Source organism: Pseudophryne corroboree, chromosome 4 (assembly GCF_028390025.1).
Source record: "Pseudophryne corroboree isolate aPseCor3 chromosome 4, aPseCor3.hap2, whole genome shotgun sequence".
In the NCBI taxonomy this organism is placed as follows: Eukaryota; Metazoa; Chordata; class Amphibia; order Anura; family Myobatrachidae; genus Pseudophryne; species Pseudophryne corroboree.
Genome location: NC_086447.1, coordinates 656,233,748 through 656,377,926, shown reverse-complemented (window position 1 = coordinate 656,377,926; position 144,179 = coordinate 656,233,748). Strand labels below are relative to the sequence as shown.

The following is a 144,179-nucleotide window of genomic DNA, read 5'->3' as shown; positions in this document are numbered from 1 at the left end:
TGTAAACCGCCAGGGCGGCACAAGGAGCAGAGTGGCAAGAAGCCACCAGGATTCTTCGCTGGTCTAAAATCATGTAAGCGCACTGTCAGCAGTGTTCATTCCAGGAGTGGACAACTAAGAAGCAGACTTCCTCAGCAGACACAACCTGCATCCAGGAGTGGGGACTTCATCAGGAAGTCTTCACACAGATTGCAAGTCAGTAGGGACTGCCCCAAATAGACATGAGGACGTCCCGCCTCAACAAAAAGCTGAAAAGATATTGTGCCAGGTCAATAGACCCTCAGACGGTAGCTGTGGACGCCCTAGTGACACCGTCGGTGTTCCAGTCGGTCTATGTGTTTCCTCCTCTTCCTCTCAGAGGGTTTTTTGGATGATTCTTCAGATGAGGATGGGGAATATACTGATCCATCAGACACTGATACAGCTGCTTCTGATGAGGAATCTACAACACAGGTGGATGTTCCTGACCTAGTAGAGGCTATCAAGCGGATTCTTCAGATTGATGCTGAAATTGATCCTCCTGATAAGTTCAAACGTCAGAAGGTTACTAAATTAGTCTTGCCACATTCTGACCATTTAATTGACATGCGTCAGGAATCCTGGGCTTCTCCAGGAAATACATTTCTGCAGCGGGGTATACTGGGGTTCCACAGGGAATAACATTGGGGTGTAGAGTTGGATCTTGATCCGAGGCACCAACAGGCTAAAAGCTTTGACTGTTCCCAGGATGCATAGCGCCGCCTCCTCTATAACCCTGCCATTGTGCAACAGGAGCTCGGTTTGTAATTTGGTGCCTGCAGTGCAGGCAGCTAACAGGGAGAGTCTTTACTGTGCATTGTTATATCTATATTTATACATAGCTTTACATAGTAGTGCAGTTACTTAGTATTGCTAGTCCAGTGCAGTTTTCTTGTTATTTGTGATAAGTTCTGTATTGTACATGTGACTGTGTGTGTGCCAATAGCTGCTGTGTGATTTTCATTCCGTGTATCTCACATATACTGCTATCCTTATATTCTGTACCGAGGGGGATAAGTGCATCAGGGTTTTCATGTAATATAGTGTTTCACAGGATATATTCCTTTGGTATTTTTCTTTGTCCTTTTTGGTTTTCACAAACGTGGTTGGCCTGCTAATAAGCAGACCTTGGCCAGATAGATTAGAATGGTGATTGCACATGCTTATGTACAAGCTGGCCTTCCAGCTCCTGCTACCATCAAAGCCCATTCTACTCGGTCTGTTGGACCTTCTTGGGCGGCCCGCCGTGGGGCGACCCTTGAACAATTGTGCAAGGCAGCTACATGGTCCTCAGTGAACACGTTCATAAGGTTCTATGCCTTCGATACTTCTGCCTCCCAGGATGCCTCCTTTGGACGCCGGGTTCTTGTGCCCGCTACAGTGCGTCCCCTCCCATGAGGAACTACTTTAGGACATCCCCGATTCCCTGTGGAATACCAGTGTACTTCGCTGCAGAAAAGGAGATTTTTGTTAAGACTTACCATTGTTAAATCTCTTTCTGCGAGGTACACTGGTTTCCACAGGGCGCCCACCCTGACGTACTTATCTTCTTTGGGTTTGTATGGCATTAGCCGCTAGTCCCTTCTCCTTTCGTGAGAATGTGGGTCTATGTGACTAACATTTACCGTCTCTCTTACCTGCTACTGCATTGGACTGTTTAAGAAAACTGAGCTCCAGTGCCTGGAGGCGGGGCTATAGAGGAGGCGGTGCAGTGCATCCTGGGAACAGTCAAAGTTTTAGCCTGTTGGTGCCTCGGATCAAGATCCAACTCTACACCCGATGTTATTCCCTGTGGAACCCATTGTACCTCGCAGAAAGATTTAACAATGGTAAGTCTTACCATTAATCTCTTTTTTTTCCACTGATCCAGTGTTCAATACCAGTGTACTTTGGCCCATCAAAGACATTTTTACTTTATTTACAAACCTCAAAATGGTTTTCTGCAAGTTATGCAACCATTTAGAGCTATATTACGCAGACGTCTTTTAACTGTATCAACTGATACTAGAGTTTGTTTAATTTATTGAGTTCTTTTATTGCTGTTCCTGGGAGTTTACGGTTTTGCTTACTTATTACTATAATGTATTTATCTTCCCTTTTTTATGTCCATCTCCTACGTCCAGAACGTTTTTAAAGCACGTTTGTACCAGCTTCTTTGTATCTAACTAATTTGTATGTTACACTAGACCGTGGAATTTGTAATGTTCTAGCAATTTGTCGAGTACTGATATAGCCTTCTTCAGAAACGGGTTGAATATTGCCATGCAATTCAAGTGAATATTTGGTTTTTTTTTTACATTTTTATGGTTTTTATTATTTTTAACACTGTAAAAAAAAAATTAAAACACACACTTGGGAGCTCATAATATACTAAGCAATCAAAAACTTGTGTTAAACAAAAAAAAAATCCAAGTATATTCACATTTAATACACACGAATAAAACTTTAAAATTGTCCAGTATCATACTCATTTGAAAACCTCTGGCAAACTATAGTTAAATCTATGTAGATTTGTCTAAGTGCATGATACTAGTTGGTATGTGTACAGTGCCATAACAAGGCAGCGGTGTGCCTTGTGTTGACTCCTAAACCTGTGATGTTCTTACGTCACACCCAGGAAACAGGGCCACCGGCTTTGGGTAGTAGAACACTGGCTGAAGCACCCTAAGGACGCTCTGCCCGTTTTCACAGGTCACAGGGTTTCTTTGTAGTAGTGCTACAGGTTGTACTGCTTGTGCAAACTATAGAAAAAACAAAAAAAATCAGGCGCCTCTGTTAATGGGTTAAATAGACCTGCGGCAGCGCCTTTCAGAAAGAGGGTTGCTGTTACCCAGTTGTTACAAATGTAGAAAAAGAAAAGAGCGCAAAAGAGATATAACCACAATGTTTAATCCTATAACCTTTTTAAAATAATTGCATATGCATAAAAAACAAAAAGGGCCCATAAAAAAATTACAATAAAATAGATATGAATAATCAGATATCCGGTGACGAGAATTTGCTTGATATCAAATAAATGTATATGTCAAAAGACCACTTTTGAACAGTCCTTCCGAACAGGAAATTGAACGAATAGAACAGTACAGGACCAGAGTCATTACAATGTGGTTAATGTGTTTCCAAGAAAATGTTGTATTGAAAACATTGTCTCTTATCTTTAGAAGAATAAAGGTAATAACCAATGACCTGATATGACGGCAACACAGTATCGTTTTCTGCATGGGCTCCGGAAGCCTAAAATTACTCGCAGTACTGTGGACAAAGCGTTGGTCTCTTAATGGTGGTGCAGGGGGTCAGTCTTAATCCTGATTGTCCCGTCTGTGTTCAAGAGTGCTGAATATTCTACCGGCCGCCTGATGACTCTCTATCCGGATATCGATCTGTGTAGTATGTGGCAGTTTGGGATCCTTGCGGCAATAGAGTCAGCGGTGAGATGGATATTATCCGCTGGTAATCAGGGTGGCTGCCCGGTTGTAGATGCCGCAGGCATGGAAATTATCACTATTCTCTGACGCGTTTCTCGGCTCTGTAAGTGCAGCCGTTTCCTCAGAGGGTATATTGAAAAGTGAAAGGGAAACCATGCTGCTGTTAGATGTAAATACCTTCCCACATTGGGTTGATTAGCTCAATCAGAAAAATGTTTTCCAAGGTGTTCCGTTCAATACATCACCCAAACAGTTGTCTACTCAGACATGTCCTTTCTACAGTATGTAATCAACACAGGTGTATCATTACTCATATCTTCAAGATAGGGCATCGTATGATTATTATAGCCCTCATAAAAAGCTGACAATTAAAATAGATGGTAAATCTTTAGACACAAAAAAATATATGAGTACAGGTTGAGTATCCCATATCCAAATATTCCGAAATACAGAATTTTTTTGAGTGAGATAGTGAAACCTTTGTTTTCTGATGGCTCAATGTACACAAACTTTGTTTAATACACAAAGTTATTAAAAATATTGTATTAAATGACCTTCAGGCTGTGTGTATAAAGGTGTGTACACACAGTGAGATCCCTGCTATGTTCGATTTTGACTATGAGATTTCCCTTGAACTCCCCCAGAGCCCAGATAGCACAGATAGTACAGATTTTGACACTAGATAGTCAAGATTTCACTTGCGATTTCCCTTGAACTCCCCAGAGCCCAGATAGTACAGATTTTGACTAAAGGGGGGTACTCACAGAGCGATCTCTGCTTAAAATCTAAGCAATCTGACTAGATTGCTTAGATTTTAAGCAGGATCGCTCCGTGTGTAGCCCCCACAGCAATAGCGATGCGCAGCCCCGCGCATCGCTATCGCTGGTGCTAGATTGGCCTGCCGTGCAGGCCAATCTAGCAGGTCGCTCATTTCACCCGCTCCCACATCGGCCAGTGAGTACTGGCCTTAACTTTTCTTGAGATATGGACTATGTGTGCTTACGATTTTGGCTTATGTGAGATTTTGGCTTATGTGAGATGTCATTGACATGTGAGATGAACTAGATAGTACACCGATCTAGCAAGGATTGACTTGCCTGCACAGTCTATCTTTTCTTGCGATGCCGATCTGGCGGGACCGCGCATCGGGATCGCAAGGTGACATTCACCTTGCGATCTGCACTAACTTTTCTTGCGATTTTGACTGTATAGTCAAAATCGAAAGAAAATATCTCACCGTGTGTACACACCCTAACACCTTGAGATATGTACTAACTTTTCATAAGACTTTGACTAGTCAAAATCTTACAGATTTATCTCACAGTATGTACACACCTTAAGGTGTATATGAAAATAGGATTTTAATACCTACCGGTAAATCCTTTTCTCTTAGTCCGTAAAGGATGCTGGGGTTGCTTCAAGAACCATGAGGTATAGACGGGATCCGCAGGAGACATGGGCACTTTAAGACTTTAAAAGGGGTGTGAACTGGCTCCTCTCTCTATGCCCCTCCTCCAGACTCCAGTTATAGGAACTGTGCCCAGAGAGACGGACATTTCGAGGAAAAGGATTTATTTAATTTTTTTAAACTAAGGTGAGATACATACCAGCTCACACCTCAAGCACGCCGTACAACATGGCATTCAACAACAGCGCATGCAACGGCATGACCAACATCAGCCACAGACTGACTGTACTTAACTCAACATGAGTGTAACCAAAACCAAACTGCAGATACAGTACGCACTGGGACAGGCGCCCAGCATCCTCTACGGACTAAGAGAAAAGGATTTACAGGTAGGTATTAAAATCCTATTTTCTCAAACGTCCTAGAGGATGCTGGGGATGCTTCAAGAACCATGGGGTTTATACCAAAGCTCTAGAACGGGCGGGAGAGTGCGGATGACTCTGCAGCACCGATTGACCAAACAAGAGGTCCTCCTCAGCCAGGGTATCAAACTTGTAAAACTTCGCAAAGGTGTTTGAACCCGACCAAGTAGCAGCTCGGCAAAGCTGTAATGCCGAGACCCCTCGGGCAGCCGCCCAGGAAGAGCCCACCTTTCTGGTAGAATGGACTTTCACCGATTCCGGTAACGGCAATCCTGCCGTAGAATGAGCCTGCTGAATTGTATTACAGATCCAGCGCGCAATAGTCTGCTTAGAAGCAGGAGCCCCAATCTTGTTGGGAGACCACAGGACAAACAGAGCCTCTGTTTTCCTAATCTGTGCCGTTCTGGCGACATAGATTCTCAAATCTCTAACCACATGGAGAGACTTCGATTCCGCCAAGGCGTCAGTAGCCACTGGCACCACAATAGGCTGGTTTACGTGAAATGATGAAACCTCTTTTGGCAGAAATTGCTGACGAGTTCTCAACTCCGCTCTATCAGCATGGAAGATTAAATAGGGGCTTTTGTGAGACAAAGCCGCCAACTCAGATACCCGCCTTGCGGATGCCAAGGCCAACAACATGACTACTTTCCAAGTAAGGAATTTTAACTCAACCTTACGTAAAGGGTCAAACCACTGAGATTGCAGGAACTGCAATACCACATTAAGATCCCACGGTGCCACAGGAGGCACAAATGGAGGTTGGATGTGCAGCACACCTTTCACGAAAGTCTGAACTTCTGGAAGCGAGGCCAATTCTTTCTGAAAGTAAATTGATAAGGCCGTAATTTGTACTTTAATAGAGCCTAACTTTAGGCCCGCATCCACACCTGCTTGCAAAAAATGGAGCAAACGCCCCAGCTGAAATTCTTCCGTAGGAGACTTCTTGGATTCACACCAAGACACATATTTCCTCCAAATAAGGTGGTAATGCTTTGCCGTTACTTCCTTTCTTGCCTGAAGAAGTGTGGGAATGACTTCACTGGGAATACCCTTTCGGGCTAGGATTTGGCGTTCAACCGCCATGCCGTCAAACGCAGCCGCGGTAAGTCTTGATACACGCATGGTCCTTGTTGTAACAGGTCCTCCCGTAGAGGAAGAGGCCAGGGATCTTCTATGAGCAACTCCTGGAGATCTGGATACCAGGCCCTCTTTGGCCAGTCTGGAACAATGAGTATCGCCTGAACCCTTGTTCTTCTTATAATCTTTATCACCTTTGGAATGAGTGGAAGTGGAGGGAACACATAGACCGACGGAAACACCCACAGTGTCACTAAGGCGTCCACCGCTATTGCTTGAGGGTCCCTCGACCTGGAACAATATCTCTGAAGTTTCTTGTTGAGGCGGGACTCCATCATCTCTATTTGAGGAATTCCCCAACGACTTGTCACTTCTGCAAAGACCTCTTGATGAAGACCCCACTCTCCTGGATGGAGATCATGTCTGCTGAGGAAGTCTGCTTCCCAGTTGTCCACTCCTGGAATGAAGACTGCTGACAGAGCGCTTGCATGTCTCTCCGCCCAGCGAAGAAATTTCGTGGCCTCGGTCATCGCCGCTCTGCTCTTTGTTCCGCCCTGGCGGTTTATGTACGCCACTGCTGTTATGTTGTCTGACTGAATCAAGACGGGAAGACCGCGAAGAAGATGTTCCGCTTGCAGAATGCCGTTGTAAATGGCCCTTAATTCCAGAATGTTTATGTGCAGACAAGCTTTCTGGCTTGACCATTTTCCCTGAAAGTTTCTCCCCTGTGTGACTGATCCCCAGCCTCGGAGACTTGCATCTGTGGTCACCAGGATCCAATCCTGAATCCCAAACCTGCGTCCCTCCAGAAGGTGAGAACTGTGCAGCCACCACAGAAGGGAGATCCTGGTCCTGGAAGATAGGATTATTTTCTGGTGCATGTCCAGGTGAGACCCGGACCACTTGTCCAACGGGTCCCACTGAAACACCCTGGCATGGAACCTGCCATACTGAATGGCCTCGTAGGCCGCCACCATCTTCACCAGCAACCGAGTGCATTGAAGAATCAACACTCTTGCTGGTTTCAGAATCTGTTTTACCATGTTCTGTATTTCCAGAACTCTCTGTAACTCTGTATCCAGAATCATACCCAGGAACGATAGCCTTGTCGTTGGAACTAACTGTGATTTTGGCAAGTTTAGGAGCCAACCATGTTGTTGCAGAATCGTCTTTGAGAGCGCAACATTTTTCAGCAATTGCTCCTTGGATCTCGCCTTTATGAGGAGATCGTCCAAGTACGGAATAATTGTGATTCCCTGCTTGCGCAGGAGAACCATCATTTCCGCCATAACCTTGGTGAAAATCCTCGGAGCCGTGGACAGACCAAACGGCAACGTCTGAAATTGGTAATGACAATCCTGAACAGCAAACCTCAGGTATGCCTGATGTGGAGGATATATGGGAACGTGCAAGTAGGCATCCTTTATGTCGACCGACACCATAAAATCCCCCTACTCCAGACTGGAGATCACTGCTCGGAGAGATTCCATCTTGAATTTGAATTTTTTTTAGAAAGAAATTGAGGGATTTTAGGTTCAGAATTGGTCTGACTGAGCCACCCGGCTTCGGGACCACGAACAGACTCGAATAAAAGCCCTCCCCCTGTTGTGACGGGGGTACCGTGACAATGATTTTGACACAGCTTTAGTATTGCAGCGCATACTACCTCCCTTTCTGGAAGAGAAGCTGCCGACGCAACGGCAGGTCTGAGTAGCGAACCTGTAGTGACATAAATGGATTTCAGTGTATTTTCCTGCTTACGATCCGCAGGATCCTTTAGGGCTGCCGTGTCAGGAGACGGAAGCGCTACCATTTTGGACAGACGCGATAGAGCTTTGTCCACCGTGGGGGTTGACTCCCACTTTTCCCTGTCCCCAGAGGGAAACGGATATGCCACTGGAATTCTTTTGGGAACCTGTACCTTCTTGTCAGGATTATCCCAAGCCTTTTCAAAAAGAGCGTTCAGTTCATGAGAGGGAGGAAACGTTACCTCAGGTTTCTTTCCTTTAAACATACAGACCCTTGTATCAGGAACAACAGGGTCCTCAGTGATATTTAATACTTCTTTTATCGCCACAATCATGTACTGAATGCTCTTAGCCAGTTTAGGATTCAATCTGGCATCACTATAGTCGACACTGGAATCAGAGTCCGTGTCGGTATCTGTATCTGCTATCTGGGTAAATGCACGTTTCTGTGACCCCGAAGGGGTCTGAGCTTGTGACAATGCATCCTCCATGGATTTCCTCCATGTCTGGTTCTTTTTTTTTTTTTTAAAGATTTATTTATTCAGGTTTTGTAATAAACAAGTAAAATCGTAAATTTTAAATTTTACAAGTCAGAAAGATTAACAGACTTATCTTGCAGTAGATTGTATAACATATCAATCACAAGGCTAATAAAGTTATTCTTAACCTTGAACAATCTGACTCTGTATTATTACTAATAATGGTAGTTTAAAGAAAAGATAAAGAGATAGAGTAGTAGAAACACACACAAGAGGAAAGTAAAATACGGGGAGGAGTCATATAATAGCAGCGTTAGCAAGTAATAATATATCAAAGATCAGCCTATAAATCTACTCAAAAAATCCACATAAAGCAAAGGTATATATTAGGCATTACAAGTATTGATTTGAATCGAGCATTCTATGTACATAAGTTATATGTCTCCTTTTTACAATCTATCATTTTTAAAACTTGAGATTTATAATAGGGATCTAAAATATTGATAAAGTAATTCCATTTTACACAAAATTTGTAGAGACCAAAGAAAGGGTAAGTGGTCAAAAATGTTTTCCAATCGTAGTGCATTAGTTGTAAAAGCTTTTGTTTAACCTCCGTAATGGTAGGAGCCGAATTTTTGACCCATCGGATTAATATACATTTCTTAGCAAGAGTGAGTATAACACTTAACAAAGGGCAAGTCTTCGGTTTTATATTCCAATTCTTAAAGTTCAAACATAAGCATGCTAACGGATCTAGGTATGCATTCATGTCAAACATTTGGTTGATAAATACTAAGAGTTTATTCCAGAAAAATTTTACTTTTCTGCACTCCCACATGCAATGTAAAAAGGATGCTGAGGAGATTCCACATTTAATACAATTTCCTTTATCATTAGGGATCATATACTTGCGCTGTAACGGAGCAATATATGCCCTGTGGATCGTTCTCAGGTGCACCTCTTGAAGGTAGGATGATCCCAAAAATTTAAGGGATCTTAAGCAGGGGTCAGTAATTTCAGTAATCACCGTCAGGGTCGGAATATCTTTTTTCCATTTCAAAAGCAAGTTTTCCCATTGAACTGTGGGGGAGCATTTTAGCAAAATAACATACAAAGACTGCACTTTATAAGGTTTTGAGCAAGTAAACTTTAGTAAAGAATCAATATCATTGGGATGTGATTTTGAAGGTGTTTTTAAATCACTGATCATTTTAGGGATAGTAGGATGACTGGTAGAATACACATAATGACGCACTTGGAAATACATGAACATGTGATGTTTAGGAATATCAAATTTATGTCTTAGTTCTGAAAACGAATAAATAGAGCCTCCAGGGTCAAATATTTTGCTAAATGAGTCTAGCCCTTTCAATTTCCATTGTAAGAAGGCTGAGTTCTGTAATGACGGCTGAAAAGCTGGGTTTCCCCAGAAGGGGATAAATTGCGAAAAATAAGGATTTCTGTGGAGCATTTTGTTAACAGATTTCCAAGCTAAGAAAGTATCTTTAAATAAAATGTGGTCTTTAAACTTAGATGGTATTTGGGAAGGGTGTAGATGGATTAGGGCAGCTGGAGAATATGGGGAAAAAATAGCATGTTCTAACTCAAGGTCAGTATAAAGTGATGTATTGTGAAACCAATCTATTATATACCGGAAGTGCACTGCTAAAGAATAAGACTTTAAATCTGGGAAACTAAAGCCTCCGTCAGTTTTTGTCGATTTCAATTTCAATTTAGCAATCCTTGGGCGTTTACCACGCCATATGAATTTTAAAAACAGAGCTTCAAGTTTGAGTATGTCAGAACGTGTAAGAGAAATCGGGAGCATCTGTATGAAATAAAATATTTTGGGGAACAATATACTCTTGATTACTTCTATTCTACCTAATAATGATAACGGGAGATCTTTCCATGCTTCGAGTTTCAGGAGTAAGTTACTCATTGCTTGAGAGAAGTTTATTTTATATAAGTTGTTCAAATTAGAGCAAATATTGATACCTAGGTATTTAAAATGGGTTTTAGAAATTTTAAAAGGAGGAATGTCCGGGTTTAAAAAAATGGCCGTTGAGGTATTACCTAACAATAAAATTTCCGATTTTGTGATATTAATCTTATAACCTGCAACTTTTCCGAATGAAGAGATTAAATGTAGGAGAGATGGTAAAGACTGTTCTGGGTTAGTTAAAAATAAAAGTGTATCATCAGCAAATAAAGCTATTTTTAGTGTTTCTGTTCCTAATTTGATTCCTTGAATACCGTTAGATTGACGCACCGCCACTGCCAGTGGTTCGATCGATAAATCAAAAAGGAGAGGGGAAAGGGGGCATCCTTGCCTCGTTCCTCGTTGTAATAGGAAGGGGGGGGACATTACTCCGTTACAAAACACATACGATGAAGGGGAAGAGTACAATGTTTTTATAATTGAAATAAAAGAATCTGGGAAGCCAAAATTTTTCAATGTTTGGAATAAGTGAGGCCACAGTAAAAGGTCAAAGGCCTTTTCTGCGTCTAAAGTGAGAATCAAACTATGGGATGAGTTTAGGGATGAATGATTGTTTTCCTGTTGTATGACTGAGAGAACTCTTCGTATATTCACCACTGAGTGTCTTCCGGTTATAAAGCCTGTTTGATCTTTATGGATCAGTAGAGGTAAAATATCTTTAAGTCTTTGTGCTAAAATAGATGTAAAAATTTTAAAATCAACGTTGAGCAAAGAAATCGGTCTATACGAACCCGGCAGGGAGAGATCTCTACCTTCTTTTGGCAACACTTTGATCACAGCATCCGTAAAATATAATGGAAGAGTCCTCCCAGTCATAATATGATTAAATACAGCTTGTAGTGTAGAACACAATTGTGTGGCCATTTGTTTATAAAATTCATTTGAATACCCGTCTGGGCCAGGGGCTTTACATGATTTAAGTCTTTTAATGGTATCAAAAATTTCAGTAGTCGAAATAGGCAATGTTAAAGAAGAGGCAAGGGCTGAAGGAACTTGGGGTAAAAGTAAATTGTCCCAGAATTGTTGAGGGTATGTTTCAATCGAATTAGGCAAAATGGGGGGGGAATCATTTAAAATTTGTTTAGGGGGGGAATATAAGTCTGCATAGAAATCTCTCATAACTTTGGAGATATGAGCATTGGAAGATGTGAAAGAGCCATCAGCTAATTTTAGGGGATGAATAGTCATAGGTTTTCTAGATCCTTTTAATAACGTGGTAAGAAGTTTTCCTGATTTGTTTCCGAAGCGATGAAACTTATAACTGATCGTAAAGTAATATTTCTCACCAGAAGAGTGTAAAAGTTCATTAAAATTAGTTTTAGCTAATAGATAGGAATTCTTGGTTTGTGCTGTAGGATTTATTTTGTACGCTTGATAAGCCTGTGATAGATTTTGTTGACTTTCTAAATATAGGGAGTTGCGTTTTCTTTTAACATAAGATTCATAGGAAATTATCTCACCCCTTAAAACAGATTTCGCCGTAAGCCAAAAAAGAAAGGGATTTTCCGCTTCATGTATTGCATTATTCTTTTTATATGTTTCCCATACAGATGAAATTTTATTTTTAAAGCCCTCTGAATTACCCAAATATGAGGGAAATTTCCAGGAAGGATGACCCGTTTGCTCCTTCTTGTAGCCCAACTCTATCCACACTAAGCCATGGTCCGAAATAGAAATCGTCTCTATCACTGCCTGTCGTATATGCGGAAAAAGTACTGAGGCGATTAGTATGTAATCAATCCGAGACCAAGTATTATGGGCCATTGATAAACATGTGAATTCCTTCTCAGTTGGATTCACAGCTCTCCATGTGTCAATAAGGTTAAGTCTTTTAGCCATCCAGGGGACACCCATTTTAGGTAATGGTCTAGAGGTCTTACTAAAATGGGACTTATCTAAGTATAGGGATGATATAAGGTTTAAATCTCCACATACAATTAGAGAGGATAAATCGCATTTGTATAGCAACGTCATAAGAGAAACAAAAAATGATTTCTTATATATGTTGGGTGCATAAACATTGCAAATAAAATATTTCTTATTTTCTAATTGAGCTTCTATGAGAACATATCTGCCTTCAGGGTCAGCTGTAATAGATAACACTTCAATTGCTAAAGATTTTTTTGCAAGAATTATTACCCCGCACGACTTTGAATTAAGAGAGGCCGCTCCCAAAACTACCCAATTAAGCATCTGTAATTTTTTTGTTTCATGTAATACCAAGTGCGTCTCCTGTAGACAGGCTATATCAATAGACTGCTTAGAAAGGTACATCAGTATTTTACGTCTTTTTGCCGGAGTATTAATTCCTCCAACATTTAAAGTGCCTATTTTGATAGTAGACATAATTTGTTATACGTGTGTACTTTGCTTAAGACTGATAAGAAAACAACAAAAAAGCTGCTAATAACTCCAAAAGCATTAGGTAAGGAAGGAGGAGGGAAGGAAAAAACAAAAGGAAGATAGACAAAGACATATGGGAGGACAGACAAGACAGAAGAAAAAGAAATCATTGACAGATTAAACAGCGTTTCAACATATGCTGATGCTAGCATCAGGATAACTTCTTTGAAGATATTTGGACTTCAGGTAAACATTGGTAAACTTTAACGTTAAATATATAAATCACCGGCAAGGCGACTCGCCCGTTCCCAGCATTTATAAGTATGAAGTAAAACATAGCATCACAAGCCTAATTTCAAATGACAGAATAACCAAACGTATAAATACGTATTGTATCAAGAAGATCAGTCAACTCCGGATTTATCCGCGACATCCATATTGGAAACAGAAAGTTCTTTAAAGTATGCTGCCGCATCCTGTGGATTGGTGAAATCCTTGAAAGAAGACCCTTGGAATACTCTCAAACGTGCCGGGTATATCAGCGCAAATTTATATTTCTGCTGTATTAATAGGGTACAGATGGGTGAAAATGACTTGCGCAGACGAGAAAGTTCCACGGAGTAGTCTTGGAATATACGAAGTGTAGCTCCCTCCCATTTAAGACCTTCCATTTTACGATAAGCTCTCCATATAGCTGTTTTATGCAGAAAGTTCATGGTCTTAAAGATCACTACACGAGGTTTATTTTTTGAGGCCCGTGAAAGATCTCCCATTCTGTGCACTCTCTCTATCACTAAATCAGTGCATTCCGCCTCAATATGCAGAAGCTTTGGCAAAGTAATACGCACAAAATTCTCCAGCCCTGAGCCTGTTAGTGATTCCGGCAAGCCCACTATACGAAGGTTGCATCTCCGTGTACGATTTTCTATATTATCAATTTTTTCTAATAAACGCCTATTGTCCCTTTCCAGAGATACAACAGCCTTCTGTAATCCTGAGACATCATCTATTGTGGTACCTAAACGGGTCTCCGTGTCCGTAACTCTGCTTGTAAGCAGCTGGATCTGCGCTGTAATTTCACTTACTGCTTTCTGCAGCAAAGGCGCCATTGTATCCTGTATTGCAGCTACTATTTCTGTGTATGTTGGAGAGGCCCCTATATTATCATCATTACGCACCTTGGATTCTCCCATGGCCGTGAGGATCGCCTTCTTTGCTGCTGGCTTCTCTGGGCTGGAGTCCGTGGAGGCAGGGGTGTTTTGCTCAACACGTCGCTTCTCCTGTCTTGGAGGGAGCGCCGGCGGCTGTAATTTTGGTGGCGCCAGCGGGCCCAGGAACTTATCCATAATCGCGGGGACAGGTACCGAAAGGTCTCCTGGACTTACTGTTGTCAGCGGGGATTATGGGTTGAGGCTGTGTGCTGGTAAATCGCTCGGTATTGCTGGCGGGACGGAGGAGCGCACGAGAGCTGCTGCTCACTCCTTCATGCCGGAACCGGAAGTCTCCATGTCTGGTTCTTAAACTCAGATTTATCTAATCTCTTAGTCAACCGAACCACATTTGCATTCAAAACACTCAACATATTTACCCAATCAGCCAGCGGTGGTGCCAACACGGTCACTCCCACAGCCTTTTCTGTCCCCACTCCAGCCTCCTCCTGGGAAGAACACTCAGCCTCAGACATGTCGACACACGCGTACCGACACCCACAACCACACTGGGGCTATAGGAGATAGACCCACAGCAAAGCCTGTTAGAGAAACACAGAGTGAGTTCTGCCAGCTCACAACCCAGCGCCTATGCCGGTTCTGAAGCGAGTAATATACTGCCCAGACCTGTTAGCGCTTTTATTTTATTAAATTAGCACCAAATCACTTGTGCCGCCCCCCCCCCCCCCCCCGTTTTGCACCCTGTTACTTGTACAGTAGTGTGAGAGGCCAGGCTCAGCGTCTTTGCAGCTTCTGTGAAGAGAAAATGGCGCTGGTCAGAGCTGTGAGGGCTAAGCCACGCCCCCTCAATGGTGCGCTTAATTTTACATATTTATACTGGCGGGGGTCTGTAATTAGTGCCCAGGCACTGTATACACTTGTGCCAGTCGCTTTTGAGGATTTATGCTGCCCAGGGCGCCCCCCCTGCACCCTGCAGTGCCGTTTGGAATGTGGGTGCATGGTGCGCAGCGCGGTACCTCAAAAGCCGTCTTCTGCCGTCACTGAAGTCTTCTGGTTTTCTTCTACTCACCCGGCTTCTGACTTCTGGCTCTGCAAGGGGGTTGACGGCGCGGCTTCGGGAATGAGCATACCTAGCGATCAGACCCTCTGGAGCTAATGGTGTCCAGTAGCCTAAGAAGCAGAGCTCTGAAACTCACAGAAGTAGGTCTGCTTCGCTCCCCTCAGTCCCACGATGCAGGGAGCCTGTTGACAGCAGGTCTCCCTGAAAATAATAAACCTAACAAAAGTATTTTTTCTGAGAAACTCTGGAGAGCTCCTCAGTGTGCATCCAGTCTCACTGGGCACAGAATCTAACTGGAGTCTGGAGGAGGGGCATATAGGGAGGAGCCAGTTCACACCCCTTTTAAAGTATTAAAGTGCCCATGTCTCCTGCGGATCCCGTCTATACCCCATGGTTCTTGAAGCATCCCCAGCATCCTCTAGGACGTATGAGAAACATAAATGAATTGCGTGAATGTACACACACATTGTTTAATGCACAAAGTTATTAAACATATTGGGTAAAATTACCTTCAGGCTGTGTGTATAAGGTGTATATGAAACATAAATCCATTCTGTGCTTAGACTTGCGTCCCATCGCCATGATATCTCAGCATGGTATGTAATTATTCCAAAATACGGAAAAATACGATATCCAAAATACTTCTGGTCCCAAACATTTTGGAGAAAGGATAATCAACCTGTACATAAAAATAAATATAAACAAACAAATAAAAAAATGTAATAAATGGACGAGAAAAATAAAATAAAAAAATATCTCCTATATATTTGTCTAAATCTGTGACTCTGTGCCCGTAACGCTGGGTGGAGTCACAGCGGTGGGCGGAGTCAGCAAGTCTCTGCTCCTGCTGCCTGTCCATCTCTCTCTCTCCCCTCCCCCCACCCATCAGCAGCTCTGATTCGGCTGATGCCGCCCCCGGCATACACATTAGGAGGGACGGGTGGCGCAGGAGAAGGCTCTCATAGCCCTCCCTGCGCCGTGTACACAGACCCGCCGCCTCCTCCGCACAAATCCCGCTGTCAGCTCTCCTGCTGTGACAGGAGGCGAGTGCTGCAGTGACGTCATCTCCTGCAGCACTCTCCTCCTGTCACACAGCCGGCACACACTCTCCAGTCTCCGGGGGCTGCCAGCATCTACAGGCAAGCTGGAAACACCCCCGGAGCGAGAGAGAACAGACCCGCGAGGCCACGCCACTTTCACAGCAGGCCACGCCCCCTTTTCGGCCGGGGGGGGGGAGAGATGTGTGTAACAGTAATGCTGAAATGCTGACCCAGTGACGCCTCTGGACACTGTACTGTTTACCAGCCTGCAGCAGCCGCCCACAGCCCCAACGGTGAGTCCCTCCGGCCATCCTACCCACTGTTTCTATGTCTGCTCGCCACTTTACACAAGTCTCCTCTTCTGGTGCCCTCCCCCTCCACTACTTTCCCCCCTCTCTTCATCAGCTTCCTCACTGGGGACCCTCCCTGCCGACCCGCGTCTCTCTATCCCCTCCCTACCACCCCGCGTCTCTATATCCCCTCCCTACCGCCCCGCGTCTCTCTATCCCCTCCCTACCGCCTCGCGTCTCTCTATCCCCTCCCTACCGCCCCGCGTCTCTATATCCCCTCCCAGCCGCCCCGCGTCTCTCTATCCCCTCCCTACCGCCCCGCGTCTCTATATCCCCTCCCTACCGCCCCGCCTCTCTCTATCTCCTCCTCCCTATGCCTCTGTATCCCCTCCCTACCGCCCGCGTCTCAGTATCCCCTCCCTACCGCTCTGCATCACCTCCCTACCGCCCCGTGTCTCTGTATCCCCTCCTACCGCCCCGCGTCTCTGTATCCCCTCCCTACCGCCCCGCGTCTCTCTATCCCCTCCCAGCCGCCCCGCCTCTCTGTATCCCCTCCCTATCGCCCCGGGTCTCTCTATCCCCTCCCTACCGCCCCGCGTCTCTCTATCCCCTCCCTGCCGACCCGCGTCTCTCTATCCCCTCCATACTGCCCCGCGTCTTTCTATCCCCTCCCTACCGCCCCGCATCTCTATATATTCCCTCCCTACCGCCCTGCGTCTCTCTATCCCCTCCCTACGGCCCTGCGTCTCTCTATCCCCCCCCTGCCGCCCTGCGTCTCTCTATCCCCTCCCTACCGCCCCCCTTCTATCTATCCCCTCCCTACCGGCCCGCGTCTCTCTATCTCCTCTATCCACTCATACAAATATTGAACCGCAGCAAGGCGTGCAGGGGTTAAGGGGGCGTAGCCCCTTTCGACGGTGTGAAGAGCGCCCGTAGGGCGCGATGAAGCACCTAGTATATATATATATATATATAAATAACACCAACAAATATGAAAAATGTATACAGTGAAAATTATATACGTTTACGAATTGATATACAATGTTCATATAAAATTCAGAATAAAAGGGAAGATGAAAAAGACAGAAGAGAAAAAAAGGGGAGGGGCAAGGTAGAGAAATAGAAATAATAGTAAAAATAATAATAATAATAGTATTGAAACCGCAAAGGGAAGAATCGATCCAACACCGACAATTCCAGACCTATTGATCTATATACCTAAACGGATAGACACACCAGCATAAATTTAAGTGTATGTATATGTGTGTGTATATGTGTATATGTGTGTATGTGTATGTACAGTATGTGTGTGTATATATATATATATATATATATATATAACATATACAGATTGTTCCTGTATTGTTAGACCATAACTTTGAAAGAAAAAATTCAGGAGAGGAAGAGGATCAAGGGGTTGATTATCTAGAACTTCCAATAGTGTTATAGAATCTATTATCTGTTGCAAAACTCAGAATAAAAAATAATTGGATTATGTCGACCTATATAGACCTACAGTGCATCCCTATGAATAAGTCTTCACAGTGAGAATATCAAAGCACCTTACTATTCCGGTCTGGACACACGTCCCAGTCAGTCAACCCATATGGGCCTATGGTGCCGATTGACCGGCGTGCTTCCCAGCGGGAACAGCGTATAGACGGCATAGTGTGCCCAAATGACACTACTTTAATGTTTCTTGCTTTTAAAACTTGGAGATCATCACCATTAGAGATGGTCAGTACTTGAGATATATTTAGACTCAGAGTCCAGACCCTCTCCAGGGACGTCCCCACCAATTCAATCTCTAGATGTTATTTAGTTCAACTGTGTCATTTAAATCATGGGGAATGAGGGTATTCAACTGGAATATCCAGAATGCTACTCGTCTGCATCAAAGATGAAGTAACCACCTCTGTTGGTTACTTCAATTTCTTCAATTGCTTTAACTGTAAGGTTATTGATGTTACCTACTTGACACCTATTAAAATGTTGTGATAGACTATGGGTCCTAATGCCCTTCATAATATTCCTCCGGTGTTCTAAAACTCTAACATGTAAAGAATGTGTTGTCCTACCGACATACATTTTTCCACGTTTACATTTAATGACATAGATTACATATGTCTTCAAACAGTTGAGAAATTTATTAATCTCAATTGACTCTCTATTATCAGTGGAACAACATTTTGAACATTTATTGTCTGCAAACATACATGTCATACATTTGTCGATCCCACACTTGAAAAAGCCTTTGGGTTTTGGTGGTAACCAATTAGTTTGGGACTGTGCTGTGGTGGTGGTTAATATTTGATTCGGTTTATAGAGACTGGGAGCTAAATTTTGTTTTAATGATACTGCTTTTCTAAAAACTACATGGCCTTTTTCTGGAATAGTTGATTCCAGATACCTTTCCGATCTAAGGATGGAGACATTTCTCACAATGATCTTACTCTCTTTTGCTGCTGTATTATATTGCGTGACGAACGCACATGACCTTTCGGCTCTCTTGGATGAACCAGGTACTTGCTCATTCTCCTTATATTTTTTCCTTTTGAGTAGGTGTGCCCTTTGACACACTATTGCACTTTTAAGAGTCTGATCTAGAAGGGTTTGAGGATGCCCTTGACTGTCAAAGGCGGAGTATAGAGTACTGGCCTGTGTATTAAATACTTGTTCAGTATAACAGTTCCTTCTTAGTTGGAGGAACTGTCCTTTCGGAATATTTCTCTTCCACGGTTTGTAATGATTACTCCTATAATGCAAATAATTATTATAATCAACTGCTTTAATGTGAGTGGACGAATTAACCTTATTTCCCTCTGTGTACAGTGATATCCAAACAAATTAATTACATTTCTACTAAAAGTGAATTTCAAACTATAAGTATTTTTACTTAAATGACTTGTGAAATTGAGAAGTGAAGTCTCATCCCCATCCCAAACAATGAATGTCATCTATGTCTCAAGATCATGTTACATACATCTAAGAAACATATCCAAAATACCCCCTTATCTTACACAAGACACAGCAAAAACTCTAATCCATGCTCTCATTATCTCCCGCATTGATTATTGTAATAGTCTCCTGACCGGTCTTCCCAAACATAGGCTCTCACCACTACAATCCATTTTGAATGCAGCTGCGAGGCTAATCTTCCTTGCCAGACGTTCATCGTCTGCAGATCCGCTCTGTCAGTCCATCCATTGGTTACCGGTATTCTACCGTATTAAATATAAAATACTTTTACTCACATACAAGGCTATTAACCAAACTGCACCAACATACATCTCTTCACTCATCTCAAAATATCTCCCTACCCGACCTCTCCGCTCTGCACAAGATCTACGTCTCTCATCCAAACGCATTACTTGTTCACACTCAAAATTACAGGACTTTATCCGGGCTTCACCCACTCTGTGGAATGCCCTCGCACGCACAGTAAGACTCGCCTCTAGTCTCCAAACCTTTAAATGTTCCCTGAAAACTCACCTCTTCAGACAAGCCTATCAAATTCCAGACCCACCCACATAACCTTCAGTGCTTCCCTATCTAATTACATCCTCTGTAGAGTATTCATAACATCACATATCTTGTCTTTCTTTAGTCTCACACCCTCCTGACACTTGGATAACTTTGTGGGGTATCATCATACTACCCATTAAGAACCTAGCAATCTGGTGGACCATTATGCAATAGGTAGCATCTATCCTTGTGTATCTATGCCTATTTCCCTATAGATTGTAAGCTTGCGAGCAGGGCCTTCCTACCTCTATGTCTGTCTGTTTTTACCCAGTTTTGTTCTATTACTGTTGTTCTAATTGTAAAGCGCAACGGAATATGCTGCGCTATATAAGAAACTGTTAATAAATAATAAATAAATAAATAAATAAATAATCTATGCACCTGCCATAGAGGACCAGACTCGCCGCGAGCGTGTGACCCCAAACCCGCCGCAGCTCGAAATGGCTAAGGTATAGGTTAGCAAAGCTCGGATCGTATCTAGTCCCCATGGCAGTACCATATGTCTGAAGGCTAAAATTGTGAATTAAATGAAAAATAAAATGAATAGAAGAAAGAATAAAACTTTGTGACGTCTCTTCTACTGACATATCTTGGCAAAGATAATGATTCACCGCTGAGATACCTAATTTGTGAGGAATGATAGTATAAAGTGATTAGACATCACATGTGACCAATATATATGATTCCTTCCACTTTAATGATTGTAATTCTCTCAAAAAATGAGTAATATCTTTGATATAAGAAGGGAGAGACGTCACGTAGTTTTGTAGTTGTGCATCAATATATGCAGATAAATTTGTAATTAATGATTCCACACCAGAAATTATGGGTCGCCCTGGAGGGGTAGTTATAGATTTATGAATCTTTGGCAAATGGTAGTAAATTGGGGTAACTGGATGTAAGATTAATAAAAATTGTCCAATTTCTCTAGATATGGCATTTGATTCAACTTCTGAGTCTATAAGCTGTTTCAATTCTTCACTGAAAATAGTTATAGGATTAGAAGCAAGTTTCTTATAGAATAATTTATTATCTAATTGTCTATTGGCTTCTAAAAGATAATCTTCAGTGTTCTGTACCACTAGACCTCTGCCCTTGTCAGCTTGTTTGATGATAATACGTTTGTCCTTAGTCAGATTGCTAATGGCTTTTCTTTCTTGTTTGGATAGATTGTCTTTAGTTTTATTTTTGGGTTTGTTTCAAAGCACTCTAAAATCATTCAGAGTAGTTGTATAGAACTCCTCAATGAAAGGACCCCTCTGTTTAACTGGATAAAAATCAGAAGTTTTTTTGAAAGAGGGCAACTCAGATCTGCCTAGATCAAAGATTTCTCTTACGTCCTAGAGGATGCTGGGGTCCATATTAGTACCATGGGGTATAGATGGGTCCACCAGGAGCCATTGGCACTTTAAGAGTTTAATAGAGTGGGCTGGCTCCTCCCTCTATGCCCCTCCTACCAGACTCAGTTTAGAAAATGTGCACGGAGGAGCCGGTCACAGCTAGGGGAGCTCTACAGAGTTCTTCTGGTAAAGAGTAATTTTTTCTTTCAGGTTTTTTTGTTTTACAGGGAGGCTGTTGGCGACAGCCTCCCTGCAGCGTGGGACTGGGGGGGAGCAGTGTCCGCTCCGCGGGGTCTTGAGCCACTGCTCCCGCTGACTGGACGGTGGCTCCAGAGGGGTCTGATCGCGCCCCGCCGCAGGGGAACGCTCGCCCCGGCAGCAGGCCGCCACCCCCTCAGAAGCTGAAGTGTGGCGAGTCAGTCACTGTCCCCGCCTTGCAAGCGGGGGGACAGTGTGAAGAGGGCAGCTACGGGTCAGGAGCGCGGTTGTTCCCGCGCTCCTGGAAGGTTCAGCGGTACCTTGGTGCGGCGCTTGGGAGGGAGCGCCCTTGGCCAGCTCCAGACCCTACACTTGTTTTCTTCAGCGAGTCGGGGTCTGCGGACCCAGGTCAGCATATTCCTCCGGCCAGTATAATCATCTTGTGAGCGGGAAGACATCGCTATTGAAGGGGGCGGAGCTTCTCCTCAGAGTGGACCCAGCAGCGTTCAGCACCATTTTTCCTGCCTGCAGCCATGGTTCGCTGGATCCAGGTCCCTCCAGAGCTTTCTCCAGCAGTCTGTACGGTACCAGGGGGCTGTAGAAGGGGGGGTGGGGAGGCTGCTTAAAGGCTGTGTCACCTATTAAGGGACACAGTCAGCGCTGGGAAGGGACTCCCTTTACCTGAAAAGTGCTGTGTGTGGGTTGGCTCCAATCTCTGTGTCTCTCTGCCATTCTTGGGGGGAAAACTCTGTCCTCAAAATACCCTGTGTTTGTGGGGTGTTTGTGTGTGTGCAACATGTCTAGGGACACTGTTTCATATGCTGCGGAGGATTTGTCTTCCCAGGAAGACTCCATTCCATGTAATCAGGATTGCACTGTTTTAGCCCAGATCCCAGCTAGAGATCCAGAATGGTTAGTCTCCCTGAGGGGGACTATTTCTCAGATTTCTGATAGGGTGGCTAGGACTGAGCATGCCACTCAGGTCCTCCAGTCTATGGTGGTATGTTCTGATCCTGCCTCCTCGGGGTCCTCTGCGGTACTTTCTAATAAGCGTCGTTTGCAATTATGCAGGATGACACGGACACCGACTCTGACACTGCAGACGGTGATGGGGAGGTGTTGCGGGGGACGGCATCGCTTGCCAGGGTGGTGCAGTTGATGATTGAGGCTGTTAGGGATGTTTTACACATTTCAGACACAACTCCGGAACAGGTGTAGGAGGCCTTCTTCACAGATAATTAGAAGCCCCCCCCCCCCTCACTTTCCCGGCATCCAAGGAATTGAATGCTCTCTTTGAAAAGGCATGGGAAACTCCGGAAACGAAATTCCAGATTCCCAAGAGAGTCTTGTTGGCTTTTCCCTTCCCAGAGGAAGATAGGAAGAGGTGGGCGTCCCCGCCGATAGTCGACGCCTCTGTATCCAGGCTGTCCAAACAGGTAGTTTTACCGGTCCCGGGATCTACCGCGTTAAAGGACGCGGCAGATCGCAAGGTGGATGCTACGCTGAAATCCATTTACACGGCTTCGTGGGCTATATTGCGGCCTACTATAGCCTGTGCTTTAATTGCTAAAGCTATTGCCAGGTGGTCGAGCACTCTGCAGGAGGAATCGTCTACGCTGGACAAAGGTGACGTTGATTTGTTTTTACGTAATATTCAGGATTCTGCAGGGTTCCTGGGGGATTCCATGAAGGACCTGGGTTCCATGCGGGGATCTACTCCATGTCAGTCTTGGCTCGAAGGGGTCTCTGGCTGCGCAACTGGTCTGCGGACGCGGAATCCAGGTAGTGTGTGGAGGGCCTTCCGTACAAAGGTCATGCTCTATTTGGGGAGGCGCTGGATGCGTGGATTGCTACGGCTACCGCAGGTAAGTCTCCTTTTCTCCCCTCAGCTGCACCGGCTTCGAAAAAGCCCTTTTCATCTAACACGACACAGTCCTTTCGGGCCGCGCGGCCTAGGAAGAATAAGCATTCGAACACCTTCTTCAGAGGTGGTCGTGCCAAAGGAAATAAACCCGCTCCCGCAGGTTCCCAGACCCAGAAGCCCGCTTCTGATACCTCTAAGTCCTCCGCATGACGGTAGACAGCTAGGCCTGGAGGAAGGTCAGGTGGGGGCGAGACTCCGGCAGTTCAGCCACGTCTGGGTGTCGTCGGGTCTGGACCCCTGGTTTCTGGCTATAGTGTCCAGGGGTACAGACTGGAATTTCAAGAGCCCCCGCCTCACCGTTTCTTCAAGTCAGGCTTACCAGCGCTGCTGGTGGACAGGACCATTCTTCTGGAGGCCATCTGGAAATTGGTGGTGTCAGAGGTCATTGTTCAGGTCCCTCTTCAGCAACGGAACAAGGGTTATTATTCGAACCTTTTTGTGGTACCGAAACCGGATGGTTCGGTACGGCCTAGTCTAAATTGAAAATCTTTGAACCCTTTTCTCAAGGAGTTCAAATTCAAGATGGAATCTCTGAGAGCTGTCATTTCAGGGCTGTTGGAGGGGGAGTTCCTGGTGTCCCTAGACATCAAGGATGCCTACCTCCACATTCCCATTTGGGCGCCGCATCAAGCTTATCTCAGGTTTGCGCTGATGGCGATCACTATCAGTTCCAGGCGCTGCCGTTTGGCCTCTAAACTGCACCAAGGATCTTCACCAAGGTGATGGCGGAGATGATGGTTCTCCTCTGCAAACAGGGGGTGAACATAATTCCATATCTGGACGATCTCCTGATCAAGGCGTCATCCAGGGAGAGGTTGTTGCGGTCCATCGCGCTCACGACACAGCTGCTCAGGAAGCACGGTTGGATCCTGAACCTTCCGAAGTCTCATCTGGAGCCGACAAGGTGGCTGTCTTTCCTGGGAATGATACTCGACACGGAAGTGCAGAGGGTATTTCTCCCGGCAGATAAAGCGTTGGTGATTCAAACAATGGTCCGGGATGTCCTACGGCCTACCCGGTTATCGGTTCATCAATTCATACGCCTTCTGGAGAAGATGGTTGCCGCCTACGAGGCTCTGCAGTACGGCAAGTTTCATGCTCAACCTTTTCAACTGGACCTCTTGGACCAGTGGTCGGGCTCTCACCTACACATGCACAAGAGGATACGCCTGTCTCCAAAAGCCAGGATTTCACTCATCTGGTGGCTGCAACTTCCACACCTTCTGGAAGGGCAAAGGTTCGGAATTCAAGACTGGATCCTTCTGACCACAGATGCAAGTCTAGGAGGTCGGGGAGCGGTCGCTCTGGGGGAAACTTTTCAAGGACGATGGTCGGATCAAGAGTCACTTCTCTCAATAAACATCCTGGAACTCAGGGCCGTTTACAACGCCCTTCTGCAAGCAGCACACCTTCTACAGGATCGGGCTGTTCAGGTGCAGTCAGACAATGTGACCACAGTAGCCTACATAAACCGACAAGGCAGAACGAAGAGCAGAGCTACCATGGCAGAGGTGTCAAAAATCCTCATCTGGGCAGAAAGGCACGTGGTGGTGATGTCGGCGATCTTCATTCCGGGCATAGACAACTGGGAAGCAGACTTCCTCAGCTGACACGATCTCCATCCAGGGGAGTGGGGCCTCCATCCGGAGGTGTTCGAGGAGGTAACCGGTTGGTGGGGGGTTCCTCACATAGACATGATGGCCTCTTGCCTCAACAAGAAGCTACGGAGGTACTGTTCCAGGTCAAGAGACCCACAGGCGATGGCGGTGGACGCACTGGTAACACCTTAGGTGTTCAAGTCAGTGTATGTGTTCCCTCCACTTCCCCTGATACCAAAGGTTCTTCAGCTCGTGAGAAGAACAAAGTTTCTGGCAATCCTCATTGCTCCGGACTGGCCAAGGAGGGCTTGGTACGCGGATCTGCTGGATCTTCTACTGGAAGATCCACGGCCTTTGCCTCTTCGGGAGGATCTGATTCTGCAGGGGCCGTTCGCTTATCAAGACTTACCGCGGCTTCGTTTGACGGCATGGCGGTTGAACGCCAGATCTTAGCTCGGAAGGGTATCCTGAGTGAGGTTATTCCTACCCTGATACAGGCAAGGAAGGGGGTAACGTCTAAGCATTACCATCGCATTTGGAAGAAATAAGTCTCTTGGTGTGAGGCCAAGATGTTCCCGGCGGTGGAGTTTCAACTGGGACGTTTTCTCCTTTTCCTGCAAGCAGGTCCAGATCTCTCCTTTGTCCATCGTCTTCCAAAAACAATTGGCTGTTCTTCCTGAGGTTCAGACCTTTTTGAAAGGGGTTCTGCACATCAAGCCTCCCTTTGTGGCGCCTACGGCTCCATGGGATCTTGATGTGGTGCTGCAGTTCCTACAATCTGCTTGGTTTGAGCCTCTACAGGAGGCTGATCTCAAGTTTCTCACGTGGAAGGCGGTCACCTTGTTGGCCTTGGCTTCTGCACGATGCGTGTCAGAATTGGGGGCTTTATCTTGTAAAAGCCCTATCTGATCTTCCATGAGGACAGGGCGGAACTTAGGACTCGTCCACAGTTCCTACCCAAGATTGTGTCGGCTTTCCACATCAACCAACCAATTGTGGTGCCAGTGGCTACTGACTCCTCAATTACTTCAAAGGCCTTGGATATAGTGAGGACTTTGAAGATTTACGTGAAGAGGACGGCTCGTCACAGGAAAAGTGACTCCCTGTTTGTCCTCTATGATCCAAAGAAAATTGGATGTCCTGCTTCTAAGCAGTCGATTTCACACTGGATCAGTTTCACTATCCAGCATGCTTATTCCACGGCAGGATTGCCGTGTCCGAAATCCGTACAGGCCCACTCTACTCGTAAGGTGGGCTCTTCCTGGGCGGATGCCCGGGGTGTCTCGGCGATACAATTCTGCCGAGCAGCTACTTGGTCTGGGTCGAACACGTTTGCCAACTTTTACAAGTTCGATACTTTGGCCTCTGCTGACCTCCAGTTTGGTCAAGCAGTGTTGCAGGAGCATCCGCGCTCTCCCTCCCGTACTGGTAGTTTTGGTACATCCCCATGGTACTAATATGGACCCCAGCATCCTTTAGGATGTAAGAGAAAATAGGATTTTAATTACCTGAAACTGTAAATCCTTTTCTCGTAGTCCGTAGAGGATGCTGGGCGCCCGCCCAGCGCTTCGTTTTCCTGCATTGGTTATGGTTCAGTGTTACCTGGTTCCTAGGTAAGTTCTGCGTTATTTACTATTTCAGCAGTTGCTGAGTTGTTCCGGCATGCTGGCCGGATTTTCATCTTTGTGTGAGCTGGTATGAATCTCGCCACTATCTGTAATTCCTTCTCTCGAAGTATGTCATCTCCTCGGGCACAGTTTCTAGACTGAGTCTGGTAGGAGGGGCATAGAGGGAGGAGCCAGCCCACACTATTAAACTCTTAAAGTGCCAATGGCTCCTGGTGGACCCGTCTATACCCCATGGTACTAATATGGACCCCAGCATCCTCTACGGACTACGAGAAAAGGATTTACCGTTTCAGGTAATTAAAATCCTATTTTTTGGTTCTTTCATTAGGGTGGAGCCGGTCACAGCTAGGGGAGCTCCTAGGAGTTCTTTTAATTTTATTATTTTATTAAAAAGTAAAGGGGGGTACTAACGGAGCGATCGCTGCTTAAAATCTAAGCAATCTGACTAGATTGCTTAGATTTTAAGCACGATCGTTCCGTGTGTACCCCTCACAGCGATAGCGATGCGCAACCCCGCGCATCGCTATCGCTGGTGCTAGATTGCCCTGCATGCAGGCCAATCTAGCAGGTTGCTCACTTCACCCGCTGGGTGAAGTGAGCGGCCCCCCTGTCTTCCCCCGCACGCTCAGCACACATCTCTCCCACATCGGCCAGTGAGTACTGGCCTTTAGGCACAGGGAGGCTGCTGGCAGCAGTCTCCCTGCTTCGTGGGACTTAGGGCGGGGAGTAGGATCCTACCCTCCGTGGTTAATGGTCCCTATCTCCGCTGACAGGACACTGAGCTCCTGAGGGTGTCGATCGCAAGCCCCCGAGGCGATCGCTCGCTCCCGCAGCACTGCCGACACTCTCTAACAGAGCCAGAAGACGTCGGTGGTGAGTAGGACGTCGGCGCCCCGACAAGCGGGGAGCCGGTGAGAATGGCGGCATCAGGGTAGGAGCGCAGCACTGATGCTGCACTCCGGAGGGATCAGCGGTACTGTTGTGCGCCGCTGTGAGGGGTGCCCTTGGCCAGCGCAATACCCTTACACTGGTCACGGAAGCTATCAGGGATGCTGTACCATTTCCTCAGGCCAGTATAATCTCTAGAAGTGCGGGAAGATGCGCCATTTTAGGGGGCGGAGCTTTTCCTCAGAGCGTATCCAGCACTCACCAGTGCCATTTCTCCCTGCAGTTCCTACCACAGAGACGCTGACAGGGAGTGCTGACCCTCCACATAACTCCAGCTATCCTGTGCGGTACCAGTGGGTTATAGAAGGGGGGGGGGGGAGTGTTTAATCACATGAATGTACTGTGTAGTCTATTAAGGCTACTCAGTCAACGCCAGGCTTTTATTCTATAACTGCCTACTAGGGCGCTGTGTGTGCTGGCTCCTTAAGTCTGTGTCTCTCTGAAGGTACTTGGGGGAAACTGTGTCTGAAATTTTCCTGTGTGTTGTCAAAGTCAGAAAAATATCATGCTGCACACTGCCATATATGCACCTCATGCGTGTGCCCGCTGCACGTGCATGAGCCCTCCCGTGCGTGCGTATACTCGCGGTCGCGTGCACTCGCGGACGCGCGGTATGCGCATTTACGGTAGAGTTTGTGTTCGTCTAGCGGGCGACTCAATCGTAACATATTTTATTCATATAATGTATTTTGTAGATTATGGTCCCTTTGATAGAATCTGAAAGTTTAGTTAATGTAGTATGTTCAGGGACAAAGAGATCCCTCTTTGTTTGATACGAAGGGTCAGACAGGGGTTACACAGTGGTGTTTAGTATCCATCGGAAGAGAATATAATTAGCAATATTCCGGTGTTGGTTTGAAGCGGATTAATCGCTCGTGCGTATAGTTATGGACATAAGAAGTTTATGGACATTTACTATATTTGCACTTTATTACCCATGCGGCGGGAAACCCAGTTTCCCACCCACCTGAGCAGTTAGGAATAGTCACAGCCCACCTGTATGAACCAACCTATGACCTTTTGTTATAATGCGAAGACGAATTCCTGTGTCCAATGAACAATAAGAATGTAGGGACCATTGTACTGTATTGTGTGTAGTGTATAAAAGGACAAGCCGATCTGGGCCAGCTCTCTTCTCTCTTCAACGGTTCTCATTGCTGATAATCGGGAGCTGGATATCCAGAAAGGCGCTTGCGATTGTTTCCCCTGGTGCGTAAGTTCTCTGCAACCATATTGTCTCTTATTTAATGTTATAAGCCATTCTCTCTCTCCTTCCCCCTTTAAATGTAATTGTATCTTTATTGTATTTTATGTGTAGTGATTCGGTTAGGTATTTTATGTTATCTTGGTAGTGTATAACTTGTATTGTATTATTCTTTTGCAATTGAACGTTCATTCATTTCCTTAAAAGGCGTTAGACCCTTAGACCGGTATTTGAGTGTTTATTATATTGCTAAGGGGTTCTCAGAGCGTCACATATGCTCATACAGCTTTTAAACTAACAAGGTTACACTGTGTTGCATTTACACCTTATCACTGCACAAGGGTTTACAGTATAAGTACATTGTTTATGGTATAGTTATAAAGGTTTAACACTGTGAGCGTCAGCGCCGCTTGTGATCTCCTCGTGGTCCCGAGCGTCCGCTACGCTGATAGCGTATCATTACGTTAGTCGGCAGCCTATAGCGTGCTTGCCTTTACGCTCTAAGCCTTGAGCGAACGTGCCGCTCGTGCATCTCGTCCACGGCTAAGCGTTCGTTACGCTACGTGCGTACTCTTACGGTATTCCATACGCCAATTGCGTACTGTGTTCTTTAACCTTTTAGAGTGTTTTATACAAGGTATAGAATAGGCATTGTCAATTGGGCACTCGTCCGCTCTTCACATATCTGCACTAGGTAATTTTAGCAGACATTATCGGTCAGCAAAAGGCGGGAGGTAATATTCCTCGTAGTGCTGACCAGATAAGCGTCTGCTTCGCTTAGTAAGGAGTGCTGAAGGAATCCGGAACCAAAAGGTAGGAACAGTACGTTATTGTCTTTTAAAACCTGTTTAGTTTCTGTTTTGCGAACGTAAGCAATAAGCATACACATCTGTATTTCTTGTTTAGTATTGTTTTCGTGCCTCATTCTCCTGATTGCCACATACTAGTGATAAACGTGTTGAGACATTTGTTGTTATTAATAGTTAAAAGTAATATTTAAGGGAATAATTGTAAAAGGCACGCACACAATCTCGCCTAGAATACAAGGGAGATTTGAGTGGTGGTCAGTGAAGGATTACTGTTAAAGATCATTCACATTGATAAACGTGTAGTGTGTAACTGTGGACGTACTTGGTCTGTGTACACGTGTCCTTACAAGGGCAGGGCGTACGCAGCAAGGGTCGACGCACGGAGCGTGTATTACGCAACGGAGCGTACGGATACGCCCACATGATACAAACCGCACAATAGTATTGTTTAGTAAGCGATAAGGAAATAACGCGAAAAATAACACAAATCTATCTCAAATCCAAAAGTTTAAAAGTTAAAAGAAAAAGACTTTCTCTGTTGCAATTCTTCTGGGTTAGGCTAATACCGAATGAAAGGATTTCTGCGCAGAAATAAAAATTAAAGTGTACATGTTGTAAGAGTGTGTGTATATATAAGATTTCTCTTTTATTACGGAAGTGGGAACCATAGGCCAGTAGAAAGAGATACACCAGCGAGAGTGATATCGTGGGGTGGCTTGGGAGGCGTCCCTTGTTAGACTCGACACATTAATGAGCAGTAGAGTCTGCTGTACATAACAGACCAGGAGGTCACAGACCAGGAGGTCACAGAACAAGAGGTTCAGGTACAGCAGACTAGAAGTAGAGAGCACAACCGAAGAGGGGTTGGTGCGAGACCCATATAGGCCAAAGAAGCTCATCGCTGAAGGAATTTGCAGCAGAAATGTTCAATTCCACTGATCGTTCCGCACATAAGATTAGTTGCTTGTGTGCAGATACGATTGTACCGCATGTGATTATGTGCATTAGCGTGTCTTGAATTCAGAAGAACGCTACTTGCACATTGTTAACGTGATTTGTGTAATTTTTTTTATTTTAAGGGAAGTAGCCTGATCACTCGGGGACATTCCAACAACCGATACTTGCTGGGGACTGGAAGGTCCAACACGCCCCAGTAAATAAAGGTTCATAGGGGCCCTAGGTTGGGTACAGCAGCTCTGGGAACAGTGATTGCAGTACTGGCCAACGTGGGCGGAGTTAAGTGGGCGGACCTCGAGGCAAAACCCCCACCGCAGCCTTACCTCGGACATTTTGGTTTTCTGTGAGGGTTGCCGGAGACCCTGATTGGAAGTCAGAGGTAGTGAAAGCAACGCCTGCAGAGATGGGGGCCACTTGTTCAGGTAAGGGGCGATCAACCCTGGTTCAGGTTGATTTGAAACCGATCAATCAGGTCGGCAAGGTCATGTGTGAGAAATCAGACCAAGATGGTCATCACACAGAAATATTATGCAATGAATGGGAAAGGATGACTGTGCATGACGGGGAAAAGTTTTCCCGGGTAGGTACTTTTAACCCAGAAGTGTTACAGAATTTAAGGAGAAGAGTGTGCCTGATTAAGTCTTCAAAAAGGCGTATTAGACATTATGATGATTTAAAATTGTGGCAACAGGAAAGTGAAATGCAAAGAAATTTTACTTACATATCTGACTCTCATCTTGGGAAGAGAGACATGGCAATGGAGAGGAGTATGGTTGCAGAGAATGGCACAATGGTGTACGATAAAAAGGCACTTAGCAACTGTATTATAGATGATAAGACTAATTGTAATAAACGTAACGATAATAATTGTAATACTGTTAAAAGTACAACTATTAACCCATGCAAGTTGCACCCCATGTTAAACTTCCCTCAGGATTACAAACAAGAAAGTGAGCCCAGCACGATGTCGGTACCTCTTCCAGAAGCCATCCTACAAGACATCCAGGTGGACGCGACCAAATCGGTAAAGGCAGTAATCAAACCCCCTAACGGAGGGTCAGGTGAGGTCGTGTCCACAGGTACGTACGTGTTATATATCACGCACAAACAAATGTACCCCATATTGTAGAACCAACACAAGGTGATGTAATTGAATTTAGTCCTGTCAGGGTGATCACAGTCCCCAATGGGAAGACTGACGATCAGGGAATCATTCCCGCCAAGGACAGTGCAATGCGCCGTCCCTGGTCCCGGATGGAATTGAGAGCAATTATGTCTGAATTCCCTGATCCTAGGAAAGATCTAGTTGCATGTCAGAGATTTATTAAAGAACTAGGAAACTCCACAGAACCCACCAACAAAGATTGGCGGACAGTGCTGAGGGCATGTTTGCCCTCCAGTGTTGACCCTGCGAAATTTATTGCTGATTGTAAATTAAACACAGAGGTACCTCGTACGGAGGAAAACAATCAGGAATGTATTAAGCAGATCAACCAGCAGTTAGGAGTATATTTCCCAGCCATTGCCAAGTGAAGTGGAACAAAATCCTCTCCATAAGACAAGGAGAAAGGGAAAGTACTTCTGACTACTTCAATCGAGCACTGCAAGTAATGGCTAGAGACACTGGGATCACAGACATCAAAACAAATGCACAGCATAATGAAGTAGCGGTTAAGTTATTAATGAATGGTTTAAAGGAGGTGTTGAGAACAAGGGTACAGACCACCAACCCAAACTGGAGAAATATCTCGGTGGCTACATTAAGAGAGGCCGTTATTGATCATGATCAGAACATCACCAGACACAGGGAGTCACGGAGTAATAAGCTGATGGCTGTAAGTATACAGGCTCTAACCAAAAAGCCACACCAGCTTAAGACCCAAAATCCTGTGAGAAATTCAAATGTGGTAGTTTGTTACCATTGTCACAAAGAGGGACATTTTGCAAGAGATTGTAGATCAAGAAGTAGACAAAAGTCATATCAACCCCCTAGACAACAACATAACCATGGTATCCAAGGAGTCAGGGAAGTACAGGGAAAGCGGTTGATGGTGATGAGCATCCAAGCGTTTGAGGAGGCATCAAATCAACCAAGACCTCAGGTCACTGGCACTTGGAAGAAGCCCAGGGCTTGTTATCTTTGTAAAAGAGAAGGGCATTATGCCAGCAACTGCAACAGCCCACATAAAGTCAGACCCCATAGACATGAATATGAGCAAAGTTATGACACACCAAATTATAATCAGGGATCACATAGGAAGAATTTTGGGCCACACCCATGATATGTAGTCAGGAAAAGGTGATAATTAGGACAGATGGTAAGCCTGAGGTAACGGTTAATAAATTGGGAGGTCATTCCCTGAAGACACAGGAATGACCGGGTAAAATTTGTAATGTATCTGTGAAATGTTTTCTTTTTCCCCCATCTCTGACGGTCATCAGCAGGACTCAAACATTGCATAGCTACTTGGTCTTTGCAGAAGTCTACCAAACCCCAGCATGACCTACCCGCATCAATGTATCCTGGCCAGATACAAAGGGTGGAGTATGGAGGTGCTGGTGGGAGGGACTGCGCAAGGATACCATTGGACATGTAGAGATGACAGCCTGATGATGAACGGCAGATCTGACAATGTTTTAAAAATGTTTGAAAAATGTTTTTTTTCCTGTTGTTGTTTATTGTTGGTTTATGTAATATATATGTATATGAATTGTTCTCTCTCTCTTTTGTTTTTTTTGTTTTCTCTCTTCTCACTCATGTTTTCATGTTTTAAAGATGGTATGTCACACATCAGTTAGACAAATGGTGATGCAAGATTTTTGCTCCTTACAGAAAGATCGCTGGTTTGGAAGAAATATTGTATCACTGGAGTGTTCGGTTGGAAGACTGAGAGACAGCACCTTTGAGATGACAGCAGAACAAGAAGAACAACAAGACTAGAGAACTAATTATCGTAACAAGTTTCTCTCCCCCTCAAACTGTTTTTTTGTACCCCCATTACAAATTTCTCCTTTTCTCCTCCTGTAAGATGGACTTGCCCCAAGAGACTGTGATATGGATTTTCCTGTTGAGCATGATGTTGACCAGAGCAGTCTGTTTCGGTGAGAGTACCAGTGAGGTCGAGAAAGGATCCAGAAGGGTTTCTGATGACTAAGACGGAGGTGTAAATTTCCAATAGCAACACAATCACCGAGCAAAGGCGAGTACCGGAAACGATCTAGCAGCCATGTTATTTGTAAACATTGTGAAGGAATGTTAACTGAAAAGAACTGTATCTGTAGACACTGTGATAGTTGAGGATGGGTGCATCAAGAAATGCCAATCCAGTTTTAATATCCACATGGACCGGCATCCATTGAGTGACTATCACTCCTTAGTGGGTAAAGTGTTAAATCAGACAGATTGTTGGGTATGCTCTCAAGTACCTCAAGGCCATAGCAAATCAGGATTAGTGCCCTTCCCTTTAACTATAGGGGAGGTACTTGAGCTAAGTGGTGGGAGGCCGGTGGACAGGAGGTTTAATATCTCCAGTCCTCCTAGTTTGAAGCTCCACCAATATCATGTGGATAGATCCCTAGTATGTTTTAACATTTCCAATCCCCGAAAGCCGGGAAATTGGGAAGTGTCATGGAATAACCAAACCATGACCTTTTCATACAGAGCCGATAGAATGCCTACAGATACAGAACTTATACGCCACATAGCCGGTAGTGGGAAATATTTCCGATATAGGTATACCCTAGGAAGTAGGATCATGAGAGTTGGAGAAGTATCACTAGGATACTGTGCACATATCGTACAAACTGATACGTGTACTAAACAGATGGGAGAATTAGGGTTAGGAGATTTCATATGGAAAATGTGTAATATGGTAATGTCCTACTCCGTCCCATATGTTCTCCCCGATGATGCATATTTCATATGCGGGAGGAAGGCGTATAAGTGGCTTGCCCCAAACTCAGAAGGGTTATGTTATATTGGAAAAGTACTGCCTGAGGTAATGACCGTATCCCACACTAAAATGAAGGATATTCACCGCAGTGCCCAAGCTCCTTATACTCACACTCATTGCGAGCACATCGTTAAACGGCACCTGATAGAAAGAACAGAGCATCCGGCCTCTGACCTGATCCATGAATCCACCGGGATTCAATTCCTAATCGCGTTAGATATCACTCGTACCGCCAGAGGAGTGATAAATTATAAATATATATCTGCGCTTGCAAATTTATTAGACAATATCACTGAAATGTATGATGACACATTCAGGTATACCGGAAGGGAGCTCCAAGCTTATAAAACCGAACTGGTTCAGCATAGGATGATTCTCAATTATCTCACAGCTGTGACAGGCGGGTATTGTGTTACCCTAGCGACTCAGTATGGAATAAAGTGCTGCACATATATTACAAACAGCACCGAGGACCCGGCCGAGGTCATAGACCAAAAGATGGATGACATTTCCGAAGGAAACACAATCTCACCCTTGCCGCTGTGGGTAATGAGCTGACCAGTTGGGTGTCATGGTTGAACCCACGAAATTGGTTCTCTGGTTTAGGAGAATGGACTCAAGGAATTATCATGGATGTAGGGAAATTTCTTTTGTGTACTCTGGGTGTCATCATATTGGTCGGTCTGATATTTAGATGCGTTCGGGTTTTAACAAAGTGTAAACGTAGCGCCCGAGTGATGAGTTTAAGAAGTGAAGATACTGTAATAACAACAACTGATTTGGTTTATGACCCAACGATAGAGACAATGTTGTGATGAAAATGTGATTCCACAGTCCGTTTCTTTCACCCGTTTCTCCTTTGTTTTCCTCCAAGGTACAAAGACATCCGCTTGGAAGAAGAATTTGACAATCTTTTACACAGACAACTGATGGACTATGCCATAGACCCCCCATATCCCTAGTACTTTAAATTTTACGCTAGCCCAACATTTTTTTTTGTAAGTCTATGGACATTGAAAAAGCTTTTTGCACACCGTTTATAGCAAAAGCATCGGGAGACTACAGTCAACATGTACATCGAGACAAGACAAGACAAGACACAAGACAAGACCTCAATCGGCAAATGTATATTAAACTCACATAGTTTATCACTGCATTTACCATAATTGTTCTTTATCTTCATCTCTACAACCTTCAGGTAATAACACACATAGTCGATAGGGAATATAGGCACAGATATCAGCACTCACATATTCCCCCATTCATGTATCATCAACTAAAATGTGCTCCCCCATTTTGTCGCAACCAAAAGCCGAAAAGAGCTCGGTAAAGTTTGACAGCCCATCCACAGACCCGTACCACGGGATAAGAAGGAATTCAAATGTATACTTCGCAATACCTCGAAGCTTGATTTAAAACACGTACGGCACGATGATACATGACCCCCCAAACATGGATTCATACACACATGCTTCTGCTATCTCACTAGGTCATACCCTTTTCCTACCTTCTCCTCTCCTCCCCTACCCAATCATAGAAATGTATTATACATGACATATATTTTTCTCTTTTTGAACTGTTTTAGGAAGTGGCAGTTATTGGTGACTGCCAAAGGGTGGACTGTCAAAGTCAGAAAAATATCACGCTGCACACTGCCATATATGCACCTCATGCGTGTGCCCGCTACACGTGCATGAGCCCTCCCGTGCGTGCGTATACTCGCGGTCGCGTGCACTCGCGGACGCGCGGTATGCGCATTTACGGTAGAGTTTGTGTTCGTCTAGCGGGCGACTCAATCGTAACATATTTTATTCATATAATGTATTTTGTAGATTATGGTCCCTTTGATAGAATCTGAAAGTTTAGTTAATGTAGTATGTTCAGGGACAAAGAGATCCCTCTTTGTTTGATACGAAGGGTCAGACAGGGGTTACACAGTGGTGTTTAGTATCCATCGGAAGAGAATATAATTAGCAATATTCCGGTGTTGGTTTGAAGCGGATTAATCGCTCGTGCGTATAGTTATGGACATAAGAAGTTTATGGACATTTACTATATTTGCACTTTATTACCCATGCGGCGGGAAACCCAGTTTCCCACCCACCTGAGCAGTTAGGAATAGTCACAGCCACCTGTATGAACCAACCTATGACCTTTTGTTATAATGCGAAGACGAATTCCTGTGTCCAATGAACAATAAGAATGTAGGGACCATTGTACTGTATTGTGTGTAGTGTATAAAAGGACAAGCCGATCTGGGCCAGCTCTCTTCTCTCTTCAACGGTTCTCATTGCTGATAATCGGGAGCTGGATATCCAGAAAGGCGCTTGCGATTGTTTCCCCTGGTGCGTAAGTTCTCTGCAACCATATTGTCTCTTATTTAATGTTATAAGCCATTCTCTCTCTCCTTCCCCCTTTAAATGTAATTGTATCTTTATTGTATTTTATGTGTAGTGATTCGGTTAGGTATTTTATGTTATCTTGGTAGTGTATAACTTGTATTGTATTATTCTTTTGCAATTGAACGTTCATTCATTTCCTTAAAAGGCGTTAGACCCTTAGACCGGTATTTGAGTGTTTATTATATTGCTAAGGGGTTCTCAGAGCGTCACATACGCTCATACAGCTTTTAAACTAACAAGGTTACACTGTGTTGCATTTACACCTTATCACTGCACAAGGGTTTACAGTATAAGTACATTGTTTATGGTATAGTTATAAAGGTTTAACACTGTGAGCGTCAGCGCCGCTTGTGATCTCCTCGTGGTCCCGAGCGTCCGCTACGCTGATAGCGTATCATTACGTTAGTCGGCAGCCTATAGCGTGCTTGCCTTTACGCTCTAAGCCGTGAGCGAACGTGCCGCTCGTGCGTCTCGTCCACGGCTAAGCGTTCGTTACGCTACGTGCGTACTCTTACGGTATTCCATACGCCAATTGCGTACTGTGTTCGTTAACCTTTTAGAGTGTTTTATACAAGGTATAGAATAGGCATTGTCAGTGTGTATGTTATATATCTCTCATTACCATGTCTAGGGACTCTGTATCTTGTGCTGCAGAGTGTGTGTCCTCTCCAGTAGAGTCTGTTCCATGTACACAGGAATATACTGTCTCAGCCTTCTGAATCGAACCCCAGTGGGTGTCTTCTATTAAGGGAATGATATCCCAGATTTCATCTAGGATTGCTCATTATGAGACTGAAACACAGGTTTTAAAAAAAATCTGTGGAGGTTTTGTCGTATTCTGCTCCCACTACTTCCTCAAAATCCCCTGGTATATGCCCAAGAAAGCATGCTCTTGCCCAGATAATATTGGGAGGGGAGGCATCCCTTGCTAAGGGGGTGCAACTCATGATTGAGGCCATTCGGGATGTTTTACACATTACTGACAAGGTACCTGAACAGGTCGAGGAGGCTTACTTTACAGACCATAAGAAAGCCTCCCTTACCTTCCCTGCGTCAAAGGAATTAACGCATTATTTGAAAAATCCAGAGAAAAAATTCCAGTTCCCAAAGAGAGTTCTTGTTGCTTTTCCTTTCCCTGAAGAGGATAGGAAAAAGTGGGAAAACCCCCCTATGGTATACGCTTCTGTATCTAGATTGTCTAAAAAGGTGGTTTTAACTGTACCTGGGTCTACCGCTTTAAAAGAGCCGGCAGGCCGCAAGATTGAGACTACGCTCAAATCCATATACACTGCTTCAGGCGTGGCGCTAAGGCCCACTATTGCTTGTGCATGGGTTTCTAAAGCCATAGTAAAGTGGTCAGGCACATTACTAGAGGATTTAGATACTATGGATAGCAGTGACATTGAAATGTTCTTACATCACATACAGGATTCTGCAGGTTTGGTCATCTGAATGCACGGACATCTTCCATGGCTGTCTCGGCACACAGGGGACTCTGGCTGCGCCAATGGTCTGTGCATGCGGAATCCAAGAAGAGTGTGGCGAACCTACCCTTCACAGGTCAGGCTCTGTTTGGGGAAGCTCTGGATGCGTGGATTTCCACGGCAACCGCAGGCAAGTCACCCTTTCTTCCCTCAGCCACTCCACCGATGAGGAAATCTTATCCTACATCTACAATGCAGTCCTTTCGGACCGCAGAGGTTAAAAAGTCCAAGCCCCCTTCCACTTTCTTCAGAGGTGGTCGGGGAAAATCCAGGAAACCTGCACCAACAGGTTCGCAGAAACTGATGCCTGGTTCTGTTTCCTCACAATCCTCAGCATGACGGTGGACCTCCCAGCCTGGAGATCGGGCAGGTGGGAGCACGTCTAAGACATTATCAGTCATGTCTGGACGTCATCAGGCCTGGACCCCTGGGTTCAAACTGTTGTGTCCCAGGGGTACAGACTGGAGTTTCAAGAACTCCCACCTCACAGATTTTTCAAAACAGGCTTACCAGCTTTGCTGACAGAAAGGGCTATACTACAGGAAGCCATTCACAAATTGGAATAGGCAAATGTCATTGTTCCAGTTCCACCTCATCTGGAAAACAAGGGTTACTACTCAAACCTCTTTGTGGTACCGAAACCGGATGGTTCGGTCGGACCAATATTGAACCTGTAATCTTTAAACCCCTATTTGAGGGATTTCAGGTACAAGATGGAGTCTCTGAGGGCGGTGATCTCAGGTCTGGAGGAGGGGGAATTTCTGGTATCTCTGGATATCAAGGATGCGTACCTCCACATTCCGATTTGGCCGCCTCACCAGGCTTATCTCAGATTTGCTCTGTTGAACTGTCACTAACAGTTCCAGGCACCTCCATTTGGCCTATCCACGGCACTGAGGGTGTTCACCAAGGCAATGGCAAAGAGGATGCTAACCATACCCAAGCAGGGAGTGAACATAATTCCATATCTGGACGATCTGCTGATAATAATGGATGGATTCTGAATCTTCCAAAGTCGAATTTGGAGCCGACAAGGAGATTGTCTTTCCTAGGGATGGTCCTCGACACGGAAGTGCAGAAAGTGTTTCTACCGGTGGAAAAAGCGTTGGTGATACAATCAATGGTCCAGGATGTCTTGAAGCCTACCCGGGTATTGGCATCATCAGTGCATTCGCCTTCTGGGGAAGATGGTTGCCTCCTACGAGGCTCTACAGTACGGAAGATTTCATGCACGGTCCTTCCAACTGGATCTCCTAGACGAGTGGTCGGGATCTCACCTGCACATGCACCAGAGGATACGTCTGTCGCTGAAAACCAGGATTTCACTCCTATGGCGGCCACAAATACCTCACCTTCTCGAGGGCCGCAGGTTTGGGATTCAGAACTGGATCCTTCTAACCACGGATGCAAGTCTCAGAGGTTGGAGCGCGGTCACCAAAGGGGAAAACTTCCAAGGAAAGTGGTCAAGTCTGGAATCCATTCTTCCGATTAAACATTCTGGAACTAAGAGCCGTGTACAATGGACTTTGACAGGCACATCTTCTACAACAGGAGAGTGGGGCCTCCACCCCGAGGTGTTAGCAGAGGTGACATGTTTTGGGGCGTACCTCAAATTGACATGATGGCCTCCCACCTCAACAAGAAGCTTCGCGGGTACTGTTCCAGGTTGAGAGACCCACAGGCAGTGGTGACTCCGTGGTTTTTCCAGTCGGTGTATCTGTTCCCTCTATTTCCACTCATCCCAAGGATTTTCAAACGTATAAAAAGAAGAAGAGTTCAGCCGATCCTCATTGCTCCGGACTGGCCAAGAAGAGCTTGGTACGTGGATCTTCTGGAATTACTGCTGGAAGATCTGAGGCATTATCCTCTTCGAGAGGACCTTCTGCAGCGGGGTCCGTTCGCTTACCACGGCTACGCTTGATGGCATGGAGGTTGAACACCAGATCTTAGCTCGGAAAGACATTCTGAACAAGGTTGTTCCTGATTAAGGCTAGGAAAGCAGTAACGTCTAAACATTACCATTGTATTTGGAAAAAGTATGTGTCTTGGTGTGAATCCAAGAAGTTTCCTACGGTGGAGTTTAAACTTGGGCGGTCTCTCCTCTTCCTGCAAGCAGGTGGGGATGTGGGCCTACATTTGGACTCCATAATGGTCCAGATTTCGGCCTTATTCATTTTCTTCCAGAAACAGTTGGCTTTCCTCCCTGAGGTTCAGACATTTTTGAAAGGGGTCCTGCACATCCAGCCTCCCTTTGTGCCTCCTACGGCACCATGGGATCTTAACGTGGTGTTGCAGTTCCTGCAATCGGATTGGTTCGAGCCTTTACAGGAGGTTGAGGTCAAGTTTCTCACTTGGAAGGCAGTCACACTGTTGGCATTAGCATCTGCTAGACGTGTGTCTGAATTGGGGGCTTTGTACTGAAAAAGCCCCTAGTTGATTTTCCATGGAGATGGAGCTGAGCTCAGGACGCGTCAGCAGTTTCTTCCAAAGGTTGTGTTGGCTTTTCATAGCAACCAACCTATCTTGGTGCCAGTGGCTACTGACTTCTCACTTATCTCAAAGTCCTTGGATGTTGTGAGGGCTTTGAGGATTTATGTGAAGAGAACTTCTTGGCACAGAAAGTCGGTCTCTCTTTGTCCTTTATGATCCCAACAAGATTGGGTGTCCTGCTTCTAAGCAGACGTTTTCTCGCTGGATCGGGTTCACTATCCAGCATGCTTATTCTACGGCAGGATTGCCGTGTTCAAAATCTGTTAAGGCCCATTCTACTCGTAAGGTGGGTTCTTCCTGGGCGGCTGCCCGGGGTGTCTCTGCTTTACAGATTTGCCGAGCGGCCACTTGGTCAAGGTCGAACACGTTTGCTAACTTTTACAAGTTCGATACTTTGGCCTCTGAGGACCTAAAGTTTTGTCTATCGGTTCTGCAGGAGCCTCCGTGCTCTCCCTCCCGTACTGGGAGCTTTGGTACATCCCTAATGTGGACCCCAGTATCCTCTAGGACAGGGATGGGGAACCTTCGGCCCTCCAGCTGTTGTTGAACTACACATACCAGCATGCCTTGCTACAGTTTTGCTATTTGGCTATGCAAAAACTGTTGCAGGGCATGCTGGGATGTGTAGTTCAACAACAGCTGGAGGGCCGAAGGTTCCCCATTCCTGCTCTAGGACGTAAGAGAAAATAGGATTTTAATTACCTACCGGTAAATCCTTTTCTCATAGTCCGTAGAGGATGCTGGGCGCCCGCCCAGCACTTCGTTCTCCTGCAGTTGTTACTTGGTTCAGTACTACCTGGTTACTTGGTTAAGTACTGCATTGTTACTTGGTTAAGTACCGTTGTTCAGCTGTTGCTGAATTGTTCCAGCTAGTTAGCTTGGTTTGCCTTGTTATGTGTGAGCTGGTGTGAATCTGACTACTATCTGTGTATTTCCTTCTCTCAAAGTATGTCCGTCTCCTCGGGCACAGTTTCTAGACTGAGTCTAGTAGGAGGGGCATAGAGGGAGGAGCCAACCCACACTATTAAACTCTTAAAGTGCCCATGGCTCCCAAGGACCCTGTCTATACCCCATGGTACTAATGTGGACCCCAGCATCCTCTACGGACTACGAGAAAAGGATTTACCGGTAGGTAATTAAAATCCTATTTAACGGCTTAGAGTCCGGCCAAATTTGTTCAAATCGACAAATAAATTAAATAAATTAGGTTCTGCATCTGGAGCAAATTTAAGTCCTTTATTTAAAAGTGTGATTTTGGCACTTGTTAGGGTTTTGTCAGATAAATGAAATGCTCCTTTTGCATTTTTTGTAGGATTTGGAGTGTCCTCCTCTGCTGCCCCTGAATCTTACTTTTGATCAAGGTCATTTGGGTAGTTTCTGTTGTCATTATGATTTAAAAAGAGTAAACACAGTTGTTTGACAATAAATGGCTTCACCTAACCACTAACCATGAGTGAAAGAAAAGTTTGTGAGTTATCATTCATATTCTCTGACAAATGGCCAGAAAATCACAAATTCTGCTAGGGTATGTAAACTTCTGAGCACAACTGTACTTAAATTTATGCTGGTGTGTCTATCCGTTTAGGGATATAGATCAATAGGTCTGGAATTGTCGGTGTTGTATCGATTCTTCCCTTTGCGGTTTCAATACCATTATTATTATTACTTCTTTACCTTGCCCCTCCCCTTTTTTTTTCTCTCTTCTGTCATTTTCATCTTCCCTTTTATTCTGAATTTTATATGAACATCGTAAATCAATTATACGTATATAATTTTTGCTGTATACATTTTTCATATTTGTTGGTGTTATTTTTATATATAGGTTGAGTATGCCTTATCCAAAATGTATATATTCATCCATTTTTTTATTCATTTTTTTTTATTTATATTTTTATGCACTGTACTTATATATTTTTTTGTGTCTGAAGATTTGCCTATCTATTTTAATTGTCAGCTTTTTATGAGGGCTATAATAATCATACGATGCCCTATCTTGAAGCTATGAGTAATGATACACCTGTGTTGAATATATAGAACGGACATGTCTGAGTAGACAACTGTGTGGGTGATGTATTGAACGGAACACCTTGGAACACATTTTTCTTATTGAGCTAATTACCCCAATGTGGGAAGGTAACAGCAGCATGGTCTTCCTTTCACTTTTCAATATACCCTCTGAGGTAACGGCTGCACTTATAGAGCCGAGAAACGCGTCAGAGAATAGTGATAATTTCCTGGCCTGCGGCATCTACAACCGGGCAGCCACCCTGATTACCAGTGGATGATATCTGTTTGTCGATTTCAGCTCGGCCTTCAATACAATCGTCCCCAGCATCCTCCACCCCAAATTACTTCGCCTAGGGGTCCCAGAAGCTACCTGTTCCTGGATAATAGACTTCCTGACAGATAGGACACAGGTGGTGAAAGCGGGGGAATTCACCTCTCAAGCGCGGTCCATCAGTACAGGGGCCCCTCAGGGCTGTGTCCTCTCACCCCTGCTCTTCTCCCTGTACACAAATGACTGTTCCTCAGAGGCGCAATCAGTAAGGATCATCAAATTCGCCGATGACACCACCGTCATCGGCCTCATCAAGGATGGGGACGAATCGGCCTATAGACGGGAAGTAGACCGGCTGGTCCAGTGGTGCATCCACAACAACCTTGACCTCAACCCCCTCAAAACTGTCGAGATGATAGTGGACTTCAGGAAGAAGTCATCTAGTGCACCTCCGCTAACGATTGCTGACAGTGTGGTATCGCTAGTGGACTCCTTCAAGTTTCTAGGGACCACAATCTCCAGGGACCTTAAATGGGGGTCCAACACTGATGCCACTGTTGGGAAAGCGCAGCAGAGGTTGTTCTTCCTCAGGCAACTAAGGAAGTTCAACATCCCACAGAAGCTCCTGCTCCTCTTCTACTCCGCGATTGTGGAGTCGGTACTGTGCTCCTCGATACTCGTATGGTACAGCTCCGCCAGCGCGAGGGACATATGCAGGCTCCAAAAGGTGGTCAGAACCGCAGAGAAGATCATCGGGGCCGACCTTCCCTCAGTCCAGGACCTGTACTTGTCCAGAGCTAAAAAGCGGGCAATGAAGATAGTAAAAGACCAGCTACACCCCGGCCACAGCATGTTTAACTTGCTTCCTTCAGGCAGGCGTTACAGGGCTGTCCCTGCCAGATCCACCAGAAGCCTCAAAACTTTCTTTCCCCAAGCTGTCCGCCTGCTGAACTCCTGAACATTGACTGACTAGACGTACATGTAACTCACTTGTGTCCCTACGGTATACCTATCTGTGTAACTTTACTTGCCCCCCCCCCACACACACACACACACACACACACACACACCTGCTTACCTGTTACCTACTTGGCTGTTGTATAGCAAACCGAAGACAAATTCCTAGTATACGTAAGTATACCTGGCCAATAAAGCTGATTCTGATTCTGATTCTTCAATGCTGAGGCAAATACGGGGCAGCAGAATCCAGAAAACAACACAATAGCCTTGCCTGTCTAACTTGTTTCCTTACATACGGACAATTGAATATCAGTGCATTTATAACTCGCTGAGACCAATAAGAATAGATTGAACCTGTGTACATTTTTAATTATGTCTTGTCTTTATATGTTATGACTCAATATTTCGCCCTTTTAGAAAGTTTTGGAGAATTTGGCACTCCAGTTTTATAATGTATCAAACTAGTAAAAGTTACGTTTTAAATAACATCTGTTTCTATCCTAAGTATCCAGAACCTTGATTGAGGGTATATCTGCGTGCCCCATCCCAAGAGATTCCATTCGGACGCATCTCAGCGTCCTCCTTGTCTTTACCCCTGGATCACGGGTGGATTCTGAATCTACCAAAATCTCACCTAGAACCAACACAGGGGCTTCCTTTCCTGGGAATGAAACTGGACGCAGAATCTCAGAAAGTATTCCTTCCCTTGGAAAAGGCAATAATAATCCAGTCGATGATTCGGGCTGTCCTGAAACCAACCCGGATCTCGGTGCATCTCTGCATACGCCTTCTGGGGAAAATGGTGGCCTCTTACGAGGCGATTCAGTATGGAAAGTTTCATGCAAGGCCCTTCCAGCTGGATCTGTTGGACAAGTGGTCCGAATCACATCTTCACATGCACCAGAGGATTCGTCTGTCTCCAAAATCCAGGATCTCCCTCCTGTGGTGGTAACACACTTCTCACCTCGAGGGTCGGAGGTTCGGGATTCAGAATTGGATTCTGCTAACCACAGACGCAAGCCTCAGAGGTTGGGGCGCAGTTTCCCAGGGGGTGCAGTTTCAGGGAAGATGGTCAAGTCAGGAAGTCGTCCTTCCAATAAACAACCTGGAACTCAGGGCTATCTACAACGCCCTTCAGCAGGCCGCATTTCTTCTTCAGAATCAGGCTATTCAGGTCCAGTTTGATAATGTGACGGCGGTGATGTACATAAACCGACAGGGCGGAACGAAAAGCAGAGCCGCAATGTCAGAGGTGTCAAGAATTCTCCTCTGTGCGGAAAAACACAAAGTGGCGTTGTGGGCGGTCTTCATCCTGGGAGTAGAAAACTGGGAAGCAGACTTCCTCAGCAGACACGACCTGCATCTGGGGGAATGGGGCCTTCACCCGGAGGTGTTCCGGTGGTTGACACATCGGTTGGGATATCCACAATTTGACATGATGGCCTTTCAACTCAACAAGAAGCTCAGCGGTATTGTTCCAGGTCGAGAGACCCACAAGCAGTGGCGGTAGATGCTCTGACAAATCCGTGGGCCTACCAGCTGGTGTACGTGTTTCCTCCGCCTCCTCTGATCCCCAGAATTCTAAAAAGATTAAAAAGGGAATAGGTTCAACCAATCCTCATTGCTTCGGATTGGCCATGAAGGGCTTGGTATGCGGATCTTCTCAAGATGCTGCTCGAAGATCCGTGACCTCTACCTTTTCGCGAGGACCTGTTCGTCTATCAAGACTTACCGCGGCTACGTTTAACGGCATGGAAGTTGAACGGCTGATTCTAGCCAGGAGACGGATTCCTGACAAGGTCAACCCGACTATGATCCAAGCCAGGAAGGGGGTAACGTCTAAACATTACCACCATATCTGGAGGAAATATGTCTCTTGGTGGGAGAGCAGACAATACTCTATGGTGGAATTTCATCTGGGACGTTTCCTGCTTTTTCTGCAGATATGAGTGGATGTGGGCCTATGTCTAGGCTCCATAAAAGTACAGATTTCGGCCTTGGCTATTTTCTTTCTGAAACAATTGACTTCTCTCCCTGAGGTCCAGACGTTCTTGAAAGGTGTTCTGCACTGTTGGTCTTGGCTTCAGCAAGACGTTTGTCGGAGTTGGGTGCGTTATCTTACAAGAGCCCCTACCTAATTTTCCAATTTTCCATGAGGACAGAGGTGAACTCATGACTCATCAGCAATTTCTAAGGTGGTGTCCGCGTTTCAGAGAAACCAGCCTATTGTGGTTCCGGTTGTTACGGACACCTCTGCTACTTCAAAGTCTTTGGATGATGTGAGGGCTTTGATGGTTTATGTAAAAAGAACAGCTCGTCACAGAAAATTGGACTCGCTGTTCGTTCTCTATGTTCACAATAAAATTGGGTGTCCTGCTTCAAATTAGTCAGTTGCACACTGGATCAGGCTCACTATTCCACGGCAGGCTTGCCGGTTTCAAAATCTGTACAGGCCCACACTACTAGGTCGGTGGGTTCTTCTTGGGCGGCTGCCTGGGGTGTCTTGGCTTTACAGCTCTGCCGAGCAGCTACTTGGTCAGGTTCGAACACGTTTGCTAAGTTTTACAAGTTCGATACTTTGGCCTCTGAGGATCTTCAGTTTGGTCAATCAGTTCTGTAGGAACCTCAGCACTCTCCCACCCGGTTTGGGAGCTTTGGTACTTCCCCATGGTACTAAATGTATTCCCAGTATCCCCTAAGACATGAGAAAATAGGATTTTAATTGCCTACCGGTAAATCCTTTTCTCGTAGTCCGTAGGGGATACTGAGTGGCCGCCCGGTGCATAGTTCTTCCTGCACTGTTTCTTGCTTAAGTATTCTTTTTTGGTTCAGCTGTTGCTGTTCCTGTTTACATGTTTGGTTAGCATGGCTTTCCTCTTGTTATGGTTGTGCTGCTTCGAAATCTCCCCACTTTCGAATTTCCTTAATACTTCTCTCAAAGTATGTCCGTCTCTCGGGCATAGTTTCTAAACGGAGTCTGGTAGGAGGGGCATAGGGGGAAGAGCCAGCACACCTAATCAAACTTCTATAGTGCCCATGGCTCCTAGTGGATCCGTCTATACCCATGGTACTAAATGAATTCACAGTAACCCCTATGGACTACGAGAAAAGGATTTACTGGTAGGTAATTAAAATCCAATTTTTATGTAGCTGTGAAATTGTACTAATGTAGTTCTTATCATAGGCATCCATGCTTAGGTTTCACAGCTACACAGATCACTGTGAGAACAAGACGTTCCTCAGCTTGGACATCGAAGCTGGCGCAGGTAATGTCTCAGTTAATAGATAGCCTCCCCACGTGGGAACAAGGCTATGTGACTGTTTAGAACCATGAGGGTTCTAAGCTTCAGTCAGAATCCACCCTAAGCGCTACAAGAGTGGTCGCCATAGTATTCCTGCTCAGTACGTTCGGAACCACAGGTTCAGCATGGTGGGATTGAAACTGAAAGATAGTGTGACCCAAGCCTCCTGCATGGGAAAGTTCTACTTTGCTCAGGAGGCTGGTAGCACTGCCTCCTCTGAAACATCAGTGCCAGACTATACAGTGTCACTAATGGAAGTCGAGGTACTAGCCAGGGTGGTTGGAACAGACATAAAGCTCATATAGCTCACCCGGCAGAGCTCTGAACTCCAGGTCAGAAGGTCTCAAGATTACCCCTAGGGGGCATAGCTAAAGGACCCCCTAGAACTGACATGATCTCAGCCTAGCAAGCAATCAGTGGCACAATTGGCAGTGCGCAGTACTTATAAGACCGTATCTGTTGAGCAATGCCGAGGTTGTAAGTTCCAGCCTCACATAGAGCAGATTTGTTACTATGTGCAGGTCTGCTGTTTAACCTAGACATTGAACAATAGGAGAGCTCCCACCACTGGTGGACGCTTAGTTCGTGTGTCTAGTCGTCTTTGTCCTCTCGATTCCTGACACTCAGCTTTTGCTAATAGGTGCTATTACTCACCCAGCCCTCGGGTCTGCCTTGATAGCGAATACCAAAGGCAGGTGACTGGGACAAACAGAACCTTCCTCGGGCATTACAGAAAGGAGTTACTGTCCTTAGTAGTACATATATATGAGGCCGAGCTCCTACCTCGGGGTGGAGACCAAGGGTCTTAACCTCCAGGTCGTCAGCTTCAGTAGTAGCGACCAATATGGTCCTTTTGGTTACATGCCTGGCAAGTTGTAGCTCATTCTTCAGATACCTTTGAACTGTTCCCCTACGTTGGGGATACCCTCTTTGGCCTTTAAGTGTGGCCTTGAAAAACAAAGGAGAGGTACGGACAATGTAATGGTTAGCACTACTGCTCACTGCACTGAGGTCATGGGTTCGTATCCCAAAGAGGCTGCAGTAATCTAGCGGGCTAGCGTCTTAGTATACCATACAAAGTTACCTAAGTTCGATCCCCTTACGGCACACTAGTTTATTGCTAATTGTGTGGTCTATTTTATCACACAGAATCTAATATCAAGCATCGTCTTGCTACCAGGGGCTCCTTCCATAGATTCTACCTCTCGAAGTACTCAGTTCTGGGGTACAGATTACCAGTTCCCAAGCAGGCTGATGTACCTGTCATGTAACATGACGACCCCCTGGAGGACCCCGGGACGGAGGCCAATGGACGCTTAAGGGGGTTCATTCCGAGTTGATCGCTCGCTAGCAGTTTTTAGCAGCCATGCAAATGCGTAGTCGCCGTCCACGGGGGAGTGTATTTTCGCTTTGCAGGAGTGCGAACGCCTGTGCAGCAGAGCGCCTGCAAAGACATTTTGTGCAAAACAAGACCAGCCCTGTAGTTACTTATGCTGTGCGATGATTGCTGCAACGAGTGATATGGTAATGACGTCAGATACCCGCCCAGCAAATGCCCGGCCACGCCTGCGTTTTTCCAAACACTCCCAGAAAACGGTCAGTTGCCACCCAGAAACTCCCACTTCCTGTCAATCTCCTTGCGTTCGGCTGTGCGATTGGAATCGTCGCTAGAACCAGTGCAAAACCACAAAGGACTTTGTACCCGTATGACGCGCGTGCGCATTGTGGTGATTACGCATGCGCAGATTAGCCTTTTTTTCACTGATCGCTACGCAGCGAACAACGGCAGCTAGCGATCAACTCGGAATGACCCCCCAAGGTCAGAGCAGTAATCTCTTGGGGCTAAGCATTAGTTATTGGTAAAGGTCCTCCTGTGTTCTTTTCTATGGGATTCCCAGTCCTGAGAGGGACAGACACTCTCAGGTAGTCAGTTCACAACTTTTTTCTTTTTGTAGTTTAAAGCTGGATAGGTCATACTGTCCTATCCTCATTCTAAAGGTGTTGAACATGCATCTACAATTCCCAGGATTCGCATGGAGCCACTTCCCTCCATTTTTATTATATGAAACACTACTTCAGATTTTCATATGGTCCAATTCTTCCAATACCATAGGTATGTCAAGGGCACTGCGTGTGTTCAGCAGGACCAAAGCGGTCCTAGCAGCTCACCTGCGTCACAGAAGTGCCAGGATCCTTCCTCCTTAGGACAACCATCTCTTCCTAGCCCAGTTGAAGGATGTTTTGACAGTCCACATCCACTCGACAGACGATTCTTCTTCAGTCTCTAGGCTACAATATCCGTTGAAGTCCTCAGTAACTCCTTTATAGGATGGGATTTGGGCCTTACAAGCCAATATCTATGAGTTTGCTGCAGGGTCCATACCTTCCTGCACATCTGGACTCCATGGTTGTTACATTTCACACGGTATGCCCAGATTTAATCCCGTTCTCGGCTATTATAGGGTATGGCCAGGTAAAGCAGGTAGCATCGGTTCGGCACTCCCTCTGGTGTGGCTATTCTGGTCAAGCCAGGACCAAGGGTCGCCCTTTGTGAATCCAGGACTGGGTCCTGATCACCCCTGCAGCAACTCTTCATGGGTGTGGGGACGGTCTTGCCTCTAAGACAAGGGCAGGCTTAAGACAGCCAGTTTCGCATCAATACCTTGGAACTCATAAACCAGACCATTTCCATTAGCTGGCCTTTACTCCAGGGTTCTCCATTTAATACACAGTCGTCACTTTCATAATCCTTTGGATAGCGCTCTCAGCCGAGGTGTCATGAGGGATGTAAATTATAGTTCCGATAGGCAGAGTGTTATCTTTCTGCTCTAGCTGCGTTTATCTCAGTGGCCAGGACATGCATTCCGGTAAGTGGGCCCCCCAGTTGGAAGTATTTTGCTTTCTGGTTCGTCAGTTCCCCGGACATGGTCATGATGATGTCCCTGCACATTCACCAGCTCCTGAGATACTGCTCCCACACAGGGACCCTACAGTCTTTCTACCAGACACTGGGGCAATTCTGTGGACGAGCGTTTCCTGGATTCTCCACACGTTCCGGCGGTTAGAAGACAGGAAAATCTTGGTAGTCCTTCATGGACAACAGTAAATGGTCTATACTGTTCTACCTCGATGACTTCCTCTGCGACCGAACCTCCGATATTTGGGTCCCTGCCTTCATCTGGATCGGGCCAGCCTCGTTTTGACGCAGCAGCTCTGGTGACGTCGCCTCTTGCGAACGTAGGGTTTTTTCTAGGAGGAACATTATGGCCAGGCTCACTGCCATTAAACTGTCTTTGACCAGGATTTATCTCCACGGTTGGCGGACTACCTTGGAATGCTTTTGTCTCACAAGAATCTTCCCGCGCTCATCGTTAGTATCTCGACTTCCTGTATTTTTCCAGGCATGTCTCTATCTCTGTCTGGGGTTGCACTTTAGGATCCAGGTCTCCGACCTGTCCGGCCTTTACAACACCAGATGCCTTTGGTGTCCTGTTCATCCTACCTCCATTGAGGCTCCAGTGGCTCTGTGTGTCCCGTTTGTAGTTCACGGGTCCTCCAGTCTGCTACCTTTTGAGCTTGAACTGAGTGGAGTTTACATGACTCTCCTGAAAGACTGTTTTCTTCTTTGCTTTTTCATCAGCTGGTTTAGTTTTGAATTTCAGCGCCTGGTCCTAGCGCTCTCAGCTTGTTTATCATATAGATTGGATTTCCCTTTGCAATCGCCTGGGTTACTTACCTAGCGTGGTTGTGCTTACACCTTCTCTGGCTGTCATGCGGGTTCCCTGCATTTCCGTGGACAGGACATAGGACATCCACTGGTTTGATTCACTCTTCGTTTTGTATGATTTCCACGGCTGGCCAGCTTCACCACAGTTCTTGGCCAGATAGTCCCTTCTAACTGTCTGTCAGGCCTATTGACGATGGAGGTTCCTTCTCTAACTGGGGTGGCACCTCATTCCACCCGGTAGATCGGATCTTCTTGCAGGGCAACCTCGTGTGCTCTTGCCCATATTGAGACTTTTGCGTTGGCTGCCACCGCCTTCAGGCATAGGGTTCTTAGCGCAGTCCAGGAGTGTCCCTGCCTTGAGGGGACAGCTTTAGGACGTCCCAGCGTACTGCTCCTGTGCCCCTAGTGGACGAGAAAGAAAATAGGATTTATGGTCTTACCTGGTTAAATCCTTTTCTTTGAGTCCATAGGGGGCACAGGACGCCCTCTCTGACTAACCTGTCTTGTGGGACTTTGTTCCTACAGTACCAGTCAAAAGTTTGGACACACTTTCTCATTCAATTGAATGAGAAAGTGTGTCTACACTTTTGACTGGTACTGTATATTGGTGGGTGGGTGTCCATCTCCCTGTGAGTGAGTCTCTGTGGGATTGATGGTCTGCAGTCTCCATGTTGTTCTTTCCGCTCCTGCTGTTGGCTTGCTAACTAAACTGGCGGGCCGATGGCTGGGGGCAGGGTATAGTGGAGAAGGGAGAGTGAGGGCTGCTGGGTAAAAGTTCTTAACTGTTTGGTGCCCAGAGTCTCCCATCTCCAGCCTATACCTAGTGTACTGCTCCTGTGCCCCCTATGGACTCAAAGAAAAGGATTTAACTAGGTAAGACCATAAATCCTATTTTATGTTGTACACCCTGGCCTATATACAAAAAGGTAATGATGTGTTGACTCTATTTTGGCATTCTAAGATAAATTTTACTCCACACTACCTACCAACATATCACTGCTACCTAACCTATTAACAACATACTGTACACCAACACTATGTTAACACCTAATATATACTGTCACTGTATATACCTCTGCTACCACCTATTGTACATTACACTGTCAATGCATACACCAATGCTATGTACATTACACTGCCACTTCATACACCAACACTATGCCAAAAGCCACATTGCACTGCCACCACCATCCTTTTCTGAGAATGTGTGTGTTTCACATGAAAATGTTGACATTTCAGCAATGTCAGTCATAACAGTCGACATATTGAATGTCTACCTAACGATTGCATCCCTATTATAGTGCTACCGTTCACAATATGAACAACTACAGTACCTTCGCACTTAAATTAAAAAATAGAGTGGTGCTGCCATCACCTGTCTGCTTTAACGGAACACTACACCTGGTATATTACTTGCTTTACAGTTTCTTCACTGCCATTACCAGTTCTGTACTAATGTTGGAATGACTTGCCTGTTTAATACTTTATATTGTCAGAATACATCTAGTTTAAGGCAGTGAAATGTATTTTATTGTTAGAATCCATGATAATGATTCATTTATTAAAGTGCTGTGTTTTTGTACTAGGTTCAGTATGCTGCATATGTATCAGTGGGCGGTGTTATGTCTGTTATCCAAATGATGTTTGCAGGACTCCTCTTCCTACTTTTCACAAAATTCAGCTTTATGCGAAAACTTCTGATAAAAGTAAGTGGTTTTGGTGACTTCTTGGTGACCACTAGGTTGCCCATTATTACATACTGTAGGTTCATGAATAGTCTACCAGCAGACAGAGCTTTCACAGTGAGTAATGCTGGGCACACATGCTGCCCCGTCTGCCAGTGTGTGCCAATGATATGTCTGAACGCCGTCACTCCTAGACACATCGCATCACACACGATGACCAATATATCTACAGATATGTGCCCTTACACGTGCTGCAGCAGCTGCCGGTGATTGGCGGCTGAACTGGGCGGGCGCGTGTAGATCAGGCAGTCTGTATGCACAACACACTGTCTGGCCCATCTATAGATATATCTGCAGATCAATTGCTCTGCAGATATATCGAGCAGTGTGTACCCAGCATTAGGGTTGATATTGTTAAATGGACATAAACCTGTATATTCTTTATTTTTATTTTTTTCCTTTTTGTATTTGTCTAAAATAAATTGAGGGGCATAGTAATATAGGGGTGGTATTCAGTATACCGGTTGTTGGGATCCCGGCGCACAGTATACCGATGCCGGAATCCCGACACCCGGCATACCGATAACTTTTCTCCCTCTTGGGGGTCCACGACCCCCACTGGAGGGAGCATAGATAGCGTGGCACGCGCAGTGAGCCCGCAAGGGGCTCATTTGGGCTCGCCCCGCTGTTGACGAGCCGGCGGTCGGGATCCCGGCGCCGGGAACCCGTCCGCCGGCAACTCATATCACACCCGAATATAGAGCTGATCAGACACTTCCAATTTCTGTAATGGTGCTTGTACAGTAAGTCTATTTGAAGAGATGCATTTTGTTGTTAATTTTTTTTCCTCCTCCCAAAGTTCTCGTCCATTTTATTGTGGTGTAAATATTCTCACAGTAGAATCGGTCAGTGCAACTTATATGTGACAACACTGGTTGGGTGTATGCTGCCATAGGGGTGCATGTGTGGCTTTGTTAAGGGACAGATACAGTAGATGAAAGATCAGACCCAAGTATATGGAGACCATTTTCAAGGACACTGATCTTTTTTCAGAATATTGGACAGTTTCTGAGAACATGAGGATATGGGAGAGAGCATTAGGCTCACACTGTATTCACATACTGTGTACCTATGCTCTGCTTCCAGCAGTTTGCACCATGGTAACTCCTGGCTTGGGAGGCAAGCGAGTTGTCACACATTGACACTGTGGAATATAGGTGGCAGAATACATAGTGAATATAATCTTATTTTATACAAATAGGATACTGTAAATATGTAGCATTCTCCCAAATATTTCCCCACATTTTGGGGAGATCTCCAATCATATATTCACAATGACAAAAGTGATTGGACACTGATGGCAAATAGATCAACAAGATTTTATTGACACTGATTCTTTGTAGATCCACCACGTGCAGTGATTACTGCAGACACTCTTCTTGGCAAACTGTCCACAAGTTCCTGGACAGCAGCAGGCGGTATGTTTTGCCATTCTGCCTTAAGTACAGTGACCAACTGTGATACTGAAGTAAGTCATGTCGGTCTAGAACGCCCCCGTTGCACGTTGCTTTGTCCCAGAGGTTCTCAATGAGGTTAAGATCTGGACTCTGAGCTGCCCAGTCCATCAGCATAATGCCACCACGTCCATGCTTTACTGTAGGTATTGTACACTCTGACATCAGACGTTCTCCTGGCAATCATAAGGAATGGGCCCTAGACTGCACACCATAACTGCAAGTAATGCAAGGTATTACCTTGCTGAGACCTCTAGTGCCCCAAACAAAGAAAATGAATGCAGGTGCACTATTCAAACATTACTAATTGGAATAATATTAAAATTCTCTTATGTCCTAGAGGATGCTGGGGACTCCGTAAGGACCATGGGGTATAGACGGGCTCCGTAGGAGACATGGGCACTATAAAGAACTTTAGAATGGGTTTGCACTGGCTCCTCCCTCTATGCCCCTCCTCCAGACCTCAGTTAGATCCTGTGCCCAGAGGAGATTGGGTGCATTACAGGGGAGCTCTCCTGAGTTTCTCTGATAAAGAATTTTGTTAGGTTTTTTATTTTCAGGGAGCACTGCTGGCAACAGGCTCCCTGCGCCGTGGGACTGAGGAGAGAGAAGCAGACCTACTTAAGTGATAGGCTCTGCTTCTTAGGCACTGGACACCATTAGCTCCAGAGGGAGTCGGAACGCAGGTCTCCCCTCGCTGTTCGTCCCGGAGCCGCGCCGCCGTCCTCCTCGCAGAGCCGGAAGATAGAAGCTGGGTGAGTATAAGAAGAAACGAAGTCTTCAAGGCGGCAGAAGACTTCAGATCTTCACTGAGGTAAGCGCGCAGCGGTAACGCTGCGCGCCATTGCTCCCACACAATACACACACTAGTGGGCACTGATGGGTGCAGAGCGCAGGGGGGGCGCCCTGGGCAGCAATAAAACCTCTATATCTGGCATTATTAGGTTGGACACTGCAGAGGCAGTAATTCTTTGAATCCCCCGCCAGTTTTGAGATACTTTGAGCGGGACCGAAGCCCGCCGCTGGAGGGGGCGGAGCTTGGTCCCTCAGCACTAACCAGCGCCATTTTCTCCACAGAGATCTGCAGAGAAGCTGGCTCCCCGGTCTCTCCCCTGCTGAACACGGTGACACAGGGCTGAAAAGGGGAGGGGGGGGGGCACTTGTAAGGCGCAGTGAGTGTATTAACACAGTAATTAATATAAAAGCGCTATTATCTGGGAGTTTATTTTCCAGTGTCAATTGGCGCTGGGTGTGTGCTGGCATACTCTCTCTCTGTCTCTCCAAAGGGCCTTATTGGGGAACTGTCTCCTTATAACTATATCCCTGTGTGTGTGGGGGGGTGTCGGTACGAGTGTGTCGGCATGTCTGATGCGGAAGGCTCAGCTAAGGAGAAGGTGGAGCAGATAATTGTGGTGTCTCCGTCGGCAACGCCGACTCATGATTGGATGGACATGTGGAATGTTTTAAATGCAAACGTGACATTATTACATAAGAGATTGGACAAAGCAGAGCCCAGGGAAAAAGCATGGAGTCAATCCACGGCTTCGGCTGGGTCACCGGGTCCTTCTGGGTCTCAAAAACGTCCCCTATCCCAAATAGCAGACACTGATACCGACACGGACTCTGACTCCAGTGTCGACTACGATGAAGCGAGGTTACACCCAAGGGTGGCAAAAAGTATTCATTATATGATTGTTGCAATAAAAAATGTTTTGCATATCACAGATGACCCCTCGGTCCCTGACACGAGGGAGTGCATGTATAAGGAAAAGAAACCTGAGGTAACCTTTCCCCCATCCCATGAACTTAACGAGTTATTTGAAAAAGCTTGGTAAACTCCAGATAAAAAACTGCAGATTCCCAAGAGGATTCTTATGGTGTACGTTGGGAATCCTCACCCAGGGTGGACAAGGCTTTAACACGCCTGTCCAAGAAAGTGGCGCTACCGTCTCCGGACACGGTAGTCCTCAAGGATCCTGCTGATCGCAGACAGGAAACTACTTTAAAGTCTATTTATGCGCATACAGGTGCTTTGCTCAGACCGGCAATAGCATCGGCATGGGTGTGTAGTGCGGTTGCAGCTTGGACAGATACCTTGTCAGCTGACCTTGATACCCTAGATAGTGATACCATTTTATTGACCTTAGGCCACATTAAAGACGCAGTCTTATATATGAGGGACGCTCAAAGAGACGTTGGGCTGCTGGGTTCGAGAGCCAACGCCATGGCGATTTCTGCTAGGTGAGCCCTGTGGACCCGCCAATGGACGGGTGATGCCGACTCAAAGAAGCATATGGAGGTTTTGCCATACAAAGGTGAAGTTTTATTTGGGGAAGGTCTCGCGGACCTGGTTGCCACAGCTACCGCGGGTAAATCTACCTTTTTGCCTTTTGTTCCCCCGCAGCAAAAGAAAACTCCACAATATCAGATGCAGTCCTTTCGGTCGCATAAGTCCAGAAGAGGTCGGGGTTCATCTTTCCTCGCCAGAGGTAAGGGTAGAGGAAAGAGCTTCTGCTCCGGCTAGTTCCCAGGAGCAGAAGTCTTCCCCGGCTTCTACTAAATCCACCGCATGACACTGGGGCTCCACTGAGGGAGTCCACACTGGTGGGGGCACGTCTTCGACTCTTCAGCCAGGTCTGAGTTCTGTCAGACGTGGATCCTTGGGCGATGGATATTGTATCCCAAGGCTACAAACTGGAATTCGAAGAGGTGCCCCCTCGCCGATTTTTCAAGTCGGCCTTGCCAGCTTCTTCCCCAGAGTGGGTTCTTCCTGGGCGGCTGCCCGGGGTGTCTCTGCTTTACAGATTTGCCGAGCGGCCACTTGGTCAAGGTCGAACACGTTTGCTAACTTTTACAAGTTCGATACTTTGGCCTCTGAGGACCTAAAGTTTTGTCTATCGGTTCTGCAGGAGCCTCCGTGCTCTCCCTCCCGTACTGGGAGCTTTGGTACATCCCTAATGTGGACCCCAGTATCCTCTAGGACAGGGATGGGGAACCTTCGGCCCTCCAGCTGTTGTTGAACTACACATACCAGCATGCCTTGCTACAGTTTTGCTATTTGGCTATGCAAAAACTGTTGCAGGGCATGCTGGGATGTGTAGTTCAACAACAGCTGGAGGGCCGAAGGTTCCCCATTCCTGCTCTAGGACGTAAGAGAAAATAGGATTTTAATTACCTACCGGTAAATCCTTTTCTCATAGTCCGTAGAGGATGCTGGGCGCCCGCCCAGCACTTCGTTCTCCTGCAGTTGTTACTTGGTTCAGTACTACCTGGTTACTTGGTTAAGTACTGCATTGTTACTTGGTTAAGTACCGTTGTTCAGCTGTTGCTGAATTGTTCCAGCTAGTTAGCTTGGTTTGCCTTGTTATGTGTGAGCTGGTGTGAATCTGACTACTATCTGTGTATTTCCTTCTCTCAAAGTATGTCCGTCTCCTCGGGCACAGTTTCTAGACTGAGTCTAGTAGGAGGGGCATAGAGGGAGGAGCCAACCCACACTATTAAACTCTTAAAGTGCCCATGGCTCCCAAGGACCCTGTCTATACCCCATGGTACTAATGTGGACCCCAGCATCCTCTACGGCAGGCCTGGCCAACCTGTGGCTCTCCAGCTGTTGTAAAACTACAAGTCCCATCATGCTTTGCTACAGTTTTGCTATTAGGGAAGGCTAAAACTGTGGCAGGGCATGCTGGGATGTGTAGTTTCACAACATCTGGAGAGCCACAGGTTGGCCAGGCCTGCTCTACGGACTACGAGAAAAGGATTTACCGGTAGGTAATTAAAATCCTATTTAACGGCTTAGAGTCCGGCCAAATTTGTTCAAATCGACAAATAAATTAAATAAATTAGGTTCTGCATCTGGAGCAAATTTAAGTCCTTTATTTAAAAGTGTGATTTTGGCACTTGTTAGGGTTTTGTCAGATAAATGAAATGCTCCTTTTGCATTTTTTGTAGGATTTGGAGTGTCCTCCTCTGCTGCCCCTGAATCTTACTTTTGATCAAGGTCATTTGGGTAGTTTCTGTTGTCATTATGATTTAAAAAGAGTAAACACAGTTGTTTGACAATAAATGGCTTCACCTAACCACTAACCATGAGTGAAAGAAAAGTTTGTGAGTTATCATTCATATTCTCTGACAAATGGCCAGAAAATCACAAATTCTGCTAGGGTATGTAAACTTCTGAGCACAACTGTACTTAAATTTATGCTGGTGTGTCTATCCGTTTAGGGATATAGATCAATAGGTCTGGAATTGTCGGTGTTGTATCGATTCTTCCCTTTGCGGTTTCAATACCATTATTATTATTACTTCTTTACCTTGCCCCTCCCCTTTTTTTTTCTCTCTTCTGTCATTTTCATCTTCCCTTTTATTCTGAATTTTATATGAACATCGTAAATCAATTATACGTATATAATTTTTGCTGTATACATTTTTCATATTTGTTGGTGTTATTTTTATATATAGGTTGAGTATGCCTTATCCAAAATGTATATATTCATCCATTTTTTTATTCATTTTTTTTTATTTATATTTTTATGCACTGTACTTATATATTTTTTTGTGTCTGAAGATTTGCCTATCTATTTTAATTGTCAGCTTTTTATGAGGGCTATAATAATCATACGATGCCCTATCTTGAAGCTATGAGTAATGATACACCTGTGTTGAATATATAGAACGGACATGTCTGAGTAGACAACTGTGTGGGTGATGTATTGAACGGAACACCTTGGAACACATTTTTCTTATTGAGCTAATTACCCCAATGTGGGAAGGTAACAGCAGCATGGTCTTCCTTTCACTTTTCAATATACCCTCTGAGGTAACGGCTGCACTTATAGAGCCGAGAAACGCGTCAGAGAATAGTGATAATTTCCTGGCCTGCGGCATCTACAACCGGGCAGCCACCCTGATTACCAGTGGATGATATCTGTTTGTCGATTTCAGCTCGGTCTTCAATACAATCGTCCCCAGCATCCTCCACCCCAAATTACTTCGCCTAGGGGTCCCAGAAGCTACCTGTTCCTGGATAATAGACTTCCTGACAGATAGGACACAGGTGGTGAAAGCGGGGGAATTCACCTCTCAAGCGCGGTCCATCAGTACAGGGGCCCCTCAGGGCTGTGTCCTCTCACCCCTGCTCTTCTCCCTGTACACAAATGACTGTACCTCAGAGGCGCAATCAGTAAGGATCATCAAATTCGCCGATGACACCACCGTCATCGGCCTCATCAAGGATGGGGACGAATCGGCCTATAGACGGGAAGTAGACCGGCTGGTCCAGTGGTGCATCCACAACAACCTTGACCTCAACCCCCTCAAAACTGTCGAGATGATAGTGGACTTCAGGAAGAAGTCATCTAGTGCACCTCCGCTAACGATTGCTGACAGTGTGGTATCGCTAGTGGACTCCTTCAAGTTTCTAGGGACCACAATCTCCAGGGACCTTAAATGGGGGTCCAACACTGATGCCACTGTTGGGAAAGCGCAGCAGAGGTTGTTCTTCCTCAGGCAACTAAGGAAGTTCAACATCCCACAGAAGCTCCTGCTCCTCTTCTACTCCGCGATTGTGGAGTCGGTACTGTGCTCCTCGATACTCGTATGGTACAGCTCCGCCAGCGCGAGGGACATATGCAGGCTCCAAAAGGTGGTCAGAACCGCAGAGAAGATCATCGGGGCCGACCTTCCCTCAGTCCAGGACCTGTACTTGTCCAGAGCTAAAAAGCGGGCAATGAAGATAGTAAAAGACCAGCTACACCCCGGCCACAGCATGTTTAACTTGCTTCCTTCAGGCAGGCGTTACAGGGCTGTCCCCGCCAGATCCACCAGAAGCCTCAAAACTTTCTTTCCCCAAGCTGTCCGCCTGCTGAACTCCTGAACATTGACTGACTAGACGTACATGTAACTCACTTGTGTCCCTACGGTATACCTATCTGTGTAACTTTACTTGCCCCCCCCCCACACACACACACACACACACACACACACACACACACACACCTGCTTACCTGTTACCTACTTGGCTGTTGTATAGCAAACCGAAGACAAATTCCTAGTATACGTAAGTATACCTGGCCAATAAAGCTGATTCTGATTCTGATTCTGATTCTTCAATGCTGAGGCAAATACGGGGCAGCAGAATCCAGAAAACAACACAATAGCCTTGCCTGTCTAACTTGTTTCCTTACATACGGACAATTGAATATCAGTGCATTTATAACTCGCTGAGACCAATAAGAATAGATTGAACCTGTGTACATTTTTAATTATGTCTTGTCTTTATATGTTATGACTCAATATTTCGCCCTTTTAGAAAGTTTTGGAGAATTTGGCACTCCAGTTTTATAATGTATCAAACTAGTAAAAGTTACGTTTTAAATAACATCTGTTTCTATCCTAAGTATCCAGAACCTTGATTGAGGGTATATCTGCGTGCCCCATCCCAAGAGATTCCATTCGGACGCATCTCAGCGTCCTCCTTGTCTTTACCCCTGGATCACGGGTGGATTCTGAATCTACCAAAATCTCACCTAGAACCAACACAGGGGCTTCCTTTCCTGGGAATGAAACTGGACGCAGAATCTCAGAAAGTATTCCTTCCCTTGGAAAAGGCAATAATAATCCAGTCGATGATTCGGGCTGTCCTGAAACCAACCCGGATCTCGGTGCATCTCTGCATACGCCTTCTGGGGAAAATGGTGGCCTCTTACGAGGCGATTCAGTATGGAAAGTTTCATGCAAGGCCCTTCCAGCTGGATCTGTTGGACAAGTGGTCCGAATCACATCTTCACATGCACCAGAGGATTCGTCTGTCTCCAAAATCCAGGATCTCCCTCCTGTGGTGGTAACACACTTCTCACCTCGAGGGTCGGAGGTTCGGGATTCAGAATTGGATTCTGCTAACCACAGACGCAAGCCTCAGAGGTTGCGGCGCAGTTTCCCAGGGGGTGCAGTTTCAGGGAAGATGGTCAAGTCAGGAAGTCGTCCTTCCAATAAACAACCTGGAACTCAGGGCTATCTACAACGCCCTTCAGCAGGCCGCATTTCTTCTTCAGAATCAGGCTATTCAGGTCCAGTTTGATAATGTGACGGCGGTGATGTACATAAACCGACAGGGCGGAACGAAAAGCAGAGCCGCAATGTCAGAGGTGTCAAGAATTCTCCTCTGTGCGGAAAAACACAAAGTGGCGTTGTGGGCGGTCTTCATCCTGGGAGTAGAAAACTGGGAAGCAGACTTCCTCAGCAGACACGACCTGCATCTGGGGGAATGGGGCCTTCACCCGGAGGTGTTCCGGTGGTTGACACGTCGGTTGGGATATCCACAATTTGACATGATGGCCTTTCAACTCAACAAGAAGCTCAGCGGTATTGTTCCAGGTCGAGAGACCCACAAGCAGTGGCGGTAGATGCTCTGACAAATCCGTGGGCCTACCAGCTGGTGTACGTGTTTCCTCCGCCTCCTCTGATCCCCAGAATTCTAAAAAGATTAAAAAGGGAATAGGTTCAACCAATCCTCATTGCTTCGGATTGGCCATGAAGGGCTTGGTATGCGGATCTTCTCAAGATGCTGCTCGAAGATCCGTGGCCTCTACCTTTTCGCGAGGACCTGTTCGTCTATCAAGACTTACCGCGGCTACGTTTAACGGCATGGAAGTTGAACGTCTGATTCTAGCCAGGAGACGGATTCCTGACAAGGTCAACCCGACTATGATCCAAGCCAGGAAGGGGGTAACGTCTAAACATTACCACCATATCTGGAGGAAATATGTCTCTTGGTGGGAGAGCAGACAATACTCTATGGTGGAATTTCATCTGGGACGTTTCCTGCTTTTTCTGCAGATATGAGTGGATGTGGGCCTATGTCTAGGCTCCATAAAAGTACAGATTTCGGCCTTGGCTATTTTCTTTCTGAAACAATTGACTTCTCTCCCTGAGGTCCAGACGTTCTTGAAAGGTGTTCTGCACTGTTGGTCTTGGCTTCAGCAAGACGTTTGTCGGAGTTGGGTGCGTTATCTTACAAGAGCCCCTACCTAATTTTCCAATTTTCCATGAGGACAGAGGTGAACTCATGACTCATCAGCAATTTCTAAGGTGGTGTCCGCGTTTCAGAGAAACCAGCCTATTGTGGTTCCGGTTGTTACGGACACCTCTGCTACTTCAAAGTCTTTGGATGATGTGAGGGCTTTGATGGTTTATGTAAAAAGAACAGCTCGTCACAGAAAATTGGACTCGCTGTTCGTTCTCTATGTTCACAATAAAATTGGGTGTCCTGCTTCAAATTAGTCAGTTGCACACTGGATCAGGCTCACTATTCCACGGCAGGCTTGCCGGTTTCAAAATCTGTACAGGCCCACACTACTAGGTCGGTGGGTTCTTCTTGGGCGGCTGCCTGGGGTGTCTTGGCTTTACAGCTCTGCCGAGCAGCTACTTGGTCAGGTTCGAACACGTTTGCTAAGTTTTACAAGTTCGATACTTTGGCCTCTGAGGATCTTCAGTTTGGTCAATCAGTTCTGTAGGAACCTCAGCACTCTCCCACCCGGTTTGGGAGCTTTGGTACTTCCCCATGGTACTAAATGTATTCCCAGTATCCCCTAAGACATGAGAAAATAGGATTTTAATTGCCTACCGGTAAATCCTTTTCTCGTAGTCTGTAGGGGATACTGAGTGGCCGCCCGGTGCATAGTTCTTCCTGCACTGTTTCTTGCTTAAGTATTCTTTTTTGGTTCAGCTGTTGCTGTTCCTGTTTACATGTTTGGTTAGCATGGCTTTCCTCTTGTTATGGTTGTGCTGCTTCGAAATCTCCCCACTTTCGAATTTCCTTAATACTTCTCTCAAAGTATGTCCGTCTCTCGGGCATAGTTTCTAAACGGAGTCTGGTAGGAGGGGCATAGGGGGAAGAGCCAGCACACCTAATCAAACTTCTATAGTGCCCATGGCTCCTAGTCGATCCGTCTATACCCATGGTACTAAATGAATTCACAGTAACCCCTACGGACTACGAGAAAAGGATTTACTGGTAGGTAATTAAAATCCAATTTTTATGTAGCTGTGAAATTGTACTAATGTAGTTCTTATCATAGGCATCCATGCTTAGGTTTCACAGCTACACAGATCACTGTGAGAACAAGACGTTCCTCAGCTTGGACATCGAAGCTGGCGCAGGTAATGTCTCAGTTAATAGATAGCCTCCCCACGTGGGAACAAGGCTATGTGACTGTTTAGAACCATGAGGGTTCTAAGCTTCAGTCAGAATCCACCCTAAGCGCTACAAGAGTGGTCGCCATAGTATTCCTGCTCAGTACGTTCGGAACCACAGGTTCAGCATGGTGGGATTGAAACTGAAAGATAGTGTGACCCAAGCCTCCTGCATGGGAAAGTTCTACTTTGCTCAGGAGGCTGGTAGCACTGCCTCCTCTGAAACATCAGTGCCAGACTATACAGTGTCACTAATGGAAGTCGAGGTACTAGCCAGGGTGGTTGGAACAGACATAAAGCTCATATAGCTCACCCGGCAGAGCTCTGAACTCCAGGTCAGAAGGTCTCAAGATTACCCCTAGGGGGCATAGCTAAAGGACCCCCTAGAACTGACATGATCTCAGCCTAGCAAGCAATCAGTGGCACAATTGGCAGTGCGCAGTACTTATAAGACCGTATCTGTTGAGCAATGCCGAGGTTGTAAGTTCCAGCCTCACATAGAGCAGATTTGTTACTATGTGCAGGTCTGCTGTTTAACCTAGACATTGAACAATAGGAGAGCTCCCACCACTGGTGGACGCTTAGTTCGTGTGTCTAGTCGTCTTTGTCCTCTCGATTCCTGACACTCAGCTTTTGCTAATAGGTGCTATTACTCACCCAGCCCTCGGGTCTGCCTTGATAGCGAATACCAAAGGCAGGTGACTGGGACAAACAGAACCTTCCTCGGGCATTACAGAAAGGAGTTACTGTCCTTAGTAGTACATATATATGAGGCCGAGCTCCTACCTCGGGGTGGAGACCAAGGGTCTTAACCTCCAGGTCGTCAGCTTCAGTAGTAGCGACCAATATGGTCCTTTTGGTTACGTGCCTGGCAAGTTGTAGCTCGTTCTTCAGATACCTTTGAACTGTTCCCCTACGTTGGGGATACCCTCTTTGGCCTTTAAGTGTGGCCTTGAAAAACAAAGGAGAGGTACGGACAATGTAATGGTTAGCACTACTGCTCACTGCACTGAGGTCATGGGTTCGTATCCCAAAGAGGCTGCAGTAATCTAGCGGGCTAGCGTCTTAGTATACCATACAAAGTTACATAAGTTCGATCCCCTTACGGCACACTAGTTTATTGCTAATTGTGTGGTCTATTTTATCACACAGAATCTAATATCAAGCATCGTCTTGCTACCAGGGGCTCCTTCCATAGATTCTACCTCTCGAGGTACTCAGTTCTGGGGTACAGATTACCAGTTCCCAAGCAGGCTGATGTACCTGTCATGTAACATGACGATCCCCTGGAGGACCCCGGGACGGAGGCCAATGGACGCTTAAGGGGGTTCATTCCGAGTTGATCGCTCGCTAGCAGTTTTTAGCAGCCATGCAAATGCGTAGTCGCCGTCCACGGGGGAGTGTATTTTCGCTTTGCAGGAGTGCGAACGCCTGTGCAGCAGAGCGCCTGCAAACACATTTTGTGCAAAACAAGACCAGCCCTGTAGTTACTTATGCTGTGCGATGATTGCTGCAACGAGTGATATGGTAATGACGTCAGATACCCGCCCAGCAAATGCCCGGCCACGCCTGCGTTTTTCCAAACACTCCCAGAAAACGGTCAGTTGCCACCCAGAAACTCCCACTTCCTGTCAATCTCCTTGCGTTCGGCTGTGCGATTGGAATCGTCGCTAGAACCAGTGCAAAACCACAAAGGACTTTGTACCCGTACGACGCGCGTGCGCATTGTGGTGATTACGCATGCGCAGATTAGCCTTTTTTTCACTGATCGCTACGCAGCGAACAACGGCAGCTAGCGATCAACTCGGAATGACCCCCCAAGGTCAGAGCAGTAATCTCTTGGGGCTAAGCATTAGTTATTGGTAAAGGTCCTCCTGTGTTCTTTTCTATGGGATTCCCAGTCCTGAGAGGGACAGACACTCTCAGGTAGTCAGTTCACAACTTTTTTCTTTTTGTAGTTTAAAGCTGGATAGGTCATACTGTCCTATCCTCATTCTAAAGGTGTTGAACATGCATCTACAATTCCCAGGATTCGCATGGAGCCACTTCCCTCCATTTTTATTATATGAAACACTACTTCAGATTTTCATATGGTCCAATTCTTCCAATACCATAGGTATGTCAAGGGCACTGCGTGTGTTCAGCAGGACCAAAGCGGTCCTAGCAGCTCACCTGCGTCACAGAAGTGCCAGGATCCTTCCTCCTTAGGACAACCATCTCTTCCTAGCCCAGTTGAAGGATGTTTTGACAGTCCACATCCACTCGACAGACGATTCTTCTTCAGTCTCTAGGCTACAATATCCGTTGAAGTCCTCAGTAACTCCTTTATAGGATGGGATTTGGGCCTTACAAGCCAATATCTATGAGTTTGCTGCAGGGTCCATACCTTCCTGCACATCTGGACTCCATGGTTGTTACATTTCACATGGTATGCCCAGATTTAATCCCGTTCTCGGCTATTATAGGGTATGGCCAGGTAAAGCAGGTAGCATCGGTTCGGCACTCCCTCTGGTGTGGCTATTCTGGTCAAGCCAGGACCAAGGGTCGCCCTTTGTGAATCCAGGACTGGGTCCTGATCACCCCTGCAGCAACTCTTCATGGGTGTGGGGACGGTCTTGCCTCTAAGACAAGGGCAGGCTTAAGACAGCCAGTTTCGCATCAATACCTTGGAACTCATAAACCAGACCATTTCCATTAGCTGGCCTTTACTCCAGGGTTCTCCATTTAATACACAGTCGTCACTTTCATAATCCTTTGGATAGCGCTCTCAGCCGAGGTGTCATGAGGGATGTAAATTATAGTTCCGATAGGCAGAGTGTTATCTTTCTGCTCTAGCTGCGTTTATCTCAGTGGCCAGGACATGCATTCCGGTAAGTGGGCCCCCCAGTTGGAAGTATTTTGCTTTCTGGTTCGTCAGTTCCCCGGACATGGTCATGATGATGTCCCTGCACATTCACCAGCTCCTTAGATACTGCTCCCACACAGGGACCCTACAGTCTTTCTACCAGACACTGGGGCAATTCTGTGGACGAGCGTTTCCTGGATTCTCCACACGTTCCGGCGGTTAGAAGACAGGAAAATCTTGGTAGTCCTTCATGGACAACAGTAAATGGTCTATACTGTTCTACCTCGATGACTTCCTCTGCGACCGAACCTCCGATATTTGGGTCCCTGCCTTCATCTGGATCGGGCCAGCCTCGTTTTGACGCAGCAGCTCTGGTGACGTCGCCTCTTGCGAACGTAGGGTTTTTTCTAGGAGGAACATTATGGCCAGGCTCACTGCCATTAAACTGTCTTTGACCAGGATTTATCTCCACGGTTGGCGGACTACCTTGGAATGCTTTTGTCTCACAAGAATCTTCCCGCGCTCATCGTTAGTATCTCGACTTCCTGTATTTTTCCAGGCATGTCTCTATCTCTGTCTGGGGTTGCACTTTAGGATCCAGGTCTCCGACCTGTCCGGCCTTTACAACACCAGATGCCTTTGGTGTCCTGTTCATCCTACCTCCATTGAGGCTCCAGTGGCTCTGTGTGTCCCGTTTGTAGTTCACGGGTCCTCCAGTCTGCTACCTTTTGAGCTTGAACTGAGTGGAGTTTACATGACTCTCCTGAAAGACTGTTTTCTTCTTTGCTTTTTCATCAGCTGGTTTAGTTTTGAATTTCAGCGCCTGGTCCTAGCGCTCTCAGCTTGTTTATCATATAGATTGGATTTCCCTTTGCAATCGCCTGGGTTACTTACCTAGCGTGGTCTCTAGGTTTTACTTCAACCAGGTGGTTGTGCTTACACCTTCTCTGGCTGTCATGCGGGTTCCCTGCATTTCCGTGGACAGGACATAGGACATCCACTGGTTTGATTCACTCTTCGTTTTGTATGATTTCCACGGCTGGCCAGCTTCACCACAGTTCTTGGCCAGATAGTCCCTTCTAACTGTCTGTCAGGCCTATTGACGATGGAGGTTCCTTCTCTAACTGGGGTGGCACCTCATTCCACCCGGTAGATCGGATCTTCTTGCAGGGCAACCTCGTGTGCTCTTGCCCATATTGAGACTTTTGCGTTGGCTGCCACCGCCTTCAGGCATAGGGTTCTTAGCGCAGTCCAGGAGTGTCCCTGCCTTGAGGGGACAGCTTTAGGACGTCCCAGCGTACTGCTCCTGTGCCCCTAGTGGACGAGAAAGAAAATAGGATTTATGGTCTTACCTGGTTAAATCCTTTTCTTTGAGTCCATAGGGGGCACAGGACGCCCTCTCTGACTAACCTGTCTTGTGGGACTTTGTTCCTACAGTACCAGTCAAAAGTTTGGACACACTTTCTCATTCAATTGAATGAGAAAGTGTGTCTACACTTTTGACTGGTACTGTATATTGGTGGGTGGGTGTCCATCTCCCTGTGAGTGAGTCTCTGTGGGATTGATGGTCTGCAGTCTCCATGTTGTTCTTTCCGCTCCTGCTGTTGGCTTGCTAACTAAACTGGCGGGCCGATGGCTGGGGGCAGGGTATAGTGGAGAAGGGAGAGTGAGGGCTGCTGGGTAAAAGTTCTTAACTGTTTGGTGCCCAGAGTCTCCCATCTCCAGCCTATACCTAGTGTACTGCTCCTGTGCCCCCTATGGACTCAAAGAAAAGGATTTAACTAGGTAAGACCATAAATCCTATTTTATGTTGTACACCCTGGCCTATATACAAAAAGGTAATGATGTGTTGACTCTATTTTGGCATTCTAAGATAAATTTTACTCCACACTACCTACCAACATATCACTGCTACCTAACCTATTAACAACATACTGTACACCAACACTATGTTAACACCTAATATATACTGTCACTGTATATACCTCTGCTACCACCTATTGTACATTACACTGTCAATGCATACACCAATGCTATGTACATTACACTGCCACTTCATACACCAACACTATGCCAAAAGCCACATTGCACTGCCACCACCATCCTTTTCTGAGAATGTGTGTGTTTCACATGAAAATGTTGACATTTCAGCAATGTCAGTCATAACAGTCGACATATTGAATGTCTACCTAACGATTGCATCCCTATTATAGTGCTACCGTTCACAATATGAACAACTACAGTACCTTCGCACTTAAATTAAAAAATAGAGTGGTGCTGCCATCACCTGTCTGCTTTAACGGAACACTACACCTGGTATATTACTTGCTTTACAGTTTCTTCACTGCCATTACCAGTTCTGTACTAATGTTGGAATGACTTGCCTGTTTAATACTTTATATTGTCAGAATACATCTAGTTTAAGGCAGTGAAATGTATTTTATTGTTAGAATCCATGATAATGATTCATTTATTAAAGTGCTGTGTTTTTGTACTAGGTTCAGTATGCTGCATATGTATCAGTGGGCGGTGTTATGTCTGTTATCCAAATGATGTTTGCAGGACTCCTCTTCCTACTTTTCACAAAATTCAGCTTTATGCGAAAACTTCTGATAAAAGTAAGTGGTTTTGGTGACTTCTTGGTGACCACTAGGTTGCCCATTATTACATACTGTAGGTTCATGAATAGTCTACCAGCAGACAGAGCTTTCACAGTGAGTAATGCTGGGCACACATGCTGCCCCGTCTGCCAGTGTGTGCCAATGATATGTCTGAACGCCGTCACTCCTAGACACATCGCATCACACACGGTGACCAATATATCTACAGATATGTGCCCTTACACGTGCTGCAGCAGCTGCCGGTGATTGGCGGCTGAACTGGGCGGGCGCGTGTAGATCAGGCAGTCTGTATGCACAACACACTGTCTGGCCCATCTATAGATATATCTGCAGATCAATTGCTCTGCAGATATATCGAGCAGTGTGTACCCAGCATTAGGGTTGATATTGTTAAATGGACATAAACCTGTATATTCTTTATTTTTATTTTTTTCCTTTTTGTATTTGTCTAAAATAAATTGAGGGGCATAGTAATATAGGGGTGGTATTCAGTATACCGGTTGTTGGGATCCCGGCGCACAGTATACCGATGCCGGAATCCCGACACCCGGCATACCGATAACTTTTCTCCCTCTTGGGGGTCCACGACCCCCACTGGAGGGAGCATAGATAGCGTGGCACGCGCAGTGAGCCCGCAAGGGGCTCATTTGGGCTCGCCCCGCTGTTGACGAGCCGGCGGTCGGGATCCCGGCGCCGGGAACCCGTCCGCCGGCAACTCATATCACACCCGAATATAGAGCTGATCAGACACTTCCAATTTCTGTAATGGTGCTTGTACAGTAAGTCTATTTGAAGAGATGCATTTTGTTGTTAATTTTTTTTCCTCCTCCCAAAGTTCTCGTCCATTTTATTGTGGTGTAAATATTCTCACAGTAGAATCGGTCAGTGCAACTTATATGTGACAACACTGGTTGGGTGTATGCTGCCATAGGGGTGCATGTGTGGCTTTGTTAAGGGACAGATACAGTAGATGAAAGATCAGACCCAAGTATATGGAGACCATTTTCAAGGACACTGATCTTTTTTCAGAATATTGGACAGTTTCTGAGAACATGAGGATATGGGAGAGAGCATTAGGCTCACACTGTATTCACATACTGTGTACCTATGCTCTGCTTCCAGCAGTTTGCACCATGGTAACTCCTGGCTTGGGAGGCAAGCGAGTTGTCACACATTGACACTGTGGAATATAGGTGGCAGAATACATAGTGAATATAATCTTATTTTATACAAATAGGATACTGTAAATATGTAGCATTCTCCCAAATATTTCCCCACATTTTGGGGAGATCTCCAATCATATATTCACAATGACAAAAGTGATTGGACACTGATGGCAAATAGATCAACAAGATTTTATTGACACTGATTCTTTGTAGATCCACCACGTGCAGTGATTACTGCAGACACTCTTCTTGGCAAACTGTCCACAAGTTCCTGGACAGCAGCAGGCGGTATGTTTTGCCATTCTGCCTTAAGTACAGTGACCAACTGTGATACTGAAGTAAGTCATGTCGGTCTAGAACGCCCCCGTTGCACGTTGCTTTGTCCCAGAGGTTCTCAATGAGGTTAAGATCTGGACTCTGAGCTGCCCAGTCCATCAGCATAATGCCACCACGTCCATGCTTTACTGTAGGTATTGTACACTCTGACATCAGACGTTCTCCTGGCAATCATAAGGAATGGGCCCTAGACTGCACACCATAACTGCAAGTAATGCAAGGTATTACCTTGCTGAGACCTCTAGTGCCCCAAACAAAGAAAATGAATGCAGGTGCACTATTCAAACATTACTAATTGGAATAATATTAAAATTCTCTTATGTCCTAGAGGATGCTGGGGACTCCGTAAGGACCATGGGGTATAGACGGGCTCCGTAGGAGACATGGGCACTATAAAGAACTTTAGAATGGGTTTGCACTGGCTCCTCCCTCTATGCCCCTCCTCCAGACCTCAGTTAGATCCTGTGCCCAGAGGAGATTGGGTGCATTACAGGGGAGCTCTCCTGAGTTTCTCTGATAAAGAATTTTGTTAGGTTTTTTATTTTCAGGGAGCACTGCTGGCAACAGGCTCCCTGCGCCGTGGGACTGAGGAGAGAGAAGCAGACCTACTTAAGTGATAGGCTCTGCTTCTTAGGCACTGGACACCATTAGCTCCAGAGGGAGTCGGAACGCAGGTCTCCCCTCGCTGTTCGTCCCGGAGCCGCGCCGCCGTCCTCCTCGCAGAGCCGGAAGATAGAAGCTGGGTGAGTATAAGAAGAAACGAAGTCTTCAAGGCGGCAGAAGACTTCAGATCTTCACTGAGGTAAGCGCGCAGCGGTAACGCTGCGCGCCATTGCTCCCACACAATACACACACTAGTGGGCACTGATGGGTGCAGAGCGCAGGGGGGGCGCCCTGGGCAGCAATAAAACCTCTATATCTGGCATTATTAGGTTGGACACTGCAGAGGCAGTAATTCTTTGAATCCCCCGCCAGTTTTGAGATACTTTGAGCGGGACCGAAGCCCGCCGCTGGAGGGGGCGGAGCTTGGTCCCTCAGCACTAACCAGCGCCATTTTCTCCACAGAGATCTGCAGAGAAGCTGGCTCCCCGGTCTCTCCCCTGCTGAACACGGTGACACAGGGCTGAAAAGGGGAGGGGGGGGGGCACTTGTAAGGCGCAGTGAGTGTATTAACACAGTAATTAATATAAAAGCGCTATTATCTGGGAGTTTATTTTCCAGTGTCAATTGGCGCTGGGTGTGTGCTGGCATACTCTCTCTCTGTCTCTCCAAAGGGCCTTATTGGGGAACTGTCTCCTTATAACTATATCCCTGTGTGTGTGGGGGTGTCGGTACGAGTGTGTCGGCATGTCTGATGCGGAAGGCTCAGCTAAGGAGAAGGTGGAGCAGATAATTGTGGTGTCTCCGTCGGCAACGCCGACTCATGATTGGATGGACATGTGGAATGTTTTAAATGCAAACGTGACATTATTACATAAGAGATTGGACAAAGCAGAGCCCAGGGAAAAAGCATGGAGTCAATCCACGGCTTCGGCTGGGTCACCGGGTCCTTCTGGGTCTCAAAAACGTCCCCTATCCCAAATAGCAGACACTGATACCGACACGGACTCTGACTCCAGTGTCGACTACGATGAAGCGAGGTTACACCCAAGGGTGGCAAAAAGTATTCATTATATGATTGTTGCAATAAAAAATGTTTTGCATATCACAGATGACCCCTCGGTCCCTGACACGAGGGAGTGCATGTATAAGGAAAAGAAACCTGAGGTAACCTTTCCCCCATCCCATGAACTTAACGAGTTATTTGAAAAAGCTTGGTAAACTCCAGATAAAAAACTGCAGATTCCCAAGAGGATTCTTATGGTGTACGTTGGGAATCCTCACCCAGGGTGGACAAGGCTTTAACACGCCTGTCCAAGAAAGTGGCGCTACCGTCTCCGGACACGGTAGTCCTCAAGGATCCTGCTGATCGCAGACAGGAAACTACTTTAAAGTCTATTTATGCGCATACAGGTGCTTTGCTCAGACCGGCAATAGCATCGGCATGGGTGTGTAGTGCGGTTGCAGCTTGGACAGATACCTTGTCAGCTGACCTTGATACCCTAGATAGTGATACCATTTTATTGACCTTAGGCCACATTAAAGACGCAGTCTTATATATGAGGGACGCTCAAAGAGACGTTGGGCTGCTGGGTTCGAGAGCCAACGCCATGGCGATTTCTGCTAGGTGAGCCCTGTGGACCCGCCAATGGACGGGTGATGCCGACTCAAAGAAGCATATGGAGGTTTTGCCATACAAAGGTGAAGTTTTATTTGGGGAAGGTCTCGCGGACCTGGTTGCCACAGCTACCGCGGGTAAATCTACCTTTTTGCCTTTTGTTCCCCCGCAGCAAAAGAAAACTCCACAATATCAGATGCAGTCCTTTCGGTCGCATAAGTCCAGAAGAGGTCGGGGTTCATCTTTCCTCGCCAGAGGTAAGGGTAGAGGAAAGAGCTTCTGCTCCGGCTAGTTCCCAGGAGCAGAAGTCTTCCCCGGCTTCTACTAAATCCACCGCATGACACTGGGGCTCCACTGAGGGAGTCCACACTGGTGGGGGCACGTTTTCGACTCTTCAGCCAGGTCTGAGTTCTGTCAGACGTGGATCCTTGGGCGATGGATATTGTATCCCAAGGCTACAAACTGGAATTCGAAGAGGTGCCCCCTCGCCGATTTTTCAAGTCGGCCTTGCCAGCTTCTTCCCCAGAGAGGGAAGTAGTGTTAGCTGCAATTCAAAAGCTGTATCAACAGCAAGTGATTGTCAAGGTTCCCCTAGTTCAACAGGGGAAAGGGTACTATTCGACCCTGTTCGTGGTCCCGAAGCCGGATGGTTCGGTCAGACTTATTTTAAATCTAATCCCTAATCCTGTACTTGAAAAAGTTCAAATTCAAGATGGAATCGCTCCGGGCTGTGATCTCCAGTCTGGAAGGGGGGGATTTTATGGTGTCACTCGACATAAAGGATGCATACCTTCATGTCCCCATATATCCTCCTCATCAGGCGTACCTGAGATTCGCTGTATGGGACTGTCATTACCAGTTTCAGACGTTGCCGTTTGGGCTTTGCACGGCCCCGAGGATTTTCACCAAGGTGAAGGCGGAGATGATGGTGATCCTGCGCAGGCAGGGAGTCACAATTATCCCATACTTAGACGATCTCCTGATAAAAGCAAGATCAAGAGATCAATTGCAGAAGAGCGTGTCGCTCTCCCTGAGAGTACTACAACAACACGGTTGGATTCTCAATCTGCCAAAGTCACAATTGATTCCAACGAGCCGACTATCATTCCTAGGCATGATTCTGGACACGGAACAGAAGAGGGTTTTTTTCCTGATGGAAAAAGCCCAGGAACTCCAGAACATGGTCAGAGGCTTGCTAAAACCAAAAAGAGTGTCTGTTCATCAATGCACTCGAGTTCTGGGGAAAATGGTGGCAGCCTACGAGGCCATCCCCTTCGGCAGGTTTCATGCAAGGACGTTTCAGTGGGACCTCCTGGACAAGTGGTCAGGGTCCCATCTACTAATACATCAGAAGATAAGCCTGTCCCCCCGGGCCAGGGTGTCACTCCTGTGGTGGCTACAAAGTGCTCATCTTCTAGAGGGTCGCAGGTTCGGCATTCAAGACTGGGTTCTGGTGACCACGGACGCGAGCCTCCGAGTATGGGGAGCAGTCACACAAGGAAGAAGTTTTCAGGGCCTATGGTCAAGCCAGGAGGCTTGTCTACACATCAATGTACTGGAATTGAGGGCCATATACAACGGCCTACGACAAGCGGAGAATCTTCTTCGCGACCTACCGGTTCTGATTCAATCAGACAACGTCACAGCCGTGGCTCATGTAAACCGCCCAGGGCAGGACAAGGAGCAGAGTGGCAATGGCGGAAGCCACCAGGATTTTGCGCTGGGCGGAAAATCACGTAAGCGCTCTGTAAGCGGTCTTCATTCCGGGAGTAGACAACTGGGAAGCAGACTTCCTCAGCAGACACGATCTCCATCCAGGAGAGTGGGGACTTCATCAAGACGTTTTTACAGAGATAACAAGTCTTTGGGGAATTCCTCACATAGACATGATGGCGTCACGCCTCAACAAGAAGCTTCGGAGGTATTGTGCCAGGTCAAGGGACCCTCAGGCAGTAGCGGTGGACGCCCTGGTGACACCTTGGGTGTTTCAGTCGGTCTATGTGTTCCCCCCCTCTTCCTCTCATCTCAAAAATATTGAGAATCATAAGACAAAAAAGAGTGAGAACAATCCTCATTGTTCCAGATTGGCCTCGAAGAGCCTGGTATTCAGATCTTCAGGAGATGCTCACAGAAGATCCATGGCCTCTTCCTCTCAGGGAGGACCTGTTACAACAGGGGCCCTGCGTGTTCCAAGACTTACTGCGGTTACGTTTGACGGCATGGCGGTTGAACATCCAATCCTAGCTGGGAAAGGTATTCCGGAGGTCATCCCTACTCTGATAAAGGCTAGGAAGGAGGTGACGGCAAAACATTATTACTGTATCTGGAGGAAATATGTTTCTTGGTGTGAAGCCAAGAATGCTCCTACGGAAGATTTCCATCTGGCCCGTTTTCTCCACTTTCTAGAGACAGGAGTGGATATGGGCCTAAAATTAGGCTCCATTAAGGTACAGATTTCGGCCCTATCTATTTTCTTTCAGAAGGAATTGGCTTCTCTCCCAGAAGTCCAGACTTTTGTAAAGGGAGTGCTGCACATCCAGCCTCCTTTTGTGCCCCCAGTGGCACCCTGGGACCTTAACGTGGTGTTACGGTTCCTGAAGTCTCACTGGTTTGAACCTCTTCAAACGGTTGAATTGAAATTTCTCACTTGGAAGGTGGTCATGTTGTTGGCCTTGGCATCTGCAAGGCGGGTGTCCGAATTGGCGGCCTTGTCTCACAAGAGCCCCTATTTGACCTTCCATGTGGATAGAGCAGAGTTGAGGACTCGTCCTCAATTTTTGCCTAAGGTGGTTTCTTCATTTCATAGGAACCAACCTATTGTGGTGCCTGTGGCTACTAGGATTCCAAGTCCCTTGATGTAGTCAGGGCCTTAAAAATCTATGTAGCCAGACCGGCTCGAGTTAGGAAAACAGAAGCACTGTTTGTCCTGTATGCAGCCAACAAAGTTGGCGCTCCTGCTTCGAAGCAGACTATTGCTCGCTGGATCTGTAACACGATTCAGCAGGCTCATTCTACGGCGGGATTGCCGTTAACAAATTCAGTAAAGGCCCATTCCACTAGGAAGGTGGCCTCTTCTTGGGCGGCTGCCCGAGGCGTCTCGGCTTTACAGCTTTGCCGAGCAGCTACTTGGTCAGGTTCAAACACTTTTGCAAAGTTCTATAAGTTTGATACCCTGGCTGATGAGGACCTTGCGTTTGCTCAGTCGGTGCTGCAGAGTCGTCCGCACTCTCCCGCCCGGTCTGGAGCTTTGGTATAAACCCCATGGTCCTTACGGAGTCCCCAGCATCCTCTAGGACGTAAGAGAAAATAAGATTTTAAACCTACCGGTAAATCTTTTTCTCCTAGTCCGTAGAGGATGCTGGGCGCCCGTCCCAGTGCGGACGAAATCTGCAAGGCTTGTATATAGTTGTTGCTTACATAAGGGTTATGTTACAGTTGGTATCAGTCTTTAGCTGATACTGTTTTTTTGTTCATACTGTTAACTGGTTGCGTATATTCCAGGTTATACGGTGTGGATGGTGTGGGCTGGTATGAATCTTGCCCTTAGATTAACAAAATCCTTTCCTCATATTGTCCATCTCCTCTGGGCACAGTTTCTCTAACTGAGGTCTGGAGGAGGGGCATAGAGGGAGGAGCCAGTGCACACCCATTCTAAAGTTCTTTATAGTGCCCATGTCTCCTGCGGAGCCCGTCTATACCCCCTGGTCCTTACGGAGTCCCCATCATCCTCTACGGACTAGGAGAAAAAGATTTACCGGTAGGTTTAAAATCTTATTTTTTCAATACATTTTGCATTATGAGGTTTTGTGAATAGTCTTGGGCAAAATTACGTGCTTACCCACCACTTCATGGTAACCTCATAGTCAAGAAAGTCCCTAAAATTATAAAGTTTAAAGTCTAGAGCATGGGACACCCCCATAAACAGCCCAGCCATAACCCCCCCAAGGCATCACACTAGAAGGAAAGTGAAGTGTGTGAGATAGATAAGATTCTGCATGGTTTAGTGTTACAGGAGTAAAAAACAAATGTATGAACATTGTTACAAATCTAAAAAACAAAGTACTGTAGTATGCTAAAGTAAGTATTATATTGTGATGCCATGGAGCAGCCCAGTCAAAGCATTTGCCAAACCCAAACACGTCCATCTGATCTGAAAAGTGTAAACCGTGATTTGTCACTCCATAACACTCACCACCATTGTTCCACTGAGGAGCTGCTTGTCCATAATATCTAAGTGCATGGGCCTCCCCACGTAGTGTTCTTATCGAAACCGGCACATGAGTGTCCTTTTGGAATTTGTGTGCAGTGATATGCATGGGACAATCCCAGTTCTTTTGCAGCTCCCTGGTTAGCACTCTCCAACCCCTGGGTTGCAGTTTCGGGGGTCTTCCATGAAGAGGTACTATCCTGTAATGACCGCTCTTCTTCCACGCATTAATGACAAAAGACACAGTGGATTTATGCTTCTCATACGATGATCCCCTTTTCAAACTCAGTTAGCTCCTTCCGTCCATTTTGTTAGCAAATGATCTAATCAGTGCCCCTCTACCCATTATATACCTTCACTAACAAGTTTCTGCTGCTGCAGCACACCATTTCTTCTTCATCCACTAGGGGTCACTGGAGTACTCTTGGGTAGAGATGAGCGGGTTCGGTTCCTCGGAATCCGAACCCGCCCGAACTTCAGCTTTTTTTACACGGATCCGAGCGACTCGGATCTTCCCGCCTTGCTCGGTTAACCCGAGCGCGCCCGAACGTCATCATGACGCTGTCGGATTCTCGCGAGGCTCGGATTCTATCGCGAGACTCGGATTCTATATAAGGAGCCGCGCGTCGCCGCCATTTTACACGTGCATTGAGATTGATAGTGAGAGGACGTGGCTGGCGTCCTCTCCGTTTAGAGAAGAAATAGATAGGAGAGTGAGAGTGAGACAGTGACACTTCATTTACTGGAGCTTAGGAGGAGTACTCACTACTCAGACAGAGAGTGCAGAATTTTGCTGATAGTATTAGTTAGTTATACTAGTGACTGACCAGTGACCACCAGTGCAGTTTTATATTATTTAATATAATCCGTTCTCTGCCTGAAAAAACGATACACAGTGACTCAGTCACATACCATATCTGTGCTCAGCCCAGTGTGCTGCTGCATCATCTATGTATAATATCTGACTGTGCTCACACAGCTTAATTGTGGGGGAGACTGGGGAGCAGTTAGGTTATAGCAGGAGCCAGGAGTACATATTAAAAAATTAAACAGTGCACACTTTTTTTCTGCAGGAGTGCCACTGCCAGTGTGACTGACCAGTGACCTGACCACCAGTATATAGTATACTATATTGTATTGTGAATGTCTGCCTGTAAAAGTTAAACACACGTCGTGTGACTTGTGTGGTGTTTTTTTATTCTATAAAATAAAAAACTCATTCTGCTGACAGACAGTGTCTAGCAGGTCCGTCATTATATAATATATACCTGTCCGGCTGCAGTAGTGATATATATATATTTTTTATATCATTATTTATCATCCAGTCGCAGCAGACACAGTACGGTAGTTCACGGCTGTAGCTACCTCTGTGTCGGCACTCGGCAGTCCATCCATAATTGTATACCACCTACCCGTGTTTTTTTTTTTCTTTCTTCTTTATACATACTACATCTCATTATCATCCAGTCTATATTAGCAGCAGACACAGTACAGTACGGTAGTCCACGGCTGTAGCTACCTCTGTGTCGGCACTCGGCAGTCCGTCCATAATTGTATACCACCTACCCGTGGTTTTTTTTTCTTTCTTCTTTATACATACTACATCTCATTATCAACCAGTCTATATTAGCAGCAGACACAGTACGGTAGTCCACGGCTGTAGCTACCTCTGTGTCGGCACTCGGCAGTCCGTCCATAATTGTATACCACCTACCCGTGTTTTTTTTTTCTTTCTTCTTTATACATACTACATCTCATTATCATCCAGTCTATATTAGCAGCAGACACAGTACAGTACGGTAGTCCACGGCTGTAGCTACCTCTGTGTCGGCACTCGGCAGTCCGTCCATAATTGTATACCACCTACCCGTGGTTTTTTTTCCTTTCTTCTTTATACATACTACATCTCATTATCAACCAGTCTATATTAGCAGCAGACACAGTACGGTAGTCCACGGCTGTAGCTACCTCTGTGTCGGCACTCGGCAGTCCATCCATAATTGTATACCACCTACCCGTGTTTTTTTTTTCTTTCTTCTTTATACATACTACATCTCATTATCATCCAGTCTATATTAGCAGCAGACACAGTACAGTACGGTAGTCCACGGCTGTAGCTACCTCTGTGTCGGCACTCGGCAGTCCGTCCATAATTGTATACCACCTACCCGTGGTTTTTTTTTTCTTTCTTCTTTATACATACTACATCTCATTATCATCCAGTCTATATTAGCAGCAGACACAGTACAGTACGGTAGTCCACGGCTGTAGCTACCTCTGTGTCGGCACTCGGCAGTCCATCCATAATTGTATACCACCTACCCGTGGTTTTTTTTCTTTCTTCTTTATACATACTACATCTCATTATCATCCAGTCTATATTAGCAGCAGACACAGTACAGTACAATAGTCCACGGCTGTAGCTACCTCTGTGTCGGCACTCGGCAGTCCGTCCATAATTGTATACCACCTACCCGTGGTTTTTTTTTCTTTCTTCTTTATACATACTACATCTCATTATCATCCAGTCTATATTAGCAGCAGACACAGTACAGTACGGTAGTCCACGGCTGTAGCTACCTCTGTGTCAGCACTCGGCAGTCCGTCCATAATTGTATACCACCTACCCGTGGTTTTTTTTCTTTCTTCTTTATACATACTACATCTCATTATCAACCAGTCTATATTAGCAGCAGACACAGTACGGTAGTCCACGGCTGTAGCTACCTCTGTGTCGGCACTCGGCAGTCCATCCATAATTGTATACCACCGACCCGTGGTTTTTTTTTCTTTCTTCTTTATACATACTACATCTCATTATCATCCAGTCTATATTAGCAGCAGACACAGTACAGTACAATAGTCCACGGCTGTAGCTACCTCTGTGTCGGCACTCGGCAGTCCGTCCATAATTGTATACCACCTACCCGTGGTTTTTTTTTTCTTTCTTCTTTATACATACTACATCTCATTATCATCCAGTCTATATTAGCAGCAGACACAGTACAGTACGGTAGTCCACGGCTGTAGCTACCTCTGTGTCGGCACTCGGCAGTCCATCCATAATTGTATACCACCTACCCGTGGTTTTTCTTTCTTTCTTCTTTATACATACTACATCTCATTATCATCCAGTCTATATTAGCAGCAGACACAGTACAGTACAATAGTCCACGGCTGTAGCTACCTCTGTGTCGGCACTCGGCAGTCCGTCCATAATTGTATACCACCTACCCGTGGTTTTTTTTTCTTTCTTCTTTATACATACTACATCTCATTATCATCCAGTCTATATTAGCAGCAGACACAGTACAGTACGGTAGTCCACGGCTGTAGCTACCTCTGTGTCGGCACTCGGCAGTCCGTCCATAATTGTATACCACCTACCCGTGTTTTTTTTTTCTTTCTTCTTTATACATACTACATCTCATTATCAACCAGTCTATATTAGCAGCAGACACAGTACGGTAGTCCACGGCTGTAGCTACCTCTGTGTCGGCACTCGGCAGTCCATCCATAATTGTATACCACCGACCCGTGGTTTTTTTTTCTTTCTTCTTTATACATACTACATCTCATTATCATCCAGTCTATATTAGCAGCAGACACAGTACAGTACAATAGTCCACGGCTGTAGCTACCTCTGTGTCGGCACTCGGCAGTCCGTCCATAATTGTATACCACCTACCCGTGGTTTTTTTTTTCTTTCTTCTTTATACATACTACATCTCATTATCATCCAGTCTATATTAGCAGCAGACACAGTACAGTACAGTAGTCCACGGCTGTAGCTACCTCTGTGTCGGCACTCGGCAGTCCATCCATAATTGTATACCACCTACCCGTGGTTTTATTTTCTATCTTCTTTATACATACTACATCTCATTATCATCCAGTCTATATTAGCAGCAGACACAGTACAGTACAATAGTCCACGGCTGTAGCTACCTCTGTGTCGGCACTCGGCAGTCCGTCCATAATTGTATACCACCTACCCGTGGTTTTTTTTTCTTTCTTCTTTATACATACTACATCTCATTATCATCCAGTCTATATTAGCAGCAGACACAGTACAGTACGGTAGTCCACGGCTGTAGCTACCTCTGTGTCGGCACTCGGCAGTCCGTCCATAATTGTATACCACCTACCCGTGTTTTTTTCTTTCTTTCTTCTTTATACATACTACATCTCATTATCAACCAGTCTATATTAGCAGCAGACACAGTACGGTAGTCCACGGCTGTAGCTACCTCTGTGTCGGCACTCGGCAGTCCATCCATAATTGTATACCACCGACCCGTGTTTTTTTTTTCTTTCTTCTTTATACATACTACATCTCATTATCATCCAGTCTATATTAGCAGCAGATACAGTACAGTACAATAGTCCACGGCTGTAGCTACCTCTGTGTCGGCACTCGGCAGTCCATCCATAATTGTATACTAGTATCCATCCATCTCCATTGTTTACCTGAGGTGCCTTTTAGTTGTGCCTATTAAAATATGGAGAACAAAAATGTTGAGGTTCCAAAATTAGGGAAAGATCAAGATCCACTTCCACCTCGTGCTGAAGCTGCTGCCACTAGTCATGGCCGAGACGATGAAATGCCAGCAACGTCGTCTGCCAAGGCCGATGCCCAATGTCATAGTACAGAGCATGTCAAATCCAAAACACCAAATATCAGTAAAAAAAGGACTCCAAAACCTAAAATAAAATTGTCGGAGGAGAAGCGTAAACTTGCCAATATGCCATTTACCACACGGAGTGGCAAGGAACGGCTGAGGCCCTGGCCTATGTTCATGGCTAGTGGTTCAGCTTCACATGAGGATGGAAGCACTCAGCCTCTCGCTAGAAAACTGAAAAGACTCAAGCTGGCAAAAGCACCGCAAAGAACTGTGCGTTCTTCGAAATCCCAAATCCACAAGGAGAGTCCAATTGTGTCGGTTGCGATGCCTGACCTTCCCAACACTGGACGTGAAGAGCATGCGCCTTCCACCATTTGCACGCCCCCTGCAAGTGCTGGAAGGAGCACCCGCAGTCCAGTTCCTGATAGTCAGATTGAAGATGAAGATGTTGAAGTACACAAGGATGAGGAGGATATGGGTGTTGCTGGCGCTGGGGAGGAAATTGACCAGGAGGATTCTGATGGTGAGGTGGTTTGTTTAAGTCAGGCACCCGGGGAGACACCTGTTGTCCGTGGGAGGAATATGGCCGTTGACATGCCTGGTGAAAATACCAAAAAAATCAGCTCTTCAGTGTGGAGGTATTTAGAACAGAAAAGCGGACAACAGGTGTCAAGCCGTGTGTTGCCTTTGTCAAGCTGTAATAAGTAGGGGTAAGGACGTTAACCACCTCGGAACATCCTCCCTTATACGTCACCTGCAGCGCATTCATAATAAGTCAGTGACAAGTTCAAAAACTTTGGGCGACAGCGGAAGCAGTCCACTGACCAGTAAATCCCTTCCTCTTGTAACCAAGCTCACGCAAACCACCCCACCAACTCCCTCAGTGTCAATTTCCTCCTTCCCCATGAATGCTAATAGTCCTGCAGGCCATGTCACTGGCAATTCTGACGAGTCCTCTCCTGCCTGGGATTCCTCCGATGCATCCTTGCGTGTAACGCCTACTGCTGCTGGCGCTGCTGTTGTTGCTGCTGGGAGTCGATGGTCATCCCAGAGGGGAAGTCGTAAGCCCACTTGTACTACTTCCAGTAAGCAATTGACTGTCCAACAGTCCTTTGCGAGGAAGATGAAATATCACAGCAGTCATCCTGCTGCAAAGCGGATAACTGAGGCCTTGACAACTATGTTGGTGTTAGACGTGCGTCCGGTATCCGCCGTTAGTTCACAGGGAACTAGACAATTTATTGAGGCAGTGTGCCCCCGTTACCAAATACCATCTAGGTTCCACTTCTCTAGGCAGGCGATACCGAGAATGTACACGGACGTCAGAAAAAGACTCACCAGTGTCCTAAAAAATGCAGTTGTACCCAATGTCCACTTAACCACGGACATGTGGACAAGTGGAGCAGGGCAGGGTCAGGACTATATGACTGTGACAGCCCACTGGGTAGATGTATGGACTCCCGCCGCAAGAACAGCAGCGGCGGCACCAGTAGCAGCATCTCGCAAACGCCAACTCTTTCCTAGGCAGGCTACGCTTTGTATCACCGCTTTCCAGAATACGCACACAGCTGAAAACCTCTTACGGCAACTGAGGAAGATCATCGCGGAATGGCTTACCCCAATTGGACTCTCCTGTGGATTTGTGGCATCGGACAACGCCAGCAATATTGTGTGTGCATTAAATATGGGCAAATTCCAGCACGTCCCATGTTTTGCACATACCTTGAATTTGGTGGTGCAGAATTTTTTAAAAAACGACAGGGGCGTGCAAGAGATGCTGTCGGTGGCCAGAAGAATTGCGGGACACTTTCGGCGTACAGGCACCATGTACAGAAGACTGGAGCACCACCAAAAACTACTGAACCTGCCCTGCCATCATCTGAAGCAAGAAGTGGTAACGAGGTGGAATTCAACCCTCTATATGCTTCAGAGGTTGGAGGAGCAGCAAAAGGCCATTCAAGCCTATACAATTGAGCACGATATAGGAGGTGGAATGCACCTGTCTCAAGCGCAGTGGAGAATGATTTCAACATTGTGCAAGGTTCTGATGCCCTTTGAACTTGCCACACGTGAAGTCAGTTCAGACACTGCCAGCCTGAGTCAGGTCATTCCCCTCATCAGGCTTTTGCAGAAGAAGCTGGAGACATTGAAGGAGGAGCTAACACGGAGCGATTCCGCTAGGCATGTGGGACTTGTGGATGGAGCCCTTAATTCGCTTAACAAGGATTCACGGGTGGTCAATCTGTTGAAATCAGAGCACTACATTTTGGCCACCGTGCTCGATCCTAGATTTAAAGCCTACCTTGGATCTCTCTTTCCGGCAGACACAAGTCTGCTGGGGTTGAAAGACCTGCTGGTGAGAAAATTGTCAAGTCAAGCGGAACGCGACCTGTCAACATCTCCTCCTTCACATTCTCCCGCAACTGGGGGTGCGAGGAAAAGGCTCAGAATTCCGAGCCCACCCGCTGGCGGTGATGCAGGGCAGTCTGGAGCGACTGCTGATGCTGACATCTGGTCCGGACTGAAGGACCTGACAACGATTACGGACATGTCGTCTACTGTCACTGCATATGATTCTCTCACCATTGAAAGAATGGTGGAGGATTATATGAGTGACCGCATCCAAGTAGGCACGTCACACAGTCCGTACTTATACTGGCAGGAAAAAGAGGCAATTTGGAGGCCCTTGCACAAACTGGCTTTATTCTACCTAAGTTGCCCTCCCACAAGTGTGTACTCCGAAAGAGTGTTTAGTGCCGCCGCTCACCTTGTCAGCAATCGGCGTACGAGGTTACATCCAGAAAATGTGGAGAAGATGATGTTCATTAAAATGAATTATAATCAATTCCTCCGTGGAGACATTGACCAGCAGCAATTGCCTCCACAAAGTACACAGGGAGCTGAGATGGTGGATTCCAGTGGGGACGAATTGATAATCTGTGAGGAGGGGGATGTACACGGTGATATATCGGAGGATGATGATGAGGTGGACATCTTGCCTCTGTAGAGCCAGTTTGTGCAAGGAGAGATTAATTGCTTCTTTTTTGGTAGGGGTCCAAACCAACCCGTCATTTCAGTCACAGTCGTGTGGCAGACCCTGTCACTGAAATGATGGGTTGGTTAAAGTGTGCATGTCCTGTTTATACAACATAAGGGTGGGTGGGAGGGCCCAAGGACAATTCCATCTTGCACCTCTTTTTTCTTTAATTTTTCTTTGCGTCATGTGCTGTTTGGGGAGGTTTTTTTGGAAGGGACATCCTGCGTGACACTGCAGTGCCACTCCTAGATGGGCCCGGTGTTTGTGTCGGCCACTAGGGTCGCTTATCTTACTCACACAGTCAGCTACCTCATTGCGCCTCTTTTTTTCTTTGCGTCATGTGCTGTTTGGGGAGGGTTTTTTGGAAGGGCCATCCTGCGTGACACTGCAGTGCCACTCCTAGATGGGCCCGGTGTTAGTGTCGGCCACTAGGGTCGCTTATCTTACTCACACAGTCAGCTACCTCATTGCGCCTCTTTTTTTCTTTGCGTCATGTGCTGTTTGGGGAGGGTTTTTTGGAAGGGCCATCCTGCGTGACACTGCAGTGCCACTCCTAGATGGGCCCGGTGTTTGTGTCGGCCACTAGGGTCGCTTATCTTACTCACACAGTCAGCTACCTCATTGCGCCTCTTTTTTTCTTTGCGTCATGTGCTGTTTGGGGAGGGTTTTTTGGAAGGGCCATCCTGCGTGACACTGCAGTGCCACTCCTAGATGGGCCCGGTGTTTGTGTCGGCCACTAGGGTCGCTTATCTTACTCACACAGTCAGCTACCTCATTGCGCCTCTTTTTTTCTTTGCGTCATGTGCTGTTTGGGGAGGTTTTTTTGGAAGGGCCATCCTGCGTGACACTGCAGTGCCACTCCTAGATGGGCCCGGTGTTTGTGTCGGCCACTAGGGTCGCTTATCTTACTCACACAGTCAGCTACCTCATTGCGCCTCTTTTTTTCTTTGCGTCATGTGCTGTTTGGGGAGGGTTTTTTGGAAGGGCCATCCTGCGTGACACTGCAGTGCCACTCCTAGATGGGCCCGGTGTTTGTGTCGGCCACTAGGGTCGCTTATCTTACTCACACAGTCAGCTACCTCATTGCGCCTCTTTTTTTCTTTGCGTCATGTGCTGTTTGGGGAGGGTTTTTTGGAAGGGCCATCCTGCGTGACACTGCAGTGCCACTCCTAGATGGGCCCGGTGTTTGTGTCGGCCACTAGGGTCGCTTATCTTACTCACACAGTCAGCTACCTCATTGCGCCTCTTTTTTTCTTTGCGTCATGTGCTGTTTGGGGAGGGTTTTTTGGAAGGGCCATCCTGTGTGACACTGCAGTGCCACTCCTAGATGGGCCCGGTGTTTGTGTCGGCCACTAGGGTCGCTTATCTTACTCACACAGTCAGCTACCTCATTGCGCCTCTTTTTTTCTTTGCGTCATGTGCTGTTTGGGGAGGGTTTTTTGGAAGGGCCATCCTGCGTGACACTGCAGTGCCACTCCTAGATGGGCCCGGTGTTTGTGTCGGCCACTAGGGTCGCTTATCTTACTCACACAGTCAGCTACCTCATTGCGCCTCTTTTTTTCTTTGCGTCATGTGCTGTTTGGGGAGGGTTTTTTGGAAGGGCCATCCTGCGTGACACTGCAGTGCCACTCCTAGATGGGCCCGGTGTTTGTGTCGGCCACTAGGGTCGCTTATCTTACTCACACAGTCAGCTACCTCATTGCGCCTCTTTTTTTCTTTGCGTCATGTGCTGTTTGGGGAGGGTTTTTTGGAAGGGCCATCCTGCGTGACACTGCAGTGCCACTCCTAGATGGGCCCGGTGTTTGTGTCGGCCACTAGGGTCGCTTATCTTACTCACACAGTCAGCTACCTCATTGCGCCTCTTTTTTTCTTTGCGTCATGTGCTGTTTGGGGAGGGTTTTTTGGAAGGGCCATCCTGCGTGACACTGCAGTGCCACTCCTAGATGGGCCCGGTGTTTGTGTCGGCCACTAGGGTCGCTTATCTTACTCACACAGCGACCTCTGTGCAAATTTTAGGACTAAAAATAATATTGTGAGGTGTGAGGTATTCAGAATAGACTGAAAATGAGTGTAAATTATGGTTTTTGAGGTTAATAATACTTTGGGATCAAAATGACCCCCAAATTCTATGATTTAAGCTGTTTTTTTAGGGTTTTTTGAAAAAAACACCCGAATCCAAAACACACCCGAATCCGACAAAAAAAATTCGGTGAGGTTTTGCCAAAACGCGGTCGAACCCAAAACACGGCCGCGGAACCGAACCCAAAACCAAAACACAAAACCCGAAAAATTTCCGGCGCTCATCTCTACTCTTGGGATGTGGACGGTGCGATAGCAGGGATAGGCACATTTAAATGTGTAACCCTCCTCCCCCTCAATATTCCCAAGAGACCTGTGCTTTTTGTACCTCTCGGGGAAAGGCATGTCTTGGAGTTAGCTCCACACTTCGCTTTTTATTTTTACAGGCAATACTCCCCACTTACTAAGAAGTATGGGTCCGGGAATGTACTGCCTCCAGCCGCTGCTGACACGTGGGCGCTTGCAGAGAAGCACTGCTGTGTCAGCCAGACAGCACATGAACCCTTCCCCACTTGCTGAGAAGTGAGGGTCCGGGATTGAGTGGCCATCTCCTCCAACTACATGAAGACTCCAGGCTTTTAAAATGAGCCACCAGTCTACTGCCGCCATTCCATGTTGTGGGCGGGCGTGCTATGGCTGCCAGTGTGGAGGAGAGTTTGGAGGGGAGCCTTTACAACAGTACAGCACCGCTGCCACCGGGAGAACGGAGCGGCGGGGATTGGAAGTCGCATAAGCTTAGCTTCCACAGCTGCCGCAATATCAGGGCACACCTCTCCCGGCACACAAAAGGTGCTCTGTGTCTTCAAAGTGCTGCTCCCAGCACAGCGCCCGCAGCTCCCACCACACAGTAGGTGCAGGGAGCTTGCTCTATGTAAGCACCCGCCGCTCCCAGCACACAGAAGGTGCAAGGACAATGCTCTAGGTATTTTCTAAGTATAGATGCGCTCCCAGCACAGCGCGCGCCTTTCCCAGTACAGTGAAAGTGCAGCGAGCATGCTCTATATGTATTCAGAGTAAACATGCAGCTCCGCTGCTACCAGGACACAGAAGGTGCAGGGAGCATGCACTAGGTATTTTCTAAGTATAGATGCGCTCCCAGCACAGCGCGCGCCGTTCCCAGCACACTGAAAGTGCAGCGAGCATGCTCTAATGTATTCAGAGTAAAGATGCAACTCTGCCGATACCAGCACACAGAGGGTGCAGGGAGCGTGGTCTTTGTGTTTCACTGTTAAATGCTGGGTAATCGGCAGCCTATATTTGTGGTGCAGCGCACAAAGGGTGCAGGGGGATGTTTCTAAACAAGATACTTGCTGAAAGCTTAGTACGCTCCATGAGGCTGCATAACAACATATACAGTTGTGCTCATAAGTTTACATACCCTAGCAGAATTTGTGATTTTCTGGCCATTTGTCAGAGAATATGAATGATAACTCACAAACTTTTCTTTCATTCATGGTTAGTGGTTGGGTGAAGTCATTTATTGTCAAACAACTGTGTTTACTATTTTTAAATCATAATGACAACAGAAAGTACCCAAATGACCCTGATCAAAAGTTTACATACCCCAGTTCTTAATACTGTGTATTGCCCCCTTTAACATCAATGACAGCTTGAAGTCTTTTGTGGTAGTTGTGGATGAGGCTCTTTATTTTCTCAGATGGTAAAGCTGCCCATTCTTCTTGGCAAAAAGCCTCCAGTTCCTGTAAATTCTTGGGCTGTCTTGCATGAACTGCACGTTTGAGATCTCCCCAGAGTGGCTCAATGATATTGAGGTCAGGAGACTGAGATGGCCACTCCAGAACCTTCACTTTATTCTGCTGTAGCCAATGACATCTCGACTTGGTCTTGTGTTTTGGATCATTGTCATGTTGGAACGTCCAAGTACGTCCCATGCGCAGCTTCCGGGCTGATGAGTGCAAATTTTCAACCAGTATTTTCTGATAACATGCTGCATTCATCTTGCCATCAATTTTGACCAAGTTTCCAGTGCCTTTGTAGCTCACACATCCCCAAAACATTATCGATCCACCTCCGTGTTTCACAGTAGGAATGGTGTACCTTTCATCATAGGCCTTGTTGACTCCTCTCCAAATGTAACGTTTACGGTTGTGGCCAAAAAGTTCAAATTTGGTCTCATCACTCCAAATTACTTTGTTCCAGAAGTTTTGAGGCTTGTCTCTGTGCTGTTTGGAGTATTGTAAGCGGGATGCTTTGTGGCATTTGCGTAGTAATGGCTTTCTTCTGGCGACTCGACCATGCAGCCCATTTTTCTTCAAATGCCTCCTTATTGTGCATCTTGAAACAACCACATCACTTTTTTTCAGAGAGTCCTGTATTTCAGCTGAAGTTATTTGTGGATTTTTCTTTGCATCCCGAACAATTTTCCTGGCAGTTGTGGCTGAAATTTTTGATGGTCTACCTGACCGTGATTTGGTTTCCACAGAATCCCTCATTTTCCACTTCTTAATTAGAGTTTGAACACTGCTGATTGGCATTCTCAATTGCTTGGATATCTTTTTATATCACTTTCCTGTTTTATACAGTTCAATTACCTTTTCCTGCAGATCCTTTGACAATTCTTTTGCTTTCCCCATGACTCAGAATCCAGACACATCAGTGCAGCACTGGATGAAGGATGCAAGGGTCTTTCAGGAGTCCAGAAACTCACTGACCTTTTATACACACACACTGATTACAAGCAAACAGATCACAGGTGAGGACGGTTACCTTTAGTAGCCATTCAAACCCGTTTGTGTCAACTTGTGTGCATGTTATCAGGCCAAAATCTCTAGGGTATGTAAACTTTCGATCAGGGTCATTTGAGTAGTTTCTGTTGTCATTATGATTTAAAAAGAGAAAACACAGTTGTTTGACAATAAATGACTTCACCCAACCACTAACCATGAGTGAAAGAAAAGTTTGTGAGTTATCATTCATATTCTCTGACAAATGGCCAGAAAATCACAAATTCTGCTAGGGTATGTAAACATATGAGCACAACTGTATATACTGGAAAACATCTATGTGTATTGTTTCCAAACATTTCAAACAATATTTATTTTCTTGCTTGACATGTATAAACTCCATTTTATGTGTAACTTCCTGCTTCTTTATTGCAGGGTTGTTGTTGCTATTACTAACCACAGCCACCAGATGGGGCAGGGGTGTTAGTAGGGTCGGTGATGCACACTTTTATTAGACATTCTTGTAGCAAAGCAAAGTCACTATAACTGTGTCTGTTAGCATACCTCCCAACTTTGCTGTTTTGTGGAGCGGGACGCTCCCCAAAAGGGGGCGTGGTCTATGAAAAGGAGGCGTGGCTTTGCGGGAGGACCGCGATCGCGAGCCATGCCCCCGTTTTCGTCACTGAGGGGGCATGCCCAGCGCTCTGTGAGCAGCTGGCATGCTCCCTCTCCTTCTGACTCCACTGAATAGACGCTGTGCGCATGCGCACAGCGTCTATTCACCGCTGCTCTGCTAAGCAGAGCAGCGATTGACAGAGCCTCCTAACTGACCCCCCCACCGCGGGACACTGTGGCCCGCGGGTGGGACAGCGGGACAGTCCCCAAAAAATGGGACTGTCCCGCGAAAATCGGGACAGTTGGGAGGTATGCTGTTAGTGTGACCATAACTATAAATGCAGCCGCAAATTCACACCAAAAGCAGCTTGGCTGAGATTTTTGTGAAAATGTGTTACTTAATGATCAGTAATGACTGATTTGGCATCAGAATGACCGCCACACGAAGAAACTGTGAGGCTGCAAGGACTAATGAGAAATCATTGCTTTCGCAAGGTTATCAGTGCTTTGCATGGTTTACAAAGTCCTATAAAGACTTGAACGCCTCACAGTAGTTATCGGGTTGCTAAGAAATCCCGTCCTTTTTACACTCTGACGATTCTATACCAGACCTGTTGTCTCAGCATAACACTTGCGGCTGCAGTCAGATGGTACGACACGGTTGCACAGATTCCTGCTGCTTCCGCCATTGTTGATCTCATCACAGCAGTTTGTCAGGTTCTATAGTTTATAAAAACGAAGGAACCAATTTCAAACAGACAAAGGCGACTGTTTGTTTTATTTATTTTTCTCTGACGTCCTAGTGGATGCTGGGGACTCCGTAAGGACCATGGGAATAGCGGCTCCGCAGGAGACTGGGCACAAAAGTAAAGCTTTAGAACTACCTGGTGTGCACTGGCTCCTCCCCCTATGACCCTCCTCCAAGCCTCAGTTAGATTTTTGTGCCCGAACGGGAAGGGTGCACACTAGGTGGCTCTCCTGAGCTGCTTAGTGAAAAGTTTAGTTTTAGGTTTTTTATGTTCAGTGAGACCTGCTGGCAACAGGCTCACTGCATCGAGGGACTAAGGGGAGAAGAAGCGAACTCACCTGCGTGCAGAGTGGATTGGGCTTCTTAGGCTACTGGACATTAGCTCCAGAGGGACCGATCACAGGCCCAGCCATGGATAGGTCCCAGAGCCGCGCCGCCGGCCCCCTTACAGAGCCAGAAGACAGAAGAGGTCCGGAAAATCGGCGGCAGAAGATGTCCTGTCTTCAACAAGGTAGCGCACAGCACTGCAGCTGTGCGCCATTGCTCTCAGCACACTTCACACTCCGGTCACTGAGGGTGCAGGGCGCTGGGGGGGGGGCGCCCTGAGACGCAATAAAAACACCTTGGATGGCAAAAAAAATGCATCACATATAGCTCCTGGGCTATATGGATGAATTTAACCCCTGCCAGAATACACAGAAAAACGGGAGATAAGGCCGCCGAGAAGGGGGCGGAGCCTATCTCCTCAGCACACTGGCGCCATTTTCCCTCACAGCTCCGTTGGAGGGAAGCTCCCTGGCTCTCCCCTGCAGTCACTACACTACAGAAAGGGTTAAAAAAGAGAGGGGGCACTAATTACGCGCAGTATTAAAAATACAGCAGCTATAAGGGGAAAAACACTTATATAAGGTTATCCCTGTATATATATAGCGCTCTGGTGTGTGCTGGCAAACTCTCCCTCAAAGGGCTAGTGGGGTCCTGTCCTCTATCAGAGCATTCCCTGTGTGTGTGCTGTGTGTCGGTACGTTTGTGTCGACATGTATGAGGAGAAAAATGATGTGGAGACGGAGCAGATTGCCTGTAATAGTGATGTCACCCCCTAGGGGGTCGACACCTGAGTGGATGAACTGTTGGAAGGAATTACGTGACAGTGTCAGCTCTGTATAAAAGACAGTGGTTGACATGAGACAGCCGGCTACTCAGCTTGTGCCTGTCCAGACGTCTCATAGGCCGTCAGGGGCTCTAAAGCGCCCGTTACCTCAGATGGCAGATATAGACGCCGACACGGATACTGACTCCAGTGTCGACGGTGAAGAGACAAATGTGACTTCCAGTATGGCCACACGTTACATGATTGAGGCAATGAAAAATGTTTTACACATTTCTGATAATACGAGTACCACCAAAAAGGGGTATTATGTTCGGTGAGGAAAAACTACCTGTAGTTTTCCTGAATCTGAGAAATTAAATGAGGTGTGTGATGATGCGTGGGTTTCCCCCGATAACAACTGATAATTTCTAAAATGTTATTGGCATTATATCCTTTCCCGCCAGAGGTTAGGGTGCGTTGGGAAACACCCCCTAGGGTGGATAAAGCGCTCACACGCTTGTAAGAACAAGGGCTCTACCCTCTCCTGAGATGGCCGCCCTTAAGGATCCTGCTGATACAAAGTAGGAGGGTATCCTAAAATGTATTTACACACATACTGGTGTTATACTGCGACCAGCAATCGCCTCAGCCTGGATGTGCAGTGCTGGGTTGGCGTGGTCGGATTCCCTGACTGAAAATATTGATACCCTAGATAGGAACAGTATATTATTGCCTATAGAGCATTTAAAAGATGCATTTCTATATATGCGTGATGCACAGCGGAATATTTGCCGACTGGCATCAAGTCTAAGTGCGTTGTCCATTTCTGCCAGTAGAGGGTTATGGACACGACAGTGGTCAGGTGATGCGGATTCCAAACGGCATTTGGAAGTATTGCCTTATTAAGGGGAGGAGTTATTTGGGGTCGGTCTTTCAGACCTGGTGGCCACGGCAACAGCTGGGAAATCCACGTTTGTACCCCAGGTCGCCTCTCAACATAAGAAGACGCCGTATTATCAAGCGCAGTCTTTTCGTGGGCAAGCGGGCAAAAGGTTCCTCATTTCTGCCCCGTGACAGAGGGAGAGGAAAAAAAGGCTGCAGAAATCAGCCAGTTCCCAGGAACAAGCCCTCTCCCGCCTCTGCCAAGCCCTCAGTATGACGCTGGGGCTTTACAAGCAGAATCAGGCACGGTGGGGGCCCGTCTCAATGAATTTCAGCGCGCAGTGGGCTCACTCGCAAGAAGACCCCTGGATCCTTCAGGTGATATCTCAGGGGTACAAATTGGAATTCGAGACGTCTCCCCCTCGCCGTTTCCTAAAGTCGGCTTTACCAATGTCTCCTTCTGACAGGGAGGCAGTTTTGGAAGCCATTCACAAGCTGTATTCCCAGCAGGTGATAATCAAGGTACCCCTCCTGCAACAGGGAACGGGGTATTATTCCACACTGTTGTGGTACCGAAGCCGGACGGCTCGGTGAGACCGATTCTAAATCTAAAATCTTGAACACTTACATACGGAGGTTCAAATTCAAGATTGAGTCACTCAGAGCAGTGATTGCGAACCTGGAAGAAGGGGACTACATGATGTCTCGGGACATCAAGGATGCTTACCTTCATGTCCCAATTTACCCTTCTCACCAAGGGTACCTCAGGTTTATGGTACAGAACTGTCACTATCAGTTTCAGACGCTGCCGTATGGATGGTCCACGGCACCCCGGGTCTTTACCAAGGTAATGGCCGAAATGATGATACTCCTTCGAAGGAAGGGGATTTTAGTTATCCCTTACTTGGACGATTCCCTGATAAGGGTAAGATCCAGGGAACAGTTGGAGGTCGGTGTAGCACTATCTCAGGTAGTGTTGCGGCAGCACGATTGGATTCTCAATATTCCAAAATCGCAGCTGATTCCGACGACTCGTCGTCTGTTCCTAGGGATAATCCTGGACACAGTCCAGAAAAAGGTGTTTCTCCCGGAGGAGAAAGTCAGGGAGTTATCCGAGCTAGTCGGGAACCTCCTATAACCGAGCCAAGTCTCAGTACATCAATGAAAGGGTTCTGGGAAAAATGGTGGCTTCCTACGAAGCAATCCCATTCGGCAGATTCCACGCAAGAACTTTCCAGTGGGACCTGCTGGACAAATGGTCCGGGTCGCATCTTCAGATGCATCAGCGGATAACCCTGTCACCAAGCACAAGGGTGTCTCTCCTGTGGTGGTTGCAGAGTGCTCATCTTCGAGAGGGTCGCAGATTCGACATTCAGGACTGGGTCCTGGTGACCACGGATGCCAGCCTGCGAGGCTGGGGAGCAGTCACACAGGGAAGGAATTTCCAGAGCTTATGGTCAAGCCTGGAGACATCACTTCACATAAATATCCTGAAGCTAAGGGCCATTTACAATGCTCTAAGCTCAGCAAGACCTCTGCTTCAAGGTCACCCGGAGTTGATCCATTCGGACAACATCACGGCAGTCACCCACGTAAACAGACAGGGTGACACAAGAAGCAGGAGGGCAATGGCAGAAGCTGCAAGGATTCTTCGCCTGGGCGGAAAATCATGTGATAGCACTGTCAGCAAGTGGGGACTTCACCCAGAAGTCTTCCACATGTTTATAAAACTCGACAAGTATTGCGCCGGGTCAAGGGACCCTCCGGCAATAGCTGTAGACGCTCTGGTAACACAGTGGGTGTACCAGTCAGTGTATGTGTTCCCTCCTCTGCCTCTCATACCCAAGGTACTGAGAATTATAAGATGGAGAGGAGTAAGCACTATATTCGGGCTCCGGATTGGCCAAGAAGGACTTGGTAACCGGAACTTCAAGAGATGCTCACGGAGGATCCGTGGCCTCTACCTCTAAGAAGGGACCTGCTCCAGCAAGGACCCTGTCTGTTCCAAGACTTACCGCGACTGCGTTTGACGGCATGGCGGTTGAACGCCGGATCCTGAAGGAAAAAGGCATTCCGGATGAAGTCATTCCTATCCTGATCAAAGCCAGGAAAGATATAACCGCAAAACATTATCACCGCATTTGGCGAAAATATGTTGCGTGGTGCGAGGCCAGTAAGGCCCCGACGGAGGAATTTTCAACTAGGTCGATTCCTACATTTCCTGCAAACAGGAGTGTCTATGGGCCTGAAATGGGGGTCCATTAAGGTTCAAATTTCGGCCCTGTCAATTTTCTTCCAAAAAAGAACTAGCTTCAGTCCCTGAAGTTCAGATGTTTGTGAAAAGGGTACTGTATATACAGCCTCCTTTTGTGCCTCCAGTGGCACCTTGGGATCTAAATGTAGTTTTTGGGTTCCAAAAGTCACATTGGTTTGAACCACTTAAATATGTGGAGTTAAAATATCTCACATGGAAAGTGGTCATGCTGTTGGCCCTGGCCTGGGCCAGGTGCATGTCAGAATTGGCGGCTTTATCCTGTAAAAGCCCTCATCTGATTTTCCATTCGGACAGGGCGGAATTGAGGACTTGTCCTCAGTTTCTCCCTAAGGTGGTTTTCAGCGTTTCACCTGAATCAACCTATTGTGGTGCCTGCGGCTACTAGGGACTTGGAGGACTCCAAGTTGCTAGACGTTGTCAGGGCCCTGGAAATATAGGTTTCCAGGACGGCTGGAGTCAGAAAATCTGACTCGTTGTTTATTCTGTATGCACCCAACAAGCTGGATGCTCCTGCTTCTAAGCAGACTATTGCTCGTTGGATTTGTAGTACAATTCAGCTTGCACATTCTGTGGCAGGCCTGCCACAGACAAAATCTGTAAAAGCCCATTCCACAAGGAAGGTGGGCTCATCTTGGGCGGCTGCCCGAGGGGTCTCGGCTTTACAACTTTGCCGAGCAGCTACTTGGTCAGTAGCAAATACGTTTGTAAAATTCTACAAATTTGATACCCTGGCTGAGGAGGACCTGGAGTTCTCTCATTTGGTGCTGCTGAGTCATCCGCACTCTCCCGCCCGTTTGGGAGCTTTGGTATAATCCCCATGGTCCTTACGGAGTCCCCAGCATCCACTAGGACGTCAGAGAAAATAAGAATTTACTTACCGATAATTCTATTTCTCGTAGTCCGTAGTGGATGCTGGGCGCCCATCCCAAGTGCGGATTGTCTGCAATACTGGTACATAGTTATTGTTACCAAAAAAATCGGGTTATTGCTGTAGTGAGCCATCTTTTCTAGAGGCTCCTCTGTTATCATGCTGTTAACTGGGTTTAGATCACAAGTTATATGGTGTGATTGGTGTGGCTGGTATGAGTCTTACCCGGGATTCAAAATCCTTCCTTATTGTGTACGCTCGTCCGGGCACAGTATCCTGAGGCTTGGAGGAGGGTCATAGGGGGAGGAGCCAGTGCACACCAGGTAGTTCTAAAGCTTTACTTTTGTGCCCAGTCTCCTGCGGAGCCGCTATTCCCATGGTCATTACGGAGTCCCCAGCATCCACTACGGACTACGAGAAATAGAATTATCGGTAAGTAAATTCATTTTTTTTGTTTCACGACTGTTTGTTTTTTGTTTTTTCACTCTCGTGAAGCAATTCACAGTGGGAAGATTCAGAGAAAATGGGGTTTGACAATTAGCAGGTTCCATAGGCTATGCCACAATCTGTGGATTCTTCAGTTTTCTTTCAATTAAAAAAAAACAAAACAAAAAAAAACATAAAGAATCCATGTATACGGCAGCAGGTGTTTTGCTTACACCTGCTCTAGTCAGTTTATGTTAGTAAAGCTGTTTTAGCTTGGCCAAATAGTATAGGTTACGCCTACATCAGGATGTTTCCTCTGGCCAGCTTATACTTCTACTCGATCACAGCTGTGAATCGGACGAGTATTTAGTAGTCGCATCAATAAATGTAGTACAGGTAAATTAATTTTGGTTGCTGCTGCTTGCTGCCATAGGGCAATCTCATTGCGGTTTTGCCTGGCCAAGGCTAAGTTAAGGTGTATTGAATCATTGCCTTATACAAGTTGCATTTTATTTAGCTCTGAATACACAAATAAATTGCTTGGGCTACCGTGGGGAACATATGTTTAAAAACAACCGTACTTAACAACCTTAGAATGTAAGCTCTCACGAGTAGGGCCCTCTTCCCTCATGTGCTTATCCTTTTCTTACTTTAACAATCCTCAACTGCCCAAATCTCGCAGTTTTTTGGCCACCTTGGAACTTACCTCTGTTGTTTACTGGTGTAGTTATGCTTAGTTACCCTGTACTTGTCCTATATTGTCTTCAACTGTAAGTCACTGTTTTCCTGTTTTGATTATGTGCATATGTACTCTGTAATTAGGCGCTGCGGAACCCTTGTGGCACCATATAAATAAAGGATAATAATAACACACGTGCTAGACGTCGTGGTTTTCAAAAACCACAACCTGTCGTCCAAACAAAGCCACCTGACAAAACAGTGGCTTGATGGCCTTCCAGTCCATCTTGGCTAATCGGTAGTAGACAAACGTCTTCACAAAGTCACATGCCGTGGTTTAAAACATCCAGAAATAGGTGGATCCCCAATTTTGTGTTCTAAAACTACAGAATTCGACTGTCTACCACCAAGTCCGTTTTTTAAAAGACAAAACTGCCTGTGTCAATAGACAAGAAGGCAGTTCTGCAGACCGTTATTCAATATCATACATTCAGCAGTTTTGATTCCAGTGTCAGTAAATCAACAAGGTCAAGGATTTTATTCCAAATCTCTTTATGGTACCGAAGCTGGACAGCTCGGTCAAGCCAATATTGAACCTAAACGGCTCAATCAGTACATCACTTACTACAGATTCAAGATGAAATCGAGGCGGTCAGTGATTGCAAGTTGACAACAGGTATTCATGATTTCTCGGCATCTTAAGGATGCATACTTACATTCCTTTTGGCCGCCGTGTTAGGCGTTCCTAAAATTTGCAATTCATCAGTACCATTATCAATTCAAGCGTTTGGCTTTGCATAGGCGCCTCAGGTGATCACAGAAGTCATGTCTGTGATGATACCTCATCTCAGATCCCTCGGGGTGATACTTGTTCCATGTCTAGACGAACCTCTCATCAAAACTTGGTCTCAACAATGATCCTTCAAAATGCGTTCCTACAGTATAATGTCTGACTTCTGCACGCTTGGATTGTCATTTTACAATAATCCAGCCTTATTCCTTCTCACCTAAATCAATTTCTGGAAATGATACGGTAGATCAACGAATTTACCTTCCAGAGGTAAAAAGCACAAAGTATTCGTCATCGGGTACAGTTAGTGCTGAAACCACGGACATTCTCGATGCACTTGTGCATTCGACTATTGGGAAAGTTGGTGGCTTCTTTCCAAGCACCCCAGTTCAGAAGATTCCACTTTTCAGCTGGATATTATCGCACAATGGTCAGTGTCTCAGTCTCCACATTCATCAATTGCTGCGTTTGTCACCAAGGAGTATCGCTACTGTGGCGGCTCCAAATACAAAATCTCACCACGGGAAAGGGTTCGGAGTCAGGAATTTGATAATTCTGATGATGGACGAAAGTCACAGAGGTTGGGGAGCCGTAGTCCTACATCTTCAGGGTCTGTGGTCATACCGACAAAGATTACTGTCAATAAATGTCCTGGAACTCAGGGCAATTCACAATGCTTTGCAACAGGCATTTCACATACTCCAGTCTCAGACTGTTCAGGTTCAGTCAGACAACGCAACGACCTCAACAAACAAGAATGGACTCGAAATCGCATGGCCATGCGTGAAGTTGCTCAAATCCTGATTTAGGCCGAGCGTCACCAAGTGATATTATTGGCAGTGTTCATTCCAGGAGTGGACAACTGGGAAACAGATTGTCTCAGTCCTCAGGATTTTCATCCAGGACAGTGGGTTTTTATCCAGAGGTGTTCCAAATGTTAGTCCAGCGGTGGGGTTACCCACAAGTGGATCTAATGGCATCTCGCCAACACATCAGACACCCAAGTAGGTGTCCAGAACAAGAGATCCAAAGGCAGTGGCAGTGGATGCTCTCACAATAACATGGCCGTAGAGGCTTGTATATCTTTCTCTTACGTCCTAGAGGATGCTGGGGTCCACATTAGTACCATGGGGTATAGACGGGTCCACCAGGAGCCATTGGCACTTTAAGAGTTTGAGAGTGTGGGCTGGCTCCTCCCTCTATGCCCCTCCTACCAGAATCAGTTTAGAAAATGTGCACGGAGGAGCCGGTCACAGCTAGGGGAGCTTTTTTAGCAAAAGTTATTTTAGAGTTTTTTTTATTTTACAGGGAAGCTGCTGGCAACAGCCTCCCTGCTTCGTGGGACTAAGGGAGGGAGTAGTGTCCGCCTTGCGGGGTCTGAGGCACTATCTCCGCTGACAGGACACTGAGCTCCTGAGGGGATCGAACGTTCCCCGCCACAGGGGATTGCTCACCCCAGCAGCATGCCGCCACCCCCTTACAGAGCCAGAAGATCGGTGGCGAGTGAGTCACCGGCCCCCCTAGCAAGCGAGGAGCCGGTGTGAAGATGGCGGCAACAGAGTATGGAGCGCAGTACTAACTGCGCTCCGGTACATAGTGCGGCACTGTGAGGGGCGCCCTGAGCCAGCGCCTACACCATACACTGACCTCTCAAGCCTGTCAGGGTCCCGGGATCTCTGCCAGCTTAAATCCTCAGGCCAGTATAATCCTATAAAGAGCGGGAAAACAGCGCCATTAAGGGGGCGGAGCTTCTCCTCAGAGCGGACCCAGCAGCGTTCAGCGTCATTTTCCTGCCTGCAGAAATGCTGTCAGTGATGTGTAGTCCCTCCAGAGCAACTCCAGCTATCTCTCACGGTACTAGGGGGTTGTAGAAGGGGGGGGGGCTGTGTTAAGACTGTGTAACCTATTAAGGTACAAAGTCAGTGCTGGTTTAGGGTCTCGCTATACCTGGAAAGCGCTGTGTGTGGATTGGCTCCAATCTCTGTGTCTCTCTTGCCATTCTTGGGGGTGAAACTGTGTTCTCCCCTTTGTGTGTGTGGAGTGTCTGTGGTCTCCATTAAGCTATGTCCAGGGACTCTGTGTCATATGTTGCAGAGGATATGTCCTCTCAGGATGATCCCATTCCATGTAATCAGGATTGCACTGTTTTAGCACAGATACCAGCAAGAGAGCCTGAATGGTTCTCCTCTATCAAATCCATGATTTCTCAGATTTCTACTAGGGTTGCACAGAATGAATCTGCAACTCAGGTTTTACAGAACTCTATGGCAGTTTGGTGCTGTTCTGTTACCTCAGGGCCCCCCTCTGGAGGTTCCCATAAACGTGCTCTTGCACAGATTATGCAGGATGCAACGGATACCTACTCTGACACGGCAGACGGTGATGGTGATGTGTTCAGGGGGGCCACATCTCTTGCAATTGATGATAGAGGCTATAAGGGATGTGTTGAATATTGCAGATACAACACCTGAGCAGGTTGAGAAGGCTTACTTCACTGACAATAATAAAGCCTCGCTATCCTTCTCTGCGTCCAAATAATTAAATGCTATATTTGAGAAAGCATGGGAAAACCCGGAGAAAAAATTCCAGAGCCCTAGAAGGGTTCTGGTTGCTTTACCCTTCCCTGAGGAGGATATGAAAAAATGGGAAAACCCACCCATAGTGGATACGTCTGTATCCAGACTCTCAAAAAAGTTGTTTTACCTGTTCCAGGATTCTCCGCCTTAAAGGAGCCAGCTGATCGCACAATTGATACTACGCTCAAATCCATATACACGGCTTCAGGAGCGATACTACGGCCTACTATTGCCTGTGCGTGGATTTCCAAAGCTATAGTAAAGTGGTCAGGCATGTTACTAGAGGATTAGGATACTATGGATAAAAGTGACGTCGAATTGTTTTTACGTAACATTCAGGATTCTGCAGGATTTATGGTGGAATCCATGAAGGACCTGAGTTCAATGGCTGCAGGAATTTCTTCCATGTCTGTCTCAGCTCGTCGAGGACTGTGGCTGCGCCAGTGGTTAGGCTCTCTTTGGGGAAGCATTGGATGCATGGATCTCCACGGCTACAGCAGGTAAGTCACCTTTTTCCCCCTCAGCTGCACCTGCTGTAAAGAAACCTTTTCCTTCAGCTGCATCACAGTCCTTTCGTGTTACTAAAACAAGAAAGGCCAAACCGTCCTACACCTTCTTTAGAGGACGTTGGCCAAAATCCAAGAAACCTGCTGCTGCAGGTTCCCAGGAACAGAAACCTGCTTATGGTACACCAAAGTCCTCAGCATGATGGTGGACAGCGCGGCCTGGAGGTAGGGGGGTGAGACTAAGACATTTCAGTCACGTCTGGGTGTCGTCCGGCCTGGATCCCTGGGTTCTAGATATTGTGTCCCAGGGGTACCGGCTGGAATTTCAAGATCTCCCTCCTCACCGGTTCTTCAAATCAGGCTCGCCAGCTTTGCCGGCAGACAGGGCTACCCTACAGGGAGCCATCCAGAAGCTGGTGGAGGCACAGGTTATCGTACCAGTTCCTCCCCAGATGAAAAACAAAGGTTACTATTCGTACCTTTTTGTGGTATCCAAACCGGATGGTTCGGTCAGGCCCATTCTGAACCTAAAATCACTAAACCCCTTTCTGGGGGAGTTCAAGTTCAAAATGGAGTCTCTAAGGGCAGTGATATCAGGTCTGGAGGAGGTGGAATTCCTGGTATCCCTGGATATCAAGGATGCATACCTCCACATTCCAATTTGGCTGCCGCATCAAGCTTATCTCCGATTCGCACTGTTGGACTGTAATTTTCAGTTCCAGGCCCTACCATTCGGCCTCTCCTCAGCACCGAAGGTATGCACCAAGGTGATGGCGGAAATGATGGTTCTCCTCCGCAGACAGGGGGTGAACATAATTCCATATCTGGACGATCTGCTGATAAAGGCATCGTCCAAGGAGAAGCTGTAATAGTCCATTCTTTTCACGACTCACCTGCTCAGGGAACACGGTTGGATCCTGGATCTTCCAAAATCACATTTGGAACCAACCAGGAGGTTGTCCTTTCTGGGAATGATCCTCGACACGGAAGTGCAGAGGGTGTTTCTTCCAGAGGAAAAAGCGTTGGTGATACAAACAATGGTCCGGGATGTCCTGAAGCCAACCCGGGTGTCTGTTCATCAGTGCATTCCCCTTCTGGGGAAGATGGTGGCCTCTTACGAGGCTCTGCAGTACGGGAGGTTTCACGCTCGGTCCTTCCAACTGGATCTCCTAGACGAGTGGTCGGGATCCCATCTACACATGCACCAGAGAATGCGTCTGTCGTCAAAGGCCAGGATTTCACTCCTCTGGTGGCTGCAATTACCTTACCTTCTGGAGGGCCGCAGGTTCGGGATTCAGGACTGGATCCTTCGAACCGCGGATGCAAGTCTCCGGGGCTGGGGTGCAGTCTCTCAAGGGGAAACCTTCCAAGGAAGCCGGCCTGCCGATAAACATTCTGGAACTAAGAGCCGTCTACAACGGTCTTCTCTAAGAGGCCCATCTTCTGAGAAATCGGGCCATTCAGGTACAGTCGGACAACGTAACGACAGTGGCTTACATAAACCGACAAGGCGGAGCGAAGAGCAGAGCTGCAGTGTCAGAGGTAACAAGAATCATCCTCTGGGCAGAAAAACACGCGTTGGCGCTGTTAGCAATCTTCATTCCGGGAGTAGACAACTGGGAAGCGGACTTCCTCAGCAGACACGATCTCCACCCGGGGGAGTGGGGTCTCAATCCGGAGGTGTTCAAGGAGGTAACAGATCGTTGGGGCGAACCCAAGATCGACATGATGGCCTCTTGTCTCAACAAGAAGCTTCAGCGGTATTGTTCCAGGTCGAGGGACCCGCAAGCAGTGGCGGTGGACACCCTAGTGACTCCGTGGGTGTTCCAGTCGGTGTACGTGTTTCCTCCACTTCCGGCAATCCTCATTGCTCCAGGCTGGCCAAGAAGGGCTTGGTACGCGGATCTTCGGGAATTACTGCTAGAAGAGCCGAGGCCTCTTCGGGAGGACCTGCTGCAGCAGGGCCGTTTGCCTATCAAGACTTACCACGGCTACGTTTGACGGCATGGAGGTTGAACGCCAGATACTAGCTCGGAAGGGCATTCCGAACAAGGTTATTCCTACCCTGATACAGGCTAGGAAAGGAGTAACGTCAAAACATTACCATCGTATTTGGAAAAAATATGTATCTTGGTGTGAGTCCAAGAAGTTTCCTGCAGTGGAGTTTCAACTGGGACGTTTTCTCCTCTTCCTGCAAGCAGTTGTGGATATGGGCCTGAGGTTAGGATCCATAAAGGTCCAGATTTCGTCCGTATCCATTTTTTTCCAGAAACAGTTGGCTGTCCTCCCTGAGGTTCAGACTTTTTTGAAGGGAGCTCTGCACATTCAACCTCCCTTTGTGCCGCCTATGACGCCCTGGGATCTCAACGTGGTATTGCAGTTCCTCCAGTCCAGCGGTGGCTCTTTCTTTATTCAAATTTGGCTCCCGACACTTGAAGTCACGTGACCATAACAGATCCGGAAACTAGACAGTCAGCAGCACTACAGGGACTGAGAACAGAGAGAGCCAGATACTAGAGGTGAGACACCCACTGGCAAACAGAGGACACATAAGGGGCTGCTGCAATGGCACAAAGTGTGTTTTTTTTTTTGGGGGGGGGGGGGGGCTGTAGTGACACATGAGGGTCCTGGCAGGAGTGACACAGGAGAGTGCTGGTAGGAGTGACACATGAGGTCGCTGGCTGAAGTGACACAGCAGGGTGCTGGCTGGGGTAACACATAGGGAAGCTGAAGTGTATTATGTGAATCTGGCTTTTGCAATATATTTTATGTGGATCTTTCTTTCTCAATTATTTTATGTGGAAGTGGCTTTTTAAATGTATTTTATGTTGGATCTGGCTTTAAAAATGTGTTTTATGTTGGATCTGGCTTTAAAAATGTATTTTATGTGGATCTGGTTTTTAAAATGTATTTCATACCAGAGGCGTGGCCTAGCAGGCACAAGGCCACACCCCATTTTTGCATGTGCGCCTGTGGCTCAATGTCTGCTCTTTGACGTGCCTGACAACATTTTTGGCTCTTTGTTTCTGACTTGTTGGCCACCCCTGCTCCAGTCGGACTGGTTTGAACCTCTACAGGAGGTTGAGGTCAAGTTTTTCACGTGGAAGGCTGTCACTTTGTTGGCCTTAGCTTCTGCTAGACGTGTGTCGGAGTTGGGGGCTTTGTCTTGTAAAAGTCCATACTTGATCTTACATGGAGATAGAGCTGAGCTTCGGACACGTCAGCAGTTTCTTCCGAAGGTTGTGTCGGCATTTCATATCAACCAACCTATTGTGGTGCCAGTTGCGAATGACTCCTCAATTTCATCAAAGTCCTTGGATGTTGTAAGGGCTCTAAAGATATATGTGAGGAGGACTGCTCGTCACAGAAAGTCGGACTCTGTTTGTCCTGTATGATCCCAAGAAAATTGGGTGTCCTGCTACTAAGCAGACGATCTCACGCTGGATCAGGTTCACTATCTAGCATGCGTATTCTACGGCAGGCTTGCCGTGTCCTACGTCTGTTAAGGCCCACTCTACTCGTAAGGTTGGTTCTTCCTGGGCAGCTGGCCCGGGGTGTCTCGGCATTACGCCTCTGCCGAGCAGCTACTTGGTCGGGGTCGAACACGTTCGCAAAGTTCTACAAGTTCGATACTTTGGCCTCTGAGGACCTAAAGTTTGGTCAATTGGTTCTGCAGGAGCCTCCGCGCTCTCCCTCCCATTCTGGGAGCTTTGGTACATCCTCGTGGTACTAATGTGGACCCCAGCATCCTCTACGGACTATGAGAAAAAGATTTACCGATAGGTAATTAAAATCCTTTTATTTCCACCATTTCTGCTGCTTCCTCGGTTGCTAGAGCAAATCAAAAGAGAGTCCACGACCGTCATGCTAGTGACACCATATTGGCCTCGAAGAGAGTGGTTCTCGGATCTCCACGGTCTACTCGCAGACGATCCATGGGCGTTTCCGCTACGTCCACACCTTCTGCAAATAGTCCAATTCTTTACCCCGATTTAGCGTGGCTGCGTTTGACAGGGTGGCTGTTGAAACCGCTCTCTTACGATGAGAGGGCATTCAAGTGTCAGTTATACCAACCATGTTACCTGCTAGGAAGCCAGTTACAGCAGCTCATTATCACAGAATTTGGCGAGCTTATATTGGGTGGTGTGACGGGGTTAGATGGAGGACTACGTTTCGCTCTTTTGCCAACAGTGCATACGGTCCTGCACGGTGGCCTTAGAGTACAACCTCCGTTAATACCACCTACGGCTCCATGGGACTTGAACCTAGTTTTAGAATGTTTGCAGTCCTCAATTTTTGAACCCTTACAACAAGTGGATGTTAAGTTTCTAACTTGAAAACCAGTTTTTTTCTATTAGCCTTAGCTTTGGCAAGGCGTGTTTCAGCATTGGGTGTGTTGTCATGCAAGCCACCGTATCTGATGTTTCAAGATGACAGAGCGGAACTTCGGATGAGTCACGCTTTTCTACCAAGGGTAGCATCCTCTTTAACGTACGTCCTGTTTTCTCAGAATGTTCAGGATCTCCAGCTTCTTTAGATGTAGTTTGTGTGCTTCGCATTTATGTAGCCTGAACATCAACAGTACGTAAGACAGATGCATTGTTTGTTCTCTATGATGCAGTCAAGGTAGGTTGCCCAGCTTCCAAACAGACCTTGGCTAGATGGATTAGGCTGACCATTCGTCAGTATTATTTTCATGCTAGTTTACAACCGCCTGCATCGATTTCAGCACATGCATTCTGTGGGAACATCATGGACAGCAGGTCGTGGGGTTTCCATGACACAGCTTTGCCGTGCACCTACATGGTCATCAGGGCACACGTTTGTGCGCTTTTACAAGTTTGATACGTTTGCGGCATCAGCTTCTAGCTTTGGCCGTCTAGTATTACAGCTGCCAACCAGCTCTACCGCCCCCTTGGGGGAAACTTTGGTACGTCCCTAGAGTACTCCAGCGACCCCTAGTGGATGAAGAAAGGTGGATTTTGGTACTTACCAGTTAAATCCTATTCTTTGAATCCATAGTGGTCACTGGACGCCCGCCCAGCGCAGTTTCACCTGTCTTGTGGTAAGTTCAGTATATCTTATGGTAACACATTATCACTGGCTTGTTTCAATGTTAAGGTGATTGTTATCTGTTGTCGTGTCAACTTTCCATTTGTCTGTTATGTTATGTGTCAACTTTCCAGTTGTCCGTTATGTTATGTTATATGTTTTATGTAATTCTCCATTGTTCATCCTCTCTTTCGCTCCTGTTCGGCTCAGTAAAAAACACTGAGGTCTCTTGGGAGTGCCTATCCCTGCTATCGCACCATCCATATCCCAAGAGTACTCCAGTGACCCCTATGGATTCAAAGAAAAGAATTTAACTGGTAAGTACCAAAATTCACTTTTTGCTTGCGCGGGGGTGTCCAATCACTTTTGTCTACATATTGTATGTCTATGAATGCAGATATGCGGACTTATGTAATAGTCTTCGAGCTACATGTTCTGTGAAACTTCCAGCGAGTCTACTCTTATTTTTAAAGTGTCAGTCATTTAAAAGGGAAAACCAGGTTGGTTTTGCCTATTAAATGATTGCCACTTTGAAAATTCGGGCAGACTCGCTGGCGTTTTCACAGAGCGTGTACTTCGCAGGCTATTGCATAAGCCCCACCATATACAGTACATAGTAACATAGTAATTAAGGTTGAATAGAGGCAAAATGCCCATCGTGTTCAACCTGTATTAAGTTGTGTTGATTATAATGTACCTGCTGAAGTAATGTTTTATGACTAGTTAACAATTATAAATCATGTTACACCTGGATTAACAACATCAATATTTTAAATGTTATAACCTTGGATATCATTTTCAATCAAAAATGTATCCAATCCTTTTTTAAATGCATTTACAGAATCCGCCATTACCACCTTCTCTGGCAGGGAATTCCAAATCCTTATTGCCCTAACAGTGAAGAACCCTTTCCTCCGTTGCGTACGGAATTTTTTCTCCTCCAGCCTCAGCGAGTGCCCACGTGTCCTAAACAGTGTTCTTTTAATAATTAATTCCACAGATAACTGTTTGTGATGTCCCTTTACATATTTGAAGATATTAATAATGTCTCCTCTTAGACGCCTCTTTTACAGTGTATACATATTCAACCTAGTTAGCCTTTCCTCGTAATCCAGTCCCTCTAGCCCTTTAATCAGTTTAGTAGCTCGTCTTTGAACCCTTTTCGAGTTCACCGATATCTTTTTATACAGTGGTGCCCAAAACTGAACACAATATTCCAGGTGCGGACGTACCAATGATTTATACAGCTGCAGGATTAAATTCTCATCCCTTGTCTCAATTCCCCGTTTTATTCACTCTAGCACCTTACTTGCCTTCTTAACTGCGCTTTGACATTGTGTACGGTTATTAAGCCTTTTATCAATGAGTACTCCCAAATCTTTTTCCAATACTGTTACCCCTAGACTTTCCCCATTTAATGTGTAGGATGCAAGTTTGTTTTTAGTCCCAAAATGCATAACCTGGCATTTTTCTATATTGAACCTCATTCTCCATTTAGACGCCCAGGTTTCAAGTTTAGATAAATCATTCTGCAGAGACGCCACAATTATTTCTGAATTAATTACCCTACACAGTTTAGTATCATCTGCAAAGATTGACACTGTGCTTTCCAGGCCTATTTCTAGGTCATGGATAAACATGTTGAACAGTAGTGGCCTGAGTATGGACCCTTGTGGTATTCCGCTGACTACTGGGGTCCAGCTTGAGGACTTCCCGTTGACCACTACTCGCTGTATTATCCAGCCAGTTACTTATCCATGTGCAAACAGTTTTTCTCTGACGTCCTAAGTGGATGCTGGGACTCCGTAAGGACCATGGGGAATAGCGGCTCCGCAGGAGACTGGGCACAACTAAAGAAAGCTTTAGGACTACCTGGTGTGCACTGGCTCCTCCCACTATGACCCTCCTCCAGACGTCAGTTAGAAACTTGTGCCCGGCTGAGCTGGATGCACACTAGGGGCTCTCCTGAGCTCCTAGAAAGAAAGTATATTTTAGTTTTTTTATTTTACAGTGAGATCTGCTGGCAACAGACTCACTGCAGCGAGGGACTAAGGGGAGAAGAAGCGAACCTACCTGACTGGAGATAGTTTGGGCTTCTTAGGCTACTGGACACCATTAGCCCCAGAGGGATCGAACACAGGACCCGACCTCGATCGTTCGGTCCCGGAGCCGCGCCGCCGTCCCCCTTACAGAGCCAGAAGCAAGAAGTGGTCCGGAAAATCGGCGGCAGAAGACCTCGGTCTTCAACAAGGTAGCACACAGCACTGCAGCTGTGCGCCATTGCTCCTCATGCACACCTCACACTCCGGTCACTGATGGGTGCAGGGCGCTGGGGGGGGGGGGCGCCCTGAGCAGCAATATAAACACCTTGGCTGGCAAATCATCACAATATATAGTCCCAGGGCTATATATGTGATAAATTACCCCTGCCAGAATTCCTGAAAAAAGCGTGAGAAAAGTCAGCCGAAAAAGGGGCGGGGCTAACTCCCTCAGCACACTGGCGCCATTTTTTCTTCACAGTGCAGCTGGAAGACAGCTCCCCAGGCTCTCCCCTGTAGTTTTCAGGCTCAAAGGGTTAAAAAGAGAGGGGGGGCACTAAATTTAGGCGCAATATGTGTATACAAGCAGCTATTGGGGGAAAAATCACTCAGTTATAGTGTTAATCCCTGCATTATATAGCGCTCTGGTGTGTGCTGGCATACTGTCTCTCTGTCTCCCCAAAGGACTTTGTGGGGTCCTGTCCTCAGTCAGAGCATTCCCTGTGTGTGTGTGGTGTGTCGGTACGGCTGTGTCGACATGTTGGATGAGGAAGGTTACGTGGAGGCGGAGCAGAGGCCGATAAATGGGATGTCGCCCCCTGTGGGGCCGACATCAGAGTGGATGGATAGGTGGAAGTTATTAACCGACAAGCTGGAGTTCGAGGCGACTCCCCCTCGCCGTTACCTCACATCAGCCTTGCCTGCTGCCCTCGGAGAAAGGGAGGTAGTACTGGCGGCAATTCACAAGCTGTACTTCCAGCAGGTGAAATCAAGGTACCCCTCCTTCAACAAGGCCGGGGTTACTATTCCAAAATGTTTGTGGTACCAAAACCAGACGGTTCGGTGAGACCCATTCTAAAATTGAACTCCTTGAACACTTATATACGAAGGTTCAAGTTCAAAATGGAATCGCTCAGGGCGATTATTGCAAGCCTGGAGAATTTCATGGTATCACTGGACATCAAGGATGCTTACCTGCATGTCCCTATTTACCCTCCTCACCAGGAGTACCTCAAAATTGTGGTACAGGTTTGTCATTACCAATTCCAGACGTTGCCGTTGGTCTGTCCCCGGCACCGAGGGTATTTACCAAGGTAATGGCCGAAATAATTATCCCGTACTTGGACGATCTCCTTATAAAGGCGAGGTCCAGGGAGCAGTTGTTCGTCGGAGTAGCACTATCTCGGGAAGTGCTACAACAGCACGGCTGGATTCTGAATATTCCAAAGTCGCAGCTGGTTCCTACGACGCGTCTACTGTTCCTGGGTATGGTTCTGGACACAGAATAAGAAAAAAGGGTTTCTCCCGGAGGAGGAGTCCAAGGAGTTGTCGTCTCTAGACAGAGACCTCCTAATACAAATACAGGTGTCGGTGCATCAATGCACGCGAGCCCTGGGAAAGATGGTAGCTTCTTACGAAGAAATTCCATTCGGCAGGTTCCATGCAAGGATCTTCCAGTGGGATCTGTTGGACAAGTGGTCCGGGTCGCATCTTCAGATGCATCGGCGGATAACCCTGTCTCCAAGGGCCAGGGTGTCGCTGTTGTGGTGGCTGCAGAGTGCTCATCTTCTAGAGGGCCGCAGATTCGGCATACAGGACTGGGTCCTGGTGACCACGGATGCCAGCCTTCGAGGCTGGGGGGCAGTCACACAGGGAAGAAACTTCCAAGGACTATGGACAAGTCAGGAGACTTCCCTACACATAAATATTCTGGAACTAAGGTCCATTTACAATGCCCTAAGTCAGGCTAGACCCCTGCTTCAACACCGGCCGGTGCTGATCCAGTCAGACAACATCACGGCGGTCGCTCATGTAAACCGACAGGGCGGCACAAGAAGCAGGGTGGCGATGGCAGAAGCCACAAGGATTCTCCGATGGGCGGAAAATCATGTGTTAGCACTGTCAGCAGTGTTCATTCCCGGAGTGGACAACTGGGAAGCAGACTTTCTCAGCAGACACGACCTCCACCCGTGAGAGTGGGGACTTCATCCAGAAGTCTTCCAAATGATTGTACACCGTTGGGAAAGGCCACAGGTGGACATGATGGCGTCCCGCCTCAACAAAAAGCTAAAAAGATATTGCGCCAGGTCAAGGGACCCTCAGGCGATAGCTGTGGACGCTCTGGTAACACCGTGGGTGTACCAGTCGGTGTATGTGTTCCCTTCTCTGCCTCTCATACCCAGGGTAATGAGAATAATATGAAGGAGAGGAGTAAGAACTATACTCATTGTTCCGGATTGGCCAAGAAGAGCTTAGTACCCAGAACTCCAAGAAATGATCTCAGAGGACCCATGGCCTCTGCCGCTCAGACAGGACCTGCTGCAGCAGGGGGCCTGTCTGTTCCAAGACGTACCGCGGCTGCGTTTGACGGCATGGCGGTTGAACGCCGGATCCTGACGGAAAAGGGCATTCCGGAGGAAGTTATCCCTACGCTAATTAAAGCTAGGAAAGAAGTGAGCGCAAACCATTATCGCCGCAAATATGTTGCGTGCTGTGAGGCCAGGAAGGCCCCAACGGAGGAATTTCAGCTAGGTCGATTTCTGCACTTCCTACAGTCAGGGGTGACTATGGGCCTAAAATTGGGTTCCATTAAGGTCCAGATTTCGGCTCTATCGATTTTCTTCCAAAATAGAACTGGCTTCACTGCCTGAAATTCAGACTTTTGTTAAGGGAGTGCTGCATAGTCAGCCCCCGTTTGTGCCTCCAGTGGCACCGTGGGATCTCAACGTGGTGTTGGATTTCCTGAAGTCGCATTGGGTTGAGCCACTTAAATCCGTGGAGCTAAAATACCTCACGTGGAAAGTGGTCATGCTGTTGGCCTTGGCGTCGGCCAGGCGTGTATCAGAATTGGCGGTTTTATCATGCAAAAGCCCTTATCTGATTTTTTTATATGGATAGGGCGGAATTGAGGACTCGTTCCCAATTCCTTCCTAAGGTGGTATCAGTGTTTCATGTGAACCAACCTATTGTGGTGCCTGCGGCTACTTGGGACTTGGAGGATTCCAAGTTACTGGACGTAGTCAGGGCCCTGAAAAATATATGTTTCCAGGCGGCTGGAGTCAGGAAATCTGACTCGCTATTTATCCTATATGCACCCAACAAGCTGGGTGCTCCTGCTTCTAAGCAGACTATTGTTCGCTGGATCTGTAGCACGATTCAACTCGCAAATTCTGCGGCTGGACTGCCGCACCCTAAATCTGTAAAAGCCCATTCCACGAGGAAAGGGGCTCTTCTTGGCGGCTGCTCGAGGGGTCTCTGCTTTACAATTTTGCCGAGCTGTTACTTGGTCGGGTTCAAACACTTTTGCAAGAGTCTACAAGTTTGATACCCTGGCTGAGGAGGACCTAGAGTTTGCTCATTCGGTGCTGCAGAGTCATCCGCACTCTCCCGCCCGTTTGGGAGCTTTGGTATAATCCCCATGGTCCTTACGGAGTCCCAGCATCCACTTAGGACGTCAGAGAAAATAAGATTTTACTCACCGGTAAATCTATTTCTCGTAGTCCGTAGTGGATGCTGGGCGCCCATCCCAAGTGCGGATTGTCTGCAATACTTGTATATAGTTATTTCCTAACTAAAGGGTTATTGTTGAGCCATCTGTTGAGAGGCTCAGTTATATTTCATACTGTTAACTGGGTATAGTATCACGAGTTATACGGTGTGATTGGTGTGGCTGGTATGAGTCTTACCCGGGATTCAAAATCCTTCCTTATTGTGTCAGCTCTTCCGGGCACAGTATCCTAACTGAGGTCTGGAGGAGGGTCATAGTGGGAGGAGCCAGCGCTATTCCCCATGGTCCTTACGGAGTCCCAGCATCCACTACGGACTACGAGAAATAGATTTACCGGTGAGTAAAATCTTATTTTCCTAGGCCAAGCTCCTTTAATTTAATGATCAGTCTCCTGTGAGGCACTGTATCGAAGGCTTTTGCAAAATCTCCACATCCAATGCTTTTCCCTGGTCGATATTATTGCTCACTTCCTCGTAGAAGCTAATTAGGTTAGTTTGACATGATCTGTCCCTCACATACCCATGCTGGTTCTTGCTAATAATCATAGTGGTCTGTAGATACTCCTGTATGCTATCCCTTAGAATTCCTTCCAATATTTTCCCCACTATAGACGTCAAACTAACCGGTCTGTAGTTACCCGGATGATTTTTTTGATCCCTTTTTAAATAATGGCACTACCTCAGCTACAGTATATGCCAATCCTTTGGTACCATGCCTGATCTAATTGAACTATTGAAAATCAAGTATAGGGGACCTAAGCTTCATAAGAACCCTCGGGTGAAGTCCATCAGGACCAAGTGATTTATTAATCTTAATTTTGCTTAGTCTCTCCCGGACTACTTCTTCACTTAAACAAGTATCTAACCACGAATCATTACCGTCATTATCGTTATGCACTCCTCCTACCATCCGTTCTTCTCTGGTGAACACTGATGGAAAAAAATGTGTTCAGTATTTCTGCTTTTATTTCGTCATCATTTATCAATACTCCAAATTCATCTTTTATTGGACCTATGTTCTTCTTTTTTAACCTTTTACTGTTTATGTATTTAAAAAACTTTTTAGGATTGGTTTTACTCTCTATAGCGATTTGCTTTTAATTTTAGCTGCTCTTATTGCTTTTTTGCATTTTTTATTGCATTCCTTGTAATACTTGAATGACTCCTACTTTCCATTAGATGTAAATGCCTTGAGAGCACGCTTCTTGTTATCCATTTCTGCCTTGACCTTCTTGTTAAGCCATATCGGTTTGAGTTTAGTACTCCTGCGTTTACTGCCCATGGGAATACATTTTTGAATATTGCTATCTAGCAACCCTTTTAAAGCATCCCACATTTCCGAAGGGTTCTTGTTATGAAACAAAACTTTCCACTCAATGTTGTTAAGTGCACATCTCAGCATACTGAAATTAGCCTTCCTAAAGTGAAATGTTTTGGTTGAACCCTTATAACTATGTTTTCTGAAACTGATGTCGAATGTGATCATATAGTGATCACTGTTACCCAAAGTCTCCCCAACTTTAGTGTTTGATATATTGTCCACATTATTAGTAATTACTAGATCCAGAGTAGTAGGTACACCTTACCCTAGTCCTCCATTTGTCCATCTTGATTGATTGAAATAATTTTATCTACTGTATGTGAAGAATACATTTTATTAAGTCCTGCATCTCCATATACCATTTGATAACACAGGTCTGTGAAATTTAAGGTATTGAAAGATTTCCAATAATACTTTAATATTCTTAATTTCTCTGACGTCCTAGTGGATGCTGGGAACTCCGTAAGGACCATGGGGAATAGCGGCTCCGCAGGAGACTGGGCACAAAAGTAAAAGCTTTAGGACTACCTGGTGTGCACTGGCTCCTCCCCCTATGACCCTCCTCCAAGCCTCAGTTAGATTTTTGTGCCCGGCCGAGAAGGGTGCACACTAGGGGCTCTCCTGAGCTTCTTAGTGAAAGTTTAAGTTTAGGTTTTTTATTTTCAGTGAGACCTGCTGGCAACAGGCTCACTGCATTGAGGGACTAAGGGGAGAAGAAGCGAACTCACCTGAAGTGCAGAGTGGATTGGGCTTCTTAGGCTACTGGACACCATTAGCTCCAGAGGGACCGAACACAGGCCCAGCCTCGGAGCTCGGTCCCAGAGCCGCGCCGCCGGCCCCCTTACAGAGCCAGAAGCAAGAAGAGGTACGGAAAAATCGGCGGCAGAAGACATCAGTCTTCAACAAGGTAGCGCACAGCACTGCAGCTGTGCGCCATTGTTACTCAGGCACACTTCACACTCCGGTCACAGAGGGTGCAGGGCGCTAGGGGGGGGCGCCCTGAGCAGCAATGTAAAACACCTTGGCTGGCATAAATACACCACATATAACCCCCAGGGCTATATGGATGTATTTTAACCCCTGCCAGAACTCACCTAAAAAGCGGGAGAAAAGGCCCCTGAGAAGGGGGCGGAGCCTATCTCCTCAGCACACGGGCGCCATTTTCCATCACAGCTCCGCTGGAAGGACGTCTCCCTGACTCTCCCCTGCAGTCCTGCACTACAGAAAAGGGTAAAAAAGAGAGGGGGGCACTAATTTGGCGCAGTTTTGATACTAACAGCAGCTATAAAGGGAAAAGCACATTTTATAGTGGTATTCCTGTCTATATATAGCGCTCTGGTGTGTGCTGGCATACTCTCCCTCTGTCTCCCCAAAGGGCTAGTGGGGTCCTGTCCTCTATCAGAGCATTCCCTGTGTGTGTGCGGTGTGTCGGTACGATTGTGTCGACATGTTTGAGGAGGAAAATGAGATGGAGGCGGAGCAATTTCCTATTATACAGTTGTCACCCCCTAGGGAGTCGACACCTGAGTGGATGAGCTTATGGAAGGAATTGCGTGATAGTGTCAGCTCTTTACGACAGACAGTTGATGACATGAGACAGCCGGCTACTCAGCTTGTGCCTGTCCAGGGGTCTCAAACGCCATCAGGGGCTTTAAAACGCCCGTTACCTCAAATGGCAGACACAGACACGGATACTGACTCCAGTGTCGATGATGAGGAGACATACGTGACTTCCACTAGGGCCACACGTTACATGATTGAAGCAATGAAAAATGTATTGCATATCTCTGATAATACAAGTACCACTAAAAAGGGTATTATGTTTGGTGAGAAAAAACTGCCTGTAGTTTTTCCTGTATCCGAGGAATTAAATGAAGTGTGTGATGAGGCGTGGGTTTCCCCCGATAAAAAACTGATAATTCCTAAAAGGTTATTGGCATCGTACCCTTTCCCGCCAGAGGATAGGGCACGTTGGGAAACACCCCCTAGGGTGGATAAAGCGCTCACACGCTTGTCTAAACAGGTAGCACTACCCTCTCCTGATACGGCCGCCCTAAAGGAACCTGCCGATAGAAAGCTGCAGAATATCCTAAAATGTATATACTCTCACACGGGTGTTATACTGCGACCAGCAATCGCCTCAGCCTGGATGTGCAGTGCGGGCCTGGCGTGGTCGGATTCCCTGACTGAAAATATTGATACCCTAGATAGGGACAGTATATTACTGACTATAGAGCATTTGAAGGATGCATTTCTATATATGCGTGATGCACAGAGGGATATTTGCCGACTGGCATCAAGAGTTAGCGCGCTGTCCATTTCTGCAAGAAGAGGTTTATGGACGCGGCAGTGGTCAGGCGATGCGGATTCTAAAAGGCACATGGAAGTATTGCCTTATAAGGGGGAGGAGTTATTTGGGGTAGGTCTATCAGACCTGGTAGCCACGGCAACTGCTGGAAAATCCACATTTTTACCCCAGGTAGCTTCTCAACCTAAGAAGACGCCGTATTATCAGGCGCAGTCCTTTCGGCCCCATAAGGGCAAGCGGGCAAAAGGCGCCTCATTTCTGCCCCGTGGCAGAGGGAGAGGGAAAAGGCTGCAACAAACAGCCAGTTCCCAGGAACAAAAGCCCTCTCCCGCCTCCGCAAAGTCCTCAGCATGACGCTGGGGCTTTACAAGCGGACTCAGGCACGGTGGGGGCCCGTCTCAAGAAGTTCAGTGCGCAGTGGGCCCACTCGCAAGTGGACCCCTGGATCCTTCAAGTGGTATCTCAGGGGTACAAATTGGAATTTGAGACGTCTCCCCCTCGCCGTTTTCTAAAGTCTGCTTTACCGACGTCTCCCTCAGACAGGGAGGCAGTATTGGAAGCCATTCACAAGCTGTATTCCCAGCAGGTGATAATCAAGGTACCCCTCCTACAACAGGGAAAGGGGTACTATTCCACACTATTTGTGGTACCGAAGCCGGACGGCTCGGTGAGACTAATTTTAAACCTAAAATCCTTGAACACTTACATACAAAGGTTCAAACTCAAGATGGAGTCACTCAGAGCAGTGATTGCAAACCTGGAAGAAGGGGACTATATGGTGTCTCTGGACATCAAAGATGCTTACCTACATGTCCCAATTTACCCTTCTCACCAAGGGTACCTCAGGCTTGTGGTACAGAACTGTCACTATCAGTTTCAGAAGCTGCCGTTTGGATTGTCCACGGCACCCCGGGTCTTTACCAAGGTAATGGCCGAAATGATGATACTCCTTCGAAGGAAGGGAGTTTTAGTTATCCCTTACTTGGACGATCTCCTGATAAGGGCAAGATCCAGGGAACAGTTGGAAGTCGGGGTAGCACTATCTCAGATAGTGCTGCGCCAGCACGGTTGGATTCTCAATATTCCAAAATCACAGCTGATCCCGACGACACGACTTCTATTCCTAGGGATGATCCTGGACACAGTCCAGAAAAAGGTGTTTCTCCCGGAGGAGAAAGCCAGGGAGTTATCCGAACTAGTCAGAAATCTCCTAAAACCAGGCCAAGTCTCAGTGCATCAATGCACAAGGGTCCTGGGAAAGATGGTGGCTTCTTACGAAGCAATCCCATTCGGCAGATTCCACGCAAGAACCTTCCAGTGGGATCTGCTAGACAAATGGTCCGGGTCGCATCTTCAGATGCATCAGCGGATAATCTTGTCACCAAGGACAAGGGTGTCTCTCCTGTGGTGGTTGCAGAGTGCTCATCTTCTAGAGGGCCGCAGATTCGGCATTCAGGACTGGGTCCTGGTGACCACGGATGCCAGCCTGAGAGGCTGGGGAGCAGTCACACAGGGAAGAAATTTCCAGGGCTTGTGGTCAAGCCTGGAGACATTACTTCACATAAATATCCTGGAGCTAAGGGCCATCTACAATGCTCTAAGCCTAGCAAGACCTCTGCTTCAAGGGCAGCCGGTGCTGATCCAGTCAGACAACATCACGGCAGTCGCCCACGTAAACAGACAGGGCGGCACGAGAAGCAGGAGGGCAATGACAGAAGTTGCAAGGATTCTCCGCTGGGCGGAAAATCATGTGATAGCACTGTCAGCAGTGTTCATTCCGGGAGTGGACAACTGGGAAGCAGACTTCCTCAGCAGACACGACCTCCACCCGGGGGAGTGGGGACTTCACCCAGAAGTCTTCCACATGATTGTGAACCGTTGGGAAAAACCAAAGGTGGACATGATGGCGTCCCGCCTCAACAAAAAACTAGACAGGTATTGCGCCAGGTCAAGGGACCCTCAGGCAATAGCTGTGGACGCTCTGGTAACACCGTGGGTGTACCAGTCAGTGTATGTGTTCCCTCCTCTGCCTCTCATACCCAAGGTACTGAGAATCATAAGAAGGAGAGGAGTAAGGACTATACTCGTGGCTCCGGATTGGCCAAGAAGGACTTGGTACCCGGAACTTCAAGAGATGCTCACAGAGGACCCGTGGCCTCTACCTCTAAGAAAGGACCTGCTCCAGCAGGGACCCTGTCTGTTCCAAGACTTACCGCGGCTGCGTTTGACGGCATGGCGGTTGAACGCCGGATCCTAAAGGAAAAAGGCATTCCGGATGAAGTCATCCCTACCCTGATCAAAGCCAGGAAGGATGTAACCGTACAGCATTATCACCGTATTTGGCGTAAATATGTTGCGTGGTGCGAGGCCAGGAAGGCCCCTACAGAGGAATTTCAACTGGGTCGTTTCCTGCATTTCCTGCAAACAGGACTGTCTATGGGCCTAAAATTAGGGTCCATTAAGGTTCAAATTTCGGCCCTGTCGATTTTCTTCCAGAAAGAACTGGCTTCAGTTCCTGAAGTTCAGACGTTTGTCAAGGGAGTACTGCATATACAGCCTCCTTTTGTGCCTCCAGTGGCACCTTGGGATCTCAATGTAGTTTTGGGGTTCCTAAAATCACATTGGTTTGAACCACTCTCCACTGTAGACTTAAAATATCTCACTTGGAAAGTGGTAATGCTGTTAGCCCTGGCTTCAGCCAGGCGTGTCTCAGAATTGGCGGCTTTATCCTATAAAAGCCCTTACCTAATTTTTCATACGGACAGGGCAGAATTGAGGACTCGTCCTCAATTTCTCCCTAAGGTGGTTTCAGCGTTTCACTTGAACCAGCCTATTGTGGTACCTGCGGCTACTAGGGACTTGGAGGACTCCAAGTTGCTGGACGTAGTCAGGGCCCTGTATGTTTCCAGGACGGCTGGAGTCAGGAAATCTGACTCGCTCTTTATCCTGTATGCACCCAACAAGCTGGGTGCTCCTGCTTCTAAGCAAACTATTGCTCGTTGGATTTGTAGTACAATTCAGCTTGCACATTCTGTGGCAGGCCTGCCACAGACAAAATCTGTAAAAGCCCATTCCACAAGGAAGGTGGGCTCATCTTGGGCGGCTGCCCGAGGGGTCTCGGCTTTACAACTTTGCCGAGCAGCTACTTGGTCAGGGGCAAACACGTTTGCTAAATTCTACAAATTTGATACCCTGGCTGAGGAGGACCTTGAGTTCTCTCATTCGGTGCTGCAGAGTCATCCGCACTCTCCCGCCCGTTTGGGAGCTTTGGTATAATCCCCATGGTCCTTACGGAGTTCCCAGCATCCACTAGGATGTCAGAGAAAATAAGAATTTACTTACCGATAATTCTATTTCTCGTAGTCCGTAGTGGATGCTGGGCGCCCATCCCAAGTGCGGATTGTCTGCAATACTTGTACATAGTTATTGTTACAAAAATCGGGTTATTATTGTTGTGAGCCATCTTTTCAGAGGCTCCTCTGTTATCATGCTGTTAACTGGGTTCAGATCACAGGTTGTACGGTGTGATTGGTGTGGCTGGTATGAGTCTTACCCGGGATTCATAATCCTTCCTTATTGTGTACGCTCGTCCGGGCACAGTATCCTAACTGAAGCTTGGAGGAGGGTCATAGGGGGAGGAGCCAGTGCACACCAGGTAGTCCTAAAGCTTTTACTTTTGTGCCCAGTCTCCTGCGGAGCCGCTATTCCCCATGGTCCTTACGGAGTTCCCAGCATCCACTACGGACTACGAGAAATAGAATTATCGGTAAGTAAATTCTTATTTATACTCCTATGTACATCAAGAAATAGTATATTAAAAAAAATGACCATATCACATTTACTTATAAGGGGGATACATACATTTTTAAGAAGAAACAAGAACTTTAATTGTTCTTGACATATTTATTGCAAAATACGAAGAAGTGTAGATGATATCACTGTTTTTGTCTTATGTTGTCAATATATCGTCTACTGATCGGCGGGTGTGTACAAACGATATGTCTTTGAACACTGTCATTCACAGACATATCGCATCGGCACTGCAACACAGATGATGACCAATATATCTGCAGATATATTGGTGCATCGTTCTGTGTGTATGCCTGACCCGCGAAAGGTCGTCCTGCTCCTCCGTCACATAAAGGACTGGATTATGCAAACGTCCCACATCCTGAAGAACGGCTGCAGAAGCTCTGATCTGCACTCAGGGAGTGGAGGTTGTCAGCAGAAGGCTCTGAGCTGTGGCTTGTGCGGGGGGAGCGCCTGCGGTGTCTGCCTGAGCTGTAATCATTAGATGCTGTAATCACCCCATTGTGCGGGGGGGACGGGGGGGGGGGGTTTCAGCCTGAGCTGTGAGCCGTACAGGCGGTATCAGCAAATCATGTAACCTTTGCATAGAGGGGGGTGTCACCTGGAGCTCTAACCATGTGTGTGGTGCATCCGGAGGGGGTTTGTGCCGGTGTCAGTCTCAGCTGTTCCTTGGGGGAAGGGGTGCGTGTGTCAGCTGGAGCTGTGACCATGAGTGCGCAGGGGGTTGCAGATTACAGCTGGAGTGCGTTTGCCAGCCCAGAGCTGTGACCTGTGCTTTGCCAGCCCAGAGCTGTGATCTGTGCTGGGGGGGGGGGGGGGGGGGGGAGGAGGTGCTATGTGCAAATATATGAATGCAGGGGGGAGGTGTACAGGTGTGTGATTGCGGCGGGGGGGGTGACATATAGGTATGTGATTTCAGGGAGGGAGGTGGTACAGGTCTATGATTGCGGGGGTGGGGGGGAGGACAGTCCGTACAGGTCTGTGATTGCAAGAGGGGGCAGTACAGGTATGTGATTGCAGGGTTGAGAGGCGGTACAGGTATGTGATTGCATTAAGGGGAGGCGGTACAGGTATGTGATTGCAGGGAAGGGGGGGCATTCAGGGCACCACTAGGACCTACACCATGCAGGGTAGGTGTACCATTGTACAAGCTAGGACCACCATAGTGCAAGGACAGTACATCCAGGGCACTGCTAGGACTGCCACTGTGCAAGGATGGTATATCCATTGCACGGTAAAAATGCAGCCGCCACCGGAATCACAACAAGATACACAACACCAGCACCGGGATCCAATCATCTGCGGCGCCGCCGGAGAGTTAAGCTGCGCCGGTTATGGGGGTTACGTTTAGTCTGCGGGGAAGGAGGAGGGAGGTAAGTATATATACCTTCCCACTGTTAGGATGCCGCAGCCAGTATTCTGACCGCTGGCATTTCAACCCCAACCCCATTATACTGCTATGATGCCTATCATGTAATGAAAATACCAGATGCTAGGACACTTGCCCTGCAGTGATGATACCTAGTGTAATGTTGGGTTACATTATCAGCATGAGAGAGACAGGGAGAAGGAAGGAGTATAAGAGATACAGGGAGAAGGCAGGAGCGATGGAGAGAGACAGTGGGAGATGGAGGGAGAGAGAGCGATAAGGAGAAGGAAGGCGCAAGAGAGAGAGACGGTGGGAGAGGGAGCGAGAGACAGTTGGAGATTAAGGGAGCGAGAGACAGTTGGAGAAAAATAAAATCAGGGGAAAAAAACTATTTCCTTTTCCTGTGTGCTCTTTAGAAGCTCAGCCCAATATGTAAATTTCAGGAATATTTGGCACTTTTCATGACAACGATCTGCCAAGTGTGTACGGAGGAAAGATTTATTGGCCAATGTCCTGTTTTGTTTTTGTTTTTGTCACCCTATATTTTTGCCCTGCTTCAATAAAATAGCTCTGGGTATGTTTTAATTTAAGAACTTATTGGTGTGTAGCCTTGCTCTTCCCTGAAGCCAAACAACTTAATATTGATTCTATGACAAGACCCACTGACACACAGCTGGTGGCAATGGATGGCAATTTGAAGCCAGAGGTTAAAGTGGGCCGGAACGGGGCGGAACTGAGTTCCTTCAGTTATATTTGGAGGAGGAATGCAATGCCCTCCCACACTGACAGTGGGGGCGGTGAAAGGCAGTGTACTTCCCCAGTTGGTCCCTCCCGAAGGCTCTTGCAGTGGGATGAATGACATGACGGTAACGCACAAAGTGCCGTCATTCCGCATTCGCCACATGAAGGCAGGAATGCTGAATGGGGGTTCACGTTAGGGAAGACACGATAGAGGTGTGGCACAAAAGGGTAGACACACTAGATGAGAGGAGACATATGAAGTAGATACTAGAGATGAGCGGGTTCGGTTCCTCTGAATCCGAACCCGCCCGAACTTCAGGTTTTTCTACACGGGTCCGAGCGACTCGGATCTTCCCGCCTTGCTCGGTTAACCCGAGCGCGCCCGAACGTCATCATCCCGCTGTCGGATTCTCGCGAGGCTCGGATTCTATCGCGAGACTCGGATTCTATATAAGGAGCCGTGCGTCGCCGCCATTTTCACACGTGCATTGAGAGTCATAGGGAGAGGACGTGGCTGGCGTCCTCTCCGTTTAGAGAAGAGAGAGACACAGTATTTGGGGAGCATTATTAGGAGGAGTACTACTATACTGTATACTACTATACTACTTGCTGAAGTGATATTTATAGATTAGATAGTGTGACTGTAAGTGTATTATCTGACTTGTGGGGGAGACACTGACAGTGGGGAGCAGTTAGAGTCTGAGAGCAGGACTCAGGAGTACATATAACGTACAGTGCACACTTTTGCTGCCAGAGTCAGTGCCACACTGCCATTGTTGTGACCACACTGACCACCAGTATAATAATATATTTTGTGATTGTCTGCTTAGGCCTCGGAGTACTAGTTGCAAGTTGCAACGTGACCTGAAGTGACCACCAATTTAATAATCAATCACCACCAGTTTAATATATATATATATATATATATATATAATTGTATATAATATATATATATATATATATATATATATATATAATATTGTATACCACCTACCCGTGGTTTTTTTTTTTTTCATTCTTCTTTATACATACTACTATAGTAGCTTACTGTAGCAGTCTGCGGTGCTGTGCTGACCTGACAGTGTCCAGCAGGTCCGTCATCAGTCATTACATAATAAATATATATAGTACCTGTCCGGCTGCAGTACTAGTGATATTATATTGATTTCATCTCATTATCAATAATTTATCATCCAGTCTAGACTCTATATTAGCAGCAGACACAGTACGTTAGTCCACGGCTGTAGCTACCTCTGTGTCGGCACTCGGCAGTCCATCCATAATTGTATACCACCTACCCGTGGTTTTTTTTTTCTTTCTTCTTTGTACATACTACTATAGTATAGTAGCTTACTGTAGCAGTCTGCGGTGCTGCTGAGCTGACAGTGTCCAGCAGGTCCGTCATCAGTCATCATTACCTAATAAATATATTATCTACCTGTCCGGCTGCAGTACTAGTGATATTATATATACAGACATATATATATTGATTTCATCTCATTATCAATCATCCAGTCTATATTAGCAGCAGACACAGTACGTTAGTCCACGGCTGTGTCGGCACTCGGCAGTCCATCCATAATTGTATACCACCTACCCGTGGTTTTTTTTTTTCTTTCTTCTTTGTACATACTACTATAGTATAGTAGCTAACTGTAGCAGTCTGCGGTGCTGCTGAGCTGACAGTGTCCAGCAGGTCCGTCATCAGTCATCATTACCTAATAAATATATTATCTACCTGTCCGGCTGCAGTACTAGTGATATTATATATACATACATATATATATTGATTTCATCTCATTATCAATCATCCAGTCTATATTAGCAGCAGACACAGTACGTTAGTCCACGGCTGTAGCTACCTCTGTGTCGGCACTCGGCAGTCCATCCATAATTGTATACCACCTACCCGTGGTTTTTTTTTTTTCTTTCTTCTTTGTACATACTACTATAGTATAGTAGCTTACTGTAGCAGTCGGCGGTGCTGCTGAGCTGACAGTGTCCAGCAGGTCCGTCATCAGTCATCATTACCTAATAAATATATTATCTACCTGTCCGGCTGCAGTACTAGTGATATTATATATACATACATATATATATTGATTTCATCTCATTATCAATCATCCAGTCTATATTAGCAGCAGACACAGTACGTTAGTCCACGGCTGTAGCTACCTCTGTGTCGGCACTCGGCAGTCCATCCATAATTGTATACCACCTACCCGAGGTTTTTTTTTTCTTTCTTCTTTGTACATACTACTATAGTATAGTAGCTTACTGTAGCAGTCTGCGGTGCTGCTGAGCTGACAGTGTCCAGCAGGTCCGTCATCAGTCATCATTACCTAATAATAAATATATTATCTACCTGTCCGGCTGCAGTACTAGTGATATTATATATACATACATATATATATATTGATTTCATCTCATTATCATCCAGTCTATATTAGCAGCAGACACAGTACGGTAGTCCACGGCTGTAGCTACCTCTGTGTCGGCACTCGGCAGTCCATCCATAAGTATACTAGTATCCATCCATCTCCATTGTTTACCTGAGGTGCCTTTTAGTTGTGCCTATTAAAATATGGAGAACAAAAATGTTGAGGTTCCAAAATTAGGGAAAGATCAAGATCCACTTCCACCTCGTGCTGAAGCTGCTGCCACTAGTCATGGCCGAGACGATGAAATGCCAGCAACGTCGTCTGCCAAGGCCGATGCCCAATGTCATAGTACAGAGCATGTCAAATCCAAAACACCAAATATCAGTAAAAAAAGGACTCCAAAACCTAAAATAAAATTGTCGGAGGAGAAGCGTAAACTTGCCAATATGCCATTTACCACACGGAGTGGCAAGGAACGGCTGAGGCCCTGGCCTATGTTCATGGCTAGTGGTTCTGCTTCACATGAGGATGGAAGCACTCAGCCTCTCGCTAGAAAACTGAAAAGACTCAAGCTGGCAAAAGCACCGCAAAGAACTGTGCGTTCTTCGAAATCCCAAATCCACAAGGAGAGTCCAATTGTGTCGGTTGCGATGCCTGACCTTCCCAACACTGGACGTGAAGAGCATGCGCCTTCCACCATTTGCACGCCCCCTGCAAGTGCTGGAAGGAGCACCCGCAGTCCAGTTCCTGATAGTCAGATTGAAGATGTCAGTGTTGAAGTACACCAGGATGAGGAGGATATGGGTGTTGCTGGCGCTGGGGAGGAAATTGACCAGGAGGATTCTGATGGTGAGGTGGTTTGTTTAAGTCAGGCACCCGGGGAGACACCTGTTGTCCGTGGGAGGAATATGGCCGTTGACATGCCTGGTGAAAATACCAAAAAAATCAGCTCTTCAGTGTGGAGGTATTTCAACAGAAAAGCGGACAACAGGTGTCAAGCCGTGTGTTGCCTTTGTCAAGCTGTAATAAGTAGGGGTAAGGACGTTAACCACCTCGGAACATCCTCCCTTATACGTCACCTGCAGCGCATTCATAATAAGTCAGTGACAAGTTCAAAAACTTTGGGTGACAGCGGAAGCAGTCCACTGACCAGTAAATCCCTTCCTCTTGTAACCAAGCTCACGCAAACCACCCCACCAACTCCCTCAGTGTCAATTTCCTCCTTCCCCAGGAATGCCAATAGTCCTGCAGGCCATGTCACTGGCAATTCTGACGATTCCTCTCCTGCCTGGGATTCCTCCGATGCATCCTTGCGTGTAACGCCTACTGCTGCTGGCGCTGCTGTTGTTGCTGCTGGGAGTTGATGGTCATCCCAGAGGGGAAGTCGGAAGACCACTTGTACTACTTCCAGTAAGCAATTGACTGTCCAACAGTCCTTTGCAAGGAAGATGAAATATCACAGCAGTCATCCTGCTGCAAAGCGGATAACTGAGGCCTTGACAACTATGTTGGTGTTAGACGTGCGTCCGGTATCCGCCGTTAGTTCACAGGGAACTACACAATTTCTTGAGGCAGTGTGCCCCCGTTACCAAATACCATCTAGGTTCCACTTCTCTAGGCAGGCGATACCGAAAATGTACACAGACCTCAGAAAAAGACTCACCAGTGTCCTAAAAAATGCAGCTGTACCCAATGTCCACTTAACCACGGACATGTGGACAAGTGGAGCAGGGCAGGGTCAGGACTATATGACTGTGACAGCCCATTGGGTAGATGTATGGACTCCCGCCGCAAGAACAGCAGCGGCGGCACCAGTAGCAGCATCTCGCAAACGCCAACTCTTTCCTAGGCAGGCTACGCTTTGTATCACCGCTTTCCAGAATACGCACACAGCTGAAAACCTCTTACGGCAACTGAGGAAGATCATCGCGGAATGGCTTACCCCAATTGGACTCTCCTGTGGATTTGTGGCATCGGACAACGCCAGCAATATTGTGTGTGCATTAAATATGGGCAAATTCCAGCACGTCCCATGTTTTGCACATACCTTGAATTTGGTGGTGCAGCATTTTTAAAAAAACGACAGGGGCGTGCAAGAGATGCTGTCGGTGGCCAGAAGAATTGCGGGACACTTTCGGCGTACAGGCACCACGTACAGAAGACTGGAGCACCACCAAAAACTACTGAACCTGCCCTGCCATCATCTGAAGCAAGAAGTGGTAACGAGGTGGAATTCAACCCTCTATATGCTTCAGAGGTTGGAGGAGCAGCAAAAGGCCATTCAAGCCTATACAATTGAGCACGATATAGGAGGTGGAATGCACCTGTCTCAAGCGTAGTGGAGAATGATTTCAACGTTGTGCAAGGTTCTGATGCCCTTTGAACTTGCCACACGTGAAGTCAGTTCAGACACTGCCAGCCTGAGTCAGGTCATTCCCCTCATCAGGCTTTTGCAGAAGAAGCTGGAGACATTGAAGGAGGAGCTAACACGGAGCGATTCCGCTAGGCATGTGGGACTTGTGGATGGAGCCCTTAATTCGCTTAACAAGGATTCACGGGTGGTCAATCTGTTGAAATCAGAGCACTACATTTTGGCCACCGTGCTCGATCCTAGATTTAAACCCTACCTTGGATCTCTCTTTCCGGCAGACACAAGTCTGCTGGGGTTGAAAGACCTGCTGGTGAGAAAATTGTCAAGTCAAGCGGAACGCGACCTGTCAACATCTCCTCCTTCACATTCTCCCGCAACTGGGGGTGCGAGGAAAAGGCTCAGAATTCCGAGCCCACCCGCTGGCGGTGATGCAGGGCAGTCTGGAGCGACTGCTGATGCTGACATCTGGTCCGGACTGAAGGACCTGACAACGATTACGGACATGTCGTCTACTGTCACTGCATATGATTCTCTCACCATTGAAAGAATGGTGGAGGATTATATGAGTGACCGCATCCAAGTAGGCACGTCACACAGTCCGTACTTATACTGGCAGGAAAAAGAGGCAATTTGGAGGCCCTTGCACAAACTGGCTTTATTCTACCTAAGTTGCCCTCCCACAAGTGTGTACTCCGAAAGAGTGTTTAGTGCCGCCGCTCACCTTGTCAGCAATCGGCGTACGAGGTTACTTCCAGAAAATGTGGAGAAGATGATGTTCATTAAAATGAATTATAATCAATTCCTCCGTGGAGACATTGACCAGCAGCAATTGCCTCCACAAAGTACACAGGGAGCTGAGATGGTGGATTCCAGTGGGGACGAATTGATAATCTGTGAGGAGGGGGATGTACACGGTGATATATCGGAGGATGATGATGAGGTGGACATCTTGCCTCTGTAGAGCCAGTTTGTGCAAGGAGAGATTAATTGCTTCTTTTTTGGTGGGGGTCCAAACCAACCCGTCATTTCAGTCACAGTCGTGTGGCAGACCCTGTCACTGAAATGATGGGTTGGTTAAAGTGTGCATGTCCTGTTTATACAACATAAGGGTGGGTGGGAGGGCCCAAGGACAATTCCATCTTGCACCTCTTTTTTCTTTAATTTTTCTTTGCGTCATGTGCTGTTTGTGGAATGTTTTTTGGAAGGGCCATCCTGCGTGACACTGCAGTGCCACTCCTAGATGGGCCCGGTGTTTGTGTCGGCCACTAGGGTCGCTTATCTTACTCACACAGCTACCTCATTGCGCCTCTTTTTTTCTTTGCGTCATGTGCTGTTTGGGGAGGGTTTTTTGGAAGGGCCATCCTGCGTGACACTGCAGTGCCACTCCTAGATGGGCACGGTGTTTGTGTCGGCCACTAGGGTCGCTTATCTTACTCACACAGCTACCTCATTGTGCCTCTTTTTTTCTTTGCGTCATGTGCTGTTTGGGGAGGGTTTTTTGGAAGGGCCATCCTGCGTGACACTGCAGTGACACTCCTAGATGGGCACGGTGTTTGTGTCGGCCACTAGGGTCGCTTATCTTACTCACACAGCTACCTCATTGCGCCTCTTTTTTTCTTTGCGTCATGTGCTGTTTGGGGAGGGTTTTTTGGAAGGGCTATCCTGCGTGACACTGCAGTGCCACTCCTAGATGGGCCCGGTGTTTGTGTCGGCCACTAGGGTCGCTTATCTTACTCACACAGCTACCTCATTGCGCCTCTTTTTTTCTTTGCGTCATGTGCTGTTTGGGGAGGGTTTTTTGGAAGGGCCATCCTGCGTGACACTGCAGTGCCACTCCTAGATGGGCCCGGTGTTTGTGTCGGCCACTAGGGTCGCTTATCTTACTCACACAGCTACCTCATTGCGCCTCTTTTTTTCTTTGCGTCATGTGCTGTTTGGGGAGGGTTTTTTGGAAGGGCCATCCTGCGTGACACTGCAGTGCCACTCCTAGATGGGCACGGTGTTTGTGTCGGCCACTAGGGTCGCTTAGCTTAGTCATCCAGCGACCTAGGTGCAAATTTTAGGGCTAAAAATAATATTGTGAGGTGTGAGGTATTCAGAATAGACTGAAAATGAGTGGAAATTATGGTTTTTGAGGTTAATAATACTTTGGGATCAAAATGACCCCCAAATTCTATGATTTAAGCTGTTTTTTAGTGTTATTTAAAAAAAACACCCGAATCCAAAACACACCCGAATCCGACAAAAAAAATTCGGTGAGGTTTTGCCAAAATGCGGTCGAACCCAAAACACGGCCGCGGAACCGAACCCAAAACCAAAACACAAAACCCGAAAAATTTCAAGTGCACATCTCTAGTAGATAGATACACTGTATGGGGGTGCACATTAGGGAAGACACTGCCTGAGGGATACACATAAGGGATAAGTGGTGTCGGGGAGAAGCTGTGTGAAGGATAAGCGGTATCGGGGAGAAGCTGTGTGAGGGATAAGCAGTATCGGGGAGAGAAGCTGTGTGAGGGATAAGCAGTATCGGGGAGAGAAGCTGTGTGAGGGATAAGCAGTATCGGGGAGAGAAGCTGTGTAAGGGATAAGCGGTGTGAGGGGGAGAAGCTGTTTGAGGGATAAGAGGTGTAAGGGGGAGAGTGCCTCGGGAATGACAGGAGCAGGTGGTGAGATGGGAGTGAGAGGAGCATGGGGAGAGATGGGGTAGTGAGGCACAGGGGGTGAGATAGAAACAGAGGCTGAAGGGGTAGCAGGGAGTCAGATATGTAGGGAGTAAGGAAAGGGGAGAAAGGTGATCAGACACAAAGGAGAGTATAAAGGGAGTAAGAGGGTTACCTAGGATGAAGATACGGACACAAGGAGAGTGACAAACAACAGAAATATAAGAAAGCAGAGGGGACACATGGAGGACATGAGAGAGGTGAGCAAAGATTGTTCAACATATCCTGCTACATTGTGCACCGCATCTAAAATTAGGGGGCACTACTGTGGGCATTGTGTGTAAGCCGCACTACTACTGTGGGCATTGTATGTGTAAGGGGCACTGCTACTGTGGGCATTGTGTGTGTAGAAGACACTATTATGTGAGGCTGTGTGAATAAGATTGTGTTACTGTGAGGCATAATTTTAATTGGGGGTTCTATTGTGTGGCCACGCCCCTTCCTTGTGAGGCCACTCCCCTTTTGAGGTGCGTGCCTTTGGCACACCCTGAGGGGGAGGGGTGGCAGGGGAGATGAGTTTGAAGCTATTGATTGGTGAAGAGAAACCCCTGCAATGAGTTAAACCAAAATCTCATACATGGTGAACTTTGAACACGTTAAAGAACGCAGATTTATCCACTTCAGGGGCTTTTTAAAGTGGTATTGAAAGGTTGAAGTGTCATTTTATTTTAAATTCTTTTTATTCGTATTTTTCATAAATGTAGATTTTTGTAAATGTAGAATATTGACTTATACTTTTTTTTTTTTCTCTCCAATTTTAACAGTATCCGAAATTCTTTTAATTCGGTTATTTCTCTAGTGAAGGACCAACGCAGCAACAGGTAACTTATCCTTCATTAAATGATTTGTACAAAGTAAGTTTATTCCATAGAGTTCTTAAGACATTTGACCTCATTTTAAAAAGAATGCACCACAAAAACGTTGTATTGTAAGTTGTAACCATGCTTAGAAAAATCTGCCCAGTGTATGTTGAGCTGCGGACTAAAAGTGTATACACACTAGGTGATATTTTAGACCAGTGGTTCTCAAACTCGGTCCTCAGGACCCCACACAGTGCATGTTTTGCAGGTAACCCAGCAGGTGCACAGGTGTATTAATTACTCACTGACACATTTTAAAAGGTCCACAGGTGGAGCTAATTATTTCACTTGCGATTCTGTGAGGAGACCTGCAAAACATGTACTGTGTGGGGTCCTGAGGACCGAGTTTGAGAACCTGTGTTTTAGACTGTATCGCTGATTTTCAGCCTTCTGAGTGATATCATTTACAATATCTCATAGTGTGTACTTTACGACCAATAGACGCTTATCGATCCCCTCTATCGTCTGTACAAACAGCTCAACTTTGACTTATCATCCAAAACTGCATGTACGGGCCAGCCGCGGCGTGATGTCCGCTGAACGATATTGTTAGTGATCTAGTCCTACCTGGGAGGCAAGGGAAAACACCAGATGATATTGCTCATAAAGCATATCGTCAAGTGTGTACCCACCATTTACTTACTCTACTCTCCTTGGAGATGCCTGTGCATTCTAGAATTTTGACTAGGTCTTATGGGGAGGCGACTGGGTCAGTGACTTCCGCAGTGGAACTCCAGGAAGCAGCACTCCTCCCGGAGCCCGCAGCCGCAACCGGGGACTGGAGGGTGAATAGACTGGCTCCAGGGAGCTGCAACGAGGTGGCGGTCCATCCAGCTGATGAGAGAGCGCGGGATGCAGGCGATGCCCAGGTTGCTGCGCTCCGTCACTAGGCCACCAGGGCATTAGCAACAGGCACAGCGCTGCGTCCCTGGGGTCCTGTCGCCTGAGGGGGAAGGAGCCCTTGCCTGTAGACCCTCTCCCACCCCTGGGGCTCACTTTTACATTGGTAACTGCCTGCCTAGGGGCTGTCCCCTCCCCCTTCTCTGTTCTCCTCCCTCAGAATGCTGGGCAGCCATTTTAGGCACATTGCTGCTCCAGTTTCACAATGAGAGGGACCCTCAGCTTTTCTCTCTCCAGCTCCTCGTTTCTGCAGCCTGATTCTTCACCTGCTCCTTCCTGCTACTCTGTGGCTGTGTTGTTGGGTATCATTTATTATAGACTGACCATATTATCCCTTTAACCTGGGACACTCATGAATTACACAGGTTCTGTGGCTGGCTAATTACAAGCCTGCATTTCACCTGGTTTTAAGCAGCCACAGAACCTGTGTAATTCATGAGTGTCCCAGGTTAAAGGGATAATATGGTCAGCCTATTTATTACCTGCACACCACGTTTTCTGTGCATTGAGAGTTTCTGTGTGAATGTTTCTGCTTTAATCTGACACTTCCCAATAGGAACCTAGAAAATACTACACATTGTGGTCTTTTCATGTTTATTTTTTCATACACCTGTGAGCATCTCAACCGTTGATTGAAGTTGATCACCCTGATCGAAGGACGGTAGACCTTTAGCTAAGTACACCAACTATCTATTGCCCTTTTCCACTCCCTCACACATTAGCGCCCTCTTCACACTTTTTTCCATATTTCGAGCCTATACTTTGGACCATTACGGGATAGGTCCACTAATGAAGATAGAAGGCAGCAATCGTTTGCCGAAGCGCATTAAGGACTTCCAAAAAAACTATTTTTCAGTTTCCTCCTTTGCACTGTCAGTATTTTGCTGTTATTTCAGTTTCAGTGTGGTGACTGCCTTGTGTTCTGTTGACATGTCTTCCAGAAACAAGGCTAACAAGGAGGTCACTCCTCCAGAGACTCGTACTTGCAGGGTCTGTGTCACTATTATTTCTCCACAGGACCCGGATAACGATGGCTTATGTGTCCGCTGCTTCACGTCATCTAAGAATGTGACTCCGGTACAGCAGACACCCTCTCCTGAACCGGTTTGGGCGTCGACGTTGACACATGTAAGGTCTCAACTAGTAGATCGCCTGGCGGTCCCGTCTCCAGCTCCACTGCCAGCTGCGTCCGGTTGGGCCCCCGCAGGTAGGGCCACTTCTTTTCAAACTCAGATTTCACAGGTAGAACCACCTTGGATGCAGTCTTTTACTCAGTCGGTGCAGGACTTAACACAGATGTCAGATTTTGTTCAACAGCTCATAGAAAGGGACAGGCCTGCTAGGCGTAGGTTACCTGCCCGTGATAGTTCTACTTCACTGGCACAGCCCGACCCTGAGTCGGTTTCGGGCCCAGAAACCGGGTCGGGTAATTCCAATCTGGAGTCTTCTTCTGTTACGGAAGATTCTAGGTCTCTGACTGATGTAGAGGCTCTGGTTCGAGCGGTCAGGTCAGTACTTCAAATTGAAGACTCAGATCCACATCCTACAGATAAGGCTCCATTGTTTAAATGGCAGAAAACTCAGTTTCCTTCCTCCGCTCAGTTGGAGGATCTCTTAGAGGTTGAGTGGGCTGATCCCACTAAACGCTTTCATGTACCTAAGTGCATGGCTCCCTTTTACCCGCTGCCTCCTAAGGAGTGTGCTAAGTGGGAATCCCCTCCACCTGTGGTCGCCCATGTAGCCAGATTGGTAAGGTCTTCAGTCCATCCTATTCCGGACACATCTTTCCTAAAGTATCCTACGGATCGGAAAATGGAAGCTTTCCTGAGAACAGCCTATTCACATGCTGCGGCGGTTGCTCGTCCTGCCCCTGGCCTCAGCCTGGGTTGCCAAGGCCATCGATAGCTGGGCAGAACAGTTTGAACTGGGACTTTCGTCTGGTTCTAGTAGACGGGAATTGCTTGCCCACGTGCTCAATATTAAAAATGCTAGTACCTATTTGGGAGAAGGGGCCATGGATACCGGGGTCCTAACCTCCAAGGTATTGGCAGCAACTACTTTCTTTGGGCAGGGTCTGGACAACGACATAAGCTGAGGCCAAGACCGCCTACTTACCTTCGGCAGCTCCGTCCAAGGCCAGAACTACCTTTCGTTCCTTTCGCCCGCAGGGCAGAGCAAAAGGGAAGGCTTCCTCGAGGTACTAGGCCCCATCCAAGAGAGCCAACTCCCACGCTAAGCAGCCATGGGCCACCAGACGACCAGCTCCCAAGCCGACTGAGAAGCTCGTCGAGTGTCGGGGCGGGCCTCCCCCTGGGTGAACCCAGGGTGGGAGGCCAACTTCTGCGGTTTGCCCCATTATGGCTGGAGATCACGTCGGACACTTGGGTCAGGAACATAGTTTCTCGGGGTACACAATATCCTTTCGGAAGCGTCCTAGTCTCCGGTTCTTCTCCACAGGTCTCCCAGCAGATCAGGGGAAAGCAGAAGCTCTACGGGAATCGGTTTGTTCCCTACTGGCCTCCAATGTAATTATCCCGGTTCCGGTTTTTATTCAACGCTGTTTCTGGTGTGGAAGCCGTATGGCTCTTACCGGAATATCCTCAATTTAAAGTCGTTGAACAGGGCTCTGCGAATTTCCAAGTCCCGCATGGAGTCCCTCCGTATGATTATCCTCGCCTTGGAGCCGGGGAACTTTCTGGCATCCCTGGACATTCTGGATGCCTATTTACATATTCCCATTTGGGCCAGTCATCAACGGTTCCTCAGGTTTGCCATTCAACTGGACCATTACCAATTTCAGGCGTTGCCGTTCGGATTGTCAACGGCACCACGTATTTTACGAAAGTCATGGCAGCCAGATTACATTTCAGAAGTGTACGGATCCTTCCTTATTTGGAGGGCCTGCTCCTCATGGCCCAGTCCCGGGAGGTGCTACATCAACATATTCAGCTTATGGTGGCTCTTCTACAATCTCACAGCTGGAAGATAAATTGGCACAAATCATCCTTAGTAGATGTTACATTTGGGAGCCCTGCTCAATTCGCGGCTCCAACGCATCTTCCCCCCAGAGGACAAAATTCAAGCTATTCAATCCAAGATTCAACATTTTCTCCTTCACCGCAGAGTTTCCATACAGGCTTGTATGCGCATTCTGGGGTCCATGGTGGCCACTTTCGACATGGTAGAGTACGCACAGTTTCATTCGCGACCTATTCAGTTGGAAGTGCTGACCAAATAGAATGGCTCCCATCTACACATTGCCGCACAGTCCATTGTCCTGTCCAGAGAGGTGCGGTACTCCCTCTCGTGGCTTCTTCGGTCCAACCTGGATCAGGGACGCTCCTTTTGGATCCAGGATTGGATCCTGCTCACCACGGATACCAGCCTGCGAGGATGGGGTGCAGCCTCCGACCAAAACATACATTCCAAGGACGTTGGACTGGCCAGGAAACCAGGCTTCCCATCAATGTCCTGGAGCTCAGCGCCATATACAGAGCCCTTCGCGATCTCTCCTTCAGGGTCGACCAGTCAAAATTCAGTCAGACAATGCGACTGCAATTGCTTACATAAATCGACAGGGCGGCACACGCAGTCGCTGGGCCATGCGAGAAGTAACGCACATCTTCCATTGGGCGGAGCGGCATCTTCCTGCGCTGTCAGCAATATTCATACCGGGAGTCCTCAACTGGGAAGCGGACTTCCTCAGTCACCAGGACTTGCATTCCGGAGAATCGGCCCTTCATCCGGAGGTCTTTAAGCTGCTGGTTTGTCATTGGGGGCTTCCAGACATCGAAATGATGGCGTCTTGGCACAATCACCAGGTTCCAAGGTTCTGCGCTTGCTCAAGAGATCCGGCAGCCTTCTTGGTGGATGCCTTAACAGTTCCATGGGAATTTCCACTGGTATATGTCTTTCCTCCGATCTCAATGCTGCTGCGGGTACTTCGCAAGTTCAAGCTGGAGGGGGGCACAATGATTCTCATTGCCCCAGACTGGCCGCGTCGCGGTTGGTACGCGGATCTACAGAGTCTCTCCATCGAATCTTTCGCGGCAGCCGGATCTTCTTTCACAGGACCCGTGTCTGCATCTGGATCTCGGCAGAGTGGCTTTGACGGCATGGTTCTTGAGACATCCGTCCTGAGATAGAGAGGCTTTTCTCAGAGAGTTATCTCGACCATGCTTCGGGCTAGGAAACCATCTTCATCCCGAGTCTGGAAGGCTTTCTTCATTTTGGTGTTCACAGCGGCAGTTTAGTCCGCGGTCTTTCCGTCTTTCACTGCTTTTGGCATTTCTCCAGTCGGGGCTTGATCTAGGCCTTAGCCTTTCCTCACTGAAGGTCCAGATTTCTGCTACTTCTGTCCTCTTCCAACGTCGGCTTGCTCACTTGCCGGACGTTCGGACCTATTTACAGGGTGTGCTACGTCTGCAGACTCCATTTGTGCCTTCAGTTTCTCCGTGAGACTTATCGTTGGTTCTTAGGCTTCTTAAGTCGGCGCCTTTTGAACCGCTGGACAAGGTCGAGCTTAAATGGCTCATGTAGAAAACTGTATTTCTTCTGGCCATTTCATCTGCTTGACGTGTTTCTGACCTCAGAACCTTATCCTGGCGCTCCCCTTTTCTGGTGTTCCTTTCAGATTGTGCGGTCCTGTGGACTTGGTTAGGTCACTTGCCTAAGGGAGTTTCCCGTTTCCACATCAATCAGGAAATTGTGGTTCTGGCTTTTTCTGCCTCCTCGGCTTCGGAGGATGCCCTAGATGTGGTGATGACCTCCGCAGGTCAGACTCTTTGTTCGTCCTCTGACTCTCGCAAGCGGGGATGGCCTGCTACAAAACAGTCTATAACTCGATGGCTCACTTTGACTGTCCAATCCCTGCGGGAGTTATGGCCCATTCCACTCATTCTGGGGAGTCTCGGCTGAACAGCTCTGCAAGGCAGCTACGTGGTCTACTGCTGCCACTTTTTTAGCAGGTTTTATGCCTTTGACGCTTTTGCGTTCCAGAACGCTGCCTTTGCGCGTTGTGTTCTTGGCGCAGTCCAGGAGCGTGCCCACCCCTGAGTGGACATTTTTTGGACGTCCCAGCGTTACTCCTTGTGCCCCCTAGTGGAAGAAGAAGAAAATAGGATTTTAATAACCTACTGGTAAATCCTTTTCTCGTAGTCCGTAGAGGATGCTGGGGTCCATTTTAGTACCATGGGGTATAGACGGTTCCGCAGGAGCCTTCGGCACTTTAAGACTTTTTTAACAGTGTGAACTGGCTCCTCCTCCCCCTATGCTCCTCCTCTATGCCCCTCCTCCAGACCTCAGTATAGGAACTGTGCCCGAGAAGACGGACAACTTCGAGAGAAGAATTTACATTAAACTAGTGGCGAGATTCACACCAGCTCAAAACATGCCGCCTAACATGGCCTTCAACATAACCCATGCTAACGTGCATGCATAACGTAACAGCAACTGCTGTGAAACATCTTAACACATGAGAACCTGTGTAAAAAGACAAAACGTAATTTGCAGGAAAAATTAGCACTGGGCGGGCGCCCAGCATCGCCTACGGACTACGAGAAAAGGATTTACCAGTAGGTTGTTAAAATCCTATTTTCTCTTACATCCTAGAGGATGCTGGGGTCCATTTTAGTACCATGGGGATGTACCAAAGCTCCCAGTACGGGCGGGAATGTGCTAATGTTCCTGTAGAACTGACTGACCAAACTTAAGGTCATCAGCAGCCAAGGTGTCAAACCTGTAAAACTTAGCAAACGTGTTTGCCCCTGACCAAGTAGCTGCTCAGCAAATTTGCAACGCCGAGACACCCCGGGCAGCCGCCCAGGACGAACCCACTTTCCTGGTAGAGTGGGCTTTTACCGAACTCGGTAACGGCAATCCTGCCATGGAATGAGCGTGCTGAATGGTACCTCTGATCCAGCGTGCAATAGTCTGCTTAGAATCTTGTTGGGGTCATAAAGGACAAACAAAGCCTCTGTTTTCCTAATCCGAGCCGTTCTTGCAACATAAGTCCTCAATGCTCTGACGACATCCAAGGACTTTGAAACGGCTGAGGTGTCAGAAGCCACCGGCATCACCACCGGTTGGTTAATATGGAAAGAAGACACAACCTTTGGAAGAAAATGCGGACGCGTCTGCAGTTCAGCCCTATCTTCATGAAAAATGAAATAAGGACTCTTGTGAGACAGAGCCCCTAACTCAGACACTCGTCTGCCTGATGCCAAGGCCAACAGCATGACCACTTTCCAAGTGAGAAACTTCAACTCCACCTCTTGCAGTGGCTCAAACCAGTCTGATTTAAGGAACTGCAACACCACATCAAGATCCCATGGCGCCGCAGGAGGCACAAAGGGAGGTTGGATGTGCAGAACCCCCTTCACGAACATCTGGACCTCAGGAAGGGAAGCCAACTGTTTCTGAAAGAAAATGGACAAGGCCGAAATTTGGACCTTGAGAGACCCTAATCTCAAGTCAGCATCCACACCCGCCTGTAGAAATAGGAGAAGACGTCCTAATTGAACCTCCACCGCAGGAGACTTCTTGGATTCACACCAAGATACATATTTTCTCCAAATGCGATGGTAATGGTTGGACGTTACCCCTTTCCTGGGCAGAATAAGTGTGGGAATGACTTCATTGGGAATACCCTTATGGGCTAGGATCTGGTGCTCAACAGCCATGCCGTCAAACGTAGCCGCGGTAGGTCTTGATAAACTAACGGCCCCTGCAGAAGGAGGTCCTCGCGAAGAGGAAGAAGCCGAGGATCTTCCAGTAGTAACTCCTGAAGATCTGGATACCAAGCCCGCCTTGGCCAGTCTGGGGCAATGAGAATTGCCCGAACTTTTGTTCTTCTGGTGATCTTGGGAACTTTTGGTATTAGTGGAAGTGGAGGGAAGACATACACAGACTTGAACACCCACTGGGTCACCAGTGCATCCACTGCTATTGCTTGTGGGTCTCTCGACCTGGAACAATATTTCTGAAGCTTCTTGTTGAGACGAGATGCCATCATGTCTACTTGAGGAACGTCCCAACGACTTGTTACCTCCGCAAAGACCTCTGGGTGGAGGCCCCATTCTCCTGGATGGAGATCGTGTCTGCTGAGGAAGTCTGCTTCCCAGTTGTCCACTCCCGGAATGAACATTGCTGACAGAGCTTTTGCATGTTTTTCTGCCCTGAGGAGTATTTTTGTCATCTCTGCCATTGCCGCTCTGCTTTTCGTTCCTCCCTGACTGTTTATGTAAGCTACTGCCGTTACATTGTCTGACTGGATCTGTATGGGACGACCTTGAAGAATATGCGCCGCTTGATGAAGGCTGTTGTACACAGCTCTTGACTCCAGAATGTTTATGTGAAGAAGTACTTCTTGACTTGACCACCTTCCTTGGAAGTTTTCCCCTTGCGTGACTGCTCCCCAACCTCAGAGGCTCGCATCTGTGTTCACCAGGATCCAATCCTGAATCCTGAACCTGCGTCCCTCCAGTAGTTGAGAACCGTGCAGCCACCACAGGAGTGAAATTCTGTCTTTTGTCGACAGGATTATCCTCTGATGCATGTGTAGATGCAATCCAGACCACCTGTCCAGTAGGTCCCACTGGAACACCCTGGCATGGAACCGGCCATATTGTAAAGCCTCGTAGGCCGCTACCATCTTCCCCAGCAGGCGGATGCATTGATGAATTGACACACGTGTTGGTTTCAAAACTTGTTTGACCATCTTCTGGATCTGCAGAGCCTTTTTCACTGGTAGGAATACTCTCTGTACCTCGGTGTCCAGTATCATTCCGAGAAATGATAACCTTATCATCGGTTCCAAGTGTGATTTTGGAAGGTTTATGATCCAACCGTGCTGTTGAAGGATCGTCAGGGATAGTGCAATGTCCTGCATTAACTTTTCCCGGGATCTCGCTTTTATGAGGAGATCGTCCAGGTAAGGAATTATGTTGACTCCCTTTTTGCGAAGGAGAACCATCATCACCTTGGTGAAGACCTTCGGAGCCGTGGAGAGCCCGAAAGGCAATGATTGGAACTGGTAATGGCAGTCCTGCACCACAAACCTCAGGTATGCTCGATGCGGTGGGTATATGGGAACATGCAAATAAGCATCTTTGATGTCCACTGACACCAGAAATTCCTTTTCTTCCAAGCTGGAGATCACCGCCCTTAGGGACTCCATCTTGAATTTGAACCTTTTCAAATATAGAGTCAGAGACTTCAGGTTTAGAATCGGTCTGACCGAGCCATCCGGTTTCGGTACTACAAAGAGGCTTGAATAAAAGGAACTAAGGAAATTACTTTGTCTTGACATAATTTCTATTTTGCGTTCAGCACTTTTGTTCTGTCCTGAACAGAAACTGGTAAGGCTGATTTGAAAAATCAGCATGGGGGAGATCTTGAAATTCCAACTTGTAACACTGGGATACTATCTGTAATACCCAAGGATCCAGATTTGCGCGAACCTAGACCTGGCTGAAAAACAGTAGACGTGCCCCCACCCGATCGTAATCCCGCAGGGGAGCCCCAGCGACATGCTGTGGTTTTAGCAGAAGTAGCTGTAGACTACTGCTCCTGCGAGCCTGATGGTGTTGTAGGTTTCCTACCTCTTCCCCGCCCTCTACCTGCGAAGAAGGGGGTACCTTTAGTCTTTTTGTACTTGTTGGGCCGAAAGGACTGCATCGTATGAGAATGATACCCTTTCCTAGGTGGAGCAGCTGCGGAAGGCAAAAATGCAGACTTGCCTGATGTAGTAGTGGAAATCATGGCATCCAGTTTATCACCAAAGAAGGCCACCCCATTGTAAGGGAGTGCCTCAATATTCCTCTTTGATTCCGCATCAGCACTCCATTGGCGAATCCAGAGCGCCCTGCGGCCTGAAATTGCTATAGCGGAGGCTCTTGAACCTAGCAAACCAATATCCTTCATAGCCTCAACGAAGTAACCTGCGGCATCTTTGATATAGCTGAGAATTAGGAGTATTTCATCCCTATCAACTGTGTCTATATTAACTATCAAGTTGTCTGCCCATTTTTCCACCACATTACCCACCCACGCACAAGCAATGGTGGGTCTGAGCAATGTACCATTAGCGGTATATATGGACTTTAATGTTGTCTCTAACTTATGGTCAGTAGGATCTTTTAACGAAGCTGACCCAGGGGCAGGTAAAACGATTTTCTTAGCCTAGAAACTGAGGTGTCTACCATAGGGGGTGTCTCCCATTTGCGCCTGTCTTCCTCAGGGAAAGGATACGCTACACATATTCTTTTGGGAATAGTAAATTTATTTTCCGGGTTAGACCAGGACTCTTCAAAGAATGCATTCAAGTCCTTTGACGGAGGAAAGGTCACCACCTGCTTTTTATTTAATTTAAAATAATCTTTTTCCTCAGGTGCAGGTGTAGTATCAGGAAACTCCAATACCTCTTTTATAGCGACTATCATACATTGTATGCTTTTGGCTAATTTGGGGTCTACCCCTCTCAAATCCCCAGAGTCGACTTCCATGTCGGAATCTGTGTCTGTGTCCCCTTGCATTATCTGGGCCAGAGACCTTTTCTGGGAATTGGATGGGACCCGAGTAGATGATATAGAGGGATCAGCAAACAGTGCATCCTCTACCGACTGTCTCCAATATATAGGGGGTAATTCTGAGTTGATCGCAGCAGGACTTTTGTTAGCAGTTGGGCAAAACCATGTGCACTGCAGGGGAGGCAGATATAACATGTGCAGAGAGTTAGATTTGGGTGGGTTATTTTGTTTCTGTGCAGGGTAAATACTGGCTGCTTTATTTTTACACTGCAATTTAGATTGCAGATTGAACACACCACACCCAAATCTAACTCTCTCTGCACATGTTATATCTGCCTCCCCTGCAGTGCACATGGTTTTGCCCAACTGCTAACAAAAATCCTGCTGCGATCAACTAAGAATTACCCCCATAGTCTGTTGTTCAGACTCAGAGAATTTCTTTGCAAGCATAGATATATTACACTGCAACTTTCTCACCCACTCTGGCTCCTTCTGTGAGGGAAGGGCCATCACATTACCCTTCTGTGCATCTAAAATGGGTTCCTCCAGGAAAGAACCCTCCCCGATGTAAGACATGTTACACACATATACACACACCCACAGACACACACACCCCGAACACACAGGGGAGCTATCGGGGACAGACTACACTAATGCCTGTCAGAGGAGCACAGAGGGATTTGCCAGTCCACACACCGCACCTATACAAATTGTATATTAACAATGCACAATAACAGCACTATTCCAATGTAAGGTCCGCAGACCTAAATTAATAAACACTGCCTTCCCCTTCTAAACACCCTGGTACTTTGATCAGCGTGGTCTGAGGAGAAACAGGATTCAGGAGTCTCACACTGGCGTCTCTGTAAGAGAAAAATGGCGCACAGTGAGTGTTCTGGCAAGCCTGAGGAGAAGTCCCGCCCCCCTGTAATGGCATGATTCTGCCTCAGTGAACTGTAATATTTATACTGGCCGGGCTTTTAGTACATTGGAAATGTATAATTTGGCCAGTGAGAGTAAGGTTTTATAACATGCCACTCAGAGCGTGCCCCCCCCCACCCCGCGCGCTCTGCACCCAGGTGCTGAGAGACATGGCATGCAGCGTACCGCCGCTGCGCTGGTACCTTACTGCCGCCAACGATGACCGGAGGAACCTCTCTCTCTGCAGGAACTCCGGTAATTACTCACCAGCCTTCTTTCTTTTGGCTCTGTTAGGGGGTGGCGGCAGTGCTGTGGGAGTGAATGCTGGCCAGGCTTGAGCTGTGTTCAGTACCATTCAGGAGCTAAGGGTGTCCTGTCAGCAGAAACCGCACCATTAACTAATGGAGAAGTTGGTTCCTACTTCCCCCCCCTAAGTCCCACGAAGCAGGGAAGCTGTTGCCAGCAGCTTCCCTGTAAAATACAAAACCTAACAAAGTCTTTTTCCAGCAAAGCTCTGTAGAGCTCCACTAGAGTGCATCCAGTCTCCTGGGCACATTTTCTAAACTGAGGTCTGGAGGAGGGGCATAGAGGGAGGAGCCAGTTCACACTGTTAAAAAAAATTCTTAAAGTGCCGAAGGCTCCTGCGGAACCGTCTATACCCCATGGTACTAAAATGGACCCCAGCATCCTCAAGGACGTAAGAGAAAATAAGATTTATGTTCTAAATGGGGAATCTTTTTCTTCGAGTACATAGGGGGCACAGGGCACTCTCCCTTCACACATCTGTCTTCCTAGGCATTGTTCCTATGTTAGTCAGGGCCGTCTTTTCTTATGGGCTCAGTGGGCTCTTGCCCAAGGGCCCCAGGAGTATAAGGGCCCTAGGCTGATAGCTGAGAGTCCCCTCTTTCCAGGGATACCAGATGTTTGAAAATCGGGCAAGGGGAACCAGAGATATCTGACTTCAAAGCAGTAGTCCCCATCCAAGCCTGTTAATTGCTCTTCCCAGCCAGATATCTCAGATTCTGTTTGACTTATAGTTTTTCAGAGGGTATACTCCAAACGCTGGGACTCTCCCCTTTTGGTGAACACTGGCAGCTTGTCTCTACTATGCCCAGAACCAGAGCTATCAGCCTTCCAGCAGCTGGTCCCTGCTCCAGCTCTGCACGCCTGGTATATAGTTTTCTATTTTCGTTGGTGGATTGCTCTGGCTTCTGAACTCTGATACCCAAGTCCCCAGTACCTCCTGAAAGGAGGGACTCTTTAGTGTTTTCATCCCATTCAAAGCTAAGAAATCTACTTCCAGGAACTGGAGATACTGTATCTGCACTCAAGCAAGCTGCCCTCCCACCGGAAAATGGTGAATATTAAGCCCACGCCACTATCCACCCCTCCCCTGCGTATTAAACACCCCCTACCACCCTGGAAGTTATGTACCAGGGCCCCTTCATTCAGCCCAATGCCCCCTTCTACAGTTTAGTGTTCTCCCTCCTGCCCCATTTCCCACCATCTGTGCAGTAAAGGAGTAATTAGCAGAAATTACTGCTCCAGGTCCTACATGCTAAATTGAAGATAGAACACCCCCTACTGCCCACGAGACATCTAAGCTGCCGCTGATAGCTCCCCCCACCCCTACTGCTGGACGATAGGTAGGGGCTCCAGTGCATTGTTGTGCCCAGGGGCCCACACTGCTGTTAAGATGGCCCTGATGATAGTGGGTGTGCCCAGTTGATAGCCGTGTGTGGCGCTTTTTTTGTGTGATAGTCTTCCTTCCTCTTTTCCTCACTCCTGCCGGGGTCCAGCTAACTAAAAACTGGCGGACAGTGGTCAGTGGGCGGGGCATAAGAGAGAGGAGGACTGAGGGCTGCTGGGAAGAGTTCTGTAACTCTTTGGTGCCTGGACTCAGTTATCAGCCAGCCTATACGCAGCGTCTCTCCATGTGCCCCCTATGGACTTGAAGAAAAAGATTTACCCAGTTAAGAACATAAATCTTATTTTTTTCTATTATGCTGTGGATGGTAAATGTAGGGTCACTGGTATGCCTACACCATACATGAATTTGTCTGCACACAGGCCCTCATTCCGAGTTGTTCGCTCGCAAGCTGCTTTTAGCAGCATTGCACACGCTAAGCCTCCGCCTACTAGGAGTGTATCTTAGCTTAGCAAAATTGCGAACGAAAGATTCTCATAATTGCGAATATAAATTTCTTAGCAGTTTCTGAGTAGCTCGGGACTTACTCTGCCTGTGCGATCAGTTCAGTGCTTGTCGTTCCTGGTTTGACGTCACAAACACACCCAGCGTTCGCCCAGACACTCCCCCGTTTCTCCAGCCACTCCCGCGTTTTTCCCAGAAACAGTAGCGTTTTTTCACACACACCCATAAAACGGCCAGTTTCCGCCCAGAAACACCCACTTCCTGTCAATCACACTCCGATCACCAGAACGAAGAAAAAACCTCGTAATGCCGTGAGTAAAATACCAAACTTCTTAGCAAATTTACTTGGCGCAGTCGCAGTGCGAACGCGCAATTAGCGGAAAATCGCTGCGATGCGAAGAAAATTAACGAGCAAACAACTCGGAATGAGGGCCCCAGTCCGATTCAGCCATGTAAAGCTTTACAATTGGTTTGGGGCTACACATATGGCTGTGTTTGTCTGTAGGGATTACATTACCACTTTGCACTGTTCTCCAGCCCTCTTAACCCATTCATGACTGGGTGTATTTTAGAAGTTTGATACCAAGCCAGTTTATCTGTTTTTAACTGAAAAATCCCTTTTAAATTGCAGCAACATTGTTATATTTGAGGCAGAGGTTTTGTTTTGGTAAAAGAAATCAATATTTTGCCATTCTCAAAGCCCCCGTAGATCTGCGACAGTGATATAAAGGCAGGGGAGGCAGAGCCTCTCCTGTCATTCTTTTAGTATCCTCCAGAGCTCTGACTATAAAAATGATTACAATAATGCATTATTAATAATTATAACTTATAAATATCTTTGTATTATTCTTTTTTTAAATTCAATGGTTTTTATTGTTTTTTTTTAAAGTTGTATATGCAATTACAATACAACCAAATAAACAATAAACAAAATCAGTCAAGTATACAATTGTGCGTGGATTCTGGTATTGTCATATAGTAAGCTCTGAGACAAGTTGGTTCGCTGCAGTCTGCAAGATATAGTCACATAATATACTTCCATATTGCTTACCACGTAACGATAGTATCTATCAAAAAAGGAAAAGGGCGAACAAGAAATCAACA

The 144,179-nt window shown here is 46.9% G+C and overlaps 1 long non-coding RNA gene across 1 annotated transcript; it reads left to right on the top strand.

Annotated features, from left to right (window-relative positions):
• The first annotated feature begins 52,803 nt into the window (after positions 1-52,803).
• LOC134910118 (uncharacterized) lies at positions 52,804-129,536 on the top strand. Its single transcript, XR_010176125.1, has 3 exons — positions 52,804-52,917; positions 68,946-69,065; positions 129,480-129,536. It is a non-coding gene; the product is annotated as an uncharacterized LOC134910118 (long non-coding RNA).
• Positions 129,537-144,179: the final 14,643 nt, after the last annotated feature.